The 144,179-nt window shown below is 37.9% G+C and overlaps 2 protein-coding genes across 2 annotated transcripts; one reads left to right on the top strand and one right to left on the bottom strand.

Moving 5' to 3' along the window:
- Positions 1-605: 605 nt before the first annotated feature.
- INA (internexin neuronal intermediate filament protein alpha) lies at positions 606-11,957 on the bottom strand (the record flags this gene model as incomplete). The annotated part of the gene is made up of 3 exons (XM_081267399.1): positions 10,522-11,957; positions 3,402-3,526; positions 606-915 (listed from the first exon to the last, which is right to left on the bottom strand). Exons 1-3 carry the CDS (start codon positions 11,584-11,586, stop codon positions 606-608), a joined length of 1,500 nt encoding a protein of 499 aa, XP_081123525.1. The 5' UTR covers positions 11,587-11,957.
- A 45,819-nt stretch (positions 11,958-57,776) lies between these two features.
- On the top strand, positions 57,777-143,094 carry NT5C2 (5'-nucleotidase, cytosolic II). Its single transcript, XM_081267397.1, is given in 19 exon segments — positions 57,777-57,858; positions 74,651-74,775; positions 101,469-101,542; positions 123,491-123,608; positions 125,138-125,233; positions 130,768-130,859; positions 130,993-131,050; positions 132,078-132,171; positions 132,676-132,729; positions 135,114-135,197; positions 136,264-136,305; positions 137,612-137,719; positions 137,970-138,036; positions 138,684-138,854; positions 140,724-140,775; positions 140,895-140,955; positions 141,110-141,286; positions 141,834-142,046; positions 142,048-143,094. Coding segments are annotated over 18 exon segments (1,698 nt in total). The 5' UTR covers positions 57,777-57,858; positions 74,651-74,674; the 3' UTR covers positions 142,084-143,094.
- Positions 143,095-144,179: the final 1,085 nt, after the last annotated feature.

The raw sequence follows: 144,179 nt of genomic DNA, 5'->3' as shown, positions 1-144,179 counted from the left end.
AAATGTATTCAAAAGGGAAACATACTACACTAGACATTTTTTTTTTCTTTTCTTTTTTTTCATGGATGGAAGAAAAGGATATGTGGAACTGAAGGGAGTAGGGAAGAAAGTGTCCATTAAATACCTATCATTTGTGACTTAGTTCTATCAGAGTGGAATTGGGTATGGACCATTGGTTTATGCAGTGATGTGCACCACCATTTGGCAGTGATCTTATGTTTTAGGAACCTAGAGTAAGATTATATAGCTGGGTACTGGCTTACTGGCTGGGTATAGTAAATATATATGGGGTTTGCTTTCAGCTCACAGATTTAGCACCTTAGTTTGTACTTCCTCTGCACCTGAATCATCTATCACTGTGAAGCCTGAGCTCTAGGTGAGAAAGCTGTATTCTTAGATAATTCCTTGTGATTGCTCCAGGACTGCAGTTTACTCCAATCTAAGGGCTAGTTTTCCTATTAGAGAAAGTATTCAACACTAAATAGGATTGAAGCCTTGAAGACATTATGTAGTGGTGACAGGAGTTACGGTTCAGGTATACGCTGTTTAATAAGTCAAATGGATATTATTCCCTCTTAAGCATTAACTTTTTTTAAGCAACAGAATTATATGTTTTGGCTTGAAATGGTGCTTTCTTCTATATTTGACTTCTCCATTTTCTTAGTAGATATTACTGTTTCCTCCAATATTTCTTCAAAACTTTCTCCTATCTGGGAGGTTTTCTTAGAGGCAACCTTAGAAGCCTCCTCCTCCTCTTCCTCTTTCTTAAGTGACAGCCCAGTGGATGAGACTTTGGAGGTTGTAGAACTGAGAATTCTAGGAGGAAGCAGATAACTTGGATTGGGAGGTGGATTCAGCCCTGAAACACTTAATCCACTGGAGCTAAATCTTGTCTCTTCACCTTCCAGCAGTTTCCTGTAAATCCAAGAAAAAAACTCTCAGAAATCAACTTGCATTTTTTTTTTTTTAAAGAGAGAGTGAGAGAGGAGAGAGAGAGAGAGAGAGAATTTTTTTTTTTTAATATTTATTTTTTAGTTCTCGGCGAACACAACATCTTTGTTGGTATGTGGTGCTGAGAATCGAACCGGGGCCGCACGCATGCCAGGCGAGCGCGCTACCGCTTGAGCCACATCCCCAGCCCCGCATTTTTTTTTTTTTTTTTTTATGAAATCAAATTTCCAGTCCTATTTACTTTAGAGAGACTTTAAAGGACATCGCAATTTTGCAATTTCTTCATGGGACTGAGACCAATAATATTGTATTTCAAGGCTCAAAGAGTTGGAGATTTGTATATAGCATTTGTACATACACATATACATGAACATCTTAGCATTAGCTGTGTTTAAAACATCATCAAGGGGTTGGGGTTGTGGCGCAGCGGTACAGCACTCCCCTAGCACGGGCGAGGCCCTGGGTTCGATCCTCAGCACCACATAAAAATAAATAAATTAGGGGCTGGGATTGTGGCTCAGCAGTAGAGCGCTGGCCTAGCACGGGCGGGACCTGGGTTCGAGCCTAAGCACCACATAAAAATAAAGGCATTGTGTTGTGTCCATCTACACCTAAGATATATATATTTAAAATTAATTAATTAATTAAAGATTGTGTCCAACTACAACTAGAAAATAAATATTAAAAAAATAAATAATAACAAAATAAAACTTTGTCAAAAGGAAACCTATCAGCTAGGCATTGTGGTGCATGCCTATAATCTCAGTGGCTCAGGAGGCTGAGGCAGGAGGATCAAAAGTTCAAAGCCAGCCTCAGCAACTTACTGAGGCCCTAGGCAACTCAGAGAGACCCTGTCTCTAAATAAAATACAAAATAGGGCTGGGTATATGGCTCAGTGGTTAAGCACCCGTGGGTTCAATTCAATCCTCGATACTAAGAAAAAAAGGGAACCTATCCTATTTGTAAATATGTTCCTGAAGGAGAACTTACAACCCATCTTGGCCACCTCACATCCATTTTTTTTTAAGCAATTAGAGTCTTCAAAGCTTTAGAGAAGTAATTTTCCTAGTTTAACACTTTTACTGCAACAGATAAGGAGGTGAGAAGTCCACAAAGGAAGGAGGAGAACTGCCTAATTCAGCCTGAACTTGACATCTATACTTTCTTAATTCATAAAGGTACAAAGTGATAGTCCCAGGTATGCAGAAAGAATTGCTTTAGCCCAGGAACTCAAGGCCAGCCTCAGAAACATAGTGAGACCCCCATCTCAAAATCAAAAATACCAAAAAAAAAAAAAAAAAAAAGGTACAAAGGGAATGGGACCAGCAATAATAACAGAATAAATGACATTATTCAGACACCAAAATTTTTTTCAGCATGGCATGAACAGCACCATTAAAGAGAGGCCCTGCTGGGTGCAGCTGTGTATACCTGTAATCCCAATAGCTCAGGAGGCTGAGGCAGGAGGATCACAAGTTCAAAGCCAGCTTCAGCAACTTAGTGAGGCCCTAAACAATAGCAAGACCCTATCTCAAAATAAAAGGATTGGGGAATGGGGCTCAGTGGTAAAGTGCCTTTGGGTTCAATCCCCAGTACTGGAGAGGAAAAAAAAAAAAAAGGGAGAGATCCCAATACCTTGCTTCCCTGAAAACCAGAAACACAAGATGCTATCCAATACTCTTGGAGCTTTATTTTGAAGTAGAATACAGTGTAAGAAAAAGAGAAAAATGTCCAGACAGATCTGAGGTCAGCTGTGCCATTTACCAAAGCCATGGCTTTGAGCAAGTCACACAGTATATGGTTGCCTTGATACCTAGGAAAATTTTATGAGGTATCAATATAGTGCCAGGCACATGGTAGTCATTCTGAAAATGGCACTTGCAATTACTTTTTTTTTTTTTTTGGCTGTATTAAGGATTAACTTACGGCCTTCTACATGTTAGACAAATCCACTACTACTGAGCATATCCCCAGCATACCTCAAACTTGTGATCCTCTTACCTCAGCCTCCCAGGCAACCTGGATTACATGTGTAATCCCACCATGCCCATCACCATGCTTGACTTATAATTACATTCTTTTTTTTTTTTTAAAGGTAATGTTCACTTGAATAGGAATACAGGGAGAAACGTTGCCTTTTAGGGCTTTCTGTGTATGTAAATTCTATTTTTAAATTTAGAATCTGATGAATTTTTATTTCTGTGTACCTCCATTATCCCCTTAAACCCTTGGCAGAGGTATGAAAAATATTCTAAGACTAGTAAGGTAAAGCTGGGATATACATCCAGGTAGAGGGACAAGGAGCTTAGTTTGCCTGGAAGAAGCCACTGATGTCCCTTTTCATCCTCCTCCGCTGATCAGAAACCACAGAGACTAGAACCACTTATTTGAGTAGCATTGCCCCCAGGTAAGTATGCGCTTTGCTTGGGTAAGCATGCCCTCTGAAGTACCTGTAAGCTGCTATCTCAATGTCAAGGGCCATTTTGACATTGAGCAAGTCCTGGTATTCCCGAAGGTGGCGTGCCATCTCACTCTTGGTATTCCTCAGATCATTCTCCAGCTGTCCAATGCTATCCTGAAAAGTAACATATCCAAAATATTTAGGGCACGGTTGCTGAAATTCATTGAAATTTCCTGAAGGCAAAGGATTCTCCACCCCCACTACACATTAAAGCCACCTAAGCAATGTATAAAATACTCACATACAGATGTGTCTCTCAGCTCAGATTCTGACTCATTTATTCTGGGGTGGGACTCAAGCATTTGCATTTTTTCATAGAGGCCTCCAAGAGATTCAGATGCATGGTGAGGTTTAGGAACTTCTACCCTGAGGCACATGGTACGCAGGGGACACTGAAATAATTTTTTTAAAAAAATATTTATCATCCCTCCATTGCTTGTTGTACTGGTGCTGAGTAACTCCACTATTCATTTCCTTTTCAAAACATGAAGCATCAGGTTAGGAGCTTAGATTCAGGACATTCCAACTGTGTAAAGCACAGAGAGAACAGCCCTCCTTCTCTGCTACCACTCCATGCCTTTGCTTGTCTTGATGGTTTCCTGGAAGTCTGCTACTCAATGACTACTGAAAACTCCTCAGCATGAGATCATTCTTCCTTTTGCTCCCTGGCTTTTCTTTTGTTCATTGAACATACCAAGTTCATTGCTGTTTCAGGCCCTTTAGGCCTGCAATTTCTTCTGCCTAGACAGCCATATGTTGGATCTTTACCAATATCTTATGTAAGATTCAGCTCAAAGTTTATCTCCTTAGATAGTTCTTCCTTTGCATTCAATTTAAGTACCCTCCCTTTACCAATCCAGCACATTATCTGACCTCCAGCCAGGGTAGCTCCTAGGCCATGCAGAAACTGTGGACAAATTACAAATATGTACCTTCAAAAGGAGGACAAATTAGAAAAAACTTCAAAGCTTCTTATAGGAAATTATCTTGTTTACCAACATCAGTGGTTCTACCTATTAGATGTCAGAGGCACACACCCTCTATCCCAGTTGTGACAACCAAAAATGTAATTAACATGGTGACTGGGTTCCTTTCTGTCTAGTTCACCCCTAGAAACTCAGATCCTGGCATAAATACAATGTAAATGCTCAATGAGTGATAGATGAATGAATGAATGATGCTATGTAAGTACTTTAAAAAAAATTTCTGTAGTTGTAGATGAACAGAATGCCTTTATTTTATATGTTTATTTTTATGCGGTACTGAGGATCGAACCCAGTTCCTCACGCATGCTAGGCAAGTGCTCTGCCACTGAGCTACAGTCCCAACCCCATTACTTCTTTTCATAAGACCTGAAAAGATGTGATCAAATAGGCCATTAATTCAGCTCCAACTCTGTTGACAGGAAAAACACAGTGATTTTATTTCATAAAAATAACTGTTATTTTTATGAAATAGGGATGCAGATAAACAAGTCAGAAACTTCAAGAAAGCCAGTATTGAAGTGGATGATGAAGCAATGATGAAGGGCAGGTCTGATCCGTCAGGGGGGTACAAACTTCCAAACCAAGAGAATTTGTAAAAAGAGTTAAAAATCCATGCTACCCACATGTTATATAACTATTAACAGGTATACTGCAAAAGAGAATCTCGACTGACTGATGGGTATAGAACAAAGAATGATAGATAAGCAGTGGGGGAAATTCAGATAACACTGGACAACGATGCAAGCAAGTCTGCTGGTGATGCATTAGGAGTAAGAATTGCTATTACTATAACAATGGAGAAAGAAGTCTAGGGCGAGGAGAAAAGGAGATGGGGGAGGAATGAGGACATTTTTATTATGCAAAAGAGCAAGAGAAATGCATTATGAGGAAGAGAGGAAGATTTCAGTGGGATCTTTGGCCTACATGTTTGCCCTGGCACTAACATTCAGTGTTAGTTTTCTACATTTTAGTTTCTTCTAACCTTCCATTTCTGCACTTGGCAAATTATGAATTTTTTTTTAAATAGGGAAAATTACAGTGTTTACTCTTTTCCAAGTTGTTCCAAGAGTCAAGATTCTAGTTTAATCCATCTTACATTAATACATGAGGAGTCTATTACTTGTTAAGTTAGATAATACTCATTAGAATAGCATGGCACATAATAGTCAATGCTAGTGATTTTTGTTATTGTTAATAACACATCATGTGACTTTACTCTTTTGATGATATGGACAAATTATCATGATCTGTCCCTACAACCTCTTAGGTAATAAAGAAATGAATATAATAGTATACAATATTAATGTATAACAAACTGTACTTTTGGAGAGTGGTTGCATATCTCTTAAAGCATCAAGTTTTTTTTTTTTTTTTAAATAACAATTTTCAATTGAAACCTTTCTAAAGTGGCTTATACTACTCACAAATAAGATAGTAAACATAATGCAACCTTCTTGGCAATTAAGCATCATGAAAACAATCATTTTTCTATAATTCTATAATGTCGTTTAGGTATCTCAAGCTATTTATACCCTAAACAACCCCAAAGATCAGTATTTGAACTCAAGTTGCTGCTTATTGGTTTTCTTTGTCCTCAAAGACACCCTGATCTGCTGGCTACTCATTTTTGACAATGCCTGACAACAGTGGTCACCCTTCTCTATCCTGCTGCAGGTTTGAAACCCAAATACAAAAGCATTTTATTTATTTATTTATTTATTTTTAAAGAAAGAGTGGGAGAGAGAGAGAGAGACAGAGAGAGAGAGAGAGAGAGAGAATTTTTTAGTATTTTTTTTTTTTTTAGTTCTCGGCGGACACAACATCTTTGTTTGTATGTGGTGCTGAGGATCCAACCCGGGCCGCACGCATGTCAGGCGAGCGCGCTACCGCTTGAGCCACATCCCCAGCCCCCAAAAGCATTTTAGAATCACATAAAGAATGATTAGGCTGAGGGTATCAAAGAAGTCAGTTTCATAAAATGTGATGTGCAGATGCTATTTTGTCTTATCAGGTTAATGAGGTCTTTTATTTTAAAAAAAATTGTTAAATAGTTGTGTTTTCTAAATGAAAGATTGCTGGGGAGCTAAGTTCTAGATGGATGAGATTTCTGGAATTTTTAAAAAAATATTTATTTATTAGTTTTAGGTGGATACAATATCTTTATTTTATATTTATATGGTGCTGAGGAACCCTGTGCCTCACGCATGCTAGGTGAGCACTCTACCACTGAGCCACAACCCCAGCCCCGAGATTTCAGGAAGTTTTATGTTATACATTTCACACATCTATTTTGTGGATCAGAATGGACAAAAAGCACAAGTTGGCTTCTTCATGAAGAGGCTAACTGCTGACCATTAATGGCTCATGAACGTGTAGCCCCCTTTGTTTGCACTCTCCTCCCCACACCAGCCTGTGTCTTGCACTGCCCTTCAAAAGCCCTGCCAAGATGGCCTCCAGCTCGAAATCTGAGCAGAGTGCTGCAGTCTGCCCCCTCCCCCAACCACGCAGCTGCTGCTGGCTTAGCCCTAGGGACCCAGAGGCACACCCTATTCCAGCTGAGGTCTCTTTCCAGAGTAGCTTAGACAACTGAAGAGCATCTGGCCCAAGGCTGGAAGGATGCAGATTGGAGGAGGAAAAAGAATGAGCCACACTAGCATCTGCAGTGAAGAGAGACAGTGCAGTGGATTTCATTACTTTTGGGGGCCCCTCAGCCAGATGATTAGTAGTGAATGCAGCACAGTCTGATTGAAAGGGATCATCCAGAGTTATTGTTCTGCATAATCAATTTAGGTGGTAAGAGAGGAATTTTAAATGTGGTCCACCCATGATGTACTATCATTCCTTATTCTCACTCTTTGCTTCAGCCACGTCTTTCTCTTTTTTTCTTTCTTCTACCACATTTTAAAATCCTGTATTATAAGTAATCTCTTTAAATTAGTTTAATGGAATATGTGGTTTTGGTGAGTGCACTCCAAAATTAGTTTGAGGACCAATCCTTTCAGTAAAAGGATGCAGCCCTTTTAGTGAAAATGTTTATTTCTGGACCCACTGGGAACCACTGACTCCATATGTTTGGGAGTGGGCCCAAGGATCTTTCTAAAAGGCTTTCCTGTGTTAGACAATAGTAGGGTCATCTAGACATCCTGTGCAAAAAACAACAGAAATTACAGCTTTTTTTAAAGCTCCTACTTGACCTTGGTGAGTCACTAGATTTAGGAACTACTGGTTTAAATATTTTTGTAAAGGAGATATCATGGTGGTCCAGATGACAGTAACAGTGAAACAGCTTTTTAAAAAGACCAAATATACCTTTCTTTTCCCTTGAATTCCAATTTAAGAAATAGATCTATCAAACTATAGATTTATATGCAGCCACTGTCACCTCCATCTTCCTGGGGCCAGACCCTTCCTGCTATTTAATTAGGCTATACTCCAATCTCATATTGGAGAGAAGAAAGCAGACTTGGCTGTTCTCCCTGGAGAGCATTAACCAGCAGTGATCCTGATTGTTCAGCAAGGTCTTTCAAGGAAAGCTTTGGCTTTCTAAGACTGGCCATAGTTCAGGTCTGGGACCCTGAGTACCCTGTAGGAGTATTTTTACACATCTTTAGCACAACTGGGACTTTAATGGTAGTGAAGCAACCATGCAGGGATCAAAATTACCCTGTCAAAAAATGAACAGGCCTTACACTTTCCATGCAAAGGGTGGCTGCATTTGGCTTTTGAAGACAATGGCCCTAGCTTTTTCTAATCTCTTCTGCCTGGTTCAGACTTTCATCCACTATTGAGTACTTATTTTGTCACCTTGAATCATTTTTTACCCTTTCAAAAGTGTAATAAGTTTTCTCTCCTCAAATAGGCTATCAGCTCTCTGGGGCAAAGAAAGCTTGACTTTAATGGGGCCTTCCCGTGTCCCTGAGAGGGTTACCAAGCTTGCAAAGGAAAGTGGGTCTACTACCAATATCTGCAGGAGAAGAGAACAGCTTCTCATTACTGCAGTGAAAGGGGGTGGGGTGGGGTGGGGTGAGAGGGCAGGAAAACAATGGCTGGATCTTACTATGGAAGAGGGAGGCTTTTCACCTTGGTCAGTACTAAGACTGACAGAGAGAACAGTCAGAAGCTTTAGGACTTCTGGATATGTAGGTTAAACTGTGAGCACCACCACAACCTTAAATCTCAAAGGGTAGGAAATAGCTCTCTGTTGTCTGAACTCCTCTTCCACACCTAGGGGTGGGTCCACTGAGTCTCTGAAGACTACAGCTGTCAGGAACAGCACTGCAGAGCTGCAGATGCTGCAATTTCTGTTGTTTTTTTGTTTCTTGCACACCAGGTTGGATGATCCTACTATTGTCTAACATGGAAAGCCTTTTAGAGCAAATAAGCCAGAAAACACTAGCACTGCCTCCTGAATGTAGGGGCTAAAGCAAGCAAACAGAGTACCTGGCAAAGCCTAAGTCAGCTGACAGTTTGGGCTGTTAGCCTTTTTGTACAAATACTGGGCACTCTTTCCAGAAGACCACCTAGTTTAACCTTTGAGGCTTCTGGAAGAAAACATGAAGTCTTACATGAGTCTGATTAATTCACATCATGGGGGTGGGTGGGGTGGGTGGGGTACACATAGTGAAAAGTTCACGTTACACATTTTGAAACAGAATTGAAGTATTTATTTGAGTAATACTATAATACGAAGCTAATGAAACAGTCCAGGCTGGCTTTCTTCTTTTATCAAAAGGAGTTCTTTGTAATGAATAGCAACTACCTGTACATCAATAATTCTTTAACTTCTTACTAAAAATAGTACTTTTAGGATATCATGCTTTTTCTCAGTTCTACTTTATTAATGTTCCCAAACCCTATTAATCTTATCAAATGTAATGTATTCTAACTAGATTATTTCAAGTTTCCAAATTGTGGACATTCTATTCCAAGAACTCTTCATTGTACCTTGAGAATGAACCACAATATTTTGTTCTTTTCTGTATTTTTCATTTGCCCTGCATCCTGCCTATGCCCTTTGTAGCCATAAACCTAGAAGGTCCTGTGTAGTAAAACTGAAGATGCAGTGGTCTTTGTTGGAAGGAAAGAGCCAATCAATACCTTCACAAGCGCTTATAGGGCAGGAGATGAAAAAAAAAAAACATGTCGCCTATAACAAAGAAACCATCTCTGTGGTTTAGACGCAAAACTGTTAAGGTAATGATAATTTTCAAGTGGGACCTCACAGCTACTGAGGATATTTTTTTTAAGTGCCTAGCCATTCATGAAAGTAAAAATTTATGTTGTCCACGAGGTGACCTTTGATTGCAGATAACCAAGACTGGTGTGTTGGTATTGAAAAAGAAAAAAAAAAAAAGAAAGAAAAAGAAACCAAAGCAGTTAATTGCCTAGAGATTCATAACTGGGACACAGGATAGGAGAGACATTGTTTCTAAGATGGGAGGAACACGAGATCAGCACCGTGGACAGCGCCCTAGCCATTTTTTTTTTTTTTTTTTTTTCGTCTGCTAAGTGGTGTAAAGCTTTCTTTAGGTAGCGAATGTCATCAATAGGTCGACTCAAAACAGTGGGGCGGGGGTGTGGGGGAAGGGTAGAGCGGGGTTACTAGCTCAATCACAATCCAGTTCCTCCGTCCCCAATCCGTACTCCTCTGAGGGCAAGAGTCATGAAAATGGGATGGGTCCCTTCCCAGTTGCCAACACTAATTGAAGCACACAAAAAGAATAAAAGAATTAAACAAACAACAAAAGAAGCTGAGGCACAGTCGGGCCCATGGAGAAACTGACCTGCCTCTCTTCTACTCTGGAAAGGAGACTGTCCTCCAGGTCGCCAGTATGTATGTGTCCACTTGCTGACGGAAAGGCATGGTTGGACTTTTCGAACTCCAAAGAAGTTTAAGGGCTTCTTTGTTAGAAGGGCCGGGACAGGGAACATAATTGAGGGGCTGGGAAGAGAGCTACCTAACAGTTCACAGTGGAGCTTTTTGTTTGCCAGTGCCTCCAGTCGAGGCTCTTCTCTGCACTTCCTTACACTCCCTTGTTTACTATGGCCCCCATTTTACGGGAAGTGCAAGTATGCACGGGAGAGGACAGGTTTTCTCTCCCTCTGCAGCACTCCGGCCCTTACCTGGTAGCCGGCCACCTCCGCACTGTGCCGCTCCTCCAACTCCAGGATCTGCCTCTCCAAGGATTCATTGGCCCCGCGCAGGCCCTCGATCTCGATGGTGCGTGCCTGTAGCTGGCGCCGATACTCGTGGATCTCCTCGCGACTGGCTCGAATGGCTTCGGTGCTGCGCGCCGCCTGCTCGTTCAGGTTGGCGAACTTGGACTTGTACCACTCCTCGGCTGACTGCAGGTTCTTAGCGGCCAGGGATTCATATTGGGCGCGAATCTCCCTCAGCGCTGAACTCAGGTCTGGTTTGGCCACAGCCACGTCCACCTCAGCCGCGGCCTGCGACGATGCCTGCAGCGTGGCTAGCAGTTCAGCTACCTCTTCATCGTGCACCTGGCGCACGAAGGCCAGCTCGTCCAGCAGCGACTCCACCTTCTTTTCCAAGTCCAGGCGGGCCAGAGTGGCGCCGTCCACGTCGCGCTGCTGTGCCTTCAGGGCGCGTTCGGCGCCTTCGCGCCCGCGGCTCTCCTCTTCGCAGCGCGCCCGCAACCGCTGCACCTCTTCGGCCAGGCCGTCGCGCTCCAGCAGGGCCTGCGCGCGCGCCGAGCTTGCCTCCTCCAGCTGCGCGCGCAGGTCGCGCAGCTCGCGCTGGAAGAGCTCTCCCACGCGCGACGGCTCGGCGTGGCGTTGCCGCAGCGCAGCCAACTCGGCCTCCAGTGCGCGGTTCTGTGTCTCCAGCTGGTGCACCTTCTCGATGAACACCGCGAAGCGGTCGTTAAGGCCCTGCAGCTGCTCCTTCTCGTTGGTGCGGATGATCTTGTACTCGTTGGTGCGCGCTGCCGCCTGGCTTAAGTCCAGCCCGTCGGACGCCGGCAGCCGGCGGTAGGCCAGGCCCAAGCCAAGCGACGAGGCCGAGGAGCAGGCGGCCGAGGAGGCCACATTGCAGCGGGACAGTGATTGCGAGCGGAAGCTGCCCGCGCCGCCAGTCCCAGAGAGACGCCCAGACAGGCGAGAGCTGTCCCCGAACACCTTGCGGTAGGAGGAGGCGGAGCACAGGTAATGCTCCGAACCGAAGCTCATGGTGCCAGGATCAGGGCCTGGAGAGCGGCTGCAGCTGGAGCTACCGAGGACGCTAGAGGTGCGGCAGGCTGGGCGCGGCGGGGCGGTGTGCACCGGGTTTTAAGGCGCGGGGGCTGGGACAACGCGTTGGGGGCGGAGCTCCTGCTTCGGGTCCGGCCTGGAGAGGGAAGGGGGGCATCCGGGAGCGGGGGCGGGGAAGCGCAGTGACTACCGCAGCTGCGCGCGCGAGCAACCTTGGGTACCCAGGCTGGGTCTTCTGCGTAGGAGCCGCCTTAAGATTTCCGCGCCTCTCAGGGAGAAGTGCTTTGGAAGTGCCTGGAGCCAAGAGTGGCCAAACGACCCGGTTTTCTCAGCCAGAAACCACACAGCTCTGTCACTTTTCCAAACCCAGGCCTCTCTTCACCCTTTAACCAACTGGGAGAGTAGATTTTCTGAGAGGTGTCACCCATATCTATATCTACCCCTGAGTTCCCTGGATGAAATCTTTTTTCTCCAGTAGGAGTGGGAGCCTGAAGGATGAGGCATTGTCCCCTCTCAGGTGTCTTAGAGCTTCCAGGGGAAAAAGATGGGCCTACGTCAGAAAGCATCCCTTCAGCTCTTCAGCTTCCAGGGGGAAGATGGGGAAGGGAGAGCAGATCGGTAAAGAACGTGCGCCCAAGTTTCGGAGAGTGGAGAGAAGAGGAGGTAGAGCCAGAAAGGGGCCAGGCCTGGAAAAGAAGAAAGCGCTGGGAATTACTGGGCTTCTTTGGTAGGGCTCTAACACAGAACTGGACCACAGGCTGGTGAAAAGGGACAGCAGACTTGTTTTTGTTTTATAAGTTATTATATGTTTTTTAAAAATATTTATTTTTTAGTTGTAGTTGACACAATACCTTTATTCTAATCATTCATTTTAATGTGGTGCTGAAGATCGAACCCAGGGCCCAGCAGGTACTAGGCGAGTGCTCTTTTGAAAATCCGAGGAGCTGGAATGGCTGCTGTGGGTGGATGTGAGGCACCCTTGCTATTTGTGTTAGTGTGTTCTGTTTATCATGCCCCCACCAACACACTCTCCACCGAATCATACCCACTTTCTTAATTCATTACTTTATCTGTCTGAACCTGTAGGCATTTGAAATTCCAGTTTGTGTAAATTAGGTCCTCATGGGCTTTGGAGAGACATTTCCTGGGAGATCTCTTTGGACAAATGAGTTGCCTACAGAGAGATTAAATTCCCAGATTGGGGAACAGTGTAGGTGATTGAGCTGGCCTTCTTTGCCACACAGTAAGGGAACTCAAAGAATGGGACCTGGAAAGAAGAAGGCTAGGTTATCAGTACTCTCCTTCAAGTTTATAATTATATCATGTTGGGTGTGGATGTGGCTTTGGAGACACAGAAGGAAGACCTTTTCAGTTACATTCCAGAATACCAGACTTAGGGCCTTTTATGATCTTGAAAGATCTTGTACTTAGAACTACAGGTAAATTGGGGGGGGGGGTATTACCTGGATAATCCACCAAAGGGGGAAAATTAATCTTATGGGGACTTTGGAGAATATCTCTTGGCTTTGTGTTTGATGTAGAAGATTTTTTTTTTTCTTTTTTCTTTTGGTACCAGGAATTAAGCTCAAGGGAACTCAACAACTGAGCCACATTCTGAGCTCTATTTTGTATTTTATTTAGAGACAGGGTCTCACTGAGTTGCTTAGTGCCACTAAGTCCCGAGCTGCTGGGATTACAGGCATGTGCCACCATGCCCGGCTGATTTAGAAGATCTTAAGGCCCTGATACAACCTGTCCTTCTATGTCCTCATCACTCAATGAAGACTTGAGCAAAAGAGACTCAATTCTGAGGTCTTTGGGCTCAGAAAGACCTGGGAGTGGGGTGAAGTATGAAAGAGTGATAACATTACTGAATTATTACTGCCTGCCAGCAATTGTGGTTTGTTTTGCCTTATTCTTCAAGGTGGCCCTCACCTCTGTTTTACAAGGAAGACACTGAAGCTCAGGTGCAGTACTCTGCCCAAGGCCACCAGCAAAGACAAACAAAATGCATTTGCCTTCTTTCCTCACCACATAATTCTTAGTGCAATGAGAATCTTGAAGTTCCACTAATTTCTTTGCAGCCAGAATAGGGCCAAGAGAATTTTGGCCCATAACAAATTAGCAAGCTGGTTTGTAATTGAAAGAACATTGGACTCAGAGGTGGTGGGTATGAATTGTGACTTCTGTCCTTATTAAGTATGTGGGGATAACAACACTCCTCTCCCAGGGTCATGAAAGACTGAGTTGATGTACTCAAACATATTTTGTAGGCTGTATATATATAAATAATTATTCTTATCATTGTCTTCTTTCTAGTTAAAGGATACTTCTTCATGTCCACCACTGGTTCTGAGTCAGGTGTGGTGAGAGGATTACAAGAAACTATCCACTACACCTTGCACAGGCCTCCAGGTTGCCCCTTGTGAGACAGCATACAGCCAACATTGACTGTGTGTGGTGTCACCAGCCTGCATGAGTGGGGCAAATGGAAACAACACAGATAATTAGGAGATCTTTCTTCTGGGCCATGGTTCCAATCTCATTTCAATAATGTTATTCAGGACTACCAAAAGCCATTAACATATCCTGGTTGGAATTCCATCTTTCTTTTCCTTTCCATTCTCTAATAAAAGCTGTAACTCCTCCGCACAAGACAAAACATATACAGAGGAGAAGAAAGAAAAGCAAAAGGCCTAAATAATCTAATGAAGTGGCAGTGGCCCTGGGAGGTCTATGGTGGGCTGCATTTTCTCAACAGCTTACTTGAGCTTTTCTCCCCTTTCTTAGCATCCCACTCAAAGACCCAATTGTTTGATTTTAATAATCTTAACACAAAGCTATCCTACCAAGGATTTTGGCTGAATCTCAAGCCATAACTCCTTCCAGCTGGCCAAGTTTCTTGAGGGAGTCCCCTGGCCATGCCAGGACAGTGTCTTCTCTTTCCTCTGGTGTCACACTCAGGCCTAAAGACACATTGGTCAATTGTCCCCAGTTCTCCCTCATGCCACATCCTCCACAGTCCCTCTGTGGCATTTGGCAGTGCTAATCATTCTCCTTGACTTCAAGGACTCGGTTCTTGGTTCTCTGCTTTTCTTTCCATGAACTTTGCTTTTTAGATATTAGATCTCCCAGAGGCAGAGAGACTTTTGATAAAGTCGTTTCCCTGCAAGATGTAGTTTTGAATAATGATTATACCTAGCCATGTAACCTTGAACACATTACTATTATTGGATGAACTTTAGCCTGTTCATCTGTAAAATTGTTATAAAACTGTCCACCTATCCCAATGGCTCAAGAGGCTGAGGCAGGAGGATTGCAGGTTCAAAGCCAGCTTCAGTAGCTTAACAAGGATGTAAGCAACTTAGGAAGACCCTGTCTCAAAATAAAAAGGGATGAGGATGTGGCTCAGTAGTTAAGTGTCCTTGGGTTCAATCCCTGGTACCAACAAAACAAAACAACAACAAAAAATACTGTCCACCTGAGTGGTCTTCAAACCTGGCTGATCATTAGAATTACCTGAGAACTTAAACTCAGATTCTTAGGCCTTCCACTACACCCATTCTAAAATCTAGGTTTCAGAGCCTTTGACCTACCTCTCATGAGATTACTGTGAGGTTTCAATAAGATTATGTATCCAAAGTGGATATCATAAGGCCTTCTGTGTGTATATTCAATAAATGGTGGTCATCAGAAGCATCAACTTCTTTGATCCATTTATTCAACAGTTACTGAATGTTTATTGTAGACCAAGTGCTAGGGTAAATGCTAGGTATAAAAGGCAGATGTGGGGCTGGGGTTGTAGCTCAGTAGTAGAGTGCTCTCCTTGCATGTGGAGGGCACTGGGTTCCATCCTCAGAACCACATAAAAATAAAATAAAGGCATTGTGTCCATCTACAACTAAAAAAATAGTTAAAAAAAAAAAGGCAGATGTTGCCTTTGCTTCCATGGGTCTGGCATTCTAGCAGGAAGACAGAGATTAAACAACTAATTACGTAATTGTAATTGTGACACAAGTTATCGTGAGGCATATAACAAAAAGACTGACCTATGTTGATGAGTCCCAAATCTTTAATTCCTAATTCCAAATCCAGACCTACCTAAAACTGCCTCTTTGTATCTCCTGTGATTGCTTGGCATTACTGTATTTCTAAAAGTGAACTTAAGGAAAAAATAAATAAAAGTGAACTTAAGTAGGGTACAGTGGTATGTTTGTTGTCCCACACATACACACACACACACACACACACACACACACACACACACATATATACACACATGCACATTTATATACATACATACACATATATATTTGTCTGTGTAAAAAGAAATATATTAAAGTGAACTTGTAATCTCCCTTGAGAATCTCCTTCCACTTCTTTGATTTTGTTTTTATGTCCCACTTTGTTCCTCTGCTTGTGCAATTCTTTATTCCTTGAATTTCCTCCCCTGCCCTACTTCAGCTGTTGAAATTCTTAAGGTTCCAGTGCTATCTCTTCCATGTACCCTTCTCTGGTGCTGCCAGTGGAAAGTAACCATCTCACCCTTGAACTGTCCTCCTTCTGCCCACAGCCTTTGCAGAACTCACAGTACTCCTCATGTCCTGCTGTTGTTTGTGTGCTTGTCTAAGCTGAACTGGGAGCTTCTAAGCACAACTCATCTTCTACATCTAGCTCTCTCTCTCAGCCCTTGTCACAGTATTAAATGGGTATGAGGTAGAAAAAAATACTCTCATATAAAACCACTTGAAAAGTCTTTGACCTAACCCCAAGAGTGAGATAAATAAAAGAAAAAAAATCAATAAATTTGACTTCATCCAAATTAAAATATCATTCTCCATAAAAGGCTATGCTATAATACGACATTATCTATTGAAGTGCTTTAAACAAAATCGTAAGAACCCCAAGTACTCATAATGATTCAGAACAAGTCTAACCTTTTTTTTTTTTTTTTTTTTGGTGGTCCTGGGGATTGAACCAGAGGCCTCACACATGGTAGGCAAGTGCTCTACCACGGAGCTACATTCTCAGCTCTGGATATTCTTACCTATTGCTGGTAAGAATATAAATGGTATACTACTCCAGAAAAACACTGTGGGTACTTCCTAGGCATGGGCAAGGCCCTGGGTTCAATACCCAGTGCTGCAAACAAATTAAAACAGCAACAACAAAAATAAATAATTTGGCAGTTTCTTACAAAGTTGATATGTATTTATCACAAAATCCAGCAGTCTTACTCCTAATTATTTAACCTAGAAAAATAAACCTGTGTTACACAAAAATCTGTTCATGATTACAGTCATGGTAGCACAATGCCTGTAATCACTGAAAGTTCAAGGTCAGCCTGGACAATTTGGCCAAACTCTGCTCAAAATAAAAAGGAGTGGAAATATAGCTCAGTGGTAGAATGCTCCTGGGTTTGATCCCCAACACTGAGGAAAAAAAAATGTGTTCATGGATTTCATAGCACCTTTCTTTTTTATATATTTTTTTTAGTTGTAGTTGGACTCAATACCTTTATTTTATTTATTTTTATGTCGTGCTGAGGATCAAACCCAGGACCCTGCACATGCTAGGCAAACACTCTACTGCTAAGCCACAACCCCAGCCCATAGCAGTTTTCTTTATAATAGAAACAACCCAGATGTCTTTCAACAGGTGAACAGGAATACAAGCCATGATATAGCCATACCATGGAATATTATTCAACATTGAAAAATAATAAACTATATATAGCTGGGTGCAGTGGTGAATGCCTGTAATCCCAATGACTCCAGTAGCTGAGATAGGAGGATCAAGGTCAGCCTGAGCAATTTAGGAAGGTCCTAAGCAACTTAGTGAGACCCTGTCTCAAAATTTTAAAAATTTTGGGAATGTAGGTTAGTGGTAAAGTGCCCCTCTCTGGGTTCAATCCCTAGTACCAAAAAATAAAAAATAAATAAACTGTATGCAACAATTTAAGTGGATCACAAGGGTATTTTGCTGAGTGAACAAAGCTAACCTTAAAAATGTTATGTATTTTATTGTTTCATTTATATAACAATCTTTTTTTTAAAGAAAGAGGTGAGAGAGAGAGAGAGAGAGAGAGAGAGAGAGAGAGAACTTTTTGATATTTATTTTTCAGTTTTTGGAGGACACAACATCTTTGTTTGTATGTGGTGCTGAGGATCGAACCCGGGCCACACGCATGCCCGGTGAGCGTGCTATCGATTGAACCACATCTCCAGCCCCTATATAACAATCTTGAAGTGTCAAAATTATAGTGATGGAGAACAGATCAGCAATTGATAGGATTAGGGTTAAGGGAGGATGTAACTGTAAAGGGGTAAAATGGGGGAGAGGTTTTTGTGATGGAATAGTTCTGTTACTCAAATTAATACATAGAATAATTTATAAAATAAGAGAGAAATCTAAATAAAGTCTGTAGCTAAATTAACGTGCTGTGTCAATATCATTTTCCTAATTTTGATAATGTATAGTTATGTAAGAAGTTATCATAGGGGAACCAGGTAAATGTTACATGGGAACTTCTTGTACTATTTTTGCAACTTCTTATGAGTCTTAAAGTATTCCAAAGTAAGATATGTATAAAAATAGGCAAATGTTCTTAGGAGGTACATGCTGAAGTATTTAGAATTGCAGTATCATCGTTTATGTAACTTACTTTCAAATGATTTGGCAAAAACAGTACACACACACACACACACACACACACACAGAGGAGATAAAGCAGGTATGTTAAAATGTTAACAGTGGAGGGGCTAGGGATGTAGCAAAGTTGGTAGAATGCTAGGTGAGCAGCTACAAGGCCCTAGGTTTGATCCTCAGGACTGAAAAAAAAAAAGTGAATTTATTGTATTAGCCCTGCAGCTTTATTCTAGATTTTAAACATTTTAAAAATGTTAGAAAAATTATTAATATATAGTTAGGTAGGTAAAAAGAATACAAGAAGAAAATATGGGATTGAATCAGTGACCTTCAAGCTAATATTCTCCTAAGTCTGGTTATTTATAAAGTCCTCTCCACATTCCCTCTGCCCAACAACAGAAAATCCTACTGTTTTGGACTAACAGAGAAAGGTCAGAATTTATACTCTGTTGGAAGTGTGCTGCTCAGAATCCTGGGTGTTGCAATCATCATTTACATTAACAGAACCCTGGCTATGGACCAGATGCTATTGCAGGGACAAATATAGCTAGATGTGATAAAAGGTGTCAATTTTCTCAGAGTAATTTAATTTTTTAAATATGGAATCATATGAAATATATTATTTACTGTGCTATAATGTTTTTTACTTCATAAATCAGACATTTTCTTACATCAATTATATGTATCTGCTTCTTTTCACAGTTCAATACAAAGTTTACTTACATGGGTGTGCTTTAATTTGTCAAGCTTTGTTGTTGGATTTTTGCGTTGTTTCTACTTTTTGTCTGTTAAAAACAGCAGTCTAAGGACTGGGGTTGCGGCTCAGCGGTAGAGTGCTCACCTAGCACGGGCGTCGTGCTGGGTTCAATCCTCAGCACCACATAAAAATAAATAAATAAAATAAAGGCATTGTGTCCAACTACAAATAAAAAAGGTTTAAAAAAACCCCAGCAGTCTAAATTTCATGAAGAAAGGAAAAAGAAATACATTGCTTGAGAGAAATTCAGTCTACATCTTTACCTTGTCTCAGTCAATCAACCGATCAATATTTATCAAACACCTACTGCATGTGCAATTGCATGCTTGGTGCTGTGTGAGAGAAAACATGAGACATACTCGCTATTCCTAAAAGGCTTATGATCAAGCGTCTCTCACTTATGATCAAGGCTGTGGCTTTGGCTCAATGCTATAGTACTTGCTTAGCATCTAGGTGCAAGATCCTAGGTTCAACCCCCAGTACCAAAAAAAAAAAAAAAAAGAGCTTATGATTAGTTGAAGATATGTGCTAACTTGTCCTAACTTCAGGACCATTGGAAGCCTATATGTATTCAACATGAAACATACATAGTAGGTACTACAACAAAGCCCACTCCTTTTCTTTGACTGATTTTAGATTAGTTTTTTTTTTTTCAGCTGAAAAAAGATGCTTGCATGAGCATATCATTAAAGAACATTGGGAAGGCTCATACCCCAAACTTTTCTGGAGAAACAGGAATGTTTTTAACAAAGAAACATGAAAGAATCCCATCTGATTCAAATGTAAAAAAAAAAAAAAGAAAGAAAGAAAGAATGAAAGAACATGACACAAGCTAAGTCAAACTTCTATTCATCTTTTGTTTACTACATGAAAGATAAAAATGAATTTTGAGTCCGTTGGTTAGCTCAGTTGATGGCAATAATTCTGTATATGTTGTAGTTCTGTTCCCAGATATGATTGGTTCAGTTCTGCATTGTATTGTTTTGATGCACAGCCTTTCTCCCTGCCAAACTAGTTCCATATTTTTGCTTAGTGTTGCTTTTCTTTTCTTTCTCCTCCTTTTGTGTGTATGTGCATGTGGGTGTGGTGCTGGGGACTGAAGCCAGGTCCATACACATGCTAGGCAAGTGCTCTACCACTGAGGTGTTTGGGGTTTCTTGCTGACCATATTATTTTAAAATGAAACTGAAAACAAAAGCTGTGTTTTGACTTCATCAGTCTCTCTTGGTGTGCAAGCCTGTCTGTGTATTCATATTATTTTGCGTTCTCTATTTGTCTGATCCTTCCTGCTTCTCAGAATTTTCTCTTAATTCACCTACTTCTAAGTCTGAGGCGAGGCTGAACCACAGTCCTGAGCCCCATGATTAGGAAAAACAAGGAGACTCACCTGATCCGTTGTACTTCAGTACCTTGGACAGCTCCCTGGCCTTCCTGCTGTGGGTGCCTGTGCCAAATGTGGACCACTTCACGCCTCCTTCACTGAGTCAAAATGAATATGAATCTGGGGCTGAGGAGGAACTTCCCTAGTATGAGTGAAGCCCTCGGTTGGATTCCTGGCACCATGAAAACAAAAAACAAGAAAAGAAGAAATGAATCTGAGAACCTGGCACAGTGGTGTATGGCTGTAATTTCAGCAGCTTGGGAGGCTGAGGTTGGAGGTTTAAGGTGAGCCTGGGCAATGCAATGAGACCCTGCCTCAAAATTAAAAAAAAAAAAAAAAAGGCTGGGGTTGTAGCTCAGCGGTAGAGCGCTTTCCTAGCTTCTGTGAGGCACTGGGTTTGATCTTCAGCACCACATAAAAATAAATAAATAAATGTATTGTGTCCATCTACAACTAAAAATAAAAAATAAATTTGATAAGGTGTGGGGTAGGGAGTTAGTTCTGGGATAGAGTACCCCCTGGGTTCTATCCTTAACTACCACAAAACAAAAAAAAATAATAATAATAAATCATTTGGCCCACCCTTGTCTTTTCTGATTACCAGAGAAAGGATTCCAGACAGAAATGGTTCAGGATTATTATTTTTTTTAAAGAGAGAGATAATTTTTAATATTTATTTTTTAGTTTTTGGCAGACACAACATCTTTGTTTTTGTATGTGGTGCTGAGGATTGAACCCTATGGCACGCATGCCAGAGGAGCGCGCTACCGCTTGAGCCACATCCCCAGCCCCGGTTCAGGATTATTAATTGCCTGGCTGGGGAAAGAGACAAGGGACTGGGAGGCTTCTTCATCCTCCGCTCTTCCTATACTTATGTGTCTGCTAATGACTGGGGGGAAAATTCTTTTTTCTTTTTTTTTTTAAAGAAAGAGTGAGAGAGAGGGAGAGAGAGAGAGAATTTTAATATTTATTTTTTAGTTTTTGGCGGACACAACATCTTTGTTGGTATGTGGTGCTGAGGATCGAACCCGGGCCGCAAGCACGCCAGGCGAGCGCGCTACCGCTTGAGCCACATCCCCAGCCCGGAAAATTCTTTCATTTCAACTCAGCAGATTTGTATGGACCAAACTTTTCCTTCCCTGGAAAGCAGTAATGCCTAATACAGATACTCTCTGAGAAGGAAACAAAGGAACTGTAGTTTAAGTAAGAAAACTGTCCATCCTATGGGCTGGTCTCCAGGGGAAATAAGGGAAAAGAACAGGAAGCCTGGGAACTCCAGAAGGGTTGAAGAGGGAATGTCAGAGCGTTTGGGAAAGTCTGAGGTCTCTAAGAGCAGACTTGCTCAGCTTATGCAGTTCACACCAGTTGCCTTGAGCCCAAAATCAAAAGGTATGCTTTACACTTTCCTAAAGTGAGAAGAGAAATCTTTCTCTTAGTATCTTCTCTTCCAAATAGGCAAAGCAAGAGGCATAAGGCTTGTTTTCAATAGGTAATTATGTAATGACTTGACGCATTTTGTGTTTTTTTGTTTTGTTTTGTTTTTGGTACCTGGTATTAAACTCAGGGGCACTCTTCAGCCCTATTTTGTATTTTATTTAGAGACAGGGTCTCACTGAGTTGCTTAGCACCTCACTATTGCTGAGGCTGGCTTTGAACTTGAAATTCTCCTGCCTCAGCCTCTCAAACCTCTGGGATTATAGGCATGTGTCACCATCCCTGGCATGTTCTTCTTTTCTCACAAGAAACTTAAGGAAGGAAGGGAGGGAGGGAGGGAGGAAGGAAGGAAGGAAGGAAGGGTTTTATTATTCCCCTTTTCTAAATAAATAAACTGTGACAGTGAGAGGTTAGGCAATTTGCCCAAGGTGGCACAACTAGAAAATGGCATAGCTGGGTCTCGAACAAGTGTCTGTAACTCCAAGCCAAGCTGGTTTTCTTTCTTTCCCACCTTTTTTTTCCTGAATTGGAACTCTTTTTGTATGCAGTAAAATCTACATTACATTACTATTTTAACCATCTTAAGTGTACAATTCAGTGGCATTAGTTACATCCACATGTTGTATGGCCATCATCACTCTTTCTTTCTTTTTTGTACTAAGGGTTTAATCTGGGGTACTTTGCCACTGAGACCCATCCCAAGCTTTTCCTTCCTTCCTTTCCTTTCTTCCTTCCTTCCTTCCTTCCTTCCTTTCTTTCTTTCTTTCTTTTTTTTTCTAATTTTGAGACAGGCTCTTGCTAAGTTGCTTAGGGCCTCACTAAATTGCTAAGGCTAGCCTAGAATTTGTGATCCTCCTACCTCAGCCTCCTGAATCTCTGGGATTACAGGCATGCACAACTATGCCTGGCTTTCCTTGCTATCTATTTCTAAGAATTTTCCATTGTCCCAAATAGAAGCTGGACTCAGTAAGCAATAACTCCTTATTCCCTCGTCTCCCATCCCCTGGAAACCTCTATTCTATTTTGTATCTCTATGTACTTGACTATTCTAGAGCCCTTAAATACAATGAAATGTGCATGGAACATAACATATTTTTGTTTTTGTGTCTGACTTATTTCACTTATAGCAATGTCTTCAGGATTTATCCATGCCATAGCACATGTCAGAACTTTATTTATCTTTATACCCTGATAGGGTCTTGTGGTTGCAAATGACCAAGATTCACCCAAAATATGAGGGGTTATTGTCAAAACATTGCAAAATTAAGGAAGACAAAAATCTCAACCTATCAATTCACAATAGCTAGATGCCCTCCAACAGATGAACAGATGAATGGATAAAGAAAATGTAGAATATATACACAATGAAATATTACTCAGCTATAAAGAATGAAATTATGGCATTTGCAGGTAAATGGATGGAGGTGGAGAATATCATGCCAAGTGAAATAAGCTAAGCCCAAAAAACCAAAGGCTGAATCTTTTCCCTTATAAGCAGATGCTGAACCATAATGGGGGGAGTGTAGGGAAGAATGGAGGAAATTTGGATTGGGCAGGAGAGGGGAGGGGGTGTGGGGTGGGAAGAATAGCGGAATGGGATAGACATTATGACCCTATATATACATGTACAATTACATGACCAGTGAGACTCTGCACCATGTAGAGCTAGAGGAAGACGTTGTGCTCCGTTTGTGTACAATGTGTCAAAATGCATTCTACTGTCATGTATAACTAAAGAGAACAAATTTTTAAAAATAAATTAATTTTTAAAAAGTAATCTCAGCCTATGCCTAGAAGTTCAGGAACACTCATATGGGTGGATTTATTGGGACTTAAACACAGTTTGAATCTGATCATCACAGCTCTGGGGACCAAAATGTCTCATTGTTCTAATGACAGGAGGCTGTTGTCTTCTGAAACTTGGCCATTGTGTCAGCACAGTGATATTATACTTAGTGATGTTCTTCTGTATGCTCTGGTACTAACAAACAGACACTTCATAACCTATAAACAGCAATCCTCAGGCTTTTGCTATTTCTGTATTTTTCTACCATTTCAATGATACCCTGTCTTTTCTCCCTTCATCTCCTGTATCCAATGACAGCTGATAAAATCTGCAACATTCTCTGGTTGCATTTTCTGATTAAACTGGTTAATCTATAATCATTTCTTGCCATTCATCTCATAAGCTACCTGCCTATCTAGAAATTAGCTGCCCTTGAATTAAGCATGTCCTCTGCTTTGATCAGTTGCAGTAAGGGAGATAAGTCATGTGCTATTGAATGTGGCTCCTAATGGTGAAGACCTGCTTCTCTCCGGAGGAGGTTGGGTACATGACAGGCAGATGTCAGTCACTGATTTCATCCCTCTATATCAGCTCTCCTGTGCTCTGTTATCAGGCTCTTTGTTGGACTTTAGCTCTATGGTCTGCATCTACTTCTGTGACTTCACAAATCATGGGCCAGCAGTGTCTACGTCTGAGTTGATGTGTACTTTGCAGGTGTCCCTGCACTTAATTGCCATCTGGTGATATATAATTTGAAGGTGCTTGGGATATTCTCAGCTTACATCAAGCTGTTTTCTTAAAATTTCTGAATAGGGCTGTCTCTCTAAGACTGAAAGTGTGTTTTCAGTTCTCTTGCCAAGTCTGGAGTAACAGGAAGACATTCAGAATACAGGACACACTGAGGTGTTAGCAAATCCACGAGGTGGGACACACTTCCAGTAAGCTGTGGGAAAAAGACTGGATTGTGAGATCAGGCCATTTATAGTTCTGTGACTGTGACAGAGAATGTGGTGCTCACCAAATATCACATAAATGTCTCACATTCCCTTCCCCACTACATTTCCCAGTATCCCTTGTAGTAGACTGTAACAGGAAGTGATCCATGTTCTCTCTACTTTCTGGTATATATGAGTTGGCAAAATCCCCAAAATAGAAACAGACTGGATCCTTGAGTCATCATTTGGAATGGTACCATCCTGGGGAGCATCCTGATTTTTCATGAGCAGGAAATAAACCTCTAAGTATTAAGCCCTGGAGACTTTGAAATTTGATTGTTATTGCAGTATAACCTAGAGTCACCCTATTACAGTCACTGACTAGGAGTGTGACCTTAGGCAAGTAAAACAGTGTCTTCAGTCTTCATCATCCTCTTCTGAAGCATAAGAGAGTTGCACCAGATAATCTCAAAGATCATATTCATAATTCCTAATTGACTGTATCCTATTAACTTTTTTTTTTCTGGTACCAGGGATTTAACCCAGGAGTACTTTACCACTAAGCCACATCCCCAGCCTTTTTTTTTTGAGACAAGGTCTCACTGAGTTACTTAGCGCCTCACCGTTGCTGAAGCTGGCTTTGAACTCATGATCCTCCTGCCTCAGCCTCCTGAGCCCCTGGGATTACAGGTGTGTGCCACCGTGTCTGGCCCACTACTTTCCATTCTTAACTGCCATTAAAGTATATAATTTCTTACTTGAGGCGTTCTCACAAAAGCCTCCTCTTTGGCCCCCATGTCTCTAGGCTCACACATTTCAGTCTTCTCATTTCTTTTTCTTTTTTTTTTTTAAAGAGAGAGTGAGAGAGGAGAGAGAGAGAGAGAGAGAGAGAATTTATTTATTTATTTATTTATGTTCTCGGCGGACACAACATCTTTGTCGGTATGTGGTGCTGAGGATCGAACCCGGGCCGCACGCATGCCAGGCGAGCGCGCTACCGCTTGAGCCACATCCCCAGCCCTTCTCATTTCTTAGTATAGATCCTGTCACCTTCTTCCTAAAACCTTCACTGGATACCCATTACATGAATGAAGTCCATGTGATGTTGGACTTTTGAGATCCTTGATAGACTGTAATTGGTTCTTTGTGCAGAGTTCTCTTTCCTTCACTGTACTGTGGGCTTCTTGAGGTCCAGTACCATACCTGTTACAATTTATAGCCTCTTTTTTATTTTATTTTTCAAAATATTTTTTTAGTTGTCAATGGACCTTTGTTTTATTTATTTATACAGGATGCTGAGAATTGAACCCAGGGCCTCACACATGCTAGACAGGTGCTTCACCACTGAGCCAAAACCCAGCCCTAGCTTCTCTTTCTTTTTTTAAGCCTCCCTTATACTTTGTTTTTGCACTCAGGGATGCTCTACATATCCAGCCCCTTTTTACTTTTTGGGTCAGAGTCTCACTAAATTTCTGAGGCTGGCCTCAAACTTGTGATCCTCCTGCCTCAGCCTCCCAAGCCACTGGGATTTTAGGCATGTGCCACTGTGCCTGGCCAACAAATGCCTATTGAAGTTGAAAGTCAAATATCTCCAAACTAGAAAAGGAGCTCTCATAAAATGATAAAAACCTACAAATGAATTGGAGTGATAAAGGTTGCCAGTATCATACCTACTGAAAATATGTAGAATGTGTGTGTTAAAGTGCAGAATATAGGCAGGTTCAAGCTGGCCATGGTGGCACAGGCCTGCAATCCCAGCAGATTGGGAGACTGAGGTAGGAGAATTGTAGGTTTTAGGCCAGCCTTAGTAATTTAGTGGGGCCCTAAGGAACTTAGTGAGAACATGACTCAAAACAAAAAATAAAAAGGGCCAGGGACATAGCTTAGTAGTTAAGCCCCTGGGTTCAATCCCCAGTACCAAAAAGTTAAATCAATCATGAAGACAACAATTATAAAAATATATGCACCTAATAAAAGAAACTCAAAATATATGAAGGAACTATTGACCACATTGAAAAGAAAATAACTTTTAATTTTAATTTTTTATAGGTGCACTCTAATTATACATAATAGTGGAATTCATTGTTACATATTTATACATTCACACAACATAATTTGGTCAAGTTCATTCCCAATTATCTTCTTTTTCCCTCCCATTCTCTCTCCTCTGGCCTCCTCCCTCTCTAGAAAGAAAAATAGTTTGTTAATAATAGTGGGACGTTTCAATACTTCATTTCCATTAATAAATAGAATAACAAGAAAGACCAGTAATAAAATAGAGAATGTTAACATAAATTTAACACTATAACCAAATAGACCTAATGGACATGTATAAAATACTCCGCAGCAGAATACAGTCTTCTCAAGTGACACAGAACATTGTTCAGGATAGGCTGTTAGTGTTAAGACAAAAAAATAAGTCTCAATAAATTTCAAATACCAAAGTGACACAAAATATTTTCTCTTACCACAACAAAATTAAACTAGAAACCTATAGCAAAAAGGAAATTTGGAAAACAATGATTATATGGAAATTAAGTAATATGCACCTAAATAACCAATAAAACACAAGGGAAATTAGCAAATACTTTTAAGATGAATGAGGAAAAAATATTTTATGAGATGTAACAAAAGTGGTACCCCGAGGGAAATTTATATCTGCGAACATGCACGTTAAAGAATAAAAATGAGGGCCAGGCATGGTGGCACATGCTTGTAATCCCAGCAACTCTGGAGGCTGAGGAAAGAAGATTCACAAGTTCAAGAGCAGTCTCAGCAATTTAGTGAGACCTTGTTTCGAAATAAAAAACTAAAAGGGCTGGGAATGAAACAGTGGTTAAGTGTCCCTGGGTTCAATCCCCAGAACCAGAAAAGAACAAGAATGAAATTAGTTACCTACCTTTCTGCTTTAAGGAACCAGAAAAAGAATACAAAGTAAACCCAAAGGAACACCAGAGAGGGAATATGAAATATTAGAGGGGACTTACATGAAATAGAAAATAGAAGACAATAAAGAAAATTAATTAAACAAAAGTTCAGCTGGTGTGGTGGCACATGCCTGTAATCCCAGCAGCTTGGGAGGCTGAGACAGGAGAATCATGAGTTCAAAGCCAGCCTCAGCAACAGTGAGGCACTAAGCAACTCAGTAAAACCCTGTCTCTACTAAAATACAAAACAGGGCTGAGGATGTGGCTCAGTGGTTGAGTGCCCCTGAGTTCAATCCCCAGTACCAAAAAAAAAAAAAAGTTCATTCTTTGAAAAAAATCAACAAATCTGACATTTAGCTAGACTGCCCAAGAAGAAAAAGGAAAAGATTCAAGTTACTAAAATCAGAAAGGAAAACAGTAATATTATTGCTGAACGTACAAAAATAAAGAAGATTATAACAATATGCCTGAAAATTAGATAATTTAGGGGAAATGAGAAAATTTCAAGAAACACAAAACTACCTGTCTTAGTCCACTTTGTCTTGGGATAGGCTGAGTACTTTGTAAAGAAAAGAGGTTTATTTGCCTCACAATTCTGGTGGTGGTTGTGTTGTGGTGTGAACTTACAAATACAATCAATAAGAGTGTAAGTTATAGGTTACATATTAGTAAAAAATATAGTTCATAGATATAAGATTTTGATAAGTGAGATAAGACAATTATAAATCAAGAATTGTCATAGACAGGCCTAAGATTCCAGTTTTTTTAATATTTATTTCTTAGTTGTAGGTGGACACAATACATTTATTTTATTTATTTATATGTGGTGCTGTGAATTGAACCCAGGGCCTCACACATGCTAGGCGAGTGCTCTACCACTGAGCCACAACCCCAGCCCCTAAGACTCAATTTTGCTGCCTTCTATAAAAAACTATTGGAAGAGCTTTTTTTGAGAAACTGAAATGAAAGCTGTTTTCTTATTTTTTTTTTTAAATTGTCTTTCTGTACTTTGTACCCCATGAATTGTATCCTACTCAGGATGCAGCTGTGGTCGCGGTGAGCTACATCCTGGGTTTGGATGCCCTTGTGGGTCTACGTGACTTTGAAGTAGATTCTCGCCTGCTGACCCCCCCCCCCAAATTCAGAGTGCGACAGTCTAGCACCTGCTTGAACCCAGGACTGTGGTCAACTGAACTCTAAAACTAATGCTTTTTTTAAGCTTCTGTTTATCATCCCTTGCTTGCTGACCAGAAAATTCCAGTCCTTCCTAGAGCCCACAAGTCCCACTTATTAATATTTTAATTTCTATGATTGGCTAGTTTACATGACAATAAGCAAGTCACTGAGTTGTGGTTTTTGTGCTTATATTCTCTTTGGATAGACCAAGAAGCTGCTGTCCTCCCACAGAGCTTGAGTCTCTATGGTGGATGACAGGCCCTGGCCAGGTAAATAAAGCTCTCTTTTGATTTGAAATTCGATTTTAGAGTACTTTCTGGAGTGACTCCCCATAACAATTGGAAAGTCCAAACAGCACAGTGCCAATATCTGGGGAGAACCTGGCTTGCTGTATCACAACATAGTGGGGAACCAGAAAGGGAAACATCTGTGTGCAGAAGGGGCCAAGCACATGGGGTGGCCCTGCATTGTAACAACTCACATTTGTGAGAACTAACCTAGTCCTATGAGAACTAATAATCCCAGTTAAGGGTGGTGGCCCCCTGTCCTAATCACCTTCTGTAGTTCCCATCTCGTAAAGATGCACCACTTCTTAGTGCCTCTAAATTGACTCATGAGGAAATAGAAAACATAAAAAATACCTACAATGAGTCATGAAATTGAATCAGTAATCTAGAAACTTCCAGGAAAGAAAAGTCTCAAAACTAAATTGTTTTTTTGTTTACTGGTGAATTCTACCAAATGTTTAAAGAATTAACACTAATAATTCCTTTTTTTTTTTTTTAAACTGAGGATTGAACCTAGGAGCGTTTTACCACTGAACTCCAACTGCAGCCCTTTTTATTTTTATTTTGAGACAGGGTCTTGCTAAATTGCTGAAGCTGGCCTGGAACTTGCTATCCTCATTCCTCGTCTCCCAGGTCACTGGAATTGCAGGCATATGCCACCATACCCAATTAACACTAATACTTTTCAAATTCTTACAAAAAAGAAAGAATATTTTCTTATTTACTCATTGAATGAGGCCAGTATTGATGTCATGAATCAGAGATGTCCTATTAAAAAACAAAAACAAAAACACCGCAGATCAATATCCATCTGCATACAGATGCAAAAATCTTCCATACAATACTAATAAACTAAATCAAGCAGCACATTAAGAGGATTGATTATACATGGGGCTGGGATTGTGGCTCAGCAGTAGAGCACTTGCCTAACACTCACGGGGCCCTGGGTTCTGTCCTCAGCATCACATAAAAATAAATGAATGGAAAAAGGTATTGTGTCCAACTACAACTAAAAAAAATTAATATTTTTTAAAAAAGAGGATTATACATGATGACCAAGTGGGATTTATCCTAGCAATTTAGTGGTGGTTCAACATATGAAAATCAACTTATGTAATATACCATATTAATAAAAGATGAAATCACACATGATCATATCAACAGATGCAGAAAAAACATTTTACAAAATCCAACACCTTTTCATTATAAAAACACTATGATTTGAACCAGGCACAGTGGTGCACACCTGTAATCCTAGTGGCTCGGGAAACTGAGACAGGATAATCTTGAGTTCAAAGCTAGTCTCAGCAATGGCAAGGTGCTAAGCAACTCGGTGAGACTCTGTCTCTAAGTAAAATACAAAATATGGCTCAGTGGCCAAATGCCCCTGAGTTATCAGCTCTTGCCATTTCTATCAAATATTGTATTGGAAATTCTGGCCAGGTAAGAAGGCAAGAAAAAGAATGTCTTCAAATTAGAAAGGAAGAAATAAACTGGGCATGGTGGTGCGTGCCCATAAACCCAATGAGTTAAGAGGCCGAGGCAGGAGATCACAAGATCAAGGACACCCTCAGCAACTTAGCAAGATCCTGTTTCAAAGTAAAAGATAAAAAGGGCTGGAAATGTAGCTCATAATAGAGTGCCTCTGTTTCAATCCCTAGTATAAAAAATAAAACTATCCCTTTTGCAGATCACATAACTTCACTTATAGAAAACCCTAAAGAAACAAACAAAACAAACAAAAACTATGAGAGTTACTAAATGAGTTCTGCGAGATTGTTGGATGTAAGAGGACTGGGGATGTAGCTCTTGAAAGCATGAGGGCCTGGGTTCAATCCCCAGCACCAAAAAGGAAAAAAAAAAAAAGATTGCAGGATACAAGAGCAATATACAATAGTCATTCATATTTTTTTTTAAAGAGAGAGTGAGAGAGAGAGAGAGAGAGAGAATTTTTAATATTTATTTTTTAGTTCTCGGCGAACACAACATCTTTGTTGGTATGTGGTGCTGAGGATCGAACCTGGGCCGCACGCATGCCAGGCGAGTGCGCTACCGCTTGAGCCACATCCCCAGCCCTCATTCATATTTTTTAAACTAGCAACAAATGATTTCAATCTCCAGTACTGCAATAAATAAGTAAATAAACTAACAGTGAACAGTCAGAAAATGAAATAAAAACTATTCCAGTAACAATAGCATAAAAAAGAATAAATACTTTAAAATAAATTTAACAAAAGAAATGTAAGGGGCTGGAGCTGTGGGTCAGTAGTAGAGTGCTCGCCTAGCATGCATGAGGCACTGGGTTCGATCCTCAGCACCACATAAATGTAAAATAAAGATATTGTGTCCACCTGAAACTTAAAAATAAATTAAAAAAAAAGAAATGTAAGACTTGTAAATTGAAAACTACAGAGTCTGAGATTGTAGCTCAGTAGTAGAGCACTTGCTTAGCATGTGAGAGGCACTGGGTTGGATCCTCAGTACCACAAAAAAATAAACAAATGAAATAAAGGTATTGTGTCCATTTACAACCAAAAAAAATTTTTTTAAAGAAAACTACAAAACATCATTGAAAGAAATTAAAGAAGATCTAAATAAATGGGCATATATTCATTGTTCATGGGAACTTAATATTATTAAGATAGCATTGCTCCCAAAATTGATCTACAGATCCAGTACAATCTCTATCAAATCCAAGCTGCCTTTTTTTTTTCTGTAGAAATGGAAAAACTGATCCTGATATTCATATGAAATTGCAAGGGGCCCCAAATAGCCAAAACAATCCTAAAACAGAGCAAACCTGGAGGATTCATGCTCCTGATTTCAAAACTTACTATGAAGATACAATGATCAAAACAGTGTGTGCTGCCTAATTAAAAAAAAAAAAAAGCCCTACCCCTCCTCCCAATAGTGTTAGCATAAGGATAGATCTGATGTCACTTGATTTTTCACAAGAGTGCATGACCATTCAACAGAGTAAGGATAATCTTCACCGTGGGTTGAAGATTTTCTCATTACTTGGGACAATCTACTTTCCATCCTTTCCTTCCCCATTGCTTCTTCTCAGACCCCAGAACACTAATTGCTCAGTGTTCTGTAACAAATGCCTAGTGATCCATAGATTCTATTTTAAATTCACTTTAAAGAAATTAATTAGAATCCCTGCTGTAGGAGCTTGTGATTAATGACTTGGTGTTTTTATCGCATTTCCTGGACATGCAGGCAATGTCAGGGCCTAATTCAAAGGTTTGTCTTTCTCTGGTTCTTAATTAAGGACAGCATTCTCCTCTACTTTCCACAACCTGGCATTTACTCTCTAAGCCCAGGGGTTTTCTCAATTCACTGTTCCAGAAAGGTGCTATCAATTGATAGGAGTTGGCACCAGGCTTGTGGGTTCAAACCCATACTTACTACTTAATAATTATATGATCTTGAACAAGCCATTTAACCTTTTTGAGGCTCAGTCTTTGTCAGCTATAAATTGAGATAATATCTAGTTTTCAGTACAGTTGCATTAGAATTATCATGAAGACTAATTAAGGGCACATTTGTGAAAATACCCAGCACTGAACCTGGCACATGTTAGGTACTCCAAAGAATATGGGCTTTAAGGAGCATCACAGATCAGTTTGGGTTCTAGGGACTGTGGAAACCTTTTTTTTTTTTAAAACCAGGAAATTATGTCCTCCAGTCATGGCTTGGAGAGAACTCACCCCAGCTGATAATCCAGTACTGGCTTTGAGTTCTTGGTAAGGTTAAAGAAAGAAGCTGGAATGGCTCAGGAATGCCTCGTGGAGGAGGTGGAATTTGACCATGTCTGAAGATTTAGGATTTGGAAAAGCCACCCGTTGGAAAGTGGAACAGCATGAGCAAAAGCGGTAAGAGAAAGTTTAAGAACACAGAGAGGAGACTGGCCGTTCTGGAGCCCAGGGTCAGACCTGGGGGCTATCTTCCAGTAGGTGGAATTTGAGTTTACCCGGACTTTAACTGACCCTATCAGCCCCAGAGGCGCCCAGGTGACCAGAGATGCTGTATGGCTCACGGTTACCACCAGGGGGCAGTATGACTCAACAGTGCTGCCCTTCAATGGTTGGTTTAGAACTTGTTGCTGAGGTCCTATTTTGCACCAAGGGCTTGCCATAAAGGTTATCTATTCATCAAGCTTATGTTTGTAGAACACTTTAAATGGAGGTTGCAGTAATCTGGTCTAACCCTAACCACAACTCTGTGTGATCTATATGTGTTAGTGTCATCCCCCTAGAGTAACTAGCAAGGATATTAAGTGAATTATTCAAATTTGTGTAAGTGGTAGGGAAATCTGAATTTGAATGCAGGGGCATAATCTCCATCACTGCAAACTACTGCCCTTTGTTAAGCAGATAGGAGCTTAAACAGATTTAGCATGATAATAAGAGTTATATTAGGGCTGGGGATGTGGCTCAAGCGCTCGCCTGGCATGCGTGCAGCCCGGGTTCGATCATCAGCACCACATACAAACAAAGATGTGTGTCTGCTGAAAACTAAAAAATAAATATCAAAAATTAAAAAAAAATATTAAAAAAAAGAGTTATATTAGTAATGATTAAAAACCTACAGACAAAGATTCACTTTGGAAAGATGAAAAAAGTTCTGGAGATGGATGGTAGTGATGCTTACACAATAAAGTGAAAGTACTTGTACTTAACACCACCAAACAGTATACTTAAAAATTGTAAATTTTATGATTTTTTAAAATATTTATTTTTTAGTTGTAGTTGGACACAATACCTTTATTTATTTATTTACTTTTATGTGGTGCTGAGGATCGAACCCAGGGTCTCACACAACCCCAGCCCCAGTTTTATGATTTTTTTAACATTTATTTTTTGGGGCTGGGGATGTGGTTCAAGCGGTAGCACGCTCACCTGGCATGCGTGCGGCCCGGGTTCGATCCTCAGCACCACATGTAAAGGTAAAATTTCTAAGCTGATTCTAAGCTGCAAAAGTCTGAGTTAAAGTGTAAAAGACTAGGGCATTGTAAAGCTTCTAGATTACAAGGCCTGGGCTAAAAGGTAAAAGTCTATTGTTACAATTCCTCTGCCATCCCCGGAACCTGTAATCTCTGTAAAGTTGTTAGGACAATGCGGGAACTGCCCAGTAAATATCTCCATTGATTCCCTGGTTGTTTAATAGCTAAGGGTTCCAGGTAGCATGGCACGTAAGCATATAGGCCCCAGAACCAATCAGTTTGAATGTGTACCCCACTTAGAAGTGACCAATCACCCCTGCCCAAACTGTTCCCACCAATGAATGGACTAATCATGTCTCAGAATTGTTGTTCAATTTCCCCGCGCCTCATGATGATTTGTTCTGATGTATGCAAAGCCCACCGCCCTCTCCAAAAAGTGTACTTAAGCTCTGCTTGACCTCTGCTCTGGGCTCTGGGCTGCTCTCCCTTCTTGAGTGAGCACGGAGCCCCAGCGCGCTGGAACGGATCCCTAATAAATCCCCCTTGCCATTGCATGAAGCTAGTCTCGTGTGGTCTCTTTCTCTGACGCTTCGCCGGACCCTTACACACATACAAACAAAGATGTTGTGTCCGCCAAAAAAACTAAAAAATAAATATTAAAATTCTCTCTCTCTCTCTCTCTCTCTCTCTCCCTCTCACTCTATCTTTAAAAAAAAAATTATTTTTTAGTTGTGAACATGGTACCTTTATTTTATTTTTATGAGGATCAAACCCAGTGCCTCAAGCATGCTACACAAATACTCTACCACAACCCTCGCCCCTAAATTTTATGTTTGTGTTATCACAATTTAAAAAGTGGTAACAGCTACGTAACATTTGTTAACAGCAGTAGTTATTATATATTAGTAGCTGCCTGTCTAAAGCACTTATGAACCTATTTCTCTAATTCTCACAACCACCAATTGTGTGGTAGGTACCATTATTATTCCTATTTGACAAATAATTTTATCATCTGGTCTTACTTCTCCCTCCCTGCCCAACAACACTGGCAATGGTCTGCACTGATAGTCCTTGGTTAACTGGTTGTGAAGTGTAATAGAGGGGAAATACCATGGGTTTTGGGAGTTGACCAACCTGCTATTGTACCAGCTGAATGTTGGTAGGCAAGGTACTCTATGCTTCCGTTTTTTTCATTTGTAAATAAAGATGATAATACTTGCTAGGCCAGGTCTTGTGGTACACGCTTGGCCTGTAATTCCAGCAGCTCAGGAGGCTGAGGCAGAAGGAGTTCAAAGACAGCCTCAGGACCTTAGCGAGGCCCCTAAGCAACTCTATGAGACCCTGTCTCCAAATTAAATATAAAAAGGGGGCTGAGGATGTGGCTCAGTGGTTAAGCACCCCTGAGTTAAAAAAAAAAAAAAAACTTACTAGGAATGTTGGGATGAGCAAATAATATAATGTATAAATGTGAGAATCTTAGCATAGCCAGATGCAGTGGTGCTCGCTCCCAACTATTTAGGAGGCTGAGATAGGAAAATCAATTAAGCCCAGTAGTTCAAGGCCAGCCTGGGCAATGTAGTAAGTATCTGGCTATAGTAAGTACTTCAGAATGTTGACTGTTATTATTACTTGCACAAGTAGAGTACTTAGAAAATAATAAATGAAAGGATGGGTATGTCCGGAGGGGACTTGAAACAGCTCCTGGCCCTCTTGGTGGGTGGAGGAAAGTGGCCTCCAACAGAGAGTATTCAGTCCCAGTTAGCTTCCTTCCTGGAATGACAGGGCTACCTAACATTCCTTGAGTCCCCCTGCATCATTTCACAAGCCCAAGAATGGAGTGGTTTTATGTACATTCATTTCTTTTGCCAGTCAACCAGGAAGCTGCCCTGAGAATCAGTCTAGCATGGTAATGTTAGGGGACAAACAGATGAGGACGGTGGGAACGTGAAGTTAAGAGAATAATACTTTAATATGGGCCCACTGTGCTCATCTGTCTGTTCCCAAACAGTGAGAGCCCCTCCCAGGGCATCAGGCCCAAGTAGTGACGTAAGAGTCACCTTAGCCCTCTCTAAGGGGCCCTCCCAGAATACCACGTCACCATGTAGTTCTGTTCTGAGAGGTCTCACCTCTCACCCCACCTGTTCTGTGGAGCAGCCAAGAAGATCAGAGAGAACAGAGAGCTCAGCAGTTTATCCCAGCCTCTGGGTCAGGGGCTAAGGGCAGAGAGGGGAGGGAGGGGCCCGGGGCACCCTGCCACAGCTGCACCTTTGGTTAATATTTATTCTTTCTCCTTTCTCTGCCTGGAAACCAGGGGAAGGCCAGCCGTGGCTTGTAAAGCAAAATCCCAGGGGCTGTGAGAAGCTGGTTCCTGTGAGATGACTCAGCACAGGCCTTTAAAAGGACAGGGAGCGTCCCCTTCCTGGATTCTGCGCAGGCCCATGAGTGTTGTGGGGGTGTTGTGAAGACCTCACTATTCATCAGCTCAGAGGGATCTTGTCTCCTAGGAGTCCAGGGAGGCCCAGCAGCCCTCAGCTCACTAGTAGGGTAGTAGCATCGGGTCCTTGTTGCAGTGTGATTCTTCCTTGAGGAGACCTTCCCTGTCTTACCTGGATGCCACAATCCTTCTCCTCCCCCAGCTCTTGTCAATACTGCGTCACCAGAGTTTTTTAAAACCCATTTCATCAGCATACACCCAAGGGGTACCTGTAACTTGAGCTCCAAATTCCTTAGCACAGTGTGGTCCTGACCAAAATTACTGCTTTATCCCAACTCCCTCTCCTTCCTCTCACCATGCACACTGTACTCTAGCACAGGGTTTCTCAGTATAGTCTATGGACCACATTCTTCAGCACTGAAGAATGATTCCTGGTCTACAGACCTACAGAATCTGCTGCTGGTAGAACCTGGGAATCTTCATTTTAATGATGGCACAGTGGTTGTTTTTTGTTTGTTTGTTTGTTTTGTTTTATTTAATTTTTTTAATATTTATTTTTCAGTTTTTGGCGGACACAACATCTTTGTTGGTATGTGGTGCTGAGGATCGAACCCGGGCCGCACGTATGCCAGGTGAGCGCGCTGCCGCTTGAGCCACATCCCTAGCCCCTGTTTGTTTGTTTTAAAGACAGGGTTTTGCTTTGTTGTCCTGGCTGGTCTTGAATTCATGAGCTGAAGTGATCCTCCTGCCTCAGCTTCCTCAGTAGTTGGAGCCACTGGTGTGTGCCACCATGCCTGGCTCCATGGCTGATTCTTGCGCAGGCTGGAGCTTAAGAAATCCTGTTCTGCCCATTGGATTGTCGCCTTCCTGGTTGTATCTGGGCAGTCTCACCCCTGTGCCTTCCCTACTCATGTCACTCCCCTTTCTAGAATGCCCTTCCCATCATTTTGGGAGTAGTCTGCTCCTCTTTTAAGGTTCATCTCACATGTCAGCTCTTCTGTGCATTTCTCACAGATCTGGGTTCTTTTCTCTGTGTTCACTCAAGCCCTTTGTGCTTTCTACCTATATATATATATTTAATTTATTTATGATCCTGAAGGACAGTGGATTTTTTTTCCTCCTTTTTTCTTTTTTTCTGTGCTATGGTAGATCCAGCTCAGGGCCTCATACATGCCAGGCAAGTACTCTACCACCGAATCACATCTGCAGTCTTGGATTTCATTTTTGAATCCCTAGACCGAGCAAAGTACCTGGCAAGAAGAAGGCATTTAATACATGTTTGCCGAATGAGTAAGTGAATGACTGGAGACCAGGTCCTGGTTTAACTTGGGAAAGTAGGTTAAACCCATTATGGAGTGACACATCCATGTTTGTCATTCAGACTCCTGCTTTACATTTTGTCTGCAACTTGGTCTAAAAGCTTGATCTTCCCTGGAGGAAGCTATGAGTTTAGATTTGACCAGAGGTATTTGGGTTAGTGATGAGTTAGGTCTACATAGAAATATTTTTGAAAGCCCAAAATTTGTTTGTATGGGAGGCCAAGGAACTGCTTTCTCTTGATCTTTCAGAGGGCAGAAACTACCAGACATTCTCTCCACCCATAAACTGTTGTTGAGGATTACCCACATCACAATTCTTGACCTTCTAACTCTAGTGATGTAACTGCCACCTCAGTCAAAAAGCCCTGGACCTTATCACAACTGCTCTAGCTCAGAAATGCCAGCATGCTGGTCTCTGGCCAGAACTTCCTTGCTTTCAGCTTACTCATTTCCCCCACACCCTGCTGACCTGCTCACAGACATGGTGGCTGCCTTGGATCTCTTTTCTAAAATAGAGTGGCCTCTTCTTTGTTTCCACAGGGAGGTGCCCCTCCTCCCATCTGAAGCCAGTCCCTCACTTGGGCACTGGACTCCAACCTTTCCAGTCCCTTGGCACTCTGCATCATCACGGTCACATTCCTTCCCTTCTTTCTGACTCTTTCCCCACTGTGCATAAATGCAGTCAAGCTTCTCTCACCTCAAAAAAGAAACCTCCCTATAACCATAAGCCAGTCTCGCAAGTTCTCTTCACAGCACAGCTTTTCAAAACAGGAGGCTCACTCTCAGCCCCATTTCTATCCTTACCACTCCACTTCCCAAGGCCACGAGGGACTCCTAATTGCAAAATCCAACGAATAGTTTTCAGTTGTACTTTGTGCTTTGCAACATTTGACAGGAGCTACTCCTCTCCTCTTTTCCTTTTTCCTCCTCCTCTGTTTTCAGTTTGTAAAGCACCCTCTCTGATGCCTTCTTTATGCAGTCATCTTCTCATTGCCAAATGTCAGTAGTCCATATTTTTCCTCATTTAGTCTTTTTAAAATTTTTTTTAATATCTTTACTTTTATTTATTTATTTTTATGTGGTGCTGAGGATTGAAGCCAGGGCCTCCCGCATGCGAGGCAAGCGCTCTACGGCTGAGCCACAACCCCAGCCTCTCATTTAGTCTTTTTTAAACTTTTATTTGCTCTCTCTGCTATAGCTCATGTAGATAGTCTAATGCTTACCACTTCCTGTTCATGACATCAGACATCTCCGAGGCTTAATAAAATCAAAGTATCCTGCAAAATACAACTTATGCATAGAAAAGGTCCAATAGAGTGCCTGGCATGAAGTAGATACTCTTTAAATGGAAGCACTTTGTAAGTTATTGTATCTCATAAAGTATGATATTAATATCACAAATGTCTTTACCTCCAGCCTATGGGTTTGTTTGTTTATTTATTTTTTGGTACTGAGGATTGAACAGGGGGACTTTACCACTGAGCCATATCCCCAGCCCTTTCTATTTTTTTTTTTTTTTTTTTTTTTTTAGACAGGATCTCACTAAGTTGCTCAGGGCCTCACTACTTTGCTGAAGTTGGCTTTGAACTTAGAATCCTCCTGCCTCAGCCTCTAAGTTGTTGGAACTATAGGTACACATCATGCTCTTTATTAGTTTTTAAACTTTTTGTTATGGTGTATTTTAAGCAGTACCCAAAGTGGACAGAATTGCTTAACGAATCTCCACATACCTATGACCCAGTTCCCACAAACATCAACTCATAACCAATCCTGTCCCATTCACTCCCACCCTCTATAAAAGACAGGAGTTTAAAAGAATAATCACAATACTATTATCATAGTTTTAAATATACAATCTTTTGGATATAGATTTATACCTCTGGTTCTTATGAGATACTGCCACATGGGTGTCCCCTTGATACTTCAAATTTAACTTGTCCAAAGCTGAACTCACCACATTCTTCTCCCTTCCCTTGTGGTCTCTGTCTTGGTGCTGGTCACCACTGTTCACCAGTCCCTAAGGTCAGAACCTTGGAGTGGTCATTGACTCTTTATTTTCCTCACACCCCACCCAGCCAGCCACCTCCTAAAAATCTCTAGTTCCTCTCCTCTGCATCTTTCCAGCTGCAGTCTTACCAGGCTCTCAGCAAGTCACTGCTTTGGGGCATTAGCTTTTTTTTAAAAAAAGAAAAAATATATACATATATATTGTTCTTTTTTTTTTAAGAGAGAGGAGAGAGAGAGAGAAGAGAGAGAGAATTTTAATATCTATTTTTTAGTTTTCGGCAGACACAACATCTTTGTTTTTTTGTTTTTTTTTTTGTATGTGGTGCTGAGGATCGAACCCGGGCCGCACACATGCCAGGCAAGAGCTCTACCTCTGAGCCACAACCCCAGCCCCTGGGCATTAGCTTTCTAAGTGGTCTGTTTATTCAGTCTTTCACCTCTCTATAAATATGATTGCCAATTTTTTCCAATAATTTTTTTGTGGTATAATTTACATAAAATTTATCATTTTAGCCATTTTATTTTTAATTTTTTTTATTATAGATGGACCCAATACCTTATTTATTTATTTATTTTTATGTGGTGCTAAGAATCAAACCCAGTGCCTCACATGTGCCAGGCAAGTGCTCTGCCACTGAGCTACAACCCCAATCCTTTTTTGCCATTTTAAAGTATCTAGTTCAAAGGCATTTAAGCACATCTGCGTTGTCATGTAACTACCACCACCATCCATCTTCAGATTTTTTTCATCCTCTACAATAGAAACTCAATACCCACTAAACAGTTACAGTCTATTTCTTTTCCCTCGGTTCCTGGCAATTTCCATCTGCTTTCTTTCTTTTTTTTTTTTTTTTTTCCATCTGCTTTCTGTATCTGTAAATTTGACTGCTTTAAGTACCCCATATAAGTGGAACGATAGTATTTACCCTTTTGTGAGTGGCTTATTTTATTTAGCATAATGTCTTCAAGGTTCATCTGTGTTATAGCATGTATTTTTTTTTTTAAAGAGAGAGTGAGAGAGGAGAGAGAGTGAGAGAGAGAGAGAATTTTTAATATTTATTTTTTAGTTCTCGGTGGACACAATATCTTTGTTGGTATGTGGTGCTGAGGATCGAACCCGGGCCGCACGCATGCCAGGCGAGCGCGCTACCGCTTGAGCCACATCCCCAGCCCTAGCATGTATTTTTCTACTTCTTAAAGCTAATTAATATGCTGTTATCTTTTTAAAAATTTTTTTCATTGTAGTTGGACACAATACCCTTATTTTTTAAATTTATTTTTATGTGGTGCTGAGGATTGAACCCAGAGCCTAGCATGTGCTAGGTGAACACTCTACCAATGAGTCACAACCCCAGCCCCCCATTTTTTTTTTTTTTTGGTGGTACTAGAGATTGAACCAGGACCTTGCAGATGCTAGGCAAGTGCTCAACCACTGAACAATATCCCCATACCCCTCTTTTTTAATATCTATTTTTTAGTTGTTGATTGACTTTTTATTTATTTATTTATTTCTATGTGGTGCTGAAAATCAAACCCAGTGCCTCATGCATGCTAGGCAAGTGCTCTACCACTGAGCTACAATCCCAGCCCTGCTATTTTCTTTGTAAAGATCACATTTTGTTTATCCATTCATCTGTTTATGGACACTTGAGTTACTTCTATCTTTTGACTATTTATTGCGAATGCTGCTTATATCAACGAGAATGTATGTATATCTCTTGGAGACCCTGCTTTCAGTTATTTTTTGGTATATACTCAGAGGAGGATTGCTGGGTCACATAATAATTCTATTTGTGTGTGTGTATATGTGCATGTGTGTGTGTGCATGTATGTGTGGTATTGGGGATTGAACCCATGAGTACTGTACCACTGAGCTACATCCCCATCCCTGTATGATTTGGACAAAATTCTTAAACTCTATGCTTCAGTTTTTCCTTCTGTAAAATGAGGTGTTTGACCTGGATCATTTGTAGCAATGATTCTCAGGCTAGGCTGTACTTTGTAATTATCTGGGAAGCTTTAAAAATACTGATGCCAAGGGGCTAGGTAGGTAGTTCAGTGGTAGAGCACATACTTAGCATGTACAGGGCCCTGGTATTGAGCCCAAAGCCACACAAAATAAACAAAACAAAACGCTGATGTCTGGGCTCCTCTCCCAAGATGGTGATAATTGGTGTGAGGTACAGCCTGGGCATGGGTGTTTTGTAAAAGCTCCCCTGGTGATTCTAATGTTCAGCCAGAACTGAAAACCATGATCTAAAGTTTCTTCCTGATCTAAGATGCTAGAAAGTCGAGCTGCCAGGATTCCCTGGAGGCAGGGGAATGGAAGGTCTCCAGGCATTCTTGTGCTATCACCCTTTGTTAGTTCAGCAGGAAGCTTGCTGAACAGGCTCACTAAGTTGGAATTCCAAGGGTTATTTGTGGATTCCTAAGAGTTTAAATTTAGCAGCTTACTTCTACCAGGAGAAAACAAGGGACCTGGGGGCTCCAAGAAAGAGAAAAAAAGACTCTTCTCTACCTCTACGGTTCTCTTCACAGGCCTGGGACCCTAGATGTCCCGGAGTGTTGTACTATGGAGTTCCAATCAGGTTGAAGGAAAAGTGGAGGTGTCTGATCAGGCGGGGCAGGCAGCGACCAAAGGAGGCAGATTTAAAAGGGCCACTGAACAGGCTTTATTGAGATATCACTCCTGGACGGAACTCGATCAGACCCACAGAGGGGACAGGGGAAGGGTCTGAGGAGAAACCGTGTGGAAGCTCGACGGACTGGACTTTTATGGGGCTTACAGCAGGAAGGGAAGGGCTTGGGACAGGAAAAGGTGTTTCTAGGGTCCCTTGCCCCCTTGGAGTTGGTCAGGGGAGTTGGCTGAACTCCAGGATTGGCCAGGGGGTTCTGCTGATTGACAGGCGTTAGTCAGGAAATCTGGCAGATTGACAGGCATTAGTCAGGAGATCTGGCTGATTGACAGGCATTTCTGCAGGAATCTGATTGATGTTCTTTTCCAGCACGGGCTGCTTTGTTCTAAGTTGCCACTAAGTCGCCACCAAGTCGCCACCACCGGCCTAACAGGAGGAAACTGTGGTCCAGGTATAAACTTGCCTTTATGGTTGGGCACTTGGGGCCCTAACTAGAAGGGTGGGGATTGAGAGTTGCAAATACTCATTTCTTTTTTTCAAGACAGTGTTTCAAAACCATATTCACAGTCATTACTTATTTGATTCCACAAACAATCTTGAGAAATGTAGAGTGGATATTACTGCCTCCAATGTCTTGATGAGAACACCAGATCCTTGTATGGCTAAGAGCCTTAACAAAAATTATAGTGGGTCAGCAGTGGGGTAGCTTGAGAGGCCCTATACCCTGATCCCTGTTTTGAATGGAAAAACTCTATACACTTGAGGTAGCTAAGAGTCCTTCTTGACCTGGAATTAGGTTATAAATGGCCCCATCAAATGCTACATGGAACAACTAAAACATCTCCTCCCAACCCCCTGTGGTTTGTCCACCTCTGAGCACAGTAGCTCTTACTCTCTGGGATCATTAGTGAATGCCTTCCCTTTTACAAACTTTGGTTGCTCAGTACCAGCTTTGAAGCTTGGTCATTCAGAGAGGTGTTAAGTCATAACACCAAGTGTGTCCAGGAATGCTGTGAAGGGCCATGTAGAATAGTGTTGGCCAAATTCTGGGTCACAAACAGGGACTGGCCACTGGCTCGAGATGAAGTGGAATAGGGTAAAGGGGTAGTGATTTTTTTTTAAACTAAGCTAAGTGTAATTAATTCAAAACCCTATTAATCTAATATTACATTTTCCCTACTTTTTTGATGTTAAAATTACCTTTCATTAAATAATAATGATAGTAGGTGGCAGTTTATTTTGATGTTCTGACTGGCAGAGCTAAAAGATGGCCACCTTATGCAAATCCTACAGTTGCCTTTGAAATGTCACTGAGCCAAGAAATCCTAAGTCTGGTAACCCCTCACCACATTGTAGGGCCAGGAGCAAGGCCATATGACTCTGGATTCTCACTTTGGGAAGCCACAGGCTGAACCTCACCCTAAGAGCCAGTAATAGAAGGTCAAACAGTGAAAGAATCAAATACCCAGGGCTGGTTTTTGCCACCTATAAATTCGTGTAGAAAGAAAAGAGCAATTTTCACTTTGCTTTTATTAAACCAATATTTATTATTATCTTCACTTCCATTTTGAAGATGAGCAAACTAAGACATGAGGGTGTTAGGAAACTTGTCCAAGGTCCCAGCTAGTTAGCAGCAGAGCCAGGAGTTGAAGCCAGTGGCTTTGGTTCTGGAATCCATACTCTTAATCCCCACCCAACACTGCCTGGTTAAAAGGCAATTTAAAACTCTGGTGACATGTAATAATCTATTTTCAGCCTCTGATTCCATAGACAAAAAGTGCTTGTGGACTAAGCTGCCTGATCTCTGTTGAGCTGCTTGTCAATGATCCCTTTTTGAGATGTTTCCACACCACCACTGGGAAAACCAGAGCAAGTGGACAACCCTTTGACAGAGACTTCAAAGACAATAGTTACAAAAACAATGAAATTTTGGATAAGGTCAGCAAGCCCTTAGAGTATAGAACCTGAGAGGTCCTCTAGAGCCTAGGTTGGCAAGTTTTGTTTTTGTTTTTGTTTTGTTTTGTTTTGTTTTGGTATAGAGGTTGAACCCACAGGTACTTTCCCACTAAGCTATATCCTCAGCTCTTTTTAATCTTTTATTTTGAGACAGGGTCTTGCTAATTGCTTGGGGCCTTGATGAATTGCTGAAACTGGCCTTAAATTTGCAATCCTCGAGCCTCAGCCTCTCAATCTCTGGGAGTACAGGTATATGCCACTATACCTGGCCTAAACTGGTAGTTTTCAAAAGCATTTTTTAAAGCAACCAAACTTGTTTTTTCAAATATAGACCTAAGTGCAGTTACTTGTATACATATCCATACATGTAACACATAGGTATGCATATACATATATGCATTCACACCATGTGGAACCTTTTCATAAACAGATTAAAGTGGAGGTGACAGGTTGAAGCCAAAGGGGAGATCCAGTTGGCCTTCCTTTCATCCCTCAAGCAGTATTGGGACCCTAGAGCTTTGAGGAATGCAGTTTGAAAATCCTTGGTCCAGGCCAGCTTTTCTTGAAGCACGTCCTGTAAAAATATTAGTCTAATAAGATGCAGAAGAAAAAAAAAGTTTCATGTTCAAATACATTTGGGAACCCTTGGATGTGCTAACTTAGTTTTAAGAATTACAGTTAGGGGGCTGGGGATGTGGCTCAAGCAGTAGCGCGCTCGCCTGGCATGCGTGTGGCCCGGGTTCGATCCTCAGCACCACATACAAACAAAGATGTTGTGTCTGCCGAGAACTAAAAAATAAATATTTAAAAAAAAAAAAGAATTACAGTTAGTTGTTAGCAGGCTAAAGGCTGTGAGAAATTCTGGAATGTCAAGTAATCATTTTTAACCCACAGTTTTCCTTAAAAAAACAATTGATGAATTGGGTTATAACTACATAATGAAATACTATAGTGCAATGAAAATAAGCAGTTGCTAAATATATGTTAGGTGGAAGACAACGGACACAAAGGCATGCATATTACATAAATACATTTACATAAACTTAAAAAAAAGGCAAAAACCATACCTTTGGAATTGGAAGTCAGAGGAATTGAAATAGTGTGTGGGAGGAGAATGAAGCAAATTTTGAAGCTTCTGGTTATATTTTATATCTTGATCTCTTGATTTGGGTGGTAGTTACATGTGTATGCTCACCTTGTGAAAATTTCTTGTGCATTTTTCTATATATATGCAGATGTGCGCACGCACACACACACACACACACACACACACACATATATATATATATATATATATATATTTATTATTATAAAGTTCCTCCTTTTTTTTTTTTCTGGCAGCATTGGATGTGCAAGCAGGAAAGTACTCTTATACTGAGCTACATCCCTAGCTCTATTTTATTTTATATGGTACTGAGGATTGACCCAGTGCCTCATGCATGCTAGGTGAGTGCTTTACCACTAAGCCACAACCCCAGCCCCATCCCTAGCTCTATTATCTTTCATTTAAAAGAGGATGCTGGGTATGGTGGCACACACGTGTAATCCCAGTGACTTGAGAGGCTGAAGCAAGAGGATTGCAAGTTCAAAGCTAGCCTCAGTAACTTAGTGAGACTAAGTTGTCTCAAAATAAAGAATAAATAATGCTGGGGATGTAGCTCAAGTATCCCTGGGTTCAATCCCTGGTACCAAAATATAAAAAATAAAAGAAGAGGAAGACAAAACACAGCAACATTGACTAGGCCAAAAAATGTATAATGAATTTGTTTATCCATATCTAATCTTTAAAAAATATACTGCAGATATTATGAACCAGGTTTCCTGGTTAAAAGATAACACTCTTGATGGCTGGAGTTCAGAGGTACAGCGCTTGACTTGCACACGTGAGGTACTGTGTTCGATCCTCAGCATCACATAAAAATAAATAAATAAAGATATTGTCCCCATCTTTAAAAAACAAACTTTTTTTTGTTTTTTTAAAGATAACACTCTTGGAAAACTTGGAGTGATGGGTTTCCTCTGGACCACCACTAGAGAGAGGGGTCTATGGCAACAGGCAGGGAAACCCTCATTCAACCCTTTAGTTCTGTATCTGTTACTGGCCTTCTCTCTTAAGCCCTGTGAATTTCTTTTTTTTTTTTCAGTTGGACACATACCTTCATTTTATTTATTTATTTTTATGTGGTGAGGATCGAACCCAAGGCCTCGAATGTGCTAGGCAAGTGCTCTATGGCTGAGCCACAACCCCAGCCCTGTATTTATATTCTTTTTGTTGCTACAACTAATGGTCATAAACTTAATTGGCTTAAATAAGCAAATTTATTATGTTACAGTTCTGGAGGGCAGAAGTCTGAAATGGGTTTCAGTGGCAAGGCTCTGTTCCTTCTGGAAACTCTAGGGAAGAAGCAGTTTTCTTGCCGTTTCCAGAATCTAGAAGTGGCCTACATTTCTTGACTCCTGGTTCCCTTCCATCCTCATAGCCAGCACTGGTTGGTCAAATCTTTCTCACACTGTATCTCTCCGACACTGACTTGTCCCTTCATCTTCCTTGTTTAAGTATATTTGTGATTACATTGGATCCACTTGGAAAATTCCAACTACTCTTCCTATTTAAGATCATCAGATTAGCAAAATTAATCCCTTCTGCTGCCTTAAATCTCCTTTGCTGTGTAACATAGTCACAATTATTTCACTTCATATTCATGTTACAGGAGTAGATTAGCCTATTCTCTTTCTTCTTCCCTCCCTCCCTCTTTCTTTCTTGATTTGGTACTGGGGATTGAACTCAACGACACTTTACCACTGAAGTATATCCCCAGCTCTTTTTATTTTGTGAGATTGGGTCTCGCTAAAACGCTTAGGACCTAAAATGCTGAAGCAGGCCTTGAACCTGTGATCCTCCTGCATCAGCCTCCCAAACCACTGGGATTATGGTGCACCTTTGTACCCAGCAACCTATCCTACCTATCCTCTTTCCCGTTAGCTTGGATTTTCTTTCAGATGGTTAGCATCTAAACCAAAGAATTAGTTGAAAAGAACTTGTTTGGTTTTTGAGAAAATAAAAGTAATAAACTCAACCACTGGTCACTCACATGAGGTAGGACTTATTTACTTTTAGCCCAGGTGGAGACCCTTATAACAACAGGTAAGGGAGGTGTCAGGTAAGGGAGGACCCCAGCTTGTGGTGGGCTTTGAAACATCATCTGAATCTTGACATTTATTGGAATTATCCATGCCAATGAAATGCAGTCTTTGGGGGGCTAGCATCTGACATCTGAAATAGAATAAAAAAAAGGATTAACAGATGGATGATCTGAAGGTGAGGTGTCATAGTGATTTATAATCCCTGATCCTGCAGCCATGAATCAGTTTCTTTGGGTCAGTTGAATAATTTTTGCAGCACTCAGGGAACTGCTCAAAATGGCTCCTTGTGTTAGCAAACAAGCAAGAAGCTTGCAAAGTCAGTTGTTGCCTGGGCAGCAAGCATCGGAGGCTGGCTCTGATTGGTTGGTACCATGGTAACATTGATTGCTGTCACAAGCAGACATGAAGTAGATGGTTAGCATTGTCAGAGAACACAAGGACCACTTGCATCAGAATTACCTGGGAGTTTGTTTAAATCTGGAATTCCCAGGACACATGGCTAGGATTTCATAATTGGTAGGACTGGGATAGGGTCTGGAATCTATCTTTTAGAAAATTCCCCAGGCAACCCTTATGCCAGGTAAAGTTTAAGAACAACTGATGAAGAAAATGGTGGGTTTCTTAAAAATCCCTATATAATTCCCTCCTTGCCTCTTTGGTCTGAGAACCAGAGCCATTTTCTTGTGTACTAAGGCTCAATCTTAAAAAGACAAAGCTTATGTTCTGCCCTAGGCATTTATAATAACAAGTACCCTAGTTTTTCTGAGTGCTAAGGGTTTAAATGGGCCTTTCAAGATTTCTGCAAAAGGAATGTAGCTTAGTGATACAGTGCTTGCAAAGCATTCAGGAGGCCCCGGGTTCAATCTCTAGTACCCTGCCACCCACCCAAATTCTGCAAGCATAGAACTTTTTTCCAAGGAACATCAATTAGATTGAAGAGAAGGACTTAACGTTCAGGGTGGAGAAGAGCAAGGAAACTTGAATCCAGCTTACAAGCAGGAGGGGAACACAGAACAGCAGAGAGAAAAAGGCTGGTCCTTAATGGCAATGTTGATTACTTAAATGATTACGGTTCTGACATACCTGTAAACTTCCTCATGCTGTAGCCTGTTTTAACTGGGTTTCCTGTTACTTGTGACCAAAAATTTCCTAATGTCTGTGGTCTCTAGTTTGTTTTGCACTCTCTTGGTTTATGCAATTTACATGTAAAATGTAAAAAAAGTAAAAAGCAGAGGGAAAACTGTTGCTTTGGGGATGAAAGAGTCAAAGGTCTGTGGGATAAAATTTGTTTATAAGAAAGCTGTTATGGGGCCTGGGGATGTGGCTCAAGTGGTAGCGTGCTCGCCCGGCATGCGTGCGGCCCGGGTTCGATCCTCAGCACCACATACCAACAGAGATGTTGTGTCCACCGAGAACTAAAAAATAAAAATATTAAAAATTCTCTCTCTCTCTCTCTCCTCTCTCACTCTCTCTTAAAAAAAAAAAAGAAAGCTGTTACGAGCGAGCTGTCTTCCTCCTGTATTTTCATGCCTTTCAGTTCCCATGAGTGTCCACATCCAGAAAACAAATTCATTAAATTAGCTTTTATTTGCATTTCTTGTCTCAAAAATAATTATGTTTGTTTAGCATCCTGTTAGCAAGAAAATTGTTTATTGAAGTCCTGTGGAATGCCAAGATGGGAAAATTAAATCAATTAGGGAATGCGTTCCCTGACTAATAGTAGAAAGTCTTGACTTAACTCCATACTAATTATAGAATTGGCTTTTTTTTTTTTTTTTTTTTTTTGGTACAGGGAATTAAACCCAGAGGCGCTTCACCCATGAGCCATTTACCCAGCCCATTTTATTTTTATTTTTTCTTATACAATACCTTTGTTTATTTATTTAATATGGTGCTGAGGATGGAACCCAGTTCATCTGTCACATATGCTAGGCGAGTGCTTTACTACTGAGCTACAGGTTCAGTCCTTTATTTTTTATTTTGAGACAGGGTCTTGTCGAGTTGCTCAGGGTCTCACTAAATTGCTGAGGCTCACTTTCAACTTTCAGTTCTCCTGCCTCAGCATCCTGAGCAGCTAGGATTAGAGGTGTTGGCCAACGCATTCAGCAAAAATTGGCTTTCTGAATTCAGAAGTAAATGCTTTTCCTCATTCTGGTATTTGTATGCTTCAGACTTTAGTTCCAGTAAGGGTGCTGCTTAACCTAAATGGGTGCAATACCCAAGCAGGCTGAGCTCTTGTAGAGGCAGGCTGTTGGTTTTGATTGTGCAGAACAAAAGTGTTCTGCTTTAAGTCCAACAACTATTTATTTATTTATGGTACTGGGGATTGAACTCAGGAGTGCTCAACCATTGAACTGTGTCTCACTAAATTGCTGAGGTTGGCCTTGAATTTGTGATCTTCCTACCTCAGCCTCCCGAGGTGCTGGGATTACAGGCATGTGCCACCACACCTGGTTTACTTATCACTTATTTAGAGACTTAAGGTTGAATGGTTGGTGATATATCAGTTCTACTTAGAAACAACTTGTGGGCTGGGGATGTGGCTCAAGCGGTAGCGCGCTCGCCTGGCGTGCGTGCGGCCCGGGTTCGATCCTCAGCACCACATATAAAGATGTTGTGTCCGCTGAGAACTAAGAAAAAATAAATAAATATTAAAAACTCTCTCTCTCTCTCTCTCTGTCCCCCACTCTCTCTTTAAAAAAAAAAAAAAAAGAAACAACTTGTACTATTTTCTCGCTTAGGTCCCTGCTTGAAGAGATGGCTGATGACTTCACGGGATAGAGACAGGAATGTAAGAATGACAGCCCTGGTTTGCTTTCCTATTTTTTAAAAAATAATTTAATTAAATTTAAGTGTTTGGGCTGGGGTTGTAGGTCAGTGGTAGGACACTTGCCTACCATGTATGATCCCCTGTACTGCAAAGAAAAAAAGTATAGCATTGTAAAAGGCATTAAAATAAAATTCCCAAGTCTATCATGCATTCATTTAGTTATTAATTTCTTTAAAAATATACATGGAATTCTTGGGCTGGGGATATAGCTCAGTTGGTAGAGTGCTTGCCTTGCATGCACAAGGCCCTGGGTTTGATCCTCAGCACCACCAAAAAAAAAAAAAAAAAATATATATATATATACACACACACACACACACACACACACACACACACACACGGAATTCTCAATGTGTGGGACCCTGGCTATGAGTTGTATCCCTGTCAGTGGTCAAGATGGATATTGGATATTGTCCCTGCACTCCTGAGATTGAGAAGAGAAATATTAGAAGGAAGATATTAAACACATATCACACAAATTCTTATTCAGTGCAACTGTTTTAAGTTAGGGGAGGGATGGGAAGGCACAGGCAATAGTAAATAAAGTAACAGGTGGGGAGATTTCTGTGAAATTGGGTGTGGAATTAAGGAAGGCCTCTCTGAGGAACATTTGAGTTCAGGCCTTTAGGATGAATAGGAGCTAAGAATGTGAAAAGAGCTTTTCAGATAGAGAAAACAGCATCTGTAAGGACAAGGAGACCAGGGTATTCTAGGTGAACATGGAAAAAATAATCCTATTTTTGTTTTTGATTCATTTTTTTGAAAGTTAAAAAAAGTTTTTACTGTAGTAAAATATATATAACAAAATTTCCATGGGGCTGGGGATGTGGCTCAAGCGGTAGCGCGCTCGCCTGGCCTGAGTGCGGCCCGGGTTCAATCCTCAGCACCACATACAAACGAAGATGTTGTGTCTGCCGAAAACTAGAAAATAAATATTAAGAAATTCTCTCTCTCTCTTTAAAAAAAAAATTTCCATTTTAACCATTTTTAAGAGTGTGATTCGGGTTGGGGATGTGACTCAAGCATTAGCGTGCTCGCCTGGCATGCTTGCGGCCCGGGTTCGATCCTCAGCACCACATACAGACAAAGATGTTGTGTCTGCTGAAAACTAAAAGATAAATGTTAAAATTCTCTCTCTCTCTTTAAAAAAAATGTTTGAAGAGTATGATTCAGGTGGAATAATTACATTCAAAATGTTGTGCAACCATCACAGCTATTTCCAAAATGTTTTCATCATTCTAAACAGAAACTCTGAACAATTAAGCAAGAACTCCCCAGGCCTCTCTACCCTCAGGTCCTGGTAACCTCTAATCTACTTTTTGTGTTTGTGAATTTGCCTATTCCAGCTATTTCACATAAGTGGAATCATACAATATATGTCCTTTTGTGTCTGCTTTCTTTCACTTTGCATGTTTTCACAGTCCAACATGTGTCAAAATGTATTCCTTTTTATCATACAATTTGTGGCATATATCAGAATTTAATTCCTTTTATGGCTGAAAAAAATTCCATATCTGAGGCTGGGAGTATAGCTCAGTGGCAGAGCTCTTGCCTAGGAAAAACAAAACAAAACTGAGTCTCATTCCTACCACTCCTCTGCTTTGGTCCCTTGAGTTACTCTCCCTTGCATTTAAGGTAAGGCTCCAGGTTATTAGCATGGACTACAGCACCCTGCCAGCTCTGGCCTTGCCCTCCCTCTGGGACTGATTTTTGCTTTTTTTCTCCTTCTCTCTCTAGGCTTCTGATCATTCCTCAAAGCCCCCTCCCTGTTTGGGGGCCTTTGCACCTCCAGCTCCTTCTTTTAGGAATTCATTCCTCTAAACAATCCCTCTTTTAGCTTTTTTGTCTAAGTCCTATTCATCCTCCTGGTCTCAGTTAAGATAACATTTCCATAGGGAAATGTTTCCTGACCCTTTTCCCACTCCAACTCTAGCCTCTACTTTTTTCTCCATTGTAGCATCTTCTACTTTTTTTTTTTTTTTTTTTTTTGCATAGCATTTACCAAATAATTACTGGTCTATATAAAGTTAACCTTCCAAGCAATCAGCAAACCCTAAGAGGCTAGAATCTCATATCTGTGTTGTTCAGTGTTAGGCATGTAGACAGCTGAACTCAATGAATATATTTAAATAGAATTTCTGCCAAGAAGCAGAAAAACTGCTAAGTGACCTATGAATGCTGCCTGCATTCTGGATGACTCAGAGTTTACAGTAGTTTGAGTAAAACAGTGTTGATCAGATGGATAGGACAGCCAGCCATGTGGGTACCTGGAAACTTGGTGAGAGGCCATCCACGGCCACAGTGAGATGACTTCTTTCATCAAGCTGTGCTCAGGCCCTTCAGCTAATGTCAGGTTAAAGACTCTAAGCAAATCTTCTATGATTTCTCAGCCTCCTAGCCCTCTGTTGGAAGACTGTTTCATAAATTGGCATGGTTTGTCTTATCTTAGAAAGTCATGAGATCAAATGTCTTATCTTTTTGCTTTTTTTTTTTTTGCATTAAAAGAATTTTTAGTTACAAGAGCAATACATGGTTAAATTTATCTTCTACAATGTTAAAACTAAAGCTAATATTCCCAATCCTGGTCCTTTACCTCTATCCTTAGGGTTAACCTCTGGTATGTGTTTGGCAGGTAGCTTTACAGATTTTTTTTTTTTTTTTTTTTTGTTTAGTTGGAGTTGGACATAATACCTTTATTTTATTTATTTATTTTTATGTGGTGCTGAGGATCAAACCCAGGGCCTCTCATGTGCCAGGCAAGTGCTCCACCCCTGAGCAACAACCCCAATCCTACAGATTTTTTTTGTTTGTTTGTTGTTTTTTTTTTTACTGGGGAATGAACCCAAAGGCACTCTTCCACTGAGCCACATCCCCAGCCCTTTTTTGTATTGTATTTAGAGACAGGGTCTCCCTGAGTTGCTTAGGGTGGCTTTGGACTCATGATCCTCCTGTGTCAGCCTCTGGAGCTGCTGGGATTACAGGTGTGTGCCTACCACACCCTGCCAGATCTGTTTTAAAAAATCTTATAAACCTAATGTGATGATAGGAAATACTGGTATTGTTTATATCTGCATTTGATTTAATTTTTTGTTTTTGAAATTATTTTAGATTTACAGAAGAGTTGCAAGATAGGACAGAAAGTTTCAGCATACCTTCTACCCAGCTTCTCTGAATATTTAACAGTTTACATAATTCACGGCTCAATGATGGAAACTGAGAAATTAACATTGCTACAGTACTATTAACTACACTAAACTAGACTATTCCAACTTTACCAGTTTTCTCACTAATGTTCTTTTTCTGTTCCAGGATCCCAGGATCCCATATGGCATTTAGTTGTCTGGTCTCCTTCATCTCTTCATAATTGTTAATAGGAAGAATCCAAGACCATTTCTTAGTTTTTCCTTGTCTTTCACAACCTTGACACTTTTGAAGAGTATAGGTTAGGTATTTTGTAGAATATTTTGTCAATTTGGGTTTGTCTGATTTTTTTCCTTTTTTAAAAATTATACATCATATAAAACTTACTTTAGGTATGCAATATGGGTTTTTTAGTTAATTGTTTTTTTGGTACTAGGGATTGAACCAGAGGTACTTAGCCACAAAGTCAATTCCCCAGCCCTTTTTGTTTTATTTTGACACAGGGTCTCACTGAGTTGATTAGGGCCTCATTAATGAACTCATGATCCTCCTACCTCAGCCTTCCAAGCTGCTGTTTTGTATGTAATTTTTATTTTTTGTGGTGCTTGAACTCAGGGCTTTATGCATACAAGGCAAGCACTCTACCAACTGAGCTATATCCCTAGCCCTGTATGTAATTTTTCATTGGTGCATTATAATTATACACAATAGTGTCCTTCACTGTTACGTATGAATGTACACGTCACATAATTTGGTCAATTTCAATTGCTTGATAGTTTTTCTTTCTTTCTTTTTTTTTTTTTTTTTTTGAATACTATGGATTGAACTCATGGGCACTTGACCACTGAGCCATATCCCCAGCCCTTTTTGTATTGTATTTAGAGATAGGGTTGCTTAGTGCCTTGCTTTTGCTAAAGCTGGCTTTGAGCCTGAGATCCTCTGAGCCGCTGGGATTACAGGCATGTGCCACTGCACCCAGTTTGATAGTTTTTCTTGATAAGCCTGAAAATTTTCATTTGGGGGAAGGATTTAAAAGAATATATATAAAATATTGATACTGTATTCCATATATATCAATACTATATCATTCTGCAACTTGCTATTTTCATTCAATAATACAAAATTGAAAATTTCTACGTTGATACACGTAGATTGAGGTCATTTAAGTTCTCTACAGAATTCCATTATATGAGTATTCTCCATTTCATTTAGCCATTCCTCTGTTGGTGGGCACTGAGGCTGATTTCCAAATTTTCTTTATTGGTTGGCCTATACATATCTTCATGTATGCACATGGAATTATGGTAGATAACCAGGGGCAACACTGCTGACTTAGCAGGTGTTCTATTGTCCTCTGAAGTGGTTGTGCCAGTTTATATAGTTTGATGTTACAAAGCTTGAAATTGTTTGCCAGACTCAATTTTATTTACCATTTCTATAATTATTGGTGAGATTGAGCATCTTTTTGTGTTTTTTTTTTTTTTGGCAGTTTGTACTTCTTTTTCTATGAACTACTTATATTCTTATCTCTCTTTTCTATTGTTTTCTTTTTCTTATATTTCTTATAGACAAACATAAATGGTTTGTCTGTTTTATGTATTGCAAATATTTTCTGCTAGTCTGTTATATTTTAATTTTGTTTCCAATTTTCAACTTATTCCATTTCTCTGATTTTTTTTTTTTGTGTGTGTGTGTTTGTGTATGTGTTGGGGTTTGAAGCTAGGGCCTCATACATGCTACACAAGTACCCTACCCAGCCCATCTCTCTGATTACATTTTAATTATATTTTTTGGGTAATAGAATTCTTTTTTTTTTTTTTAAGAGAGTGAGAGAGTGAGAGAGGAGAGAGAGAGAGAGAGAGAGAGAGAGAGAGAGAGAATTTTTAATATTTATTTTTTAGTTCTCGGCGGACACAACATCTTTGTTGGTATGTGGTGCTAAGGATCGAACCCGGGCCGCACGCATGCCAGGCGAGCGCGCAACCACTTGAGCCACATCCCCAGCCCCCTCATAGAATTCTTGATTACAAAAATAACACAGTGTAAGAAATTAATGGTAAAGTGAAAAGAAAAAAGCATCGTAAATCTTTTTTTTTTTTTTTTTTTTTTTTGTACCAGGGATTAAACCCAGGGGCATTTAACCATTAAGCCACATCCCTAGACTTTAAAACACACACAAAAAAATTTTTTTTGAGACAGGGTCTTGTTAAGTTGCTTAGGGCCTCTCTAAATTTTGGAGGCTGCTTTGAACTTGTGCTCCTCCTGCCTCAGCCTCCCAAGCTGCTGGGATTACCAGCATGACACCACTGCACTTATAAGAAAATCATTGTTAAAATATCCTGTTACATATTTTCTTTTAATCTTTTGTATGTTTTTTTTTTCAGTTGAAATCACTTTGCATGTGTGCCTGTGCATGAGCAAACTCAGTATTTCTTTAGATACAAACCCTGACCTTTTAAAAGACTTTTAAATTTGGTTTAAAGATGGTGTTAGGTTAACTTCCATCTTCTCCATTCCCTTTTCTCCCATATCCTGAAAAATCTAGTAGGTAAGAGGCCAAATCCCTGACCTGAATTGAATGAAGTTGGCTCAAAAACATAGGAGGAGATAGAAATGCTGGAGTGGAGTACTCGGTAGACAGACTGGAAGGCTGGTGTAGTGATACATGCCTGTAATCTGAGCTACTCAGGAGGCTGAGGCATGAGGAGTGCAGGTTTGTTTGAGGCTAGCCTGGGAATTTAAGACCCTGTTTCCAAATAAAATATAAAAAGGCCTGGGGATATAACTCAGTGGTAAAATATCCCTGGGCTCAATCCCTAGTACCAAAACAACAACAAAAAAAAACAACTTGGTGGTTTAAGTTGACTGAAAGTTATTTTTCCCCATATTTTTTGTTGTTGCATTATAATTATACATGCTGGTGGATATGTTGTTATATATTCATATATGCAGATGATATTACAATATATTCATATGTAGAGGTTGTGTTACAATATAATTTGGCCAATATCATTCCCCAGTATTTCCCCTGACTTCAAGCTTAAATAGGAGTCAATAGTGTGGATGCCAAGAACTGTTTTCTTTTCTCTCTCTCTGTCTCTCTCTCTCTTTCCAGATGGGGTCTCTCTCTGTTGCCCAGATTGGCCTCAAATTTCAGGGCTTAAGCAATCCTGCTGCCTCAGTCTTCCAAGTAGCTGGGACTACAGGCAGAGGCCATCAGGTGCCAACAACTTTTTTTTAAATTTTTTTTTGAGAGAGAATTTTAATATTTAATTAAATTTTTGGCGGACACAACATCTTTGTATGTGGTGCTGAGGATCGAACCCAGGCCTCACGCATGCCAGGCGAGCGCGCTACGGCTTGAGCCACATCCCCAGCCCAAGGTGCATGATTCAAGTCAGTAAGTCCTACAAGGAGGAAGTGATAGTGCTATGTCCTGATGGCACCACAAACACTGTCAGTCTTGGGTGACATATTCTAAAGGAGTCACAAATTGACCAGGTGTATGGGTAGAAGGAGAAGAGACCCTCAGGATCAGGGCAAAGAAGGAAGAATGAAAGGAGTGGGAGATACAGATCTCCAAGAGAAGACCTTGGGCAGACAAAGTCCAAGGTCCAAGAGAGACTAATTTGTTCTTTGAGGCTTCAAAGGCTAGAACTTCTGAAACACTAGTCACAATCGCCCAAATGAAGGAATGCAGTGCTCCTAAAGTACTAGGCTTTCTGTCTCTGGCGGGGTCTTCTTGCCTGTGGCAAGGTGCTAATGCTGGGGTGTCAATATAACAACTACATTTATTGAGTGCTTACTATGTACCAGAAGGTTTTACCTACATTATTTAATCCTGTCAATATTGTTAACTATCCCTGCATTACAGATGAGGATACTGCTTGTAGTGAGGTCCAGTATCTCTCCCAAGGTCATACAGTTTGTAGTTGATGAAACTGGGTTCGAACCAGTTCTGATAAATTCCAAAAGCCGGTGTTTTTAATCACCAAGGCAATTCAAGCGTGCTACAGGTTATGGACCAGAGGCGCCCCCAGGCCCATTTGAGTAAAAGGTACTGTGACTGGGTACAAGGACTCTTTTTCCTTCTAAGGGAAAGCCTCTTGGGAGAGGAGGTGAGATGCTGGTAGTAGAGAGGGTAGCCAGGGCCCTGCAGAAGGACAAGGGCAGAATGTCAAGGAATGGGGACCTACAGGAGATGGAAGGGTTGTCAACGTGCGTCACCCCACACAGCTGGGTAACAATCAGTGTTCTGTCATTCGAAGATCCCCAGACGCTCGTGAGTGGCGAACTACTGGCGGGGATCACGTTTGGAGTCCCGCAGTTGGCCAGGGAGCGTCTCCACCACTGGGTTCTGCGGCGGAGCCGAGGGACGGAACAGCGCTCCGGTCCCTGGCCGGGCGCGAGCTGGGGGCGGGGCCGGGGCGGCGGGGGCGGGGAGGGCGCGCGCCAAGGCGGCTGCAGCAGTTGCGCGCTGGGATTGCAGCCGTGCGGTGGGACCGGTGAGTTCCGCGGGAGCTGCAGGCGCCTGGGGCGCCGCGGGCGAGGGGGGCAGGAACGGGCGAGGGAGACAGGAAAGAAGAGAGGGTGCGCGGCCGAGCACGCGACCCCGGGGCAGGGGCCGCTGCCTGCCCCGTTCCCAGTAGCGGCGTCCCTTTAGACCCCTCTTCTCAGGCCGAGCCCCCGCCTGCGCACCCGCGGATCCCGCGCCGGGGTCCTCGCACGCCCGCTATCCCGGCCGCCCTTGCCCCACCGCAGCCCCTTCCCGGGTGCCGCGGCGACGCCCCCGGCCCACGTCACGCTCGCGCCATTGTTTCCCGGCGTCGTCTTGCTGGGACCCCGCCTTGCCTTCGCCGCGTTCCGTCCCCTCTTTGGCAGGGTGGAGGCAGCCCGGGTCCCGCTTCTAAAGACGCCCTCCACCCGTTCTGCCAGTTTTTTTCGGCCGACTCGGGTTACCCCGAGGCCGACCCCGAGAACTGGCGGGCCCCGCGGTGGGCTGCAGCTTGGCAGCGTCTCAGCAAGATCCCGAGACGCTGCCGACTTGATGGCCCACACGCTGGTTTTTTCGTGTGCGGCGCTTCCTGGAAAGCTCACCTCGGGTTGCCAGCCGCCTCAGAGAGACGCGCTAGTTCCCTCCGGGCGGGGGTCAGCCGTCGGGGGCCAGCCGTCGGGGGCCGCCAGTGCCTTTCGTTTCCCCCGGGCCCCGGACGCTGGGGAGAGCACGGGCAAGAGGCGGATGTGAGGCCCGTTGTAAGAATTACGTTTTGGGCGATTGACCCTGGGAGGCCGCAGCTTTTAAAAGAGGTGGGTAGGGCTTGGTGTGGATTTGTTTTCCCGTGCTTTCAGTTTCCCGGCCGTTATGTTTGAGGGCTGTGCACTGAAATGACTAGTCACCATTCTAGCGGGGGGGGGGGGGTCTGTGTGTGTATGTGTGAGCGCGCGAGCGCGCGCGTTCCCTGTGCGCGCACCCGGATGCGGGCAGATTTCCCATATTTGTCTCATAACATCCATAGACTATAAATTTTTGCCTCTTAAGGATGCAGACTGTACTGACTGGAATGTGAAGGGGAGAATGTTGGAACGGTGCAGTTTGCCGGTAAGACTTAATGAGTGTGTAGGGAAGGCCTCAGGTCTTTCAAATATTTACCATGGTGCTTCTCAACAGTGGTTAAAATTTATCCAGATGAAGACATCCATACCTGAAAAGGTTAATTCAAGAAGACAACTAGGGGCTGGAATGTTGCCTGGCATTTGCAAAGCCCAGGTTCAACCCCCAGTTCAAAAAAAAAAAAAATATATATATATATATAAAATATATATAACTATTAAAATTAAAACTGCACATCCTGTGTTGATACTAACAGATATACTATTTCTGAAGTGCTTTTCCGTTGCAATATAAGCCAGTACATTTCAGCAGTATAGGTTGCTGCCTTACTCTACTCTATAACCCAGAATTTAGGTTTTAGAATTTAGTAACTAATCTGCAAAATGAGGGAGCCTAAGATGTTCTGCTAGATTCCATTCAGTTCTAAGATTTGATGACACTTCAGGAAAACCAGTTACAAGTTTCCAGAAGTTTATAATTGCCAGAACACTTACATATCTATTTACTTATAGTACCTGCTAGCCTTAGCAGAAAATATTATATCTTCCTGAAAAAGCCAAATTAGCCTGTTGCCATGGGGCAGGCGGGTGATCACAGTGACTGGGGAGGTTGAGGCAGTGTGAATTCCATTCCTTGGCAATTTAGTCAGACCCTGTCTCAAAATAAAAAATAAAGGCTTATGTGTGTAGCTCAATGATAGAACACCCTGGGTTCAATCCCCAGTTGGTGGAGGGTTGTCAAATTAAGGTGGGATGTTAAGGGGAGCAGTGTTTATATTAATGTTTCTAGGCTATTTTTACTGTTCTGTGGGGGAAAGAAGTACAAAAAACATGTTTTAAAAAAAGTTGGGCTGTGGATGTGGCTCCCTGGCAGACCAACCACTTGCCAAGCATGTGTAATACCCTGGATTCAATTTAGCACCACAAAAAGGAAAAAAAAAATCTTTTTATTTTTTAACTCTCTTACCAAAAAACATGATGAAATAGGAAAAACTCCACAATTTTATCATCTTATTTATGACTGCTGTTTTTAAATTTTTACATAAACATGGTTGTTATTTAATGATAATGGCTGTGTACATGCTATTTTGAATTTTGCACTTACATTTCTGGGATGTCCACATGTTGGGAGAATCATTTCCATTCCTAATGCTTTTTGTAACATGCCTTTATAAAAAGCACAGTAGTCAACAATGCTGGCACACAGACTTTGAGAAAATTTTTGTTGAATGAATGATGTGTTGAATTTCTGAGACAACAACTACTAACAGAAAATGTTAAATGTCATAACGTGTATGTTAACTGACATGTGAGCAGTAATGACAGTTGATACTTTGAGCCAGGAGACAGCATTAGAAGTTCAGTGGCCTTGGTTTAAAAAAAAAAAAAAATTATTTATTTTTTGTAACTATAGATGGGGGTAGCATGCCTTTATTTTATGTGTTTACTTTTTTGTGGTGCAAGGATCGAACCCAGTGCCTCACACATGCAGGGTAAGCACTCTGTCACTGAGCTTAATCCCCAGCCTAGAGTCCTGGATTTTGTATTTGGGTTTGAGACTTGGCTTGCCACTTAGCATCCGGGAGACCTTGGAAAACTTAACCCAGAGTTTCACTCATTTTCTTCACTTGAAAAAGGGGAAAATAGGATAAATTTCATAGGATTGTATGTATTAATAGAATAATTCCATTGACAAATTATTGGAACATATTAAATTCTCAATAAATGTTAGATATTACTATTTTTTGTTCAGATCAGAGAGAGATTGTAGGTTGGTGGGATCAGGGAAAACAGAAGGTGACACTGAGGCCAAAGTGGTATGTTAAGGATATAAGGAATAGATTGCTCTTAGTTTGAGAACAAGAAGTTTTGGTAAGCTATTTACAAGATATGCTACTTAGATTCTTTGCAGAGAGACCAGAATGAAGAAAAAACTGTTTTCTGCTTGATCTAGTTTTTTATATTCAGACTCGAGGAAGTTGTTTGCCTTAAGGAAGTTGGTAACAAATTGTTATGGAGTACTAAGGTTCCCGTCACTTGAGCCAGTAAGACTTCAATGAGTTCACTAATTGAAATTTGATTGCATCCTATAATGATTGTTGCCAGTGTTTGCAATGGCTGTTTATGGAAAATAACTTTAGTAATAAACCAATAAAACCAGCAAAATGGGGCTGGGGCAGGAGCTCAGTGGTAGCGCACTTGCTTGGTATTTGTGAGGCACTGGGTTCTATTCTCAGCACCACATATAAATAAATGAATAAAGGTCTATCAACAGCTAAAAAAATATTTAAAAAATAATAAAACTGCCAGTAGGGCAGCAAAAATACCACTTTGTTAGGTGAAATTGATTTGGAGAGTAACAAACCATTTGTATTTGCTTTTGAATCTCATGTTTGGGAAACATTGTCAAGAGTGTGATATGAAAGAGCCTGCTTTGTTAAAGATATGCTTGGAAAGATAACTGAAATCTGGTACCTGAAGTTCAGTGTCTTAAAAAAAAATCAGTAAACTTTTCATTCATCTTTCTATCTGTAAACCTGTTAGGTATTAGCATGTTTCCATTTCAAATGTCCAGTACAATGAGAGAGAGAGAGAGAGAGGGAATTTACTTATTTATTTAGTTTTTCAGCGGACACAACATCCCTGTTTGTACGTGGTGTTGAGGATCCACGCATGCCAGGCGAGCGCGCTACCGCCTGAGCCACATCCCCAGCCCTACAATATATAGTTTTAAAAGCTCCATGTTGCTGCACGCGGTGGCGCATGCCTTTAATCCCAGTAGCTCTGGAGTCTGGGGCAGGAGGATCTTGAGTTCAAAGCTAAAATATTGTGAAATATTACAAACATACATATTGTGATTATTTATTACATTTACTACTCATTTCCTTTATCAAATCTTTTTTTTTTTTTGGCTGGGGGGTAACCAGGGATTGAACCAGGGACATGTAAACACTGTGCCACATCTCCTGACTTTTTGAAATATTTTATTTAGAGACAGAGTCTTGCTGAGTTGTTTAGGGCCTCACTAAATTGCTGAGGCTAGTTTTGAATTTATAATCCTGCCTCAGCCTCCCAAGCTGCTGGGATTACAGGCATGTGCCACCATGCCTGGCTCCTTCATCAAATTTTAACAGTTAAAACGTCGTACTTGCTGTGTATGGTGGTTTATGCTTGTAATCCCAGCGGCATGAGGCTGAGGTAGGAGGATTGTGAGTTCAAAGCCAGCCTTAGCAATTTAGCTAGGCTCAAAGTAACTCAGTGAGACCCTGTCTCCAAATACAATACAAAAAAGGGCTGGGAATGTGGCTCAGTGGTTAAGTGCCCCTAGATTCACTCCCCAGTACCAAAAAAGATTTTTTTTTTAAAACATCTCTAATTTGTGTGGTCTCTATATAAACATTATAGATTATGATATATATGAATGCTTGCTGATCCTATTCTTGTTTCTTCTCCTTGTTCACTCCCCTCTCATTGTCATCAATTAGGCAATTATTAATTAATTATTATTAATTTATTTATTTATTTGTGGTGCTGGGGATTGAACCCAGGACTTTGTGCATGAGAGGCAAGCACTCTACCAACTGAGCCATATCCCCAGCCCAGTTAGGCAATTATTTCCATTAAGTTTTATAATTTTTTCTTTTTGATACTGAGGATTGAACCCAGGGGTGCTTAACCACTGAGCCATGACCCCACCCCTTTTCATTTTTATTTATTTATTTTTGGTACCGCAGATTGACCTTGGGGGCACTCAACTACTGAACCACATCCCTGGGATAATTATTTTATTTGGAGACAGAGTCTCACTGAGTTGCTTTTGCTGAGGCTGGCTTTGAACTTGGAATTCTCCTGTTTTAGGTTCCCCATCTGCTGGGATTACAGGTATGGGCCACCCCACCTGGATCTATTTTTTTATTTTGAGACAAAGTCTCAATAAGTTACTTGGGGCCTTGCTAAATTGTTGAGGCTTCCTTTGAATTTATGATCTTCCTGCCTTAGCCTCCTTAGTTGCTGGGATTACAGGCATGTATCACCTTGTCCAGCTATAATTTCATTAATATATGTATCTGTAAAAGTGCATATACTCTTGTTTACTATATTATATGATTCTGCAACTTCCATTTTTCAGAATTTTTTTTTTCTTGCTGTGCTGGCGATTGAACCCAGTGCTCTTGTCATTTGAGCTATCCCAGTGCCCTGTCCATCTTTTTTGTTGTGTGAAGTGGTTGAATTCAGGGCATTAAGCGTTTTAGGCAGTCACTCTACCATCAAGTTGTACCTTGAGCCCAGTTTTTGGTTTTTTATTTTGAGACAGGGTCTCATTAGGTTGTCCAGGCTGGCCTCAAACCTGGAATCTTCCTACCTCAGGCTCCCGAGTTACTGGGTTTACCAACGTGTACCGCCATGCCCAACTCAAAAAAATTTTTTTTAATATTTATTTTTTTTAGTGGACACAGCATCTTTTATTTTTTTATGTGGTGATGAGGATCGAACCTGGGTCCCGCCTGTGCTAGGTGAGCGCTGTACCACTGAGCCACAATCCCAGCACCTAAACATTGTTTTTGATGCTGTATTTGTCTTTAGTTCATTGCTGTGTTATATTCTATTATATGAATACGCCACTGTTTATGGATAATTAATTTACATGTTTCTGACTTTTTTTTTTTTTGAGAGAGTGAGAGAGAGTGAGAGAGAGAGAGAATTTTAATATTTATTTTTTAGTATTTGGTGGACACAACATCTTTGTTTGTATGTGGTGCTGAGGATCGAACCCGGGCCTCACGCATGCCAGGCGAGCGCGCTACCGCTTGAGCCACATCCCCAGCCCTGTTTCTGACTTTTTGCTGTTATTAACATAATGACATTCTTGGATATGTAGTCTTGTTTACATGTTAGAGAATTCCAAACCTGGGAAATTCTTACGTTGTAGGGTATGAGCATCTTCAACTAGTATAGCCCTTTATTGTTTGTTTGTTTTTCTGGGGATGGAATCCAGGCCATTGAGACCTAGCACTGAGCTATGTTCCCAGGCCTCCTTTTATTACTTTTTTTTTTTTTTTTAAGTTGTGGATAGACCCAATACCTTTATTTATTTATTTTTATGTGGTACTGATGATCAAACCCAGTGCCTCACATGTGCTAGGCAAGTACTCTACCACTGAGCTATAATCAGGACCCCTCCTTTTGTTACTTTTGCTTGTTTCCTTAATATTGATGTATTAGAAGAGTTCAGGCCAATTGTTCTGTATAATGTCCTTCAGTTTTGATTTGTCTGATAGTTTTCTTATGTTTAGATTTAGATTAAATGTTTTGGCAGGAATAAGCTAAATATTTTCTGTGTGTGGTACTAGCGAGGGTCTCATGCATGCTAGGCAAGCCCTCTACTATTGGGCTGTTTCCCCAACCTTAAACTTTACATTTAATACAGTTGTGGTTTGTGTTTCTTGTTTTTTATCTTGTGTAGCTCTACTTTGATCTCATCACTATATTCTTCTAAAAATTATATGCTTTTTGCTTTTCATATTTAAGTTTAGAAAGACAATCCTTATTTTTTTCTTAGTCTATGCTGTATAAATTCATAAGGACAGGATAGTTTTTGTTAATACTCTTTGAACCAGATTGTTTTAGAAAGTGAAAAGTTTAAATTATCTATTTTAATCTAAGTATTTTACACTTCAGGTTTCCGTTATTCTATATTGTCTGATTTGGCTGTGAAGATAAACATTACATGTATTTGACTATATATTTGAAAGACATTTGACAAACTTATCAATAAGTCATGTTAGAATCTAGTTAATACATTTGTGTATCTAGTTTGTTTTAGAGTTACTAAGTAAACCATCTAGAACAGTATGTAGGTTGAAGTAGCTCAAACATTTTTTGTCAAAATTCTAAGAATTTTAAGTTACAGCTATAAGAATTTAACTGGAATCATGCAATCAATAAGACCAACTGTAGCTTGAAAAGTAAACATTCGAAACTTTCTCTCATAAATCTGAGATCAATAAATACAATTTTTTTTCAATTTTTTGACCTTGAATACTGGCTTCCTTTTGAAGTGGATTTGATGAATTCATTCTTGAAATAATTCTCAGATCTAAGAGCTGTCATGAAAAAAACAAATAGATCTATAGAGTAGATTAAATTTAGGATACTAGATTGACATTAAAAATTGTGTGAATTTGTAAGCCAGCCATGGTGGTGCCACACGTGTAATCCCAGAGGCCTGGGAGGCTGAGGCAGGAGGATTGGGAGTTCAAGGCCAGTTTTAGCAACTTGGTGAGGGCCTAAGCAACTTACTAAGACCCTGTCTCTAAATAAAATACATTAAAAAAAAAAAAAGAGGGGTTGGGGATATGGTTCAGTGTTTAAGCACCTCTGAGTTCAATTTCTGGTACCAAAAAAGCAAAACAAAACAAAATTGTATGAATTTGTGACAGCCCCTAACTCATGATGGGCAATCTGACACTACACATTTCTCCAAATATAGAATACTGTGTTGTTCAGAGGCCTCATATATTAAAACATTGTAGGCACTAGCACTATAAGTTATTATGATTATATCATTAAGGACTTTTTCCATGTCAGCCTCTGTTCATAGCACGTTGCATTTATTAATACATTGAATCTTTTTTTTAAGATCTATTTTATTTTTTAATTATTATTTTTTTAATATTTATTTTTTAGTTTTAGGTGGTCACAATATCTTTATTTCATTTTTATGTGGTGCTGAGAATCGAACCCAATGGTATGCTAGGGCGCGCTACCACTTGAGCCACATCCCCAGCCCCAAGATATACTTTATTTAAAAAAAAATTTTTTTTGTAGTTGTAGATGGACAGAATGCCTTTATTTTATTTGTATATGGTGCTAAGGATCAAACCTAGTGCCTCACACATGCTAGTCAAGTACTCTGCCACTGAGCTACAGCCCCAGCCCTCAAATCTTGTTTTAATGTTACTTATTTTGAAGTGGAAGAATCTGAAGATAGGATATAATTTGTTCGGTCTTAGAGGTCGTTGGTGTTGGAGCCAAGTTTTGAAACTAGGCAGTGTGGCTCTAGAAACTGCACCTTTAATCACAAGTATAATTTTGTGACTCAAATTATTTAATAACTTCTCTGTTATGTTTGCTTCTTTGTAAAATGAGGATAATAGTATCTCATATAGAGAGCTATTGTAAGAAGTCATTAAAGTATGTGTGGTGCTTAGAATCATTTGAGATGGTCATTGAATACTCTGGCATTGTCATTCGCTCTGTGCTGACTGACAAGCGGGAGAAGTTCTACGATGGGAAGGGCATCGGGTGCTACATGTTCCACATGGATGACTTTGATGTGGTGGATGCCACGATGCATGGCAATGCCGCCCGCTTCATCAACCATTCATGTGAGCCCAACTGCTTCTCTCGTGTCATCCATGTGGAGGGCCAGAAGCACATCGTCATCTTTGCCCTGCGCCGCATCCTGCGTGGTGAGGAACTTACCTATGACTACAAGTTCCCCATTGAGGATGCCAGCAACAAGCTGCCCTGCAATTGTGGCGCCAAGCGCTGCCGACGGTTCCTTAACTGAGGCCGTGGCTGCCCACCACGACTCCTCACAACTCTCTTGCCATCTTGCCCCTAGCCTGAAGGATCCCTAGTCCCTCAGAGCATCTCACTTCCACCCTCCTGTTCAGAGTGGATGTGGACATGCAGGTGGCAAGGGGCCTGCCTCTACCCTTCCAGCAATTGCCCCCTTCCTGCCCTGGGGGCCCAGGATGTAGATATTGTACAAAGGTTTCTAAATCCCTTCTTTTCTATGCACTTTTTTTATTTAAGAGGGTGGGATCCCAAGTGGGAACCCCCCACAATAAAGTCTGTCCATGTTTGGGAAAAAAAAATAGTGAAATTCAATAAATTTTGGTGAACTTTCATCAAATAAGAGTATGGAATCTTAAATGTAAATTTATATACAAAAGTAAAAATAAGTGGTGATTATTTCTGCCTTTCTGATTTTTAAAATTTTTATTATTTTGTAAGAGGAAAGAGAACTAAAATAAAGTTTGAAGGGTAAGAGCTTATTAATAAGAGAATAAATTGCTTTTGATATAAAGCAGAATTTTATACCTGCCCCTGCCCCCCACAATGCACACACCCCATAGTGCTAAGAATCAAACTGGGGGGCCTGCAAGTGCTCTATTACTGAGCTACATCCCTATCCCCCATACTTGCCTTTTTTTTTTTTTAAGGAATATTTAGGAATGCTTATTAACTGTGCAAAGTGTTATTGGTTGAATGTAAAAAATTGTGCAACTTTGTAATTTATGTTTTCAAAAGATCTCAGTTAAGTATAGTAATAATTTTAAGATATTGATACCCCAATCCTTAATTTTTTTAAAAAATATTGAAAGCCCAACCTTTTCTTTAAATGTTTTCTAATTTACATACTTTGGTATTCTTCAAAACATTCAGTTAGAAGTAACCTTAATGTGCTGATACAGAACAAATATATAATATTCTATGGCATGTAAGGGAATTCTAGTAGTAGTAGTAGCAGCAATACAATATTCAAAGGAACATAAAACTTTTGTATGTTTTCAAAACTTTAGGAACAGATGAAATAAATTTGTATTTTCTAGTTAGAGTTTTAGACTATAGTTAGAAACTTGTTGCTTGAAGAAGAAGGACATTGTCCGGTGACGGGTACTGCATTTTTTCACTTGACAAGATCTCTTCTTAGCCTTGTTATTTTCCATCAGAGAACAAGGAATCTTTTGTTTTAAGGTCCAATATTTGAAAGGTTAGCAAAATATTATTACATTAATCCAGCCAAGAATCTTTGTGTGTATGTACGTGTTACTAGGGATTAAACCCAGGGCCTGGAGCATACTAAGCAAGTGTTCTGCCACTGAGCTACACTTCCAGCTCATTTTAAGTTGGTGGGTTTTTTATTTTTTGAGACAATGCTTTTGAAGTTGACCAGGATGGCTTTGATTTTACAATTCTGCCACAGCTTTCTAAGTAGCTGGATTATAGGCATGTGCCTTTGCACCCAGTTGAACCAAGAGAAGGTTTGGCAAAAATTCATTTTGAACATTAAAAGAAACTTGTGCCGTGTTTTTGCATTTTCAGGTTTACATAGAAGTTAGCTTCTGAGCCTGGTATGATGGTGTGCACCTATAAATTCAGTGACTCCAGAGGCTGAGGTAGGAGGATCACAAGTTTCAGGCCAGCCTCAGCAATGTAGTGAGACCCTGTCTCAAAATAAAAAAATAAAAAAAAATAGAAAGGGCTGGAGACTGAGCTCAGTGGTAAAGCACCCTTGAGTTCAGTGCCCAGTAATGAAAAACAAAAAATAAGCTTCTGAAAAGCAAAGAGCTTAAAGTCTCTTATTTCTATAGGTATCAAGTTTATTGTGCAAGACGCTGGGGATAGAACAGCAAATAAAATTCCTACTTTCATGGAGCTTACGTTTTACAGAGAAGAACTGACTAAAAGCAAACTGTCAAAAAAAATATATATATATATATATATATATATATATATAAAATTTTTTTTTTAAAGAGAGAGTGAGAGAGGAGAGAGAATTTTTAATATTTATTTTTTAGTTCTCGGAGGACACAACATCTTTGTTGGTATGTGGTGCTGAGGATCGAACCCGGGCTGCACGCATGCAAGGCGAGCGCGCTACCGCTTGAGCCACATCCCTAGCCCCTGTCAAAATATTTTATGTCTTGGAAGGAGGGAAGAATAGAAGTTCGTTGGATTAGACAAAGTGGGGGGATGGGAATAGGAGAGATAGTAGAATGAATTAGACATAACTTTCTTATGTTCATATATGAATACAAGACCATGGTAACGCCACATCATGTACAACCACAAAAATGAGAAGTTATATTCCATGTATGTATAATATGTCAAAATACATTCTATTGTCATGTGTAACTAAAAAACAAAAAAAATTTTAAATGTATTATGTCGGGAAGTGCTATATGTAAAAAATAATAAAGCGGGATAAGCGAGTGATATACATGGATAGGTAAGTGTGGTTTTATTTGTTAGCCATCACTTTGGTGTGCAAGCTGAGTGTAGGCCTTTGATGGAATGTATAGTACAACTTGGGACAAATGATTTAAACAACCTCAGTTATAATGAAGTGAAGAAAATACAGGCTCTCAGAACCTTTTCTGGGAAAATTGACATTCCTTCATCTTGGTACCAGGGATTGAACTCAGGGGAACCAACCACTGAACCACATCCCCAGCCCTGTTTTGTATTTTATTTAGAGACAGGGTCTCACTGAGTTGCTTAGGGCCACACTAAGTTGCTGAGGCTGGTTTTAAATTTGCAATCTTACTGCCTCGACTTCTGAGCTGCTGGGATTACAGGAATGTGCCACTGTGCCTGGCTTAAAATGTTTTATGTGTATATTTCCTTCCATGTGTTACTTTTGTGATTAGAATACAAAAATAATTTAAAAGCTATAGTTCAGAGCTGGGTCAAATAGGTACACTTATAGTCCTAGCTACTCTGGAGGCTGAGGCAAGAGGATCATTCGAACCTAGGAGTTTGAGGCCCTCCTGGACAGCATAACAAGACCCAGTCTCAAAAAATAAACAGAAACTGTAGTTTATTTAAAAATGCTGTTCTTTGGCACTATTAACTACAGACATGAGGAGTTAGTTTTTCAGCAGCATTGGTAAACGAAAATAAACTAGTATCTGAGGTGTGTGTGTGTGTGTGTGTGTGTGTGTGTGTGGTACTGGGGATTGAACCCAAGGGTGCTGTATCATTGGGCTATATCCCCAGACCTTTTTATTTTTTATTTTATTTTGTTGGGGATACCGGGGATTGAACTCAAGGGCACTGGATTACTGAGCCACATCCCCAGCCCTATTGGATCCCTAGATCCTACTGCCTCTGCCTCCCGAGTTTCTGAGATTACAGGCCTGTGCCACTGCATCCAACCTTTCTTTTTAAGGGAATAGTATTTGGAAATAAGTTGGTTTGTACTGTGTTACAGAGCAAACCCTTACCATAATATAATGATAATGATAAAACCAACTGGCTAACTATTACGTATTCTTTCTTTTACTTGTTTATCTGTTGAGGAATAGGGTTATCAGGAGGTTTATATAAAATGTGACTGTTTAGTATAAAATGAAGCATTTTCATAGCAAATGGAGGGTATGGTATACTTTCTTCCATAAAGCTAAGTACTTTAGTAATATGCAATAAAAATTGTACAAAAGTAAATTTCAGGCTGGTGAGAAAATTTGAAGAAATTACCCAAATTGCTGCAAACATTGCTACCCTTGCAGCATACCCTTAAATGAAAAGGGGAAAATTCTTGACTTAATTTACTTGGGCTATGATTGATCCCAAATAAGGATTACTAGAACTCAGTCATTGTGATACTGTCATAGTAGATCTGTTAACCAAGGAGGCTACCAAGTGACTAATAGGCAGATAGAGAAAACGGGGATATGCAGGACAGGAAGTCCTGTGTGCGCCACCATGCTTGGCTACATGAACTTTATAGGGAAAAAAAAAATACAGGTACAGTAGTGCATGTCTATAATCCTAGTGACTAAGGAGGTTTGGGTAGAAGGATCTCAGATTTAAGGCCAGCCTGGGCAATTTAGTGAGATCCTGTCTCAAAAAATAAAAAGTGTTGGGGATATAGCTTACTGGTAGAGGAGGCCTAGGTCCTGGATTCAGTCCTCAGTCCTGAAAAAAAAATAGTCCTACCCTCATATATCTATGGTATCTATATATAGATATTTGAGGGTAATATCTGTGGTAATTAATTAATATGTAGTATACCATAAATATGCTATAGTATATCAAGTTTCATTTATAGTCATTTAGCAAATAATTTCTCAATTATGCTTGAATAAATTTTTAATTAGAATTCTTTGCAAGTGCCAGTACTTTTGTTGTATAAAATGTTTGGAAATCTTGATTATTTCAAAAACATTACAGACCTAAGTTATATATCCAAAAGATTTGAAAACTGGTTGTCAAATGCATTGTACGTATATAAATACCAGCTATTCACAATAGCCAAAAGGTGGAAATAGTTCAAATATCCATCAGTGGATGAATGGATAAACACAGATTGTGGTATTATACATACAATGAAACATTGTTCAGTCCTAAAAGTAAAAAAAAATATCTAATATACAATACAGTATGGATGAACCTTAAGTATATTATGCCTAGTGAAATCATACATTGTGTGATTCAGTTTGTATGAAATATCCAAAATCGTTAAATCCACAGAAACAGAACTTAGATTGGTAGTGGCAGGTACTAGGGGGAAGAAACTGTTGTATGGGTAAGGATTTTTACTTTGGCGTGATACAGCTATTTTGAAAGTAGTAAAGTAGATGTTCATATAAATATACTAAGTATCACTGACTTGTTCACTTTTCTTTGGGGTGGAGGTTGTATGCCAGGGATCAAACCCAGGGGCACTTAACTCCTGAGTCACATCCCCAGCCTGTTTTATATTTTATTTAGAGACAGAGTCCTGCTAAGTTGATTAGAGCTTTGCTATATTGTTGAGGTTGGCTTTGATTACAGGTGTATGCCAATGTGCCTGGCCTTTAAAATGGTTCATTTTCTTGTGTGAATTTCACCTCGTTAACTTATTTTTTTAAAAAATATAAACTTGGGGCTGGGGTTGTGGTTCAGTGGTAGAGTGCTTGCCTTGTACACTTACAGCCCTGGGATTGATCCTCAGCACCACATAAAAATAAATAACTGGGGGGCTGGGGTTGTAGCTCCGTGGTAGAGTGCTCACCTAGCACGCACGAGGCACTGGGTTCAATCCTCAGCACCACATATATGTGAAATAAAGATACCGTGCCACCTAAAACTTAAGAATAAATATTTAAAATAAATAACTGAATAAAATGAAGATATTGTGTAGAAATAAAATACAAACTTGGTTTACTTGAAAATTAGTGTCAAATAATTTTGGCATTTTATGCTTCAGATGTTTTCATAAATACTGGTAATTTAATAAAATGTTAATAAACTGAGGGTGTACCTCAGTTGTAGATAGTTGCTTAGCATGTGTGAAGCCCTGGATTTGATCCCCAGCACCATGTAAACAACAAAACAAATAAAAACACCATTTGTAGATGAAAACCGCAAAAATAGAGGTGAAACCTAAGATTTTTACTCAGCCATAAAGAAGAATGAAATTATGGCATTTGCCAGTAAGTCTAGTTTGTCAAAGTATTTAAGATGGACACTCTAGGTGTTTATTCTAAGAAGATGTTTTTTCTTCTAGTCCTTAGGCTTTAATTCCAACTGAAAAAGTGATTTATAGAAAAAATATAAAAGCATGAAATAATTAGAAACATAAATAAGCATTCATTAGTTACATTTGTGCCACCATGGATCGAGGTTACTATGTTTATCAGAATTTTAAAAGTTACTTTTTAAACCTGTTTTCAAAACATGTTAACCTTAGAAGATGGAAAGATCTCCCATGTTCTTGAATAGGCAGAATTAATATTGTCAAATTGGCCATACTACCAAAAGTGCTATACAGATTTGATGAAATTCCTATTAAAATTCCAATAACATTCTTCATAGAAATAGAAAAAAAAACAGTCATTAGATTCATTTGGAAAATCAAAGAGGTCCAGAATAGCCAAAGCAATCCTCAGTGAGAAAAGTGAAGAAAGGAGTGAGTATCACAATGCCAGACCTTAAATTATACTACAGAGCTATAGTAATAAAAAACAGCATGATATTGGCACCAAACAGACACCAATGGAACAGAATAGAAGACACAAAGACAAACCCATATAAATAGTTATCTCATACTAGACAAAGGTGCCATAAACATACATTAGGAAAACTGGAAATCCAGGATGTATCAAAATGAAATTAAACCCCTGTCTCTCACCCTGCAAAAAGCTCAAAAGTGGATAAAGGACATAGGTATTAGACCAGAGATCCTGCACCTACTAGAAGAAAAAGTAGGCCCAACTCTTCCATGTTGGCTTAGGAACTGACTTCCTCAATAAGACTCCTAACGTGCAAGAAGTAAAATCAAGAATCAATAAATGAGATGGTATCAAATTAAAACGCTTCTTCACAGCAAAGGAAACAATCAAGAACGTGAAGAGAGAGCCTACAGAATGGGAGAAAAATGTTTGCCACCTGCACCTCAGATAGAGCATTAATCTCCAGGATATATAAAGAACTCAAAAAACTTAACACCAAAAAAAAAAAAAAAAAATCAAACAACCCAATCAATAAATGGGCAAAAGAGGGCTGGGGATATGGCTCAAGTGGTAGCGCGCTCGCCTGGCATGCGTGCGGCCCGGGTTCGATCCTCAGCACCACATACAAAGATGTTGTGTCCGCCGATAACTAAAAAATAAATATTAAAAAACTCTGTCTCTTAAAAAAAAATGGGCAAAAGATCTGAATAGACACTTCACAGAAGAAGAAATACGGTCAATAAATATATGAAAAAATGTTCATTATAGCAATTAAAACTACACTGTAATTTCATCTCTAGTCAGAATGGCAGTTATCAAGAATACAAGTAACAATAAATGTTGGTGAGGATGTGGGGAAAAGGTACACTCATACATTGCTGGTGAGACTTCAAATTGGTGCAACCACTCTGGAAAGCAGTATGGAGATTACTTAGAAAACTTGAAATGGAACCACCATTTGATCCAGTTATCCCTATTCCTCAACATTTATACGTAGAACTTAAAATCAGCATACTATAGTGATATGGCCACATCAATGTTTATAGCAGTTAAATTCACAATAGATAATATGGAACCAACCTGGTTACCCTTCCCATGAATGGAAAAGAAAGTGTGGTACATATACACAGTGAAATATTACTCAGCCATAAAGAAGAATGAAATTATGGTATTTTCCAGTAAATGGATAAGCCAGTTCCCCAAAACTAAAGGCCAAATGTTCTCCCTGATATGCAGATGCTAACACATATTAAGGGTTTAGGAGGGAAGAATAGAAGTTCATTGGGTTAGACAAAGTTGAATGAAGGGATAGGAGGGGGGGAAGTGAATAGAAAAGACAGTAGAATGAATCAGACATAAAACTTTGCAATGTTCATATGAATACAGTATAACTCCATGTCATGTACAGTCACAGGAATGGGAAGTTATATTTCATGTATGTATATGTCAAAATTCATCTACATATAACTAAAAAGAAATAAAAAAATACAAAAAGCATAAGTTAGAATTATATATAATCTAGGCTGGGGATGTGGCTCAAGCGGTAGCGTGCTCACCTAGCATGCGTGCGGCCTGGGTTCGATCCTCAGCACCACATACAAACAAAGATGTTGTGTCCGCCGAAAACTAAAAAATAAATATTAAAATTCTCTCTCTCTCAAAAAAAAAATTATATATAATCACAAACTGTGGTCTCAGTTCCTTTCTAAAATCTAGGATTATATTTAATGATTGCTGGTAGCCATGCGTATTAATTTGAATGTAATATATATGAATCTGGATAAAAATTACCATGTGAAATTATTTTCCTAAATTTACACAATTTAGAAGTATCAGTATATTTTAATAGATAATTGTATTAGGCTGTGTGCAAGCTAGAGTTTTTCTAATATTTTTTAAAAATCAGATATCCTTATACTGATGGCAGTCTTAAACTATTGTTGGTTTTCTTTTCTAGAATTTGGCATATAATTAAGGTAAAATGACAACCTCCTGGAGTGATCGCTTACAGAATGCAGCAGATATGCCTGCTAACATGGATAAGCATGCTCTGAAAAAGTATCGGCGAGAAGCCTATCATCGGTAAGTATTTTTTTGGTTAATCCTCAAACAACTTCATGAAGTGGGCACTCATTATCCTCGTTTTACAGATGACAGAATTAATGTACAAGCAAGTAATTTACCCCAAATCATAGAGCTAGTTTTTGGTTCATATACAAAGTCCAGACTTTGAACTGCTTCGAACTGCCATACTGCTACTTACATCTACTAATGAAATCCTTAAAGAATAGCTGCTAGAAAATTGCACTTAATTTTTTTTTTTTTTTTTTAATTCTGAGAATTGGATACAGGGCCTTGTATATGCTAAGTAAGTATTGTACCTCTGTACTGTATCTGTAGCCCTTCTTAAAATTTTGAGACAGGATTTCTCTAAGTTGTTCAGCTGGCCTTAAAGTTACAATTTTCCTGCCTCAGCCTTCTAAGTAGGATGGGCAGTGATACCTGGCTTTTTTTTTTTCTTTTTGAGATGGGTTCTTAGTATGTTGCCCAGCTGCCCTTGAACTCCTGGGCTCAAATGATCCTCCTGTCTCAGCCTACCTAGTCTGGGACTATAGTGTGTGGGCCTTCACATCCAGCTGAAAGTGAAATTCTTTTTTTGGCACTGGGGAGTGAACTCAGGTGAATCTCCAGGCCCCCCTGCCCCATTTTTTTTAAACATGGACACAATATCTTTCTTTTGTTATTTATTTTCATGTGGTACTAAGGAATCAAACCCAGGGCCTCACAAGCACTCTGCCACTGAGCCACAACCCCAGCTCCACCCCAGCCCTTTTTTGTATTTTATTTAGAGACAGAGTCTCACTGAGTTACTTAGGGCCTCACTAAGTTGCTAAGGCTAGCTTTGAACTTGTGATGCTTCTGCTTTAGTCTCCCAAGCTGCTGAGATTACAGGTGTGTGCCACCATGCCCAGCAAGAAAATATTTATTTGGTATTTTATATATTTATTTTTGGTACTGGTGATTTAACACAGGAACACTTTACCACTGAGCCATATCCCCAACCTTTTTTTTGAGGCAGGGTCTCACTAAGTTGCTTAGGCCCTAGCTGAGTTATTAAGGCTTGTCTTGAAATTGTGATGCTCCTCTCTCAGCCTCCCAAGCTACTGGGATTACAGGCATGTACCACTATGCCCGGTGTGGTATTGTTTTTAAAATTATCTATTAATAGTTGGTTTTACAGCAGGCTGGTGATACTTACCTCATGATACTTACCTCATGGTATCATGGTACATAATTGTGTAGCATTTCTTGGTCTTAGGCTACTTTTATTCCTCAAACTCTGAAAAAGTATAAACATTTCTGGTTTCCATCAAGACTCTAGATCAGTGAGTGGGTATTGATTCTTTTCTGTGTGTGACATGGTGGTGTATGACATGGGAATTAAAGTGAAAAACAGCATTTATGTGTGTCTGTAAATAAAAGACATACACATCGTTATATAGAGGCATTCTATATTTTTTATTCAGTTATTTTCTTAGTTTTATGTTACAAAGTATATATTTGATAGGATGTGACTTTTTTTACAAAAAATATTTTTATTTAGTTGTAGATGGACACAATGACTTTATTTTATTTATTTATTTTTATGTGGTGCTGAAGATCAGACCCAGTGCCTCACACATACTAGGTGAGTGCTCTGCTACTGAGCTACAACCCCAGCCCAAGGTTGTGACATTTTTATCAATGAAAACAAAGAATTATGCAATGAAGAGGGATCACCTAGTAAACATTCTAATTGTATTTAATATACCATAGACTGGATGCTTTTCTGACTCATTTAGAATGGTATTTCCTGAAGTTTAGATGGCCTCTCCACCCTACATTCTTTACATAGTAGGGTGCAGTATGAAACAGTAGAAATAATAGAAGAAGCAGCTTCAATTGAAGTTTTTATAAAATAAAAAATTGGGTTCCAGTCTTTTTAATTTTTAAACTATTCATTCATTCATTCATTCATTTTTGTGGTACTAGGGATAAAACTCCAGGGTGTTTTACCTCTGAGCTACTTCCTCAGCCCTCTTTAGTTTTTGAGACAAGGTTTCCCCAAGTTGCCCAGGTTGTCCTCAAACTTGCAAACCCCCTAGTTTGCTGGGATTATAGGTGTGCACCAGTGTGCCTTGCTTTATTTTTTAAATTGACAAAAATTACATGAATTAATGGTTTAAAAAATGATGTTTTAAAAAATGTATACTCTGTGAAATGGCTAAATAAAACTAACACATACTATCTCACATACTTACCAATTTTGTGTGTGTGTGTGTGGTGAGAACACTTAAAATCTACTCTTACCAATTTTCAGGTATGTAAGACTTTTTATTGACTATAGTTACTGTGTTACAGTACTATAGTTACAGTAGATCTCAAACTTATTCCTCCTAAAAGTATTTGTTTTTTTAAAAATTTTAAATAGAAGTAATTTCGAAGAAATTTATTTTAGTTTTCTAGTTAGGTCCATTTGTATTCTGTTTCTAAGATTTTTTTTAAAGACAATTATTTGAGTTGGTAATTTGCCACTGATTAAATTAGGCAGTCCATGATGAATCTGTACATTGTATGTGATAGTTTCAAATTTTCTTTTAGAAGCAGCTAAATATTCTTAGTTAAGTAAATGAATATCTAACAGCTTTTTTTCTTGATTAATGTTAGTCTTCTAAATTACAATATGGAAATATAATGGTCATGTGTCATTATTAAGAAATTAACCTTCAGAATGTATGACTGTTGTTCCTCCTTCATTTCCTTATTATGGTTGTTCAGTTTTCAAAACTTGAGTGTAATCATCAGGCCAAACCCTTCATTGGAATATGTTTTGCTATATAGTCAGAAGATAGTCTGAGCTGCTTAGTCACCTAAAGGAGGCAGGTTAGAAAATTATTTCTTTAATGGTTCTGTGTTTAACATCTAGAAGCTGGTAGTGGTCAATACAGATCAGAATTTGTATTTACCAAATCCAAGAATGGAAAAATTAGATTTTTCATCAGCTCTTCACATTGACTGTTCCCATGATGCTGAAATCAGGTATTTGATTTTTACTTTTTTAAAGTTCTGATTCTAATACAGCCAGCTTTCTCTAAGGCAGTGAATTGATTTTTTTTTTCCCTTAATGAACATAGCTAATGAATTCAGCAGTGGTTTTTATTATGTTGAGCTGAAATTTGATAAATAATTAGGCTTATGAATTTCTTGCTAACCAGTCTTTTGCCTTATTTTAAAATATATTACGATCACTTTAAACTTTTTAAGACATTTGTATATTTGTGTGAAATTTGTATGTTTATTTGAATTGATTGAAATTTAGGCCTCCAAACTCATAGCAATCTTTATTTAAACCTGTTGAACTATAGTTTCTTCTCAAATTTATTATATGTATTTAAGGAATAAAAGTAAATTTGTTTGTATAAAATAATTTTTGTAATACCTATATACAGATTGATATACTAGTAGATTTAAAAATGTTTATAAAGACTGTTTTTTTAAAACCTCAAATTAATAGCATGTATCAGGTTACATGCAGACAGAAATGCCAGGTCATGAGATAATTTTTGATTTCTTTCTCTCATAAATACTGAAGGAAATACTATTCATATGAATATTGTTCAGTTTTTCTAAAAAAAAAGTTGATACATATTTTGGGGGGGTACAGTGATAATTAGATACATGCATACGATATGCAATGCAATAGGGATAATTAGCATTTGTGTCTTCTTCAACAATTAATTCTTTGTGTTGGGAGCCTTAGCACTCTCTCCTGTAGTCTTTTGTGAAATATATAATAAACTTGTAAACTATAGTCACCCTACTTTGCTATAGAATGCTAGAACTTATTCCTTTTATGTAAGTCTATTTTGGTACCTGTCATCCATCCTCTATACACCCTCCCCCTACCCTTCCTAGCTTCTAGTGACCACTATTCTTCTCTTTCCTTCTATGAGGTCAACATTTTTAGCTTGCACTTGTGAGTGAGAGGGTACAGTATTTATCTTTTTGTGCCTGGTCAGCCATTTAGCTTTTTAATTGTCATCAATAGGCTGACTTAACTGTCATTTTAGTATGATATCAAATATTCAAATAAGTAAATTATTAAAATTTCGGTAGCCATTTTATAAATTGAAAAATCACATGGAAAAACTAGATCCTCAGGAATGCTAGGGAGTCATGTTCTTTCTTTGTTTCTTTATTTTTTTAGTTTTAGGTTGACACAATATCTTTATTTTATATTAATGTGGTGCTGAGGATTGAACCCAGTGCCTCACACATACTAGATGAGCACAAGCACTTTACCTCTGAGCCACAACCCCAGCCCCTCATATTTTTAAAATAATCCACAGATGGAGGATGACCTATTAGAATAAGAGTGAGGTAGAACAGCAAAATATTGTTAATTTTTTTTTGTTACTATATCATTCTACTGCCTTGATTATTGTTTCCACATTCCTAAGGAATGGCAGGTGAAGACTCAGAAACTAATAAGGTTTTTTTGGTGATCAGAATAATCCTATTCTGAGCTGCTGGCGAGATTTGGATTTTTAAAAAAGAGTTATACCAGTGAGAGTAATGGCTAACAATCCAGTTGCTTTTCCTGTTCCCCCACTCCTAAGTTATAGTAATTCTTTGAGTGCTTGTGTATGACAGACAACAATCCTATCATATGTTATTTCTTTTCCATAGATGGAAAATCAGAGTTTACAGATAAGTAATTTATCTCCAGTTCCAGAAAGTGGAGGAATTGGAATTTAAACCTTTTTTCTGGCTCTGTTTCTCTTTCCATTATGTCATATGCTCTTCTGAATAAAGCTGAAAATAATTTTACTTTGAATGTACAGCATGTAATAGTGTTTTAATTATTTGGTGACTAACTTAAACATCTTAATAATTAACAGAAAACTTTATGGTAAGATAATGTTTAAAGAGATAATTAGGTAATGTTTAAAGAGATAAAGGGTTTCTTAAAATTTAAGTAGTATTTCCTTAAGGTGTATATGTTTTGTTTTTAATTTGAATCACCACTAGGATTTATTTGCCATCTGAGTGTTCTTAGACTTTAGCCTACTTGTTTATATTTCTTCTCCTGTTGTTGTGTAATCCCTATGCATTATATTGGTTAGGAGGCAGGAATGTTGCAGATGTTTGTTTTTTTTTTTTTCAAGCTTCAGCTTGCTCTGAGATTTGAAATACATACTTTAGAGCGTTCTTAATTTATCCCCCATATGCCAAAGATATGTAGTTATCTTTTCACATGAGCTGAGAATTTCAGGCAATTGAGTTTTCCCTAAGAGCAGTTAATAAAATTAGAAAAAAATACCTCAGTATGGAAATACTTAGTTTCATCCTGTAATGTGATCAGCACATAAATACTTCCTTTTCTTGTAGTTCACATTGTTCATTTTCTAAGGGAGGAAATAACTAATAATTAAAACATTAAATTATTTTAACACACACACCCCCACCCCCCGGAATAAACTGAAAATGATTGTGACTGACTAGGGCTGTTTGATTCTGTGACACATTGTTTGTGTACTGTTGGAGGGCCTCATTAGGGGGTAAATTTGCTTTTTCTGGGTTTGCCAGTAACAATTACTATTTTTTACAGGAACTTGCCATTTGTATTGTCTCTTTCCTTAACTGGACAGTCTTAAACAGTTCAGACCATTAGTTATTTTTCCTGGTCTTCATTTTTTTTTTTTTTTTTCTATTAGTAGGATTTCAAGTATTTAAAGCTGAGAATATTGGTCACAGAGATATTGCCTTGTTAGGGTTCGGCATTGTGCCCGAATTTGTTGGGCCTCTCAGGGCCTGAGTTCTCTGTGCTCTAACAAATGAGCTACAGTTCTCAAGAGATCAGTGGAGCTTGTTTGTTGATCCTGTATTCTTATTCCGAGGAGGTAGATCTTTAAGAATGTCTAAGGAAGGGTGAGTTTATTTTTCTTTCTCATTTTCTCAGTGAAGAGCTGTCATGTCATCTGAGTGAACTGGAAAATTAATAAGCAATGCTGCCAATCTGAGAATGGGGTGGAGGCAGAGATTGAAAGAAATTCAATCCAAAAGCTTATAAGTGGCTCATGTGTAATCTGTTGTAAAACTATTGCTGTTTTTAGAGACAGCATTGAGGATGGGTAATCTTAATAGGAATTTAGTAAGATAAAAGTACCCTTTTTATCCTATTGTAAGCTCATTTTTGCTTTTTTTTTTTTTAAATGTGTTTTTGAAGCACGGAAGCAGACAGTGGTGGTTTACCTAAGAATTAAGTGAAGTTGAAAAATTCGAAGGCATCTTAAAACAAATTGTTCCTTTAGGAAATGTGAAAGATTGAGTGAAAATCAACCTGATTTTGTTTCTGGGAAGTGTAGGCAAAAAATAATTTAAAGTAGAATTCCCTGTTTCTTTTTACTTGATAATACAAAATAGTTCTGTAAGGTATTTATATAATTTTATCTTGTGAGTCTGAATTATTATGATTTTCCTTTTTTGACCACTATAATAAGTTAATGAATTCATACTGTAGATTATTTCATGTCTAGGATTAAAGCACAACTAGACCTGGTTAATTTTAGAGAGACATTCTCTTTGGTTAAGTAGGACAGAAATATCTCAAAGGAATTTTTAAAATTACAGTAAAATTTTAATTTTTATTTTGTCAGAGCTTTTCTTTCTCTGGTTCTTTTGTTGTGTAAGAAGTTCTGAAATGGTTCCAGAGCTTATGATTTATTTTAATCAAATAATGTATTGATTATGGGCAAATAAAACTGGCCCACTTTTACTGCTTATTATCGAATAGGAGAACAATCAAGGTATTCATAATTTTGTATTATTATTAGACATCTCAACAATTTTGTGGCTTCTCAAATTATGAAAGGACTGTATAATTTTGGTTTTTATGTTTTTAAGAACTGGTTATGAATCTATAGTTGCTAAATAGTTTTTATGATAGGAATTGTCACAGATGCTGCATAGGAATTGTCACAGATGCTGCATATTTGTCAGTCTTGTATATATGGTTGTTTGTAAAGCTAATTTATAGATTTAAGATGAACTATATTTTGCAATGAAGTTAAAATTCCTGGGAAGTAATTAGTGCTAATTTTACAGTATAGTAAATAAAGTATGTCAAAATTGTGTTGTTAGATCTGTAGAAACCAAAAGATACTAAAAAGGCTGAGATATTCTTTTATCTGTAGGGTCCCATTGGCAATTCCTTTATTATCTGAATAATCATCAAGTACATTTGAAGTACATGGATTATATAAATGAAATCAAGTAACTTTAATTCTTTAGACTAGGGGCTGGGGATATAGCTCAGTTTGTAGTGTGTGCTTGCCTTGTATGCACAAGGCCCTGGGTTTGATCCCCAGCACCACGTACCAAAAAAAAAAAAAAGAAGAAGAAGAAGAAAAGTGAATGAATAAATTTTGTGCTATGGGATGAAAAGAATTTTTACCTTTACTGTTTTTAAATGTGTGACATTTTGTAGTCTTATTGTTTCATATCTATGAGATTCCTTCAAAGTAATAGGAAGAGATTGTTACTAGAGTTAAGTCACCAAGGACTATACAGGCATGTCTTGCATAATTATGTTTTGGTCATTGACAGACTACATATCTGATAGTGGTCCCACAAGATGATAGTGATGTTGTAGTCATCATAAGACCCAATGCTTTACTCAGTTTTTTTTTTTTGTGAAGCTGGAATAGATTAACCAACTTTGATGCCCATAAAATATAGCATATATAATTATGTGCAGTACATAATACTTGGTAATGATAATAAGCAATTATAATACTGGTTTATATGAATGTGATGGTGCATGCCTGTAATTCCAGCTACTAGGGAGGCTAATATAGGATGACTGCATGTTTGAGGGCCAGCCTTGTGAATTTATTAAGACCTTGTATCAAAAATAAAGAAGGACTGGGGATGTAGCTCATGGTAGAGTGCTTACCTAGTATGTATAAGGCCCTTGAGGATTCCCAGTATTGAAAGGAAAAAAAAAAGTGACATGATTGGTGATTGACCTGTATCATCTAGATTTGTGTAAGTATATTCTATGATGTTCACATGATGGTGAGATCATCTAATGTTTCTCAGACTATGTCCCATTGTCAAGTGGTGCAGAACTTTACTTGAGCCTTATGTAAACCTAGTATTAGTGAAAAGATAGACATAAAGATCATGGAACCAAATATGGAGATGTATATACACACACACACGCATATGCTTTTTTCAGCAGTGAAGCTAAGGCAGTTTAGTAGTAAGATATTAGTGTTTTAAACAATCCCTACATAAAAATAACACAAATGGATCATAGACCTAAATGTCATCTTTGTCACCTTGAATTTGGTTAAGATTTTTTAGATAAAGCATCTAAAAGACAAAATTGATAAGTTGAGTTGGCTTTCATAAACGAATAAAAATGTTACTTTGAAAAGACACTAAAAAGGAAAGTAAAAGGCAAATCACAGTCCTGGAGAAAATATTCTTAATATTTTGAGAGGAAAAAATATATAAAATATAATTTGGGGTGGCTACTGGGGATTGAACCTAGGGGTACTTAACCATTGAGCCACATCTCCAGTCATTTTTATTTTAATTTTGAGACAGGGTCTCATTAAGTTGGTGAGGCTTGCTAAGTTGCTGATCTTGAACTTGAGATCCTCCTGCCTCAGCCTCCCCAGTCACCGGGATCACAGGTGTGCACCACCATACCCAGCATGTGTGCACGTGTGCGAGCGCGCTCTCTCTCTCTCTCTCTCTCTATTTATCTATATTTTTTTGATAAAGGTCTTTTATCCAAAATATATGAAGAACTCTTATTATAACATAATAATAAGACAACCAGTTTAAAATGGCAAAAATATTTGAATAGCTATTTTCTTTTTTTGGGTGACAGGGATGCTTGACCACTGAGCCACATCCTCAGGCCTTTTTATTTTTTATTTTGAGACAGTTTTACTAAGTTGCTTAGGGCGTTAATAAGTTACTGAGACGAACTTTGAACTTGAAATTCTCCTGCCTCAGCATGGCTTCTAGCTTGAATAGATATTTCACAAAAGAAGGTTTGGTAAATACATTAGCACTAAAAAAGTACTCTTATCATTAGTCATCAGGGAAACAGATAAAAATTACAATGAGATACCACCACCACATGCATTAGAATAATTAAAATTAAAAACACTGACTGTGGTGGGTGGGGAAACTCTTGCCTAGCCTGTATGAAGACTTGGGTTCCATCTCCAGCATTGCAAAAAAAAAAAAAAAGAAAAAGAAGAAAAAAGAAAAAGAAAAATAATAAAAATAGATGGATGTGGTGGCACATGCCTATAACCCAGTGACTTGGGAGGCTGAGGCAGGAGTATCACAAATTTGAGGCCAGCCTCAACAACTTATCAAGACCCTTTGCAGCTTAGTTAGATCCTGTCTCAAAATAAGAAAATAAAAGGTACTGGGATGTATGTAGCTCAGTGGTAAAAGCACCTTGGGTTCAATCCCTAGTATCCTCCAAAATTAATAAAAATTAAATAAACCCATTCTGATAGTGTGAAGCATCAGGAATTTCCATGCATTGGTATGGAGAATGCAAAGACTTTGGGCAGTGGTGTTTTTTTTGCATTTAAAAAAATATATATATATATATTTTTAGTTATAGATGGGAACAATATCTGTATTTTTTTTAACTTATTTTTATGTGGTTCTAAGGATTGAACCCAGGGCCTCAACATGTGCAAGGCAAGTGCTTACCCTGAGCTACAACCCCAGCCCTTGGCAGTATTTTTTTTTTTTTATGTTTTTTAGTTGGACACAATACCTTTCTGTATTTATTTATTTATATGGTGCTGAGGTTCCAACCCAGTGCCTCACAAGTGATAGGTGAGTGCTCTACCACTGAGCTACAGCCCCGGCCCTTGGCAGTATTTTTTAAGTTAAATATACACTTACTCTATATGACCCGAGGGTTCTTCTATTGTATATTTACCCAAGAGAAATGAAGGCATATGTCCACAATGATTGTGATTATTCGTAGCAGCATTATTTATAATTGTCAAAACCTGGAAGCAATCCAAATGTCTATTAACTGGGTAGATAAACAAATTATGGTGTGTGTGTGTGTGTGTGTGTGTGTGTGTACAGAAATGTATATGCATATACATGTAGACACTACCTACGTACATAAACATAGTGGAATACTCAGAATTATGATACATGCAGCAATATGGATGAATCTCACAAGTACTAATGCTAAGTAAAAAAAAAAAGACATATAAGTACATAATGTTTGAGTCCATTTACATGAATACTATAGTGACAGGAGGCAGAAATCGAGTCAGGCATGATGGTGCACACCTATAATCTCAGCATTTTGGGAGATTGAGGCATAAAGACCACAAGTTCAAGGCCAACCTGGATAAATTAACAAGAACCCATCTCAAAAGAAAAATTTTTACCAGAGGGCCAGGGAATGTAGCTTAGTGGTAGCGCTCCTGAACATCTCCTGTACTAGAGGTGTGTGATGGGGAAGCAGAGATTAATAGTTCCTTAGGACCGGGGATTGGAGGCCTTATCACATAAAGACATGAAAGAATTTTTAGGATCGAAGGAAATATTCTACATGTTGATTGTGGTAGTTGTTACATGAATGTATACTTTTGTCGAAACTCACCAAACTTTACTGGTCAAATCAATGAATTTTATTTATTTGACTCATTAATTTTTATCTTTATTTTTTTCTGCAGTAGGGTCTCACTGTGTTGCCTAGTCTGACTTCACACTCCTGGGCTCAAACAAATCTCCTATCTCAGCCTCCTGAGTAGTTGGTATTGCGGGTGTATGCCACCTTGTCCGGCTATTTTTATTTATTTTAATGGGCAGATTATGACTTAATAAAGTTAATAAGGGAATAAGACTTCAGGAGTTCTTCAATTTACTGACTTAAATAAAAAGTTTGATTATTCATCATGCAAGTGAATATCTTTGGGAAAATATGGGCACTCCTAGGGTGTGTAATGTGGTATGCAACATTCAATCAATGTCGTAATTCAACTAATCTAGAGTTTTTAGAAATATTTTTGTGTGCATTGTGGGGACCAAAGCCAGGGCCATGTATATGCTAGGCAAGTGCTCTACTACAAGGATATATCTCTAGCCCTAGAATGTTTTTTTTTAAATACACATGCTATCTAGGCATCTGGGTGTCACTTATTAGCTAAATGCTTGGCTTCCATTGCCCAACAACCTTTTTTTTTTTTTTTTTTTTTTTTTTTTTTAAAGAGAGAGTGAGAGAGGGGGGAGAGAGAATTTTTTTAATATTTATTATTTTTTAGTTCTCGGCGGACACAACATCTTTGTTGGTATGTGGTGCTGAGTATCGAACCCGGGCCGCACACATGCCAGGCGAGCGCGCTACCGCTTGAGCCACATCCCCAGCCCCCTAGAATGTTTTTATTAATAGAGCTGATGTTCTTTTGGTAAAAGGCCAAAATGAATTTTATTATTATTTTTATTTTAAATTCTAGGTTTTAACATTTCTACTATTGTAGGCATGCAGCGTACTTGTTAATTTGGGTGTATGCTTACATGGATAATTATATATCCTTTAATTTCTGTCACACAAAATTCAATCTTATGCTACAGTTAATAAATTATCCTCTATACACTAGTCTTTCACAAATTGAAGGAAAAAAAAGTGAGAAATAGTGGAAAATGGGGAAAAGTGATTAGAAAATTCTATATTTAGTTAGACTGAGGTTTTAGAATAGTAAACATTTTCAGATGTTCTGATATCATCTCTAGTTTATCCCTTAATGTGTGTATTAGTTCTTATTTGTTAGTCTTCTGTTTAATTTTTTTCATTTCATTTTATTTTGTTTAGTACCAGGGTTTGAATCCAGTGAGGCTCTACCACTGAACTATATCCCAGCCTTTTAAAAAAAAAATTTGAGTCAGGGTCTCACTAAGTTGCCTAGGATGGCCTTGAATTTGCAATCCTCCTGCCTCAGTCTCCCAAATAGCTGAACTGAATAGCATGTACCATTGTACCTGGCTAGTCTCTTATTCACTATCATCCTGTTTCCATTAGGACAATTTCTTCATTTGGAATGAATAAATTTTAATTTTAATTGAACCCAGAGGTGCTTTACTATTTTTTTTTTTTTTAATATGCCAACCCTTTTTATTTTGAGACCAGGTCTCATTAAGTTGCTGAGACTGGCCTTGAATTTTAATCCTCCTGTGTTGCTGGTATTATAAGTGTATACCACCACACCCAGCTCTTCTTTCTTTCTTTTCTTTTCTAAGTATACCAGAGTTTTATTTAACTGAATACTGCTTAAAGTAAGTGAATTGGGAATTATAAATCTATTGACTATATTGAGATAAAACTTTTAACAATATCACTGTTGTTCTTGTATTCCCAGATATGAATAAATATCCTTTTCCCTAATTAATACAAAGGAATGTAAAATATTTTTAAAGTTCTAAAATGAGCCCTCTTATAAACCATCATAAAGTTCTTTCTTTCTTTTTTTTTTTTTAAAGATAGTGTGAGAGAGGAGAGAGAGAGAGAGAGAGAGAGAGAGAGAATTTTTTAATATTTATTGTTTAGTTATCGGCAGACACAACATCTTTATTTGTATGTGGTGCTGAGGATCGAACAACCCGGGCCGCACGCATGCCAGGCGAGCGCACTACCGCTTGAGCCACATCCCCAGCCCCAGGTTCTTTCTTTTTTGATTCTTTCATAGTAGAGATTGCATGAGCTGTCTATCACTAAGCTACATCCCTAATCCTTTACTCCCTCCCTTCCTTTTTCCTCCCTTCCTTTTCTCTTTCTTTTCTTCCTTCCCTTTCCTTTCTTTCTTTCCTTTTTCCTTTTTCTCTTTATTTCTCTCCCTCTCATCCTTCCTTTCTTTCTTTCCCGCCTGCCTGCCTGCCTGCCTGCCTGCCAGCCTGCCTTCCTGTTTTGCTAAATTCCCCAGACTAACCATGAAATTTTGATCTGCCTGCCTTGGCCTACTGAGTCCCTGATATTACAGGCACGTGCCAAAGGTACTCAGCATATTTTATCTTTTTTTTTTTAATATTTTTTTTGTAGTTGTACACAATACCTTTATTTATTTATTTTTATGTGGTGCTGAGGATCGAACCCAGGGCCTTGCACGTGTGAGGCGAGTGCTCTCCCGCTGAGCCAAAACCCCAGCCCATATTTTATCATTTTTAAAGCTACACATTGTTTCCATACTTAAACATCTCTGAAATTGGGTTGTGTCTAGCAATATACCATATAGAATTCAAGCTGAATTCTTCTTGACAGGATTTACTTTTGCTTCTTTCAGTCATTTGAAATAGTGTCAGTTTTCCTGGTAGTGTAAATTCAGACCACAATGTACAAGAGATACCTGTTCAAATTCTTGGAAGTTTTTCCTGCTACCTGGGATTCAGTGTCAAGGCTGAGATGTATGCATTTCTTTGTGGACTTCTTCTGTGTTGCAGATGTATTTCAATTTTATCCCTGTCTTTGATATAATAGCTTTATGTGGAATCTCCTACTAATGCTTGGTGACTTTTCTTGGTTACTTTGCCCCCTTATTTATATACAGCATGGGTAAGTTTTAGAGTTGTTGGCATCTTTCATCTAAATTATCTTAAATTTTGTTCTATATATGCTTTCATACTGACTTTTCTCTGGAACTTTTAAATATGAGTAAAATGGGTATAATTAGTTCATGTTTTATCTTATAAATGATGATTGTTGTTCAGACTTTAAAAGCATAGGCTGCTGTTCTCCTGGCTCCCACTGTACAAAATCGCCTTTGAGGATGTTCTTCAGAGAAAAAGTTAAATTAGTAAGAAGTTACTGTCTAGAATTAATGAAAATAAAACAAATGCAACTAAATTATTTGTTTTTATAATCTCTTCCAAATTCTCTAGTGTTTTTATACCTATAGTATTTAAGCTTTCAACTTTTTTTCGTGGGGGGCAGGTACTGGGGATTGAACTCCAGGACACTGGACCACTGAGCCACATCCCCAGCTCTATTTTATATTTTATTTAGAAACAGGGTCTCAATGAGTTGCTTAGAGCCTCACCTTTTCTAAGGCTGGCATTGAACTCAAGATCCTCCTTCCTTAGCCTCCCGAGCCACTCAGATTACAGGTATGCGCCACTGCACCTGACTTAAACTTTCAATTTTATTTATTTAAAAAAATTTTTTTAGTTGTAGAAGGACACAGTACTTTTATTTTTATTTATTTTTATATGGTGCTGAGGATCAAACCCAGTGCCTCACACATTCTAGGCAAGCGCTCTACTATTATGCCACAATCCCAGCTCCTAAACTTTGAATCTTTAAGAATCCATTTTATGAAGTTCTTACCTAGAACATTTTTTAGATTACCAAGCATATTTTTTATATACATTAATTTAATTTATTTATTTATATGTGGTGCTGAGGATCGAACAGGGCCTCATACATGCTAGACGAGTGCTCTACCGCTGAGCCACAACCCCAGCCCCCCAGGCATATTTTTTAAAGATTTTTTTTAAATTTATAGATGGATACATATCTTTGTTTTGTTTTATTTTTATGTGGTGCTGAGGATTCAACTCAGTGCCTCACATGTGTGAGGCAAGTGCTCTGAGCCACAACTCCAGCCCCCAAGCATATTTTTTACTGAAGGATGAAGACATAATGGCAGACCAAGGTTTATTAAGTTTTTTAAATAGCATTTTTATTGAGATACAATCACATACCATTCCATTTATCCTTTTAAAGTGTGTAATTCAGTGGTTTTAGTATATTCAGAGTTGTGCATTCAGTACTACTAATTTTAAAACATTTTCATGATCAAGGAACCCATTAGCAGACACTTTCCATTCTCTCCTCCCCACTGCCTCTAGCAAACACTGCTATTGTTCAGTTTAAGAATTTTTAGTTCAGGGTTGGGGATATAGCTCAGTTGGTAGAGTACTTGCCATGCTTGCACTAGGCCCTGGGTTCAATCCTTAGCAACACACACACACACACACACCAAAAAAAAAGAGTTTTTAGTTTAGTTACATATTGTGTTTGCTATTTGCAAGACCTTTCTATTAGGTGTTGGATAGGCTATAAATCTTAGTCTCAGAGCTTAAAATTTAGTAAGTTATAAGAGAACTACTTGCATATTTTATGTATGTGACAAAATATACCAAATGCCAAAATAAAGAATTTTTAATATTCAAACCTCTCATTTGGATCACAGCTTTACAGAATTTTAGTTGTTGATGAAATCTTTTTCATTAAGTAGAAAAGTAATCTGAGACCCAGAGGCATTTTTGTTCACATAGCTATGTGGCATAGCCAAAATAGTTTTTTGAAGAAATTACTATAGATACAATAATAGAGATGAATAATGAGAGAGATAACTGAGGTGGACACTTCAGGAATAGTGAACAGCATAAACAAAGCTCAGAACATATTTAGGAAGTAGTAAATAGTTTGCTTTATTAGAACAAAAGGTGTATGAAAGTGTAGCAGTATAAAATCAAGTTGATTTTGTCCAAGGGGCAAATGATTTGGAATTTCTTGAAGATCCAAGAATTTATACTTTCTTAATTGGATCTGTGTTAGCAATGACTAAAGATTATTAAGTAGGAGAGTGGTGTCATTAGAGCTAAGCTTTAGGACAGTGTTTCTCAAGCTTATCTATGATAAGAGGACCAGTTTTTAAAAATATTTTCCATTTTGTTTCAAATTGGTAACATTTATAAAATATAATAAAAATGAGTTATTAGAAAAATGAAGAAACAGGGTTAGGGATGTGCTTCAGTTGTAGAGTGCTTGACTAGCATGCACAAGGCCCTGGATTTGATCCCCAGCATCATGCAAAAAAAGAAAAATGGGGGGCTGGGGCTGTAGCTCAGTGGTAGAGTGTTTGCCTTGCACGTGTGAGGCACTAGGTTTGATCCCCAGCCCCATATAAAAATAAATAAAATAAAGGCATGCTGTCCATTGATAACTACAAAAACAAATAAAAAAAGAATGAAAAAACATAAAATGTAAACTTATACTTTGTATTATTATATTTGTTACCAGACCCAAGTCTAGCTGCTTGCTGCACATCAGGCCCTTTAAGTTAAGAGACAACTTGAAAGAGACTGAAAACCTGACTCATCAAAACCTGGCTCAAAGTCATACTTGAGGGGGAAGCTGATTTAGCAGTAGTTTATTTATTTTATTTTATTTTATTTTTTTGAGAATTTTAATATTTATTTTTTAGTTATCTGCAGACACAACATCTTTGTTGGTATGTGGTGCTGAGGATCGAACCGGGCCGCACGCATGCCAGGCAAGCGCGCCACCGCTTGAGCCACGCCCCAGCCCCCAGCCCCCAGCCCCCAGCCCCCAGCCCCCAGCCCCCAGCCCCCAGCCCCCAGCCCCCAGCCCCCAGCCCCCAGCCCCCAGCCCCCAGAGCAGTAGTTTATATAGGTAGTTAATGGGTGTTCTCAGGCTGGTGGGTGCCTTCTCAATAGCAGGTGGGCCTTATAGTGCACTTCTGAACCTTATCACCTAGTCTTGAGATTCTTTTCTGTTTTGCAAATCTCAAGAACGAAGATCATTATTTCCTCATCCATACCCCTTCTTTCCTTCCTTTTTTTTTTTTTTTTTTTTTTTTGTCTTTTAGAGAATGAGTCTGAGTAAGTTGCCCAGGCTGGGTTGAAATTTGAGATCCTCCTGCTATGGCTTTTTTTTTTTTTTTTTTTTTTTTTTGCGGGGGGGGGGGGTAGGGGGTTGGTAGGAGGAGTGTATGGGGAATTGAACTCAGAAGCACTTTACCACTGATCCACCTTCCTTTGGTGTTTTTTTTGTTGTTGTTGTTGTTGTTTTTTTGTTTGAGATAGGATCTTGCTAAACTGCTTAGGGCCTCACTAGGTTGCTGAGGGTGGCTTTGAACTTGTGATCCTGTTGCCTCAGCCTCCCAAGCTGCTGGGATTACAGGTGTGTGCCACCACGCCTGGCTCTGCTTCATTTTCTTGATTAGCTGGGATTATAAGTGTGTGCCAGTACATCCATTTCACTGGGCTTTTCTTGTCACTCATTTGTTTGCCTGAATACAGTTATTACACAATGGACGGACTAGAGGGTATAGCTGCCTCATTTGATTGACAAATTCATGATAATGAAAGAAAACATACTTTACCTGATTATTATGAAGGCAAGGGTCAGGTGAGGTTACCTAGGAAATAGGGGATCTGGTCTTAATGCTTGGTTTTATGTTGTATAAATTTCTCCTACGCTGGATATTTTCAGCTTTCCCTATGTCTTCACAGTGATTCTTCTGGGCTTTTTTGTTTTGATTTTGAGTTTTTGTTTATGGTGCTGGAGACTGAACACAGGGCCTTGCACATACTAGGCAAATATTGAGCTATAAAAATTTCTAAATACTTTGCAATTTCTGTATATATCATGTCATGTATTAATGACTAATATTCATAGACCAGCATTAGTGTGTAGTCCACATTCTGAATAGCACTACTTCAAAGCAGTTAACTTAGTGTTCATGTGAAGGCAGAGCAATTGGAACATGATTCCTGAAGAAATAATTATGAGCTCTACAATTATCAATTTAAGTAGAATGGAAGATCTGGATTCCAGAGATATTTGGAAATTTAAATGAAGGCATATGAGATAATTGGATGTGGTTTTAAGATTGAGTTGGAAAATGGGAACTATTCTGTATTTCTCCTTAAACTGTAGGTTGAGGAGAAAGGTACTAAATTAGGTTTTCAGCAAAAATCCATATTGTGGTGTTCTGTTAAGTAAAAATACACACATATATTTATTGGTTCATAATTTTAGCTTGCCAACTCAAAATGCACTTTTATTACCTTTTTTAAACTTTTCTTTTCTTGATTGTAGAAGAGTTTGAATGTATAATGACACAAACCCATAATGAAAACAGATGGTCAAGAAGATTTTATACTTGAACTCTTTTAGTTTCATTTGTTCTTGCAGTAACTGTTGTTGGGCACTTGGCCAGGAAATTGTGACTCTTAAGCAAGGGGAGGAGTTACAGATAAAGTTCACATTGCCAAAGAAATTCTATTCCAAATGGATTTGTGTGGAGCAACAGTGATATCCAGTGACAAGTTAAATTAGACACAGAGGTGTTTTCTCCAACACTCAGAAGATACATGCCATTAAGGGGCCTTGTTCAGACTAAACAGTCTTTCTGAAGTTAGGTTAAAATCACACAAAAAAATTATACTAGGTCTTAAGAAGAATTTTGTTATGTGACTTCAAGAACTACTGACTCAGATAGTTTCACAGTTTGCAAAACGGCAACCAGTGACAGATGAGGTAATTCTGCTTGAATTGTGAGTTAAATCTCGAAACCATTAAGAATTTGCTATTTACAGAATTTCATATATAGTAAATTGCATGTTCATGTTTAATGTGAGACTATTAGATCCCTTCTTTTTAAAGTACATTGTGTTAATCATTTTATTTATGATGGTTAATATCTATATTTACATCTTCAAATTTTATGCTTTACTGCAGTGGGATATTGTAATAAATGTCGTTATATTTTCCTTTGTATTAAAGTCTGTGTTCAGTTTTATAGTATTCCTGTCTCCTAGAGATGTTTCTCTTGTTATTGGTCAAATCTACAACTGGCAAATGACTTAGCTTGTAGGAATTTCTGGCTAGTAATTGTGTTTTATGGTTGGATGCTTAGTTTAGTCATGCTTTCTAGAGTGACAGTTTTGTTCTTTGAAGGTAAATTTGGAAAATTAATTTCACAAATATGTGCAGATTCCTAAACATAAGAGTGGAGTATGTTCCACTGATGAATAATTTAGAAGAGTGATTTGGTAAATGCATAGCAGAGGTACATAGTCAAGGTCCTGGTACCAATAGAAATTTTTGGATTCCCTAAGCAGATAAATCTTTTTGTTTTGAAGTATATAGTAGGGCAGTAAGCCTAGTCTTTTAGTTGATAAATATGCCTTTTCGTTGATATAGCACCCAACATCTTTTTTTTTTTTTTAAATCTTAGTGAAGAGTAGTTATTATTTTAAGGCCAAGAGATTAGTTTCTTTTGAAGATTATATCCTAGGGACATACTATTTCAGGTTTAAGGCTGTCTCTATGCTAAAGTCAATTCTTTCAGCAGTTGGGTGTATGTTATCTTTATAAACCTTAACCATGTATAGGCAATAACTATATTTGACTTACAGAAGTTCACTATACTGCAGCTGTTCCATTTTGTTATTATAGCTTTGCTTATGCACTTTAAGTATTCATCACATATTGTTCCTTCCTCCATGTTTAATAGCTTAAGTTAGACAAAAAAAAAAAAAAAAAAAGAAGTAGTTAAAATGTATGGGAAATTTTCCTTTTGTTTCATAAGCATAATAATAGAAACAGATAGGTTGTGGGGGAGAGAGGAGTGATTGTTGCTTTTTTAATTTAAGTTCACAGAACTGCTTCTGTGAGTTAGGGTACTTGTTTTGAATGAAAAGGTAAAGGATATTTGGTGGAAGATCATAGAAAAATGTCTTATTTACTACTTTGAAGCACTTATAATGTCTTCCCTAGCTCTGGTTTCCTCCTAAAGGACAGCTTCTATGGTATATGTCACAAAATGGTACCTGCTTTGTAGCAGACATTCAATAAGTGTATATATAATTGAATACTTAACATGATTAGTTAAATCAAAGAGGAATGATGTAATTTTTGTGGGTACTTAACATAATTATTTTGGTAAAAACACATTTTCATATTCTTGAGATGTCATTCCCAGAGTTTATATGGTTAATAAATGTTCACTGTGATCTTTATCTCTCTAAATATATGCTTACGTATATTTTTACGTGTGTATTTTTATGTTATATAAGTATATTTTATATTTGATAGGTTTTTCATGGTAATATAGGTTTAATCTCTCTTCTCAATAATAAATAAACTGGTAAGCCACTTTGCTGGTACTGTTAATAGTTTCTTTATGCCTTTAGCACTGATTGACATTAGCAGAATTTCTTTTTTTCTTATGATTTTAGTTGAGCCTGAAACCAGCTCTAGCATATTTCAGAATCAAAGTTATTTATTTTATTATATATTTTTACATCTCTTTCTCTTGGATTTTATCATGAGGAAGAAAAATCTTTCCAAATCCAATCCTGTTTGTATTCCCATCGAATATTTTAGGCATGTCAGCTGTTAGGGCTCTGATTAAGGTTGTGATCCAGTTGGCCCCTTTGACTGAATTGTGTGTGAGTCTTTTGAAAAGCCTAAGTAATCTTCAGTAGTAGTGTGTAGTTTCTAGAGTTAGAACCACTAGTTTGTCTTTTACTCTTGTTATTTTTTTAAAAGGATTTGTGTAACTGGGAAAAGTTGATAATAAAGTTGAAAAAAAGCAGTAAAAGCAATGTGAAGTTTAATAAAGTGGTAGAGGAATCATGGTGATTATTTTTTACTTGGGGAATGTTTTTTTCAAAAGGAGGTATCATTTATTCTCTAGTTCCTTTCATTTTTCTGCTATCAACTACTGTTTTTCTCCACCTCCTATCCATAACTAACCCAAGGTAAAATAAATATTGATTTTTCCAAAAGACCAGGTTTTCTTAGGGAAAGTATAAATATTTTGTGTAACTTCTTTTTTAGGAACTAACAGTTTTATAAAGTTAATCTATAGTGCACAGAAGTTATATGTATGAGATAGCTAATCACTTTATATTTTTCAGAGAAAAAAAGAGATGATTGTTCTGAGTTCAGGTGGTGATTTTAAGTACTCAAACTATATTAAGCAAATATTTAAAAATTTCTTCATTTAAAGTTGGCACATACATTTTGAGATGAGAAAGAAAGTTTTAAAATTTAAAATAGTAAATATTTAGTTAGTAAAGAGGTTTTATTTGTTTTGGTGGTAGTGGAGATTGAACCCTAGCACATGCTAGGCAGGTGCTAAACCACTTAGTTATAGCTTCATCCCTTCTACCAAAGGAAAAAAATATCTATCTATCTATCTATCTATATATATATATATTTTTTTTTTTTTTTTTTGAGACTAGGTCTCCATAAGTTGTCCTGGCTGTCCTTGAACTTATGATTCTCTTGCTGCAATGTCCTGAATAGCTAGCATTATAGATGTGCCACCACTTCTGGCTTTTATTTTTTTCTTTTCGTTTTCTTTTTTGAAACACTGTCTTGTTATGCTGCCAAGGCTGACCGCAAACTTTTTATAAAGGAGGTATCATTTAGTCCTGGGTTGGACTACAGGTGCTGCCACTGTGTCCAGCTAGTGAAGTTTTTAAAAGAAGTCATTAGCTAAATCAGTGGTTTCTAAACTCTCTGATGTATCAGTTAAAAGATGAAGCATTCATTCCTGTATGTGCATATTTATAAGTTATCTATACTACTATCTTTATTTTTATATAATATAAAAGAAATGAGACATTTTAAAGTTATAAGTAAATGTCAGTAGAAGATCTTATATTTTCTTATTTTATCTCAGTGGTGTCTTTTTCATTCCCTGGTGCAGTTACTACTCTTTGGAGATTATTGATCTAAATTGTAATGGGGAGCATAGCCCAGATAGCTTTAAATATTTTTTACAATTTCCACAAATAATAATGATTTTGACAAACACGGAAGTTGATTTGTGTCAGTCTTATTTCTCACAGGTACTTATGAAATGAAGGCAAAAAAAAAATGTTTGGTAATAAGAGAGGATAAACCATCCAGTTTTAATCTTGGCCATTAATTTGGAGATCAGATGGACTAGGCTAGGGTATCTTATTTTCAAAGACAATTAAAACGTGCCCCCAAAGACAATCATGGTGATATCTGTTATACTAGGATATGTCTACTTTCCCCCATATCTTCACATTCTTGTGGATTTTGAGGTTTTTTTTTTTTGAACCCAGGGCCTTGCACATGGTAAGCAAACGCTGTACCACTAAGCTATGTCCCTAGCCCTGTCGTTCTGAAATTTGAATTTATTTCATTTCTTCAAAATCTGATAATTTCTTTCTTGGAGGATAAAATCCATTCTCTCTAATATGACAAATAAAGCTTTTAGATTTTGAGGCTGCTAACCCTTTTAAACTTCATAACATTTATTGTTCTTTCCACTACCCCTGTTTCTCCATAAAATGTCCTTCCACAAAAACAAATAAAAACAAAGCTCTTTTTTTTTTTTACCATGACCTATCTTTACTAAAATGATGCAGAATCTACCATCATAATAGCTATCAAATTTGTTTCTTATGCTAAGAAAGCTCTTTTAATTAAAGAAAACTCCAGCCATATAAATGATTTGAAGTTGACTGGAAACCTTTCTTGCTTGCATTCTTTTTTCTTTTGTCCTGCTAATAAACTTCTATAGATATAGCTCAAAACATCTCTTTGACCTTTCTAAATAGCTGGTTCTCTCTTCTTCTTGTTATTTTATAGCATTTATTGAACTATTGTAATTATTTGCTTTTAAGTCTTTCTCTTGGTAGGCTTAGTTCCTCAAGGATAAAGATAGTTAAAGTAATTTTCACGAGGCAAGCATTCTTGTTTATTTCCATATTGCAGTCTTAGCATATATAGTAGGCATTCAGTAACTATTTGTTGACTGAATATTTATGTTTTGAATAGACTTCAATCTTTGACAATTAAATTGCAAACAAATAAGTAATGAATTGTAAAATGTCAAAAATAAACTCATGGACTGGGGTTTTAGCTCAGTGATAGAGTGCTTGCCTAGGATCTGTGAGGCACTGGGTTCAAATCACAGCACATATATCAACTAAAAAAAATATTAAAAAAACACATCTCGTTTTAGGGGCCTGACATTAAAAAAGAGAGTCTTGTCCTTGAAATTTTGAGAATGTGGCATTATTAGTGGCAGGATGCAATCATGTGTTTTTGGGTAATAGCTGATTTCACTTATATAAAAGGACTCTAATAATTTTTATTATAAATATTTTTTAAAAATATTTATTTTTTAGGTGTAGATGAACATAACACAATGCCTTTATTTTTATGTGGTGCTGAGGATCGAACCTGGGTCCTGCCCGTGCGAGGGCAAGCGCTCTACCACTGAGTCACAATCCTAGCCCTATTATAAATCTTAATACTGACATTTAATTGAGAAGATCTAGAAGAAAACTGGGGAAAGCTCCTTGGCATTGGTTTTGCAGTGTTTTTTTTTGTTTGTTTGTTTTTTTGTTTTTTGATAGAACACTAAAAACACAGGCAGCAAAAGCAAAAGTAGATAACTGGGGCTATCTCAAACTGAAAAGCTTCTTTGCAGCAAAGGAAACAACAAAATGAAAAGGCAGGATATGAATTGAGAGAAAATATTTGTAAACCCTCTATCTGGTAAGGGGTTGATACACAGAACATATAGGAAACTCAACAGCTAAAATAAAGACTAACCCAGTTTAAAAATGGGTGAAGGAATGAGCCTGGCGTGATGGTGCACACGTGTAATCCCAGCGTCTTGGGAGGCTGAGACATGAAGATCAAAAGTTCAAAAAAGCCAGCCTCAGCAATGATGAAATGCTAAGCAACTCAGTGAGACACTGTCTCTAAATAAAATTCAAAATAGGGCTGGGGAATGTGGTTCAGTGGTTGAGTGCCCCTGAGTTCAATCCCTGCTACCAAAAAAAGAAAAAAAAAAAAAAAAAAAAGAAGAAGAAGAAAAATGAGCAAAGGACCTGATTAGATACTTCTCCCAACAAGACATACAGATGGCCAACCGATATATGAAAAGGTGCTCAAAAATACTCATCACTGGGGAAACACAAATTAAAATCATAACAAGATATCATCTGACACCTATTAGAATGACTTTGATCAAAAAGACAAATATTGCCAAGTGTGTAGAGAAAGAGAAAGCCTTGAACACTGTTGATGGGAATGTAAATTGGTGCAACCACAATGGAAAACACTATAAAGGTTTTCTAAAGAAATTAAAAATATAACTACAGTATGAACCATCAATCCCTATCGTGGCAATATGCCCAAAGGAAGTGAAATCACCACCTTGCAAAAATATCTTCCTTTCCGTGTTCATTTCAGCATTATTCACAAGATGTGGAAATAACCAAAATATCCATCCATGAGTGAATGGATATAGAAATGCACACACAGAAACAAATATTATTTAGCTTTCAGAAAGGACATTCTATCATAATTACAGTTATCTTATGTCAAAAATAACCTCATGGACTGGGGTTTTAGCTCAGTGATGGAGTGCTTGTACACAAAGTACACAAAGGCACCAAAAATGTACATTGGAGAAAAGATAGCCTCTTTGACAAATGGTACTGGGAAAACTGGAAATCCACATGTAACAAAATGAAATTAAAGCCCTATCTCTCACCATGCACAAAAACTCAAAGTGGATCAAGGACCTAGGATTAAATCAGAGACCTTGTGCCTGATGGAAGAAAAAGTAGTCCCAGGTCTCCATCGTGTTGGATTAGGCCACAACTTTCTTTATAAGACTCCTGTAGCGCAAGAATTAAAACCAAGAGTCAATAAATGGGATGGATTCAAACTAAAAAGCTTCTTCTCAGCAAAAGAAACAATCAGTGAGGTGAATAGAGAGCCTACAGAATGGGAGCAAATCTTTACCACAAGCACATCAGATAGAGCACTAATCTCTAGGATATATAAAGCACTTAAAACCTTAACACCAAAAAAAAAAAAAAAAAAAATATATATATATATATATATATATATATATATATATATATATATATATATATCCCAATCAATAAATGGGCCAAGGAACTAGACACTTCTCAGAAGAGAATATACAATCAATTAACAAACATGAAGAAACGTGCAATATCTCACTCTAGTCAGAATGGCAGCTATCAAGAATACAAACAAATGGGCTGGGGATGTGGCTCAAGCGGTAGCGCGCTCGCCTGGCATGCGTGCGGCCCGGGTTCGATCCTCAGCACCACATACCAACAAAGATGTTGTGTCCGCCGAGAACTAAAAAATAAATATTAAAAATTCTCTCTCTCTCTCTCTCTCTCTCTCTCTCTCTCTCTCTCTCTCTCCCTCCTCTCTTACTCTCTCTTTAAAAAAAAAAAAAAAGAATACAAACAATAATACATACAAGGATGTGGGAAAAAAGGCACTCTCATACATTGTTGGTGGGACTGCAAATTGGTGCAGCCAATCTGAAAAGCAGTGTGGAGATTCCTTGGGAAACTGCGAATGGAACCACCATTTGACCTGGCTATCCCACTCCTCCCTTCATACCCAAAGGACTTAAAATCAGCATACTACAGGGACACAGCCATATCAACGTTTATAGTAGCACCCGTTCACAATAACTAAATTATGGAACCAATCTAGATGCCCTTCAGTAGATGAATGGATAGGGAAATTTTGGTATATATATATATATATATATATATATATATATATATATATATACACACACACACACACACACACATACATATACATATACATACACATATACATAAACACACACACACACACAATGGAACATTACTCAACATTAAAAAGAATAAAATCATGGCATTTGCAGATAAATAAATGGATGAATTTGGAGTGAAGCAAGCCCATCCCAAAAAACTAAAGGCCAAATGTTTTCTTTGATATGAAGATGCTGACTCATAATGGCGATGGCGGGGTGGAGCTTGGGCAAAATGGAGGAACTTTAGATAGGGCAAAGAGGAGGGAGGGGAAAGGAGGGGGCAAGGGGGTAGGAATGATGGTGGAATGAGTTAGATATCATTACCCTAAGTACATGTATGAAGCTACAAATGGTATGAAAATACTTTGTGTACAATCAGTGACTTGAAAAATTGTGCTCTGTACATGTAATATGAAATGAATTGCATTTTGCCATCATGTATAACAAATTAGAATGAATAAGTAATAAAAAAAAGGATATCATTTCAAACAACATGGATGAGCATAGAGGATACTTTGCTGTGCTAAGAGAAATAAGCCAGACACAGAAAGAAAAACAATACCTGAGCTCATTTATACACGGAACCTTAAAAAAACTGAATTCATAGAAACAGTAAAACAGTGGTTGGTGATGGAAAGATACAGATCAAAGAATGCATAGTTGCAGTTCTGTAGGGTAAATATTAAGAGATCTAATGTACAACATGAGTATTATAGCTAATAATGTGGTATATTGTCAAGAGAGTAGATTTTTGGTACTCTTACCATCGAAGGGAAGAAGGAAAGAAGGATAGAAAACTATATGCTTGACTCTAGTAATCACTGTGTCTATGTATATCAAAGTAAATATCAAAACATCATGTTATTCAGGCAATATGCCCAAAGGAAGTGAAATAATCACCTTGCAAAAATATCTTCATTTCCATATTCATTTCAGCATATTTCACAAGTGTGTAAATAACCAAAATATCAATGGCACAATGGCACATACCTATAATCTCAGCTGCTCAAGTTCAAAACCATCTTAGGCAGTTTAGCAAGACCCTGTCTCTAAACAGAAAATGGAAAGGGCTGGGAATGTTGCTCAGTGGTAAAGCACCCCTGAGTTTGATCCCCACTACTTCTCAAAAAACAACACACAAAGAAACATGTTAAACTTTAAATCTATACAATAAAAAGAAAAATAATAAATGAGAAATCTAGAAAAATAGCCAAATAACTTAATTAAACTTAAGAATTCCTTCCCCAGTATTAATTTTCTTTTTTCTTTTTGTCTCTTTTTCTATAGGGTATTTGTGAACCGAAGTTTAGCCATGGAAAAAATAAAATGTTTCGGTTTTGATATGGATTACACCCTTGCTGGTGAGTAATAACTTCTTATTGCTTACGAACTGCTATTTCTGATTTGAGGCAGTGGGTCCATGGGGGGCAATCCAATAAATATATGTTGATTTAATTATATATTTGGCTGGCAGAAACTCTTAGCGTTGAACTGTTCTCATTGAGATTTGTGCATATTGAAATCCTATATGCTTGAGATTTTGGTTCATGAGCTTGAACCAGATAGGTAGATCAAGTTCTAAATTATTTTAGAGACCCTGGTAAAAAATGATTTGGTGAAATTATACATTAATTATACAAAATATTTGGACATTTTGGGGTTTTACTCTATTAATTTGTTCTTCAGAGATGAAATTTTGTGTCTCTTGGACATAAAGGTAAATTATTATCATTTGAAAAATTTTAACATCTCATTTTAGGTTTTTGGTGTTTTTAAATTTTTATTTTGATATTTTTGCAGTGCTGGGGATCAAACCCAGGGCCTTATACCTGCTAAGCAAGCACTGTGCCTCTGAGCTATATTCACTGTCTCTAACATGTTATTGTTTTTATATTCCATTGAAGTGACTGCACACTTGTAAAAAGGTTTCTTAAAAACTAGATTAGTTTTATTCACCTAACCCTTGGAGATGGGTGCTATGTGCTATTTTTCCCTTCTGTTTCTGAGATATAATTGAAATAGTAAATTAGGCATTAGTTATCTCTCTTTAGAACTTAAGTATTTGTAATCTGATAAATATCTCATTTAAGAAGTAGTGAGTGGGGGAGCTAAGGTTGTAGCTCAGTAGCAGAGCACTTGCCTTGCATGTGGAAGGCACCGGGTTCTATCCTCAGCACCACATCAAAAATAAAGTAAAGGTATTTTGTCCATCTAAAACTGAAAATAAAAAATATTTTAAAAAAAAGGAGTAGTGAATGGGAAGGAGAGGTCAAGTTGAACACTTACGTATTTGGGTTTACACACGGTTACAATTATGACACTTAGAAAAGAATGTTTCAGAAATTGTCTTCAAAAATTTTTGTCTTAGCTAGGCATAATGGTGCATGTCTGTAATCTCAGCAATGCAGGAGGATCACAAGTTTGAAGCTGTTTCAGCAATTTAGCAAAATCTTGTCTCAAATTAAAGAGAGCTAAGGAATGAAACTCAGTGATAAAGCACCCCTAGGTTAAATCCCCAGTACTGGAAAATAAAAATGTTGTGTGTGGAGTTCTTTGTTTGTTTTGTGTGTATGTGTGTGTGTGTGTTTTGAATAAATTCACACAAACCTTTTTTTTTTTGGTCTTAAAGCTAGGTAGTCCCAGCACTTGGAAGGCTGAGGCAGGAGGATCTCTTGAGCCCAAAAGTTTGTAACCATTCTGAGCAACAAAGTTAGACCCTGTCTCAAAAAAAAAAAATTTATATTTAAGTACACAAAAATCTTAAAATGTATAAATTCACTTTTCTTATGAACCATTTATATAACAGTATTAGAAACTCAGTTTTCACCTCAAATTAGACATCTCAGTTTGATGTTCAGTTTATGCTGCAAATATAAATGAATATATATACAAAAATGAGCACATACAGATACTTGCCACATAGATGTAGCTATGATTTTTTACCAAACAAATTAATTTATTAAAAATATACACAGTCCCTGATTGGAATTTTTCTTTTCCCTCCATACTCTGTGATATATTTGTTTTTTTTTGTTGTTGTTGTTGTTGTTTTTTTTAATCTTTTATTTTTTAGTTTTCGGCGGGCACAACATCTTTGTTTGTAAGTGGTGCTGAGGATCGAACCCGGGCTGCACTCATGCCAGGCAAGCGCGCTACCACTTGAGCCACATCCCCAGCCCTGTGATATATTTGTTTGTATAATGGCCTTACAGTTGTTTTTTGAAGCATTTTAACTCTGATGTTTTATGAATTGGACACAGACTCAGGCATACTTGTCAGAAAGTAGGTGAACATGAATGGTGGGTTCTAAGTTTCATTGCGTTTTTCTACCTCTATCAAGGTGGTCATATGACTTTTTGTTGTTGTTGTTTGTTTTTTAAAATGGTGAATTATAGCCAGGCATGGTGTCACATGTCTGTAATCCCAGTGGCTTGGGAAGCTGAGGCAAGAGGATTGCAAGTTCAAAGCCAGCTTTAGCAACTTAACAAGACCCTGTCTCAAAAGAATAAAGTAAGGGGCTGGGGTTGTGGCTCAGCGGTAGAGCTCTCACCTAGCACGTACGAAGCCCTGTGTTTGATCCTCAGCACCACATAAAAAAATAAATAAATAAAATAAAGGCATTGTGTCCAAGTACAACTAAAAAATAAATATTTAAAGATAAATAAATAAAATGGGCTGGGGATGTGGCTCAGTAGTTTAAGCACCCCTGGGTTCAATCCCCGGTGCCAAAAAAATAAAAATAGGAAAGGTAAATTACCTTGATTGATTTCTGAATGTTAAACCAACCTTGCATTCCTGGTGATATAGTTTTTATCTTGTTCATTTTATATATTGGTACATTTGATTTGCTGAGATTTTGTTCACAGTTTTTACATTGTGTTCAGAAGAGGGTATTCATAGTTTGCATTATGCTCAGAGGGAGATTTGTAGTTTTCTTGTAAAGTGTATCTAATTTTAGTTTCAGGGTAATGTTGGCGTCATGTACTGAGTTGGAAACCATTTTCTTCTCCTATTTTCTGAAAGCTTAGGTAGAACTTTTTTCCTTCTTCCTTCCTTCCTTCCTTCCTTCCTTCCTTCCTTCCTTCCTTCCTTCCACCCACCAGAGAAACCATCTGGGACCAGGAGTTAATTTTATAGGAAGGTTCTTTATTATACATTTAACTTTTAAAAATTGTAAGGGGCTGGGGTTGTGGTTCAGTGGTAGAGTGCTTGCCTAGCATGCATGAGGCACTGGGTTCAATCCTCAGCACCACATAAATGTAAAATAACGATATTGTGTCCATCTAAAACTGAAAAATAAATTTTAAAAAAAAATTAAAAATTGTTGTAAGACCAGAGTTTCTCTTTCTTCATGTATCAGTTTTGATAATTTGTGTTCATCTGTTTTAAAATTTATTAACATAAAGTTGTTTATCATGTTCATTTTTTATTCTTTTGAAGTTATATCCCCTTTCTCATTTCTTATATTGGTAATTTGTGTGTGTGTGTGTGTGTGTGTGTGTGTGTGTGTGTGTGTGTATGTATTTGTGTATGTGTGTACACACACACTTTTTTTTTTTTTTTTTTTTTTTGAGATAGAATCTTGCTATGTTGCTCAGGTTGGCCTTGAACTCCTGGACTCAAGTGCTCCTCCTGCCTGAGTTTCCTGAGTAGCTGGGACTACAGACATGCCCCATGTGGCTTGGCTTGTTATCTTTTTTTTTTTTTTTCCCTCCTGATCCTTCATTAATTTAGTTAGAGGTTTATCAGTTTTATTGATTTCCCCTTAGCTCTAACCTCTGGGCAAATTCACTTTGGGTTTCAGTAATTTTCCCATGTATACTTTATATACAGCCAAAGTATTCCTTTACTTTTTACCTTTGCAGGGGGTGGTTGCTGGGGATCAAACCTATGGCCTTTGACATACTAAGCATGTGCTCTACCACTTAGCTACACTCCCAACCCTCAAATCTATTCTCTTAAGATTTGTTGACAACTTTTGTTGTGTACTGGGAATAATAAATGTGTTATCTAGTACTGAATAATCTAGTGGTCTAGTAATTACCATCAGGGAGGAATGAGTGAGGTATTAAAAGAAGGGGAGAAGGATATATAAAGTGCAGAAATGAATAACAGGGTAGGTAGAGATGAGAGATAAATCTTGTCTTGAGGCAACCTTCACTGATATGAAGCTAAGGGAAAACTTGGAAGGTTTGATGGGGGAATAAACTAGCACGTATAAACTCATCTGAAATTTAATGTAATTAAGGAGACTTAACTAAGTTAAGAGCTTAATAGGGGCTGGGGTTGTGGCTCAGTGGTAGAGCACACGCCTTGCAAGTGTGAGGCACTGGGTTCGATCTTCAGCACCACATAAAAATAAATAAAGGTATTGTGTCTATCTACAACCAAAAAATATTTTTTAAAAAGAGCTTAATAAATAATAGCTATTATAATAAATAGCTACCTTTAGCTGGATATGGAGGCACAAACCTGTAATCTCAATGATTTATGAAGCTGAATCAGGAGGATCTCAAGTTTGAGGCCAAACTTAGTGAGATCCTGTCTCAAATTAACCAAAAAAAAAAAAAAAAGGAGGAAGAGAGGGCTGGGGGAATAGCTTAATGGTAGAACACTCTTAGGTCACATCCCCAGTAGAAACAAAGAAGTGTGAGGGAGAAGGAGAGAAGAAGGAAGAATAACCCAATAGATGTGTTGTTTTAGTCATTTGGGCTGCTATAACAAAATATCATCAACTGGATAGCGTATAAAGAATTGAAATTCATTTTTCACATTTCTGGAGACTGAAGTCTAGGATCAAAGCAAATTCAGTCTGCGATGATGGCTTGCTTTCTGCTTCATAGGGAGCTCACTCTGTGGAAGGGTAAAGAGGCCTCTCTCAGGCTTCTTTTAAAAGGGCACTAATCTGCTGGGTGCCGTGGCAAACACCTGTAATTCTAGCAGCTTGGTAATCATTTATTCCCTGATTAAAGGAGGATCACAAATTCAAAGTCAGCATCAACAACTTAGTGAGGCTCCAAGCAATTTAGTGAGCAAAAAAAGCAAAAAAAGGTCTGGGGGGTGCTGGGACTCTAGCTCAGTGACAGAGCGCTTGCTTAGCATGTGTGAGGCTCTGGGTTCATCCTTAGCACCACATAAAAACAAATAAATAAGGCCGGGCGCAGTGGAGCTCACCTGTGATCTCAGCAGCTCAGGAGGCTGAGACAGGAGGATTGAGAGTTCACAGCCACCCTCAGCAGAAGCAAGGCGCTAAGCAATTCAGTGAGACACTGTCTCTAAATAAAATAGGAAATAGGGTTGGGGTTGTGGCTCAGTGGTCAAGTGCCCCTGAGTTGGATCCGGTAACCCCCCCTTCCCCCCTACTGCTTCCCCCCCCCAAAAAAATTAAAAAAACAAAATAACAGGGTAGGTAGAGGTAAGAGGTAGGTAGATAAGAGATAAGAGGTAGGTAGGTAGATAAGAGGTAGGTAGAGATAAAGGCATTCATCTATAACTACAAAAAAATAAATAAAAGTGACTACAAAAAAAGGGTGGGGAGAGGCTGCAGATGTGGCTCAGTGGTTGCGTATCCCTGGGTTCAATCCTCAGTACCCCCCAAAAAAGGCACTAATCCTGTTTGTGAGGGTTCTAAACTTGTAACCTAATAAACTCCTAATTTTGTCACATTGGTGATTAGTTTCCAATGTAAGTTTGGTAGGGGGGAGGTCACGGTGAGAATCAGACATAGCATGTGCTATAAAACTTTTTAAAACTAGCATAATCTACAAATTGGCTATTCTGGCAAACAATATTCTGAGCGATGCAAAGTTACCATTTATAGCATAGATGGGTTAGTAGTTTTCAGTGTTGGAGTGTAGTGAAATTGATAGAATATAGGTATCCTGAGATTGGTGCTTGAAGTATCTACGTAGAATGTCTTATCTCTAAAGGCAGTGTTTTTCAATGGTATGTTAGCTAAGAAATGGTTACTGGTTCATGCCCTACCTTACCACACTGTAAACTTTGCCTAAATTTATTCTGAGGAAATAGCTATGTAGGGTTTTACCAAGTTTTTTTTCCCCTTTTGTTTTCAAATATGTGAAACGTACGTAATTTTTTTTCATGGAAAGAGTGAGGGAAAGGATTTAATTTTGGAGAATTAAGCTGGTTTCTTTTTTCTTTTTTTTTAAAGAGAGTGAGTGAGGGGGGAGAGAGAGAGAGAGAGAGAGAGAGAGAGAGAGAGAATGAGAATTTTTAATATTTATTTTTTTTTTAGTTCTCGGCGGACACAACATCTTTGTTGGTATGTGGTGCTGAGGATCAAACACGGGCCGCACGCATGCCAGGCAAGCGCGCTACCGCTTGAGCCACATCCCCAGCCCCCAGAAGCTGGTTTCTTGAGGAAACAATTGTTTTTTTGTTGTTGTTGTTGTTGTTGTTGTTGTTGTTTTAAGAAAATGGCCACAGAAGACTGTTTTGAGGGGATAGGAGGTATCATGGCTTGCTTTTGTTGATTTTTCAAGTTTATTTTGTAGTTCATATTGATGGATAAGAAAATTTGTTTTAAATAGTCCTGGTGTTTCAAGAATCCTGTTCTCTATGTCAATTGTTAAGATTAATAGAAATGTTGGTAAATAATTTTTTTTCTTTGAATAATTAAATTTTGATTTGTTGCTAATGAAGAGGATAATTGAAGCAAGAATGCATATGTGGACTCTAGGAATGTTAAATTCTGTGTGTGTGTGTGTGTGTGTATGTGTTCGTTCTAAAGAAGATTTTCCAAAAATAAATTATTGACCTTTTGTAGAATGATATTAAGCCAGAGGTAGCAGGTTGTTGTTGAGTAGTTTTTGAGAGAGAAACTGATTGCCTGATTTGTATTAACATTTTTTTCCCTCACAGTTTGGTAATCATTTATTCCCTGATTAAAGTGTATCACACAGTGATTAGTAACATAATCCATTCTGATTCGAGTCTCATTTGAATGCTAGTCTAATATTTTCAGAGAAAGTTCCTTTATTATCAACCATCCCTGTAATTGAAGCCAACTATCATTTTTAATGTTTCTAAGATTTGTTTTTCTATAAAAACAAAAAATGTAAAAAAATGTTAATGTGATTTCTCATGATTGTCTTAGACTATTACATATAAAATTCCAATATTAGTGGATTATGTTTGATGTAAAATGTACCTATTGCCCTATTTACAATTTCTCTTTTACCCCAAATTACTTTAGCAACATTCTTTCCTTATAGTACTTTTGCATATTTTGGCTTCCTGTGAAGACTTGTTTTTCTTTTTGTTTTTGTTTTTGTATCTTGGAGTCTGCAGAGGATTGATTATAGGATACCCTTCTCCCCTAGGGTACCAACATTTGAGAATGCTCAAGTACCTTGTATAAGACAAGAAAAAAAGTCTATACATGTTCATATAAATGCAACCATCCTGGGCTTAATTACATAGTATATATCAGCAGCTTTATTGCCAAATATTTTTATTATCATTGTTATTTTGGTATGGGAATTGAACCCATGTGCACTTAACAATGGAGCTACATCCCCAGCCCTTTTTATCTTTTTATTTTGAATTTTAATATTTATTTTTTAGTTTTCGGCGGACACAACATCTTTGTATGTGGTGCTGAGGATCCAACCTGGGCCGCACTCATGCCAGGCGAGTACGCTACCACTTGAGCCACATCCCCAGCCCCAGTATCTTTTTATTTTGAGACAGGGTCTCACTAAGTTGCTTGGGACCCCACTAAGTTGCTGAGGCTGGCCTTGAACTTGTGATCCTCCTGCCTCAGCTCCTGAGCTGCTGGGATTACAGGCATGTACCGCTACAACCAGCTCATTGATACGCTTTTTTTTTTTTATTATTGGTTATTCAAATTGATACGCTTTTAATTGGTACAAAAGGAGATTTTTGTTTTTTATTTTTTAGGTTTTATTTTTTATTGGTTCATTTTAATATTAGTAGTGGGATTTATTGTGCCATATTTATACGTGCACATTACATCATTTGATCAGTCTTATTCCCCGTTCTTTCTCTTTCCCTCCTCCTAACCCACTTGCTGTACTCTGTTGATCTCCCTTCTATTGTTATCATTATTGTTTTAATTAGTACATTATAGTCTCACACACACACACACACACATACACACACACACATACACACACACGAGACTCATTGCAGTATATTTGTACATGAACATAACACAATTTGTTAAATTTTATTCCCTAGTACTTCCTTATACTTTCCCCTTCTCCTTGCATCTTGATCTTCTTCCTCTACTCTGTTGGTCAAGGAATTATTTGATTTTGAAACAACACTTTTAATTGGAAAGAAATAGTTGACTTTTGCAATTACATGAAAGATTATACCTGGTGAGTTCCATGGAGTTAACATCAAAATTATATATGTAAAATTATTAAATTTCCAGAAGTCTTAAATATAAGGGGAAATTAGAGCAACACTTGAGACAAGGGTTTGTTAATATTTATTTAAGCCTTTCACAAATATAGTGACTCTTCATTTAGAACTATGAACATGTATCATTTCTAACTTGGTTCATTTGGGAAATCATCCTGGTTGTTTTTGTTGTTGTTGTTGTTCGTTTGTTTGTTTGTTCAATTTTTTTGTTTTTGGTACTGGGGATTGAACTCAGGGGCACTCAACCACTGAGCCACTTCCCCAGCCCTTTTTTGTATTTTATTTAGAGACAGGGTCTCTCACTGAGTTGCTTAGCTCCTCACTGTTACTTAGGCTGGCTTTCAACTTGTGATTCTCCTGGCTCAGACTCCCTTTGGTTTTGTTTTTTTTTTTTTGTTTTTTTTTTTTTTAAGTCTAGATTTTTTTTCTTTTTTTTTTTTAAAATGACAACAGAATGCATTATAATTCTTATTAACACATATACAGCACAATTTTTCATATCTCTGGTTGTATATAAAGTATGTTGACACCAATTCATGTCTTTATACATGTACTTTGGATAATGATGTCTATCACATTCAACCATCCTTGCTAATCCCCTGTCCCCTCCTTTTCTCTCCCACTACTCTGCCCTATCTAGAGTTCCTCTATTTCTCCCATGCTCCCCCTCCCTACCCCACTATGAATCGGCCTCCTTATATCAGAGAAAACATTTGACATTTGTGTTTTTTGGGACTGGCTAACTTCACTTAGCATTATCTTCTCCAACGCCATTCATTTACCTGCAAATGCCATGATTTTATTCTCTTTTATTGCTGAATAAAATTCCATTCTGTATATATGCCACATTTTTTTTTATCCATTCATCTACTGAAGGGCATCTAGGTTGGCTCCACATTTTATTGTGAATTGTGCTGCTATAAACATTGATGTGGCTGTGTCCCTGTAGTATGCTGATTTTAAGTCCTTTGAGTATAGACCGAAGAGAGGGATAGCTGGGTCATATGGTGGTTTTATTCCAAGATTTCCAAGGAATCTCCATACTGCTTTCCATAATGGCTGTACCAATTTGCCGTCCCACCAACAATGTATGAGTGTACCTTTTCCCCCCCTTCATCCTTGCCAACACTTATTGTTGTTTGTCGTCTTAATAGCTGCCATTCTGATTGGTGTAAGATGATATCTTAGAGTAGTTTTGATTTGCATTTCTCTAATTGCTAGAGATGATGAACATTTTTTCATATATTTGTTGATTAATTGTGTATCCTCTTCCGAGAAGTATCTGTTCAGGTCCCTGGCCCATTTATTGATTGGGTTATTTGTTTTTTTGGTCCTTAGTTTTTTGAATTCTTTTTTTTTTTTTTTTTTTTTTTTAAGAGAGAGTGAGAGAGGAGAGAGAGTGAGAGAGAGAGAATTTTTAAGATTTTTATTTTTTTTTAGTTCTCGGCAGACACAACATCTCTGTTTGTATGTGGTGCTGAGGATCGAACCCGGGCCACACGCATGCCAGGCGAGCGCGCTACCGCTTGAGCCACATCCCCAGCCCCCTTGAATTCTTTATATACCCTAGAGATTAGTGCTCTGTCTGATGTGTGAGGGGTAAAAATTTGCTAGATTTTTTTTAATTTGTTTTTTTTTTTTGTTGAACATTTTTGTGAATCTAGGCTCAACAATTCACAAGGAAGTAAATTACAGGTTTTTTTCCAGCCCCAACATTTTAGGTTATGAGCAATTTCAGTAAATCCAGTAATAAGCTCCTTATTATCTGTTATCAGTTCAGAACAAATGGGTACCATGGCAATGTCTAGTTCCTCACTTTCTTTTGAGAAATTTCTACGAGTTTGAGAATGAACATTTATGACATAGGTATCTGAACTACATCTGTAGTTGTAGATGGACAGAATGCCTTTATTTTGTTTATTTTTATGTGGTGCTAAGGATCAAACCTAGTGCCTCACATGCGATGCAAGTGCTCTGCCACTGAGCGACAGCCCCAGCCCTATACAGTGTGCCTTTTAATCCTTATAAGAGCTCATTAAGCTAGGTATTATTAGCAACATTTTACAAATAAGACTACCAAGTCAAGAGGCAATTTGGCTTCCTTATAGTGTAGAAAAAAGGAAGTCTTTCCTTTCTGTTTTTAGGTTTGTGGGTGAGACCCATATAACAAAAGACAGGTTTGCAAGAGAAAAGCATACAAATTTGTTTAATATAAGTTTTATATGAAATGAGAGCCTTTCTAGAGAAATGATGACCCAAGATGCTAGTAAACCTGTATATTTTTTATGCTGGATATGATGAAAAATCAGTCATGAAAAAGTATGATTGGATGAAGGGGATATGTCCTAATGATTATAAACTGGGTCTGTTTAATTCTTCTCTGTGCCTTGGAGATAGGATATTTCTTTCCTCCAGGTACAGGAAGTGTACCTATCAAATGAGGGTCTTAAGGAAAGGTCAGAAAAATTATTCCTAAGTTTTATGACATGTTTCAGGGGAGAAGGTAAGAGTGACCTTCTTCTGTTTTCTAAAATGTCAAGGTGCTATATTTGGGGGATAGTGTGTCCTGAACCCCACCAGCAACTAGCAGCTGACTTGTTAAAATGCGTAGCTAGAATTAAACTCAGTCCAGTTTCCATTTTTCATGCTGCTTCCAGCTTATAGAGGTACAAAAATTGTCTCAAATGAGATATGAATGATAAAAGCCCATAAATAAAAAGGATCAGTCTTCATTTTTTTCCAAAAACAAAAATCCTGCCTAGAATAAAAATGGTCTTTTTCTTGAAATTGAATATAATCTTCATTTTTAGAATATGGATAGTTTTATGAAGTTTTTCTTTTGCTTGGTTTTTAAAAATAATCTTCAGGAAATAGAATCTCTAGTTTACTATATAAATACTTTTTTTGAGATGTTGTTAGGAATTCTAAAATTAAATTGTGTAGGGAGATGGGATTGAAAAATATATTTTAGACCTGACTACTCCTTTTGGATTTTTGCTTTCCCCAACTCTCTAGGCCATATCATTAGCCATTGGGGATGAAATCCAATTATCTCAAACCCAAGTACATTTTGTTGCCTCCAGAGTGTGGGAGAGATATCAGAATAAAACTATTAAGAGTACCAGGGAAGAAATTAAAAGAAACTAACTCTGGGTGTTGGCAAACCAGCAGGGTTATCCTGGTGCTAGGAGAAGCATCTTAGGGCTTTTGATTGCTACCCTCTGATAAGTACATAGAACACACACTCTTATCTTGTTTTATTGTTATTGGAATGGACTCAATTCACTTGACATTTAAATGAACATTTTTGCATGATGTGTTTACTTGGACTATAGTCCAGGGAGCTTATCATGTTTCTGTCAGCAATTGTATATCCTCACCTAACTACTGGCATTAGAGGCATTTAGAGGAGTGAGAAAAACAATCCAAAGTAAGAAGTATTATGCAATATTGGTTTGTCACTATAGACATCTTAAGTCAGAACACTTTCCTCTTTCTCTCTTTAGTGGTAAAATACATATAACATAAAATTTATTACTTTAAGCCATTCTCTTTTTTAAAATATTTTTTGGTTGCAGTTGGACACAATACCTTTATTTTATTTATTTACTTTTAGGTGGGACTGAGGATCAAACCTAGCGCCTCACATGTGCTAGGCAAGTGGTCTACTGAGGAGCCACAAAACCAGCCCCTAAACCATTCTTAATTATACAATTCAGTGGCATTAATAACATCCACAATATTATGCAGTGCTCACTAGTGTCCATTTCCAGAATGTCATCCCAGGCTGAACCACTTTACCCATTCATTAAGCATTAACTTCCCATTCCTTCCTCTCTCCCCAGCCTCTACTCTGCTTTCAGTTTCTGTGAATTTGCCTATTGTAGATGTTTCATAAAAGTAGAATCATAAGTATTTATTTTTGTTTCTAGCTTATTTTTCTCAGTATGTTTTTTTTTTTAATTTTAATATTTATTTTTTGGTTTTCGGCAGACACAACATCTTTGTTTGTATGTGGTGCTGAGGATCGAACCCGGGCCGCACGCATGCCAGGCGAGCGCGCTACCGCTTGAGCCACATCCCCAGCCCCTCAGTATGTTTTTAAGGCTAGACCATATTGTAGCTTGAATCAGAATTTCATTCCTTTTTTAAAAGGCTGAATAACTATTCTATTTGTTGTATATACTACTTTTTGTTTACCCATGCTTCTAATATTGGACATTTGGATTATTTCTAAATGCTCTGAAAATGGATTTATAAGTATCTGTTGAATTCTTGCTCTCAGTTCTTCTAGGTATATACCCAGGAATGGAATTGCTGGATCATGTAGTAATTCTTTTTTAAATTTTTGAGAAACCACCAAATTGTTTTGCACAGTGGCTATAACATTTTACATTTTCACCAGCAGGGCATGAGGGTTCTAATTTCTCCACATCCTTGGCAACACTTGTTATTTTCTATTCCTTTTTTTTGGTCATTTGGATGATGGGTATAAAATGGTATCTGTTGTGATTTTGATGTTTCCCTATGTCAGTCTTTTCATGTGCTTGTTGATCATTTGTACATCTTGTACATTTGGAGAAATGTAAAAAAATTTTTTTTAAAGTTTTTTGGAATTTTATGTACAAAGAGCTAGCATGTTCTCTTTTATTGGGTGGCTGTCTTGGGCAGTACATTCAAGGAAGGTCACTTAGTCCAACTTTTTTTTTTGGTGGGAGGAGTACTGGTTATTGAATTCAGGGGCACTCAACCACTGAGCCACATCTCTAGCCTCTTCTTGTATTTTATTTAGGGACAGAGTCTCACTGAGTTGTTTAGTGCCTTGCTTTTGCTGAGGCTGGCTTTGAACTAACGATCTTCCTGCCTTAGCCTCCCCAGCCGCTGAGATTACAGGCTTGTATTTCCTTCTCCCCCTACGGGCTCACTTAGTCCAACATAATGAAGCCTATATCCTTCCTGTGCTGACAGAAACACTGCTGGCCCATGTTGAGGCCATATTTCTGGATCAGACTTCTGGTTTGAGCATAGGCTGCAAGAGAGAGAACCCTGGTGGAGTTTTCACTGGTGGCTCCAATAGAGCTGTTGGCAACCCATCTTGCTTTCAAGAGTGCAGCGAGGCAAAAGCGAAATGTCATTTTTGAATTGGGTTGATTGTTATTGCTGAGTTGTAGAGCCTCTTTAAACATTTTGGATATTGCCAGGTGTGGTGGTACATGCCTGTAATCCTGGATATTTGGGAGACGGAGGGAGGAAATTCAAGTTCAAAGCCAGATTGAGCAATTTAGTGAAACTCTGTCTCAAAATAAAATGTAAAAAGAGCTGGGAAGGTAGTTCAGTGGTAGAGTACTTGCCTAACATGTTCAAGGCCCTGGGATTCCAATCCTTAGTACCATAAACAAACAAAAATTCTGGATATTAATCCCTTATATATGATTTGGAAATGTTTGTCATTCTGTGGGTTGTATTTTCACTCCATCTTTATAAAAAATAAATCCACCATATGTACAAGAAGTGCACTTCTTAATAAATAATGAAGCTAGTTGCAATGTAAAGTTTTATGTTTGTGCTTCAACATTTCATTTTAAAGAAAGAATAGGGTGCCAGGCATGGTGGTACATCCCTGTAATCCCAGAGACTCAGAATGCTGAGGCAAGAGAATCTTAATTTGTAGGCCAGCTTCAGCAATTTAGTGGGAAAAAAAAAACAGAATAAATAGTGATATGTTAAATTAATATGGAATATTAACTAAATTGAACCTACTATGGATAGCGTGTAAATTGATTATATCTATTTAAAGTTCTTTGACAAAATTTTTAAAGGAGTTTATTTGTTGAAAAGTTTGGTACAAACCAAGGAAGATAACTTTTCCAACAAAATGACCAGAGAAATTCTTGTCCTAAGTCATAGAACTTTTTTTATCTTTAAAAAAAAAAAGTATTCAGGGGCTGGGGTTGTGGCTCAGCGGTAGAGCACTCACCTAGTATGTGCGAGGCCCTGGGTTTGATCCTCAGCACCACATAAAAATAAATAAATAAAGATTTTTTTAAAAAAAGTATTCAAGTTATCTTTCCCACGACTTGGAAAATATAGAATTTGCATATTTTCCCATAGGCCTCCAAACAAATTGTCCATATGCAAGAAGTTTGCATGTAAGAGATGAAAATTCTTTGTATGATTTGAAATAAACACCCTTGACTATTATTTTAAGATTATACACTTATATTACATTAACATTACTTTTAGGCACTCCTATCATGTATTTAAGCCTGTACTTACTATTCAAGCTTTGATTTCCTTTATGTCAAGTCTATATCCCAGTTAAGGCTTTCATTAGTATTAAATTAATCTCTCTGAATTGCAATAATATGTGGTTTGTTTCTAGATCATTAGGAAATTAAAAAGATTGCTTAATAAAACCCAATTCCATCTTCTCTGTTACATGGTAAGTGATAGAAATAATCAGTTACTAGTGTTTATTACTAGTGTTTGTGATTTTTACTTTCTATCACCAATCACAAAGCATTCAGATGTAAGCCAGATTTGTGTCTGTGTGTGTGTGTGTGTGTGTGTGTGTGTTTGTGTGTGTGTGTCTAAATGTCTTATGTTAGTTGCATTTAATAAGAGGAACCTTTTTTCTTCTTAGTGTCATGGTCTATTTTTAGTATTGCTAAACTTGTTTTCAGAATTGTTCTAACATAATAACTACCTTCAATTCATTATATCTTTTCTGCTTTCACGTTCTCTGAATATTTGCTTTATGTGTCCAACTGAGGAAAGGACATATGACAATGGAATCAAGCTCTGTTGCAAAAATTTAGGTTAAACCTTATGGATAAAACCTGCTAGGTCTGGGAACACTTCTAAAATCATAAGGACCTTGTGATTCCATCACTCAGAACATTTTTTAGGTTTTGATGGTCATGTGAAAGAACCAGGTCCCTATTTTACAATATTTTTTGACATTGTAGGGGGCCATATCAAGTGACTGCATCAAGGTTTTTATTTTTCCTAAGTTTATTTTTTTAATCCCCCCCTGCCCCTCAATCCTTCCTTGGGATGAATAGAACAACATTACCTAGGACACTTTGTGAATTTATTTCCACTTACGTTTCTAGTTCATTAAGTATCTAAGTTCTGTTTCATTCTTTAAGATTTTGAAGAAGATAGTCAAAACATTTCAGTCAAGAGCTAGATGGGGTTGTGGCTCAGTGGTAGAACACTTACCTAGCATGTGTGAGGCACTGGGTTCGATTCTCAGCACTGTATATAAATAAATGAATAAAATAAAGATCCATGAACATCTTTAAAAAAATTTAGATAACTTATGTGGAAGTATCTGACCTAAAATATATGGTAGGTTGGCCGATGGACCCAACTCAGACCATAGGATATAAAAGAATATATGTTTGTTTACTTAATTGGGTCATTATTTTAAAATTGGAGATTATAGGTTAAAAAAAAGAAAACTAGCTTGGCTGTTTTCATACAGTTGGCAATATTTGGCTGTCATTCTCACAGTTCCCTGTTCCCTCAGCTACAGTTGAGTAGCTACTTCTTTCTTCAGGTAAAATGTGCATCCTTACTTAGCCCATTTCACACAGCAGTTCATTTGGTTGACTCTGATGCAGTTTGGAACATGTTAGATGAATCTGAATCTCAGAAAGTTTATTAGGTAAATTTTATAGTACCTTGAGATATACTGGTCATTAAAACGAGTTATCTGTATTAGCCTGAATAAATCTTACAGGTTTTAAGGACTGATTTCCTAGACTGAGTTAATTGGCCCCTTTTCCGTCTCTCTATATCTTCTTAGTTATGTTACTGATCTTCTAAAACTTATAAATATGTAATTGTATATCCCTGTAATACAACATGAGCTGTATGTTTCTTCAGGCTAAGGACCATGAGCTATTTTGTTTCTTGTTAAAAGTAGCTAGTACCTGGTACACAGATGTTTGTTATGTATACAAATGTTTGTTAAATTCCTCTAACTTTAGAATTGGCATTTGAGTGCCATAATTGGTTTTATTTTTGAAAAAAAAAGTATTAGCTATATTTATTCTTTTATTACAAGCAACCTTGTTTAAACAGGATTTTTTAAAAAGCAATTATCTCAAAAATTTTTACTTTTTCAGTCTTAAATTGAAAACTACTGAAAATGCAAGGCCTAATAAGTACAGATTCTTAGAGGAGAAATTTTCGAGCTAGGTGATTTTTCCTTTTATTAAAATAAACATTCTAATAATATTCTTAATATTTTTAAACAAATTTTTTAGCTACCATTTAATTTTGTCTTTGTAAGAACTGAAATATTGGCAGTCTCTCAAACTCCGCTTACTTATTTACGTATCTAATCATTTGGGAACTTTTTTTTTTTTTTAATCTTTTTTATAGTTGTAGATGGGCAGCATGCCTTTATTTTTTAATGTGGTACTGAGGATCAAACCCAGTGCCTCACACATGCTAGGCAAGTGCTCTGCCACTGAGCTATAGCCCCAGCCCTTGGGAACTTATTTTACATTACTGAAAGTGTTATATGGTATATAGGTTTTTTATTTTAAATAAATAAAATTGAGATAATCTTAAACTTTAATAAATCTTTTTTAGATCATTTGTGATCTTTTGCCTTTCTCTGTTTTTGTTTTAAGGATTTTCACATGGTTTTGAAAAATGGAAAAAGTTCTCTGGTGCCTGTTTATATGATAATTGGAAAGATTTTATTTAACATTTTCTCAGTGGAAAAAAATGTGTTTTATTACCTTTCCTAGTTATAATAGCAGAGAACCAACATCATATATCCTAATTACTAGAAAGTGCTGATAATTTTTAGACTTAAAGCATGAAAGCATATGACTGTGGGTAGTTAGATTGGGATTTGTTTTATAAAGGGACTATTAATTGTGGTTTCTTCCAGTTGTAGTGTTTTCAGAACTTTTAGGCATTACATTTGACCATTTCTACCTTTCTATTGAGTAACCCCTCACACACCTCCCAGGAGTTGGAGGAGTCCAACCACATGTTTTCAAAATGTAAATGTCTCTGGGGAAAATGACTCCCTGTAAAGGTATCTTTAAAGTTTCAATATATTAAATTTTTTTTTTTAAATTGTTAGTAGACCTTTTTATTTATTTATATGTCATGCTGAGAATTGAACCCAATGAATGCCTCACACATGCTAGGCAAGCATTCTACCACTGAGCTACAACTCTAGCCCCTAAAGTATCAATATATTTAAAGGATTATGTATGTATCTTCAGCTCAGTATTTTTACTAGACTAGGTAATTTCCTGGACCCTTATAAAGATTATTGTAATAACATTTACTGAGGACAAATATCCACTGACAGAATAAAAAAAAACTTTCCCCCTTCTTCCATTCCACGTCTAGACATCTGCAGCATGCAGTTGGTTCTAGTCCATATCAAGATGACGGATTTAGGTGTTAGAAGGTAGAGAAGTTGGTATAGGTAGACTCAACTTAAATGGGTACTTGAAAGCAAGATGGTACTGCTTTGGTTTGTTTTTGTATCCTTAATTTAATCTCTCTCTAGACATTGTTCAATTTTAAACACCATTTACCAGCTGCATTTGTTTTCTATTCTACTAACCTGAAATGTGCTAGAGAAAATAATCTAAGACAAATGGATTTATTTTTCTGTTTTCTTTTGGCTTAATATGTCAGGATCAGAATTGGCTTGTATTTCCAGACTCAGGGTGCCAGAAAAAGAAATAATACACAATGCTTAGGCTTATCTTCAAAACTCTTATTGGCAAATTAGGTTAATTTTAGTGATGATCAGAGGCTTCTAAATTGGAGGTCAGTGGTAACTCCAATAAATACCAATTTCCAAATGGTGTCTCTCTGTTCCAGCCCATCACAACAGTTTTAAAACCAGCTTTTGTTTTTGTTTTTGTTTTGTTTTGTTGCTTTGTTTTGTTTTTTTAACAGGAGAGCCAGTGTAACTCCTTCAAGACTGGAGTGACACACACTGCATCTGCATCTGCCTCATGTGAGTTCTCATTTTGGCAGCAGCACTCTGCTAGGCTGGAACCTCTGTAGAGGTTTGCCCTTTATTTTTCTGAAATCTATAAATTACTACACAGTATATCTTGGTGGCAAAGGTAAAAAATGCATGAGAATTCCAAATTTCCCCGAAGGAAGTTTCTGCTCATTCTGTAGATTCTTTTTTGTGTGAGCTGCATCTACTCAGAACAAAGCCTACAACTTTCATCCCACAACACAAGTTATTTTTGAAGAGCTGTTTTTTGTTTTTGTTTTTTTCTCCCTTGCAGATTATGGAGTAAAGAGTATCTTTAAATGCTCTCAGTAGCTTCAACTTTCAAAGCTTTGGTTGTTCTCTTTATAGTCTAGTTACGTAACCTGAGAACACTCTGTGCTGTACTAGTGGCTGAAGCAGTCCTCTTTTTTGGACTCTGGCCCTTAAAACAATTTCTTTGTTTGTCTTTGGATATTGAGTAAGTTGGGGGTAGCCCCGAAGACCATCTTAGAGAATAAATAAGCAGTCAATGTGCAAGGTTATACTTACCCTGAAGTTTCAGGGTAGGTTTTGGAACCACAGAAGGTTAACTTTAAGAGTTGAACTTAAAACTCTGCATCATTTACTTGCCACCGTTTTGTAAGAAATTGAAATTAGAGCCTTTGTACAAACTGTAGAGAGGCATAGAGCTCCACAGTCTGAGGTGATAGATACAGTTGCCTGCAAATGGAGACTGGCTTTGAAGGGTCTGGTTAATCAGAAAAAGAGTTCTGCTTTTTAATCTTTACTTTTTTAAGGAATGGTGGTACTCTTTAAGCTTCAGGAATTTTTATCAACAGATCAGAAGAAAAAAATATTTACTCCCAAGGGAAAACAGAATAGAACATATAAATTCATGCCCTGAAAAGCTTCAGTTCTGCTTCTGAAGTAGGGGTTGTATTTTGTACAGCTATCCGATGATTTAATAACCCAGAGTTTGTATTACTGAATTGGTTATCCAGTAAGCTTATGAGAAAATATCTGAACTTTTGTGGGTCTTACAGCTTAATAAAAAAGATGGTGTTATGAAAATGGAACTTGGACTTTAAGAGATTGATTCCCACCTGAAACTAGATCACTTTATTTTGGACCAGTTGAATTGAAGTAGCATATTTCAGCATCCAAGCTTAAAGTTTGATGGTTATGAAATGTATAAATTCATAGCAGTGGTTGTATTCCCCACCAGAGAGAGTTTGGGATGAAACTCAGAAATCTAAATTCTGATTTGAGTGCTGTTTGTACTTGGCAGTGTAACTTCAGGTTAGCAGATAGGGAGAATATATCCTGTTTCTGGGAAGTACCCTGAACTCATTGAGGGAAAGGAAATTTTGAAAGCACTTATTTCTAGGTTGAACTTCTAGAAAGTCACCTCAGTTGAACACTTGGATATTCTGCCCTGTGAATAAATGCAGTGTGGCAAATAAATATATAGTGTTTTATTTTCTTATACACTAGAAAAATGGGGAAATGAGATTTTTTCCCCTGTATTTTTTCTCACTAAAAAATTCTCAGTAAATTAATTTGAACTCTTCAGTCTAAATTATCTCATACACATAGTTTACAATCCCAGATTACTCCATCACTCCATAATGACTAACTAGGGAAAATTGGTGATTTAGAGGTGAGCTTGTATGAGGGTGGTTATGATTTATTTTTCATTCTCCATTCTTAATACCACAAATTATCCTCCTGAAAAACTAATAGAAAACATTTTGTACCAATTAATGTTGGTAGGTTACCCAAATTATTTATCTGTACAGGAATTTTATGTCATTAAGTATTGTTTGAAATAACTGGGGCTTTGGTTAGGAAGAAGCAATTTTTGTTTTATGGTAATTTTGTTCAAGTGGGGACAACTGGCAATTGGTGGGAGACATGGCAGGGAAAGCCAGGTGAGAAATGTTAGTTTATATTTTCAGCCTAACTCAAATTTACGTCATTGGGTAGCAGGCCTTACTGGGTCATCAGCTTTTTCTCTGTTAACATTTTTGTACATGTAGCACTTCCTTTACTGCAGTGTGTGTCGTACAGATTCAGGAATTCCACACATGAGGTTTTAAGGTGTGTGTATGTGTGTGTATGTTTGTGTTGGGAGGGAGGGTGGAATGGGGTATAAAGCAGGAGTTGAGGGGGAAATAAATACAACCAGCTTTGAAAATGTTATCTAGAGTTATTGGCATTGGATTACTATTACCCCCAAAACAACAAAAGGAAAAAATATGGCTTCTTTTGGTGTCGTTCTGATGAGATGAAATGCAAGGATCTCTAGAAGCACATTAGAATTTTTCTTTTAATCTGACAATGTTTATTAAAGGATTTTAAAAGACCAGCTTGCTTTTTTTAAAATTTCAATTTAAAAAACAGATAACTATATCAATATGTTACAAGTTTTAAAGGTACAGAGCATACACGGAGCTCTCCTTCCTTACCTTGTAACACTGCCATTCACTTCCCTTTTTTGGAGACAAGTAGCATTACCAGCTTCTTATATAGTTCCGAAAATATTCTAAAGATTACTTTTAGAAAGGGAAAGTTGAACTGTACTCACTAAAATATTAACACTAATTTGAACCGGCAAACTAATTGCAATGAAAAATCAGTTTGATCCACATCATGTACAACCACAAGAATGGGATCCTAATTGGAATGTGTTGCTCTCCATGTATGTATAATATGTCAAAATACACCCTACTATCATGTATATCTAAAAGTATCAAATAAAAAAAATCAGTTTGAGCTATAGGCTAAGCAGATATTAATAATAGATGGAAGAACTATAGTAATATAATAATTGCTGCATTATTGTGAGACTGCAAAAATAGGGTGGATAGGGTGGATAATTGTTTAATTGCCACATTTGGCATTAAACAAATTAAGCAGGTCTTTATTTTATTTTCAGTGCGGCTTACCTATTCCTAGAGACTGATGGAATATTAGTAACCTAAATATTTCATTTGGGAGAAGCCTATTTAAAGGAGCAACATTTTCTTTATGGTGAACTACAGTGATAATTCTAAAAAGTTTTTTCATTGTGGAAAATTTCAGACATATACAGTAGTAGAGAGAAATCTCTATAATCTGAAATCCATGCTTTTTTAGCAGATAAAGAGAAATATATATATATATTTTATTTTTTTACACATACTTGCATGTATCCACCCTGCCATAATCATGTATAATAAAAGAAGTCATGATTCTTTAATATCTAATTCCCAGTTCATATGGATTTCCCTGTTGTCTCAGGCATGTCTTTTTCTGGTTGGTTTGTACTAATTCTTTATAAAATGCAATTTTGAAGCCTATAACATTGTTAGAGTTGACAAAACACAAGTTAATCTGACAAGTAGAACAGATATATTGATTAAAGGAGTATAAAGCAAATATTAAACCAAATAGGAATTTAATAAATAAACTTAAAAAAAGCTCATTTTGAAGATTCCTACGTCAATTGTGAACATCACTGAAGCCTTTGACAAACCCAGACTTATCTACTTTTCTGTTTACTTATTTTCTTACAGTTAATATCACAGCTATATTCTTTTTGCCTTCAGATTGTGAGAGTGAAAGAGTAGATAAAAGGAAAAAAATGTTTAGGTTTCCTGAGAATGAAGGAACTATTTTGAAATGTTTGATACTTCTTTTAACTGCTGCTCCTGATATAATATGAATGATTTCTACAGATTAATAATTGAATACTCTTAATTAATGGGGGCTGTGCAGAACATAGAATTTGAGGGGGGAAAAACCGAAATGGCAGACTGAGGAGGAAGGAAGAATTAGGAAAGAGTAGAAACACACTTGTTTGCCTTCTTTTAATGGGCTGTTCTTTATGCTGACTAATAAGAACCTCCTCTTTGTGCAGTATACAAGTCCCCGGAGTATGAATCCCTTGGCTTTGAGCTTACTGTGGAGAGATTAGTTTCTATTGGCTACCCCCAGGAGCTGCTCAGCTTTGCTTATGATTCTACATTCCCTACCAGGTAATTTTTCAAGATATTTTTATCTTAAGACCACTTCCTCTATCCCTCAAATTAGTAATCCCAAATTTATCCCTGACTAAAAGAATACATCACATAATACCTTGTTGTTTGGGGTTGGTATTAATTCTAGAATTACCACAAACCTTTCATATATACTATATCTTCTGTGTTCTTGAATTGAATTCGGTTTATTGCTGTTGAAGATGACCTACTTAGGGATGTGAGAAAGCACCTGATGGTGCTTGGCGCAGTGGTGCATGTCTGTAATTCCAGTGATGTGGGAAGCAGAAGCAGGAGGCTTAGAAGATCGAGGCCAGCTTCAGTAACTTAGTGAGAGTTGGTCTCAAAAAATAAAAAACACTGTGAATGTAACTCCGTGGTAAAGCGCCCAGGTTCAATCTCTAGTACCAAAACCAATATCCTGATGGGCAGCATCACAGATGGTCCTATCTGTCCTACCTTTGGCTTTTAGAGAGCAGTTATGTGTTTTACTAATACAATTACTGGATACTTAGAGCCACCTTAGACAGTTTGCATTTCTGGATTTGATAGGGAAGATTTAGGGTTAAACTGGGTGTTGTAAGGCATGCCCATAGTCTCAGTGATTTGGGAGGCTAAGGCAGCAGAATTGCAAGTTTGAGGCCTGCCTGAGCAATTTAGCAAAACCACATTTCCAAATAAAATATAGAAAAAAAGGGCTGGGGATGTAGCTTAGGTGTAGAGTGCTTGGCTAGTATGTTTAAGGCTCCAGGATCAATCCCCAGTACTCCCAGTACTGCCCCCTTCCCCCAAAAATTAAAATTACAGAAGATGATATTGCCAGGTGTGGTAGTACACACCTGTAATTTCAGTGGCTCCAGAGACTGAGGCAGGAGGATCACAGGTTCAAAGCCAGCTCAGCAACTAAGTAAGACGTTGTCTCAAAAACTGAAAAGGGCTTGGGAGGTATTCAGTGATTAAATTCCCAGTATGCATCCCTCAAAAAAGAAAGATGATATTTATTTGAAATACCATGATATATATCTCACAGTGTCAAAAAGAGAAATATCGGGGCTGGAGTTGTGGCTCAGTGGCAGAGCACTCGCCTAGCATGTGGGAGATCTTCAGCACCACATAAAAATAAATAAACAAAATAAAGCTATTGTGTCCAACTACAATTAAAAAAAATTTTTTTTTTAAGAGAGAAATATAGGGCAGCTCACTTATCCCAGGAAATGGAAAGACTATTTTAGAATGATATCAGTTGTATTGGTAGAAATTATAGTTTATATTGTTTGATTAAGCCCTTATTCATAATAGAAAACATTTATGATTACTTATCTGGAATAAATATTTGTAATTGCTCTGGGATTTATTTTAAAGATTTTATTTACATACTTTAGCCTCTAAGGTTATATTGTTTTAGAATACACCTAAGTCGCTACAAAGCTTGAGTTAGAGGAGGTTGGCTTGTGGTGATTGAGTAGTACTATATAAAACTATTGCACATATTACTTTGCATTATCAATGATGCCATTATTTTCACATAGAGGACTTGTCTTTGACACATTATATGGAAATCTTTTGAAAGTCGATGCCTATGGAAACCTCTTGGTCTGTGCACATGGATTTAATTTCATAAGAGGGTAAGTACAAAGAATGTTCAGTCTCTTTCTAGAGTTTGTTTTTTCTATAGTCAAACAATATGAAAATGACATTGTCTTTCCAGATGAGATGTACTTTCCTATTTATTTTAAAGAATTATTCCTGGACTGGGGATGTAGCTCAATGATAAAGCACTTTTGCCTACCATGTGTGAGACCTCAGATTCAATCCCTAGCATGGAGGATCACAAGTTCAAAGCCAGCCTCAGCAACTTAGCTAGGCTCTAAGCAATTTAGCCAGACCCTGTCTCAAAATAAAAAATACGAAAAGCAGGGGAATGGGCTGAGGATGTGGCTCAGTGGTTAAACTATAGCAATTTAATAAAGATTTTTAAAAGCTAATACATTGTTTTTTAACGTTCTAATAAATAGCTTCAGATATTCATACGGTTAAAAAAATTATTTTAAACATAGGGATAAAAATGAATATAAGGAGGATGGAGTTGTGGCTCAGAAGTAGAGGGCTCACTTAGCACATGTGAGACCCTAGGTTCATCCTTAGCACCATATAAAAATAAATAAAACAAAGGTATTGTGTCCAACTACAGCTAAAAAATAAATATTAAAAAAAATGAATACAAGAAAAGCTGGGCATAGTGGCGTGTGCCTGTATTTCCATCTACATAGGAGGCTGAGACAGAAGGGTCCTTGAGCTCAAACAAGTTTCAAGGTTAACTCTGTTGATCCAGGTATAGTGGCGCACACCCCAGATTCTGGAAGGCTAAGGAGGATCATAAGTTTGAGGGCAGCCTGGGCCAATTTGGTCAGACCCTGTCTTAAAATAAAAATACAAGGGGGTTGAGGATATAACTCAATGGTGGAGCACTTGCCTGGCATGCATGAAGCCCTGGCTTTAATCCATAGTAGTACTGTAAAAAGAAGAAGGAAAAAAGCTTTACTGGATGCTATATAACTAAAATTCACTTACTTTAAACAAAATATAATTTGCATCTACATTTATTACCCAACTCAAAAAAAAGAGGGAGAGAAAGAGTAATAATATATAAAACAAGGATAAACTTTATTTTCATAATCAGGATATTATGTCACTAATTTGAGTTTTCAACCTGGAAAATAGCAGATAAAAACATTTGGTGTATACAATTTTTTTAGTGAAACATATCAGTTTTTTCTTAAAAAAAAATCACAATATCACAATTTGACAACAGCTATAATTATGACTTTGTGTTTTCTCTATTTACTGCCTGACACAGTATTTACATACTGACACAGTATGACAGAACAGCAACTTCTATTTTTATTTATCTATTTATTTTGGAGTACTAAGGATTGAACCCAGGGCATGGCACATGCAAGGCAAGTACTCTGTCACTGAACTACATCCCCAGACCTTTTCCATTTTATTTTGAGACAGGGTCTCCCTAAGTTACACAGACTGGTCTTTAGCTTTTGATCCTGTTGTCTTCACAGGTGTGTGCCACTTCACCTGGCTGTTATTCATTCTTGACAGCAGAGTTGTAAATAGAAAGACAATGTCTTTTGGCAAATACCTTTTGTGGTAAGAGGTAGGAGGTAACTGAGTGCCTCTTATCACAAAAGGTACTTGCCAGAAGATATTGTACCAAACTTTTTAAATCTGAGGTCATAGTAGTGACCCACTTAGAATTTGATCATCTGATATAATACTCTTCAGGTATTATTGACATTACATATGCTCAGAGATATCCCATATAATACGTACTGAGAACAGTGTGAAGTAAACATCCACCTTGACCTATCTGGGCAGCCAAAAAAGGTTATAGCCACTGTCCTTTCATTGAGGTTTTTCAACATCCATAAATATCAAGAAGTAGGATTTAAACATAAAATGACTACATGTAGTACTAGTAACCTAAGCTCTTTTATTTACAAATGTTGTTGTTTTTATTCAGAATACCAATGAGGATGAACCAGTTTTCAAATGTCTGAAAAGGAATTTTTGTATTAATGGAGGGGTAGATGGAGAAGAAAAGCAGTTCATTAATTTAGCTTTTCAGTCACATTTACTAATTCAAGATTCACAACCACCTACCTCTCTTCCTCAGTAAAGTTTCCAAGTAGCTCCCCTGGAAACATATTTAATGGTGTTTCAAAAACATGTAATTTATGAGTAAATGCAGAATCATTCAAACAACACACTACAGTTCTTTGAGTCAAAAGGGAAAGTCCTTGGAAAGGAGAAACAAGATGGATAAAATGGGAGAAATGGTTATTGATGGACAGGGCCAAAAGAAGTCAGGGCTTCATCTGGCATCACACGTTTTGCTAATAATTTGGAAATTAATTTTTCAGAAAATTAATTTATTTTTTAAAAATATTTTTTAGTTGTTGATGGATCTTTATTTTATTTGCTTATTTATATGTGTTCTGGGAATTGAACGCAGTGCCTCATACATACGAAACAAGTGCTCTACCACAGAGCTCCAACTCCAGCCCCAAAAAAGGTGTTATTTTGTGGGTCACAGAAAGTTAGCAGTAATCTGCACTAAATTATTTTCTTCCTACTCTGAGTGCACTGTCCTACTTTTATGGTGTATTATCTCTCCCTGAGTTGATTTTTAAATTTTAAATACATACAAGCATGATTTGATATTTAAACAAAATATAATTTCTAACTGCATATATGTCAATTTGGGTAGTAACTGCCTAATAAATGTTAACTATCTCTATAGAGGAATTGCTCTTTACTGATGGAACAGTATATTACATTTAAGAAAACAATGTCATCTTACTAAACTTCACTGAGGAATATGTATTGTTATTCCCTTCCCTCTTATTTTTCATTACATAAAATTTGGAAGACTAGAAGATGAGGTATTCTACAAAGTTATTTTTTATTAGGACCTCTTATTTCAGAAGGATGACTAAGAGGAAACTAAGACAGGATGATAATAAGATTTTATATGCCTAACTGGAATTTATGCCATTTGCAGTTAACAAATTGAAGCAGAAATTTACCCAAGTCACTCAGTGTTAACTTTGATTTCTTTCTTTTTTTTTAAAGAGAGAGAGAGAGAGAATTTTAATATTTATTTTTTAGTTATCGGCGGACACAACATCTTTGTTTGTATGTGGTGCTGAGGATCGAACCCAGGCTGCATGCATGCCAGGCGAGCTCGCTACTGCTTGAGCCACATCCCCAGCCCCAACTTTGATTTCTTTTATTTAGATTTGTTAATTTTCATATATTCACTGAGAACTATAATTAATCAATTAATTTATCTATCTATCTATCTATCTATCTATCTATTTATTTATTTATTTATTTATTTGGGTACCAGGGATTGAACTCGGGGCACTTGACCACTGAGCCACATCCCCAGCCCTATTTTGTATTTTATTCAGAGACAGGGTCTCATTTAGTCATTGAGTGCCTTGCTTTTGCTGAGGCTGGCTTTGAACTTGCAATACTCCTGCCTCAGCCTCCTGGGCCGCTGGGGTTACAGGTGTGTCACACCACATTTGGCTTGAGAATTTTACATCTTCATATTTTAGTCTTTGTCTGTTTTAGCTTTTCTGAAATATTTTTTATTAATATTGTTCCCTTCTTTTTCTTGAAGTGTTTCATTTCACTCACAAGAAGCTTGTGCATATTTAACTTAATTTCTCTTTCACTGACTTTTTCTTTACACCTTAAATATCCTCCATGGTTCCAATTTCAGTTTCTTTATTAGTTTTCATGATTTCATCTATTACCGGTGTATATATGATTCCATTTATCTTTCAGATTTGACTCTTTGTTTTAAAATCTTGATCTTTGTTTCTGATTGCCTACTATGAATCTTTTTTACTTCAAGCTTAGTATAGCCAAAATAGAACTACTTTTATGTCCACTTCTTATCCAGATATTTTTTCTTTCTTTTTTTTTTTTTTTTTTTTTTTTTTTTTTAGTACTGGGGATTAAACCTAGAGCCATCATGTTTTATTAGCAGTTCCAATTACTTCTCAAGAGATACCTAAGCATAATTGTCATTATTTTTGACTCTTAGGTCTCTCATTTACCACACCCATACAGTTGTCTGGTCTTACTCATTTCCTCAGCAGTCTTTCAAAATGCATTTATTCCTTTATTTTCCTCTGATAGCATGCTAGGACAGGCTCTACTTAGTCTCATGACTACTGCATTAACCACCTGATTTTCTGTTACTTTCTATAGTTGGTTTTTGCTGCATAATAAATTATTCCCAAACTTGGTGACTTAAAAAAATGACTATTTGGGGGCTAGGGTGGTGGCCCAGTAGTAGAGTGCCTGCCTAGCATGTGTGGGGCACTAAGTTCGATTCTCAGCACTGCATATAAATAAATAAAATAAAGTTTCATTAGCAACTTAAAAAAATAGTGACTATTTTATTTAGCTCTAAATTATGAAGGTCAGCTGTGCAATTCTAGGATTGTTCAGCTGATATCTCCGGGCTGTTTCTTATGTCTGTGGTCAGCTGGTGGATCAGCTGGCAGCTGATCTAGAATAGCCTCACTCACATGTCTGGCAACTGGCAGGCTGTTGGCTGTGTTCCTCATTTCTTCATGTATCCTTTTATCTCCTAGTGGACCATTTCACTGTTATTCACATAGTAGTCTCAGGGTTCCATGTGCAGCAGGAGAGGGCAAGCCATTGTGCACGGTGTCTTCCAATTTTGCTTAGATCCCATTTGCTGCTGTTTACACCTATGTTTAAGGATGAAGAAATAGACTGAAGTTCTAATGGGAGAAACCATAAAGTTGCATTGCAAAGTGTTGGGAAGAATTTTGGGCCATTTATTGCATTTTCTTTCTGCACTTTATTCCAAAACTGATACCAATTTAATCTTCTTAAAATTTAATTCTGATGAGTTGAATCCCTTTGTGTAAAAACTATAAGTAATACTGTCCTGAATGAAGTGTAAGAACAGTGGCATAATCTGCCTCAGCCCATCTTTCTGGCGGTTTTTTTTTTTTTTTTCCTCTGCTTCACTACCTGTACTAAAATTGGACTTGTTTCTCAGCTGGTCCTCTTAGCTTTTAAGGCTTAGCTTATAAGTCACCTCTTTCATGAATCCTAGATTTTCCTATCCTTCTCTCATTTGCTTCTCTCTACCCCTTAAGTTGAAATGATTTCCCCTTCCTCAGTTTTCTTATAGCTCTTTGCAGTTTTCTTGTAGTAGTTGTGATTTTGTTTTAAATCTTATTATACTTAAATGTGTATGTTTCTCCCTCCCAGACTGAGAACTCTTTAAGGCTAGAACCTGAGCTTGTTCATCTTCTAGTTACCCATGTTTAATATTTGGAACCCTGTGTTGTACATAACCATCAAAATATTTGAATGAATTATTCTTGTTTTTTTAGTTGTAAATGAACACAATACTTTTCTCTATTTGTTTTTATGTGGTGCTGAGGATCAAACCCAGTGCCTCACATGTGCTAAGCAAGTGCTCTACCACTGAGCCACAACCCCAGCCCCTAGAATGAATTTTTGAATGATGAATATTCTCCAGTCATGTTAATTTTTTGAATGTCAATTTTTCAAATTTTTCTTTCAGGCCAGAAACTAGAGAGCAGTATCCAAATAAATTTATTCAACGAGATGACACTGAAAGATTTTACATTCTGAACACACTATTCAATCTACCAGGTAGACTCATTCTATGCTTGTATATTGGTACTTTCCCTTCTTTCCATAATCATTTGTCTTTGCTCAAAGGAGATAATAAAATGTGTGAATTATTTCACTTATAGCTTATGAATATCTATTCTTCATTTTTCAGAGACCTACCTGTTGGCCTGCCTAGTAGATTTTTTTACTAATTGTCCCAGATATACCAGGTGTGTATATGCTACAATTTTCTTTTTCCAGTTGATTTTTAAAATTAATGTACAGGGTTTTAGAGAACTGGCCATTGTAGGTCTTTTCTGCTTTTCTAAAGTGAATTTAGTGCTAGTGAGAGATGCCACATTACCAGCCTGGAGATGGGACAGCACCAGCAGCTCCATGCAGGCTCTCACCTCCCACACGGCCCCTCTCCTTGCCAGTGTGCTGCAGCCATGTTTGGAAGGGACCACTTCTGATTGGCTTCTCCTGGGAATGAAGACGGCCAGCAGAGGTGCTAATTGTGACAACTGAGTGGGAGGTTTGTGTGATGATTATCTGTCCAAGCAGAATTACACTAAAACCCCCCGACTCATTTCACAGCAGCTACCCAGGAGCCATTCAGGGATGGTAATTTAGTTTCATTCCCAGGCCCAGCAAGATTTCATTGAGGAATAAATACTGCTTATTTTCCCTGAAGCAATTTTTTGCTTAAGTCTTGAATAAATTATCCTCTATTTTTATAGGGAATTGGATAGCCTTTGCTGAAGTTGTAGCCATATATGTCAGAGTTTGCTAACTTCTTATGTTAGTCCTTACCCACTTCAAGACACTAAATTTGGTGGAAGGCTGAGTCACTAAGAAAATGGACATTATCTTTATACCTAGGGACAATGTCAGAAAGAAGTCAGGGTAGAAAGAACCTAAATGACCAATTGTACGTTTTAGATGTTTCTTCAGTGAGAACCTGTTTCTAAAAAGTTATGAATAAAAACCTGATATTTTATTACTTTGACCTTTTAGCTTCCATTCTATATATTATTCTATCACTTTGTATTTGTTCAGAGTTATTGTATTCCATTGAACATATGGCAATTTCTGGTGGTCAAAAATGGATTTTTATTAGGGAGTAATTATTTTCCTAATTAGCCACAGCCATACCCATATGATATTGGAATCTTTGAGTCCCCTGGGTAACTTTTGTCATTCATTTTATTTATCCTCTTTTGAATTCCCTGTCACATTCTTTTTATCTTTCTGTAGCTGTGAGACAGGATTTAAAGATGGGGACCTCTTCATGTCCTACCGGAGTATGTTCCAAGATGTAAGAGATGCTGTTGACTGGGTTCATTACAAGGTACTCAGAAGCTGCTGCTTCCCCTGCTTACTGTCTGGCATGTCTTTACTTTTCAAGTGCAAATGGAGCAAAATTTTTCTTCCATTTATAAAAACGGGTTGGGGGTGAAGGGATTTCCTGCCTAATGATAGATCTCTAGAATATATTTGTTCTTGTTTGGTCATCCTAGCCACCTTTCCTCACTTGGTGAAACTTGGCTTCTAGATTTTATTGAGTTTTCATTTCTCAAACTCACTAGAGATTTTCGTGTAAAAGATTATATTTAACAAATCTTTGCAGAAAAGTAGACAGTTTCATATTTGAAGACAGATTTTGGTGGCAGAGTTGCAGCAAATCATATCTACTACTTTTTCCTAACCCTCTAGTTTTATTTGTTTTTTTCCATTTTGGTAAACACTTAAGTTCATTCTGGTTGACAGTAAACACAATTTTTATTGTGAACTACATGTTAAAAAAAAACTTATTTTGTTATTTTCTTAGCTTTTTTTTTTTTCTTTTCCCCAGGGCTCCCTTAAGGAAAAGACAGTTGAAAATCTTGAGAAGTATGTAGTCAAAGATGTAAGTAATTAAGGGAGAAACAGATCTACATAGCTTATTTTACCTATTAAAGAAATGAATAATAAGCCTGTTCATAATGAAATGGACAAGGAAGATACTTCTTTGTTGTGACATAATATGTGCAAGGCATAATCACCAAGAATAACTAGAACATAGGTCTTAGTTTTTTGTGTGATTAGTAAGCAAGAAGACCTAGTATTTCATTTGTCCTTGTAGATCTAATTATAACATAGCAACTAGGGGGTTACTGTGTGTATATCACCATTATATCATCTAATATATTATTGTTATATCTGTTTTATAAATGAAAAAACTAAGAAATAGAGGAATTAAATATCTTCCCTAAGATTACACAGTTAGTAAGTAGTAAAGGCAAGATTCACACCCAAATCTGACTTAAATAAGAAGCATTATACTAGACACTGGACCATCTAAAAAAATGTACATGTATATGACTGTTATTTAAAGTACCTTGGGCTGGGGTTGTGGCTCAGTGGTAGAGTGCTTGCCTAGCATGTGTGAAGCACTGGGTTTGATTCTCAGCACTGCGTGTAAGTTAAAAAAGAACCATCAAGAACTTAAAAAAATTTTTTTGAAAAATAAAATACCTTTAACTTATCAATAGGAAATATTGAGGAAGGCTTTAAAATACCTTAAAAGATTAGTGGGAAACATTACATTTTAAAAAAATATAATGTAATAAATTAATAGTATCTTACCAATATTTTAGGTTTGGCAATTATACTGTGATTAAATAAGATGTTACTATTAATAAAAGCTTAAGGAAGAATACCGGGGAACTCTTATTTCAATAACTTTTTTTTTTACTTTTTAGTTTGGGTGGACACAGTATCTATTTGTTTATGTGGTGCTGAGGATCGAACCCAGTGCCTCACGCATGCTAGGCAAGCACTCTGTCTCTGAGCCACAACCCCAATCCCTCTATAACTTTTCTATAAGCTAAAATTGTTTCAAAATAAAAAGTAAACATATACAGGGTCCCAAGTTCAGACATTTCTTTCTTTTCTATAGCATGTAAATAGCAGAATACAATATTTTCTCCAAGCACTACAGTAAAGATTTTTTTTAATTTTTTTTTTTTTTTTAAAGAGAGAATGAGAGAGGAGAGAGAGAATTTATTTATTTATTTAAGTTCTCGGCGGACACAACATCTTTGTTTGTATGTGGTGCTGAGGATCGAACCCGGGCCGCACGCATGCCAGATGAGCACGCTACCGCCTGAGCCACATTCCCAGCCCCTACAGTAAAGATTTTTTATTTTCAGAATTTGTACTTCCTATTTCACTCTCCTTCCCACATTGTTTCAAAGAAGAACATTAAGTGGGGAGGGTCCATGTTTTAGTCAGCTTTTTTTGCTGCTGTGACTATAGGACCCAACCAGAACAATTTTAGAGGAGGGAGTTTAACTGGGGGCTCACAGTTTCAGAGGTCTCAACCCATAGACAGTAGGCTCCATTCCTCAGGGCTCAAGGTCAGGCTGAACATTATGGCAGAAGAGTGTGGCAGAGGGAAGGGCTCACACACATGATGATCAGAAAGCAGAGAGAGACTCCACTCACCAGACAAAAAATATATCCCAGAGCCATGCCCACAGTGCCCCACCTCTTCCAGCCACACAGCCCCTGCCTTCAGTTACAGTTCAGTCCCATCAGGTGATTAATTCATTAATTGGGTTAAGGCTCTTCTAACCCAATCATTTTTTCTCTAAACCTTCTTGCATTGTCTCACACCTGAGCTTTTGGGAGATACCTCATATCCAAACCAAAATAGTTCAGGAGAATTGTGCAAAGGAACCTATTTATTTATTGTGAGAGAAGGAAAAGGTGTTTTTCTTTCCAGTTAAAGAAACATATCAGCAGTTAGAATTTTCTTATCTGCAGGTGGGCATGGGCATTTCTAGATTTATCTGGACTTGCCATTACATTCTGCAAGGTGCTTGTAAAACCCTAGTATATACGTAATGTGGCTATATCTAATAATCTCCAATAGCAAATTTGCTGGTGTTGTTTAAAATAAACTTCTCGGGATTTCTAACATATCTATCTCGTATACTTCAGGAAATCACAGGTAATTTAAACTCTTTCTTGAGGTAGACCATATGAGAAAGGTGGAAATATGTTAATGTCCTTATAGTCACTTTACATATGAATCTAGATGCTATGTACAGTTTGTATACTACATATATTAAGATTTTTTTTCATGTATAGCGCTTACGGGAGCTTTTAAATGCAAAATTCTGAAACCAACAACTAATCTTTAAAAGACTTACCCTACCCCCTATTTTAGGGGACAAAAATCTAGTATATGACTACCCCAAAATGAAAGTATTTGTGTTTTAGTGTTTTGTTTTTACTGCATTTCAGGGAAAACTGCCTTTGCTTTTGAGCCGGATGAAGGAAGTAGGGAAAGTATTTCTTGCCACCAACAGTGACTATAAATATACAGATGTAAGTGCTTAATATTCATATTGATTATGCAGAGAAATTATTTTGGCCTAAAGAACCTTGAAAATAATGAGGAGGACAGAAGTTTTTAAATGAAAGTAGTTTCTGTCATCTTATTTTGAAAGCAGAGTGAAAAAAGCAAAACTGTATAGGGAGAAGGGCCATATCAGAATCCTTCTAATTTTTTCTATTCTTTATGACTCTTTTCCCTGATTATAGTTGGTTACTTGAAGATTTTAATTTTGGGACTATTAAAATATTTGTGCTGATTAAAATGGCTTCTGTTTCTCTTTGGAGCATCATTTATATAAACCTAAGAAATTGTACCCTTTACTTTCTGTACTTCCCTGATGTTGGAAGCTCCATAGTAGTAAGTGGTACAAAGATTTTTTGAATTTTAGATATCAGAATTTACTACCTCTTTTTTAAAAAAATATTTTCTTAGTTGTAGATGAATACAGTATCTTTATTTTATGTACTTATTTTTTGTATGTGGTGCCGAGGTTCGAACCGAGTGCCTCACGCTTGCGAGGCAAGTGCTCAACCACTGAGCCACAGCCCCGGCCCACTACTACCTCTTATTTTTGAAATTGTTTTTTAGTGTGATTAAAGCATGTGAAAAAACTAATATTAATTCCTTATTTACTTCTGCTGAGACAATTACAAATTAATAGTGTTAGTAAAAAGTTCTCCCTCCAGTTCATTTTTGTAAAAACTTTAAAATATATTATTCCATAAGTCATTAGTTTTTCTCTGTGCCCCTACCTTATATGCCCCTTATCTCAAATTTTGTGTTGTAGGAAAAATAAATAGGGATATATGTATGAATCTGTATAGATCTGAGAATCTCATAAGGTTTTGTGGGGTTTTTTTTTGGGGGGGGGTTGTCTCGTATGATGAAGTATTAATTTCTAGCTTCCACTGTCATAAACTAGAAGAGATAAGAATGTGGTGAATGAATTCTATATTGAAAAAAGACATTTTATGAAAAGGTTTTGATTTTTTTTAAATTATTGCATATCCTTTGCAAAAGTAGTATGTGAACCTTATTTTGCATTTTTTTTTCCAGAAAATTATGACTTACCTGTTTGATTTCCCACATGGCCCCAAGGTATTTCATTAACTTAATAGATCGTTGCTGTAGTAATAATGAATGCATTTAATCATTCAGGAATATTTAGGTGAAGGAATTGGGTGGGAACTACCCAGAATAGTCCTAGATTTTAAACCTTTTCTTTAATTCTCATTAACAAAAGAAAAACAATTAGCAATTTGAATATTCAGCAGATTGAAATAAAAAAAGGATATTCAAGTGGAATTTAGTAAGATTGGATCAGAATAATTTCATGCCTAAGAAGTTCTGTGTGGAATTATCAAGTTTGTATAGCAATGAAAGTAATATTCAGGTTGAGAAATATATTTGGTTAATAGGAACAGAAAATTTATATGTGTTCTTGATAGTTTCTATATTCTGCTGTTAAGTCATTGCTGAGTTTTGTGCCCAAAGAACAGTTAACTTTGGTATTTAGCAAAGAAGTCTTCATTCCCACAGTATGGCTATATTTAGATTTAAGGAATACCCATTACAACTTAGTCATATACTTGTAGAATTTGATTCCTAGACTTCTATGAATAAAAATCAGCAGATCCCTGTTTTGAGATCACCCCAAATTAATGTGCACTTCTCTTCAGGATAGAAATAATTTTAATGGGCATAACTTCTACATTATTGTGACTACTTTGTTATATGAACCAAAGACTAGTATATACCTAGAACCATCACTCTAAGAACAAATAAAATTTCCTGATATGGTCCATAATAGTTTATATACTTTAGTTCTAATGCTGATCAAACCTCCCTCTTAATCTGTCCCTTGACTTACATCTCTCCCTAGCTCTTTTTCATACATTTCAGATTGTGAGCACACCTTCATATGTTAAATTGCTGTGATATGTTACTGGAACTCAGGAGATTAAATGATTTAAAATGTAGAGATTACTTTGGTTGGGGGGGGAACCAGGGATTTGAACTTAAGAATGTTTAACCACTGAGCCACACCCCCTGCCCTTTTTTATATTTTATTTAGAGACAGGGTCTCACTGAGTTGCTTAGGGCCTCACTAAGTTACTGAGGCTGGCTTTGAACTTGGGATCTTCCTGCCCCAGCCTCCCAAGCTGCTGGGATTATAGGCATGTGCCACCACGCCCAGCTGTAGAGATTACTTGAGTTTATTATTTACACCTGTTTCCAGAAGGATGTGGCTTATAATTAGACACAGTGCATTTTTAAAAATTAAATAGTGAGATCTTCTGGTTATACTTAGTACTGCTGAATTCCTTATATTTGAACAAGATTACATGTGAGTGTCTTAAGTTAAGGAGTGGTATTTTGGTTTTTACTGGTTCTCCTTCACCAGCCTGGGAGCTCCCATCGACCATGGCAGTCCTACTTTGACCTGATCTTGGTAGATGCACGGAAACCACTCTTTTTTGGAGAAGGCACGGTATTGCGTCAAGTAGATACTGTAAGTTGAGAGGGTAATCTGTCTTCTTCCCCCATTCCCACTCTCCCTAAGAAAATAGATACTTTTAATTTAATGGCCATATTTCTCTTAAAATTTATAGTTTTGGTCTTAAAACTGAAGTTAGTCCAACAAACCAAACTAATAATTGAAAAAAATGAGTGCCATGTCTTTGGCTGCCTGCCAAGTAGTGCTGTGGGTAGATTATAACAGGATGATAAAGTATTACAAAGTTCATATTCTTTTCACACAGAAAACTGGCAAGCTGAAAATTGGTACATACACAGGCCCCCTACAGCATGGCATCGTCTACTCAGGAGGTAAGTCAGAAACTTCCAAAGATTTTATTTAATGTTTTTGCACAGTATCATCTTCGCTTAGACCTCACTGTGAAAACTTTGGTGTTCTCTGAGCATAGTGCTACATGTACTCTTCAGTATTTTAGAGATGCTGTTTACCAAAGGTAAATAGTCACCCACTAAATTGATAAAAATCAAGGAGAAAGAATTTTATTTTCATTAGTAGGTTCAGCCACCCCCCTCCCCCCGCCACCGCCTCTTTATTTTACCTATTTATTTTAGCTTTTTGGAATAATTTTGGGTGCGTCTCAGGAGTTTTCTAGTAGCCTGTGTGTGCACAGATACATATTATGTTAAACACTTGAACAAAGCTAACTTAGTGGCTGATCTGTGATAAAAAAAAAATGGTGATGTTGTGCTTTTGAAGGTTATATTTACTTAAGCTGAGATAGAATTGTGTAGGATTTGGTATTAGAGTTCTAGTCAGCACAGTAGAGCTGAAGACTTTATCTTACAGGCAATAAAAAGAGTGGTAGGAAGAATGGCAAGTCTTTGTCTTTAATAAAGGTCTGTCCCTTAAATAAGAGTAAAATTAATCGCAGTATTAAGTGGGTGTGGACTTTGCTCGCTTTAACATGGAGATCTTTTTCTTATGTTCATTGTTTCAGGTTCATCTGATACAATCTGTGATCTGTTGGGAGCCAAGGGCAAAGATATTTTGTATATTGGAGATCACATTTTTGGAGACATTTTAAAATCAAAGAAACGGCAAGGGTGGCGAACTTTCTTGGTGATTCCTGAACTTGCACAGGAGCTGCATGTCTGGACTGACAAGAGTTGTAAGGGACTGTTATATTATTGTGTTTTATAAATCTTTTTTTTTTTTTTTTTTTTTTTTTTTTTTTTTTAAGAGAGAGTGAGGGAGAGAGAGAGAGAATTTTAATATTTATTTTTTGGTTTTCGGCGGACACAACATCTTTGTATGTGGTGCTGAGGATCGAACCCGGGCCGCACGCATGCCAGGCGAGCGCGCTAACCGCTTGAGCCACATCCCCAGCCCCTTTTATAAATCTTTGAAATAGCTAGTTTATATCTAAATGGCCACCTTTGAATTCATTCCTTTTTGATAAACCATTACTTTTTGTGCAGGGGATCGGATGTGGTCAAAAGATGGGCCTTGATAGTCCCATTAGAATATTCATCTATTTCACAGAATTCCAGAATTTTAATAAATATAAGAGGTTATTATCTTATTCAAACTTTTTTTATTTCCATTTTGCTCTTTTTTTTTTAGTTATAGATGGACATAATACCTTTATTTTTCTTATTTTTATGTGATGTTAAGGATCGAACCCAGTGCTTCCCGTGTGGGAGGCAAGTGCTCTACCACTGAGCTATAATCCCAGCCCTTATTCAACTTCTTAAATCCCTTTGAGGTTAAGTGTAGAATGTTGGTGTCAGACCTCACTGTGAAAACTTTGGTGTTCTCTGAGCATAGTGCTACATGTTGTATTACAGTTTGTAATTGCTAACCTGTGCTCCACTTCCTCTGCAGTCTATATTTCTCCAACCATGCCTAGTTGCCATTCTCTCCTAACAGCCCATATTATCTGAGATTCTGGGGGGTGACAGTTCTGAACATTAATTACCTCCTGGTATTTATTTACTCTTCTGAAAAATAGAGAATGAAGACAAATTATATTCTTGGACTGAGCCACACTGTATATTTGCAGGACATATACTATATTAAATTGAGCTATGGGGATATAGTTACATAAAGGTGTTTGATACACAAGTTCTTCATGCAGCCCTACTGAGTATCACCAAGTATATGGTGAAAGTTACTCCAGAAATTTGGCCTGCCTTGAGTAATAACCCTGAATCTATCCTTTAAAATCTGCATACCCTTAGGCAAGTTACTGAGAATACCCTGTGCCTTACTTTCCTCAAATATTGAAATGGGGATGATAATAATAGCACCTACCTCATAATGCTGATGAGACTTAGGAAATATGTGTATAAAGAAGATAGACATCACAACCCTTCTCAACCAAGGCTCCTCCTGAGAACCAGCAGGAAATGTTGGAATCTCTCTGTCCTCACATTTGTTAAATAGAAAAAAAAAAAAAATAGATGTCTTAGGGCTTAATTCCCTCGGGGAACTCAGGTTGAGAAGGGTTACAACAGATGGAAAACATGCAGATACTAACTGTTGCTATCTCTGCTGTCTGTACTATCAGTAGAATCTTCTGGCTGTCCTTTCATCTGTATTTTCAACTTTCCATCTTTGAAGTTTCAGAAATCTAATTGATTTGGCTGTACTATTTCCTGTACTTGTGACCCTGGACAAGTCACTTCATTCTCATTCATTTATCTAAAAATGGGATTACTAACACTTGCTTTTTGCTGACTACATCTGAGATAGGGTAGGAATTGGTATTTTTCAAGCTCAGAATGAGCACACAGATGGAAGAAAAAATTGTAGTCAATGGTGTTCAAATAGAAGAAAAGGTAATTAAGGTGTTGAGCTGCTGCCACATTCCAAACAGATTATCATGGGTTTTCTTGAAGGAGATAGAGATCATTTATACACCTGCCTGTGACATGTTGGTCCAGGCTATATATATTGGGTCCTGTGTACAACTTTTTACTGAAGTTTTAGTGTCAGTTAAAAACTGAGTACTTTTCTTTTCTTTTCCAAACTTTAGCCCTTTTTGAAGAACTTCAGAGCTTGGATATTTTCTTGGCTGAACTCTACAAGTAAGTTTCTCAGTTCTAAAAATTTCTTCCCTAAAAACCATCTGCCTTTTTGGGAGTCACTTTGGTGTAAGAAATGTTCTTTCTGGAGATTTTCACAGGGTTTTTCTCTTTATCTTCAGGCACCTTGACAGCAGTAGCAATGAGCGCCCAGACATTAGTTCCATCCAGAGACGTATAAAGGTATCAAAACTAGATTTGAGAGAAAATAGAAAATGAGTTAAATGATTTTCATATTTTTTATTTTTTTCCAGGGACTGGCATATAGCTGGTGCCCAATAAATAATTTCTTGAATGAACTGAAAATCAATCTTGCCATTTTTTTTTTTTTTTTTAGAAAGTAACTCATGACATGGATATGTGCTATGGGATGATGGGAAGCCTATTTCGTAGTGGCTCCCGGCAGACACTCTTTGCCAGTCAAGTGATGCGTTATGCTGATCTCTATGCCGCATCTTTCATCAACCTGCTGTATTACCCATTCAGTTATCTCTTCAGAGCTGCCCATGTCCTGGTAAATAAAGTTACTTTTGATAGTTAAGATACACTTTAAGATCTGCAACCAGCTTTGTGGGACTGCACAGGAGACAATTTGAACATTCTTATGTGCAAAGCCTAGGGTCAGATTATGTGGTTGCACAAGGGCCTTTCAGAAAGTATGATCAAGATATTGAAACTTAGAGAATATAACTTAACTCTCTGAAGTCTATTACAAGTTACAGTGAATGATGAAGACTTTATTCTTTTGTTAATATTACTTCAAAGAAATGTGGTTTCTATATTCCTGTGTTCTGATATTGAGCTGTTGAGGACTGGCTGTGAAATTGAAAATAATAGTCTTCTCTGTCTTACCCAGTTTCCAGCTGTAGTAAAAGATAGGTTTACTATTTTGGGAGTAGAGAGAAAGAGAGATAGTTTTAGGTAGTAGTTTTGTAAAGGTCTATCTAAATGATTTGTCTGATATAACTCTACATGGCCACATAATAGGGGAAAAGGGGTTAGGATTTGGGAAGTATCTCTTTTGCTTTACTGGATGTAGTGAGCTTCTTGCTTTGTTCTAGATGCCTCATGAGTCAACAGTGGAGCACACACACGTAGATATCAATGAGATGGAGTCCCCACTTGCCACCCGCAACCGCACATCAGTGGATTTTAAAGACACCGACTATAAGCGACACCAGTTGACAAGGTCGATTAGTGAGATTAAACCCCCCAACCTCTTCCCACTGGCCCCCCAGGAAATTACACACTGCCATGATGAAGATGATGATGAAGGAGGAGGAGGAGGAGGAGGAGGAGGAGGAAGAATAAGGAGGAAAACCAAAACCCTGAACACCCATTAAACAAGTTCTGGCAGGACCCACAGGAGCAAAGGATGTTCTTGTTTGGGTTCTACTGGGGAGGAGGGTGGGGGTGCTCCATCAGAGGTACGTCTGGAAAGTTTCTAAAGACTTTAAAATATTCTAATCATAGAGAGATACTTGTTTTAGTTTTGTGTATCTATATTCTTTGCAGATGGCTCAGAATTGTAATGGAGTCTGTATTGGAAGGAAGTAAGGGTAAAGTCAGGCTGAACTGCATGCAGATGGTTCCATGTGGCTTGTGACACTGTTTGCTTGTCTTTTATGATCAGTATGTCATAGTGTATCTGGATACACTAAGGGTGAAGGGTTTCGAGTGTAACAAGGACTAGTGGGAAGACATCCAAAAATGCTGTATTGTTTCAAATTGTTCTATTACTTTAAAATCCAACTTTTTCAGTGCATTACACAGTATTGTATATCAGTGGAGAAATATATTGTTTCCATTATTGAGTGTAGTCTTCTGTTGAGGTCAAGTTTCCTTTCATAAGCCTTTAAAGTGTCCTCAATGACTGGCAAGGCTGCTGCTCTGTCAGTAACCTTGCAGAAGTATTCTCTGTTTTAGGACCAGTCTGGAGTGGACTGCAGGGATTCTATTTTGACATATAAAAGTCCTATTCTTTCTGCATTTTTTTAGGTTGATAGCACAAATACTTGTTATCTAAAACCTTTTTCTCATCTGTAATAAATCTATAAAGGAATTTAGCTGAAATGACAAAGGAGCAAGCCCCCAGAAAAGAGGAGGAGAAACCTTCTTATATTAGAGAATGGTTAAGTAAGATGTATCAGGATGGGCTGTAATTGTGGCATCTGCTACCCAATTCCACATTTCTCTAAGCTCTAGTGTTGATTGTTGTATTTTAAAGTTGAACATTAGAGAATGGGAAAAGGACTCTAAGCCAGAACCTTACTAATGCAAATAGCAAAATCAGTGAGAATAAATTCAGAACTCTAAATGAAATCACTTCTTGTTTTGAGCAAGAATGAATTATTGTAGACTTTAGGCTCTTATTAATGCCTCACTAGTACAGTGAAAGTTGTTCCAACATTTTGAACAGTGATAATAGATTCTTAACTTTCATATATTTTCTTCCAATCTTACTGTCATTGGTCTATAGGGGAGACTAGACTAGCTGATCTAGAATTCAATAAAATGCAATGTTTCTAAATATTGACTTTGACCCCTTCTATAGCACAACCATAATTATTATTGGTCTTCAAGTGGGTTCAGGTTTGGCTTAGTGATAGTAGTTTGACAATTTCTCGGGAGATACACATTCCCAGAACTCGGAAGATCTAACATGATTATATCTATAGTGTCTCACAGGCTTCAATTTTTTCACAATGTTTTTTGGTATTGGACTTCGAGGTGAGGCTTTAAAAAAAAAATCATTTTGTGGGTAGGCAACACAGCTCAGTAACATAACCAAAGTTGCCATGCCTCATGACTTGCACTTTAGATTGCAGTCAGAATGTGTTTCATGGCATGACTTAATCTATGGAGAATATATGCTCCTTTGAAAGAATAACTTTAGAAATGCTATTGCATATAAAAATTAGATGCTATCTTTTTAAAAATGTTAGACAATGTGGTTGCTGTAACTGGTTATTCTCATCCAAGATGAAGACGTTGCCCAGTTTTATATAGATTGAAGTTTTCTCAAACTCAAATCTTTAAATGGCTTATTATAACTACAGGGCTATTTTATTTACATATTTTCCCTTTCACAGCAAAGTTCACTTTGCTTTATTTTCCACACTTTTTATATTGTGTTCATATACGAGTTTCTTAATAGCCAAAGGATTCTGTGTGTTCAAGGTCTAAGAAGTGGAAAGCACACAAGTGGAATAAGAATTCCTCTGTTAGCCATAGCTTTCTTCAGGACCACCAGAACATATTATGAAAAAAATCTTAAGACCCAAGGGGCTGAGTGGTAGAGCACTTGCCTGGCGTGTATGAGGCTGCTGGTTCCATCCCCAGCACCATACAGACACAAAAAAATGTAAGACCCAGAGTAATGTGGTACTTCTCTATATACTTTTTTT

Source organism: Spermophilus citellus (assembly GCF_964194105.1).
Source record: "Spermophilus citellus genome assembly, chromosome: 15".
Classification (NCBI taxonomy): Eukaryota; Metazoa; Chordata; class Mammalia; order Rodentia; family Sciuridae; genus Spermophilus; species Spermophilus citellus.
Note: the sequence above shows the minus strand (reverse complement) of the source record. Positions and strands in the feature narration are given on the sequence as shown.